The 133,862-nt window shown below is 45.4% G+C and overlaps 1 protein-coding gene across 20 annotated transcripts; it reads right to left on the minus strand.

Annotated features, from left to right (window-relative positions):
• Positions 1-2,428: 2,428 nt before the first annotated feature.
• On the minus strand, positions 2,429-115,651 carry SUSD1 (sushi domain containing 1). 20 transcript variants are annotated; one of them, XM_073345627.1, is made up of 21 exons: positions 115,473-115,651; positions 103,587-103,718; positions 102,054-102,209; positions 101,137-101,289; positions 97,560-97,739; positions 91,848-92,027; positions 90,130-90,309; positions 87,405-87,584; positions 73,965-74,059; positions 72,283-72,469; positions 71,137-71,231; positions 70,739-70,925; positions 68,890-68,984; positions 66,822-67,011; positions 43,685-43,779; positions 41,123-41,309; positions 26,045-26,138; positions 24,556-24,805; positions 21,294-21,333; positions 12,335-12,428; positions 2,429-3,670 (listed from the first exon to the last, which is right to left on the minus strand). In XM_073345627.1, the coding sequence occupies exons 1-21, from the start codon at positions 115,594-115,596 to the stop codon at positions 3,550-3,552; spliced, it is 3,015 nt and encodes a 1,004-aa protein (XP_073201728.1). In that variant the 5' UTR covers positions 115,597-115,651; the 3' UTR covers positions 2,429-3,549. The 20 variants fall into 20 exon arrangements, 16 of the variants coding, with proteins under 16 accessions (XP_073201728.1, XP_073201727.1, XP_073201729.1 ...); XM_073345626.1 differs by having other exon boundaries at positions 2,429-3,685; XM_073345628.1 differs by lacking the exon at positions 103,587-103,718 and having other exon boundaries at positions 2,429-3,685.
• Positions 115,652-133,862: the final 18,211 nt, after the last annotated feature.

Consider the following 133,862-nt stretch of genomic DNA (forward strand, 5'->3'; position numbering starts at 1 on the left):
ATTTCCTTTCATCTGTCACAATGTTGGATGGCTATACATACAAAAGGGCAAAAACCATGAGATTTTTCCTTCTTTCAACAGATATTCTATGGATGGAACATGCTTCCAGCCTTGTTGCACTCTGGTTATTCGCAGGAGTAACAGGCCCCAATCCTGTGAATTGCTATGTTCCCACTTCTGCAGTAAGAAGTCATGATGATTTCAGGCTGTGCGGCACCTTACATGACCAAGCCTATAGAAACTGGTACATTCCTCGATTATAAATATTTACCATTTGCATGACAGTAGTGCCTCATCAACAGATCAGGGCCCCATTGTGCTATGTACTGTTCAAACACAACGTGACAGACAGTCCCTGCCTTGAACTGTTTAAACTTTAAATAGACAGAGAGAGGTGACATGACTTGTCCAAAGTCACATGGGAGGCTAGTGGCAGGTCTCCTGATTCCCAGTCCAGTGCCCTATCCACTGGACCATACTGCCTCTATGTTCCTGATTCTGCACCAATGAAGTCAATGTTAATTTATCTGTTGACTTCAACAGAAGGATGCACGGTTTCTTTCACAGTGCACTCTGGGTCTTTTGGGAGCCTAATCTGTGACAGGCTGTTCCGTGAACTCCCACTGACTTCACTATGAGTTATGGATGCTCCAGCACCTCCCACAGGATTGGGACCATGGTGAAACAAAGCAGAATTTATACACATACTTTATGTAGTATATATTTTCATTCATTTTGTTCTTAATTATCTTCAGTAATGGAAAAGATCTCTAGGGTTTGAGTTAAATTTAAACAAAATGCAAAATGAAGTAACAATAATGCAACAAGAATAATTAAGCTCTTCTGTTCTTAATTAGTGAAGGAACAAATTACCAGCTCCTAATCTGTGGCACAGTAAAGGAGTTCTTATTGAGCTGCTGATGGTTGGAGACTTGTTACTATAAGGGCAGATTTTGAAATGTTTAGAGATCTTTTGTTAAAAAGGTGCTACCAAAGTATTGCTATTGCAGGTGTGAACTGATCTGAAAATGTTTACTGCTGGGGGAATTCTGCACCACTGCACATGCACAGAATTTATGTCACCCGCAGATTTCTTTGCTTCCCCACAGAAGAATGACTTTCTGACGGGGAAGCAAAGGGAAGCCACAAGAGCCGTCATGCGACCCTCCCCAGCAATATGTTTTGGGGGCCCAGGGCAGCCAGCAGAGAAGTAAATCACTGTGGGACAGGGGGTGGGACTGGGGAAGACCTGGCTGGTGGCTCCTACCCTGCCCTGGGCTCAGTTGTTAGTCGTGGCTGGGCTGGGGAGGACTGGACTTCCTCTTCCCCTGCACAGCATCCGGGGCCAGGTCAGACCCACCCCCAGATTTCTCCCCCAGCTGCAGGATACTCTGCAAACTCCCTCTCCCTACACCCATCACTCCTTAGCTGCAAGGGGAGGGATCCCTGTACAGGGAACTACTCCCCCATCCGTCCAGCCCCCGTGCATCTAGACCCCCTCATGCCCAGATCCTCCCACAGAGCCTCATCCCACATGCACTTAGAACCCACTCCCATGAGCCCCATTTCCTCTGCGCCTGGACCCCCCCATACCCAGACCCCTGCCAAGCTTTATCCCCCCGCTGAGCCCCAACCACTTTCACATTGATCCCCCTGCAGAGTCCCATTACCATTGCACCCAGAACCCCCCCAACAAGCCTCTGCACATCCAGATCTCCCCCACACTCGGATCCTCCACTGAGCTGCCCGCACCCAGCTTGCCCCACACAGAACCCTCTCAACCCACACCTGAATCCCCCCACACTAAACCCATCCACACTAGGATCCTGTCTTGCTGAGCCTGCCTGCTCACACCTGGTGCATGTGGCATGGAGGGGCAGGGCCCTGGGGTGTTTCTGGGGCAGGCCTGATCTTTGTGTTGTATCAGGATTGGGTGCTGAGTCCATGTCCTGGGGTTGGGAGCTGCATAGTGATCTCCCATCTTTGTGCAGCCAGTGGCCTGTGCTCCCCAATGCCATGCTGGAGCCTCCACATTTATTTGACAAATAAAATTTGCAGAATTTTAAAATATTTTGCCCAGAATTTTTAATTTTTTGGCGCAGAATGCCCGCAGGAGTAGAAAATGCACCACTATCCACAAGCTGAGAATAAAAAGGTTCCCATGTCATTTTCAATTGCAGTTTGCCTCAGCCAGTAGCAACAGACTCCTGAAGTCTAATACTTTACATTTTAAAATAACTTCTTTTAGTGCTAAAAAACAGCACAACCAAAATTGGAGATAGTGTGACTAAACATAAAACAACCTGCAAAGAATGGCCAGAAACATATGAAAACAAACAAAAAGATTAATGTACACCCTGATACAGAGTACGGAAGCAAACATCAACCAAAAACAGTCATAACTTGGAAAAACAAGACAACACAGGGCTAAAAACCAAGATCTTTTTATTTCACTAGTTAGCATGATTTTGCTATCATTCTGGAGTGACTACTGAACAGGAACTGAAGTAAAACCAAAAGTACTTGAAACTTTCTTATACAGGAAAAATTCACTAATCCTGAACACATCGCAGCAAATTGGCTAATTTTATCCATATCAGGTTACATTAACCAGATGTTACATTAAACAACATGTGATCTTCATGATTCTCCACAGCTGTAAATTATGACAGAAGTGTAGACATGAAATAAATTATAGCTGAAGGCATGTAGCTCCTTATTTAAAAAAACCCCACAAACCAGTAACGTTGCCCGGTTGATTAGCACACTGCACTTATGTCAATGTTTTATAGGTGCATGCAGCATTTTGTAGGCTATTTGCAGTCATCCATAAAACCTCCTGAACACACCTGTTTGGTCACACACATTTAAGCGCAACTATTCAACTCTAGAACACTTTAAAGCTTTTTACTGAAGCTAAACTTACTTTTAATTGATTGAGCTTTCTATTTGGTCATGCAACAGCTGCTTTTTGGTTTTATCTTGTGGGGGATGGGGCTAGTGTTCTCTCACTAAAACAGATTATGGACCTAATTCATTTTCAGATACCAATTTGAGTAATCCCAATTTGAGTAATCCAATTTGAGTAATCCTTGAGTAATCCCATTGAAATCAATGGGACCATTCATGGAGTAAAGTTTACTCATTGGAAGGGTATCAGAACACTGTCTGGCCTTAAAAGAATTTTGTTCTTTCATTTGAACTATATATTACTAACTACAACAACATGCTCCAAGACAGCTGTTATACCAGGAACCCACATTTCTAGGAGGGTTAAAAGCCTTTGGCCTGTACCTAGAGGCTTGGAAATGTCCTTGTGTGTTTTTTCTGACATACACACCTTGGTGAAAGTCCTAAACTGCGCTAAAAGTAATGAAGAAAAATCAAGGAATGTCTGAGCGTCTCACTTTCCACTTCAAACGCCAACTGTTCATGTAGTCGTTGGTGTAGGGTGTGCAGATACAGTAAATGGCAGTGCAGTATTGATGTAACAAACAGATTCTAGATTCTCTCTCCTTCTGTCTTCCAGGCAAATGGGGGATGAATGCATTACAGAAGAGACACACTTTCAATCTCTAGGAAAGATGATGCAATCCCCACTCCTGCAGCATCCATGGTAGTCTCATAGGATACTCCTTTGGCCAGTGCAGCTGGAGGTACCTGAACTGTGCTGTGGAGATAAGAACTGGTGAGGGAGAAAGGAAAAAAAAATCTAGGTAAACAAATATGCAAATAAGAATTGAAGCACAGAACTTACAGGAGAACTAGTTTCTATTTAGAAGATAAACAGGCAAGAAGGTTTCTATACAGCTCTGAAGATGGGAGGCACTATATAAATGCTAAACTTTCCTACTATTGTATAGTATTAGAAGGAGCGTACTCTAAGCGTGGAAATGTCCTGTAAAGAGCACGGCCCTAGTTTAGCCTTGGCACCGACAGAGCTCAGGTACAAATCCAGCTTACAGGAGTGCTGCAGTCTTGCCACTGAACGTCTATGTCCGTATGGGAAGCCCAATGTCAGGAGTGAGTAACAGATGGAGGTGAGGGAAGTACAGGAAATTCTATTAAGCAAATTTGGGCGAATGCATATTTTAAAGTTATTTTTGAAAAAATAAGGTATATATTCTCTATGGCTGTAAAACACCCCAGAGTTCAAGGTCTCTTCCTGAGCCAGATTTGGAAAGCATTTACTGCCACGGGTGAGAAGTTATTCAGATGAACAGCCCCAGTCAAGTCAATAAGCAGCTTTCAATATGAATTCAAAACCTGGTCCGCTGTCATTCGGTCATTCAGACACCCAAGCCACTCAGCACTTACATGATGATGCTGGCCTACATTAAAAGGGAGCTCTCTCTGGTGTTAGAAGCCACAGAAATAATAACCCAACTGGTGGGATTCCCTCTGACACCATTTCCAGAACCCCTTGTCCAGTTCTGGGAGAACACTTCAGTTCCACTCTGGATTTAGTCACTCGGGTTCCTTTATTTGGCACACAGCAAAGTTATGCTGAGTTGATCAGACTCAAGGGGGATAGGTATACGGGGTACCACACATCCAAATTTACACAAACTCTTCCTTTATGTATATTTACACATCAAATTGCATTTGCAATTCTTTACACCACACACATTTTTGGCTTGGCTTGGTTACTTGCAGCCTGTACAGCATGCTCTGTCCATGTGCTGTTCACATGTTATATTCTGTGTTTATCTTGCCAACAGTCCCTAACATCCAGGTGTTGCTGCTTATTTTAGCTAGCACAGACATCCTCACTCCAGCATATTGTTTGTCAAGCCCCTGTTTACAACTTAACCTTCCTACAAATAACCTTCTCAATTACACCCACTAAGAAATGACGCAAGTTACTTATGTCAAGCCAGGCCTACACCAACATCAAATGAAGGCTAGCGACAGAAAAAAAAAAATCACACAAAACGCTCATTTGCTATATGAAATTAGCCAGCCCTGGTATGCTTTCACTGCTTCTATTGCTGCACGGACAGCAAAATACAAGGGTTACAGCTGTGGCAGACTCTCTCTGCCTCAAGCTGACCTGCTCCGTCTTAGCAGAGAGGAAGGACCAAGCATTCGACGGCAATTGTTGAAAAAACGATTACCTGCCTTTCGTAACTGTTGTTCTTCGAGATGTGTTGCTCGTGTCCATTCCATTCTAGGTGTCTGCGCGGCCATCGGAGATTTTTCCCTTAGTGGTCCCCGTAGGGCCAGCTGTGGTGCCCTCTAGCCTGCTGCATTCACACCGCGGTTTATCAGGCACCGCCAACCCACGCCCTCTCAGTTCCTTCTTGCCGACAACCCCAAGAGAGGGGCAGGAGGGTGGGTAATGGAATGGAGATGAGCCACACATCGTGAAGAACAGTTACGAAAGGTAGGTAACCGTTTTTCCTTCTTCGAGTGCTTGCTCATGTCGATTCCATTCGAGGTGGTTCGCGAGCCACATCAATGGAGGCGGCCTCGGAGTTCACCGTCACGCAGCTTGCAGCACAGCTCTGCCGAAGCCGGCGTCGTCTCCCGCCCGCTGGGTCAGCGCATAGGGCGACGCGAACGTATGGACCGAGGACTAGGTGGCGGCCTCTAGTGCAATGAGCCGTCATGATCACTGGCGGGGGCACTGTTGCCAACTCGTAGCAATGGCAGATGCACGCCGTGAGTCAAGACGAAATTCTCTGGGCAGACACCACGCAGCCCTTCATCCTGTCCACGACAGCAACGAACGATTGCGTTGACTTACGGAACGGCCATATTCTATCGACGCAGAAGGCCAGCGCCCGTCTGACGTCCAGCATATGCAGCCTGCACTCCTGCCGGATGTGGGTGCATCTGGACCTTGTCCTTGTAGAAGACCATATAAGGTGGCTCTGACGTGAGTGCCCTGATCTCGGACACCTGCCGGGCCGACGTTATAGCGACCGAGGAGGACACCTTCCAGGAAAGGAACAGGAGGGAGCAGGAAGCTAGGGGTTCAAAAGGAGGGCCCATGAGCTTTGACAGCACCAGATTCAGGCCCTATGGGGGAACTGGGTCTCGGGTTGAGGCGCTCTAGCCTGTTCAGGAACCACACTGTCCTGGGATGGGCAAAGACTGACTTGCCATGAAACGGAGAGTGGAACACAGAAATGGCAGCCAGGTGTACCTTGACTGAAGACAGCGACAAGCCCTGGAGCTTCAGATGCAGCAAATAGTCCAGGATGTCCTGCAGCGAGGCCTCCTCAGGAAGAACGCTTTTGTCCAAGGTCCAACATGCGAAGCGCTTCCACTTTGCCACCTAGGTGGCCCTGGTGGAAAACTTCCTGCAGCCCAGCAGGACCTGTTGGACTGTCGCGGAGCACTCCCGCTCGTCCGTGCTTAGCCACGGAGCACCCATGCCGTCAGGTGCAGCAGATTGCTGTGGTTCTGGGATAGCAGATCCAGTCAGAGAGGTAACTGCAGTGGGTCGGCCACTGAAAAAGACTCAGCAGCATGCCAAACCAGAGCTGGCAAGGCCGCACCGGGGCTATGAAAATGACCAATGCTTTGTCTTGCTTCACCATTAGCAGGACTCTGTGGATAAGCGGCACCGGCGGGAAGGCGAACAGCAGCGTTCCTGACCACAGGATCAGGAAGTCGTCTGACAGGGAACCCTTGTCCCTGCTGTATGGGGAACAGAACATGCCTTGATGCAAACAGGTCCACCTGGGGGGGTTCCCCACCGTTGGAAGATCAGGCTGCCCACCTCTGGATGGAGGGACCACTCGTGGTGAGAGGAGAAGGCCCTACTGAGGCGATCTGCCAGGACGTTTCTGGCTCCAGGTAGGTGAGCGGCCACCAGGTGGATGGCGTTCTGCACACAAAGGTCCCAGAGGCTGAGTGCCTCTTGACACAGGGCCGAGGACCTGGTGCCGCCCTGCCTGTTGATATAATACATCGTGGCTGTGTTGTCTGTGAGGATCTGCTCCACCTTGCCTTTCAGGTGGGGGCAAAAACGCCTGGCAGGCCAGGCGCATCACCTTGAGCTCTCTGACATTGATCTGAAGAGTTATGTCTTGCTGCATTCAGTGACCTGGGGGGCTGAGCTCGCCCAGGTGGGCTCCCCAGCCCAGATCGGACACGTCCGAGACCAGGGTGAGCAACAGTGATGGGGACACAAAGGGAACTCCCCGCAGCACTGACTTGGGGTCTAGCCACCAGTTCAAGGATGAGAGGACGCAGTCCAGCACCGTGACCATTCGGTCCAGGGGCTGCCTGCTGGGAAGGTAGACCGTTGCCAGCAACGTTTGCAGGGGTCATAGATGAAGCCAGGCATGCCTGACCACGTATGTGCACGCTGCCATGTGGCCCATCAGGTGCAGGCAAGTGTGGGCTGTGGTGATCGGATGTCTCTTCATGTGAGCTCACATGGAATCAAGAACCACACCGATAGACTCTATGCACTGGACCGGCGTTAACGTGGACTTTTCTGTGTCTATTAACAGGCCCAGATCATGCAGGTGCAGCGTACCAGATTGAGACCTCTCTGCACCTGTCCCAGAGACCTGCCCTTGATGAGCCAGTCGTCGAGATATGGAAAGATCTGGACCCCCGCGACATCTGAGATAAGCAGCTACCAGTGCCACACATTCCGTGAACATCCTGGGGGCCGAGGACAGGCCAAAAGGTAGCGCCGTGAACTGGAAGTGGTGCCCTGCCACGATGAAACACAGGAACCGTCTGTGTCCTGGAAATATGTATACATGGAAGTAAGCATCCTTTAAGTCGAGAACCGCGTACCAGTCCCCCGGATCCAGAGAGGGGATAATGGAGGCCGGGGAGGTCATTCAGAACTTCAACTTCTTGAGAGACCTGTTGAGGCCATGCAGGTCCAGGATGGATCTGAGGCCCCCCTTGGCCTTGGGGATTAGGAAGTATTGGGAGTAGAATCCTCTGCCTTTCATGTCCCGAGGAACTGCCTCTACAGCCCCCAACTGCAGGAGTTTGTCGACCTCCTGGACCAGGAGTTGCTCGTGAGAAGGGTCCCTGAAAAGGGACGGGGAAGCAGGGGGGCGGGAATGAGGGGTACCCAAAAACTGCAGTGTTTCGCCCCAAGCTACTATGTCCAGGACCCAGCGGTCTGAGGTAAGCCGCGACCAGACTGAGCGGTACAGAGAAAAGGCGGTTGAGGAAAGGATGGGCAGGATCTGTCCGGATGACTGGGGCATCGCTCTTGAACGCACCCTCAAAACGATTGCTTTTAGTCCCCAAGGTTCTTAGCAGGTCCGGGCTGGGCTGGCGAGTGAGAGGAAGTAGGGCGGCGATGGCTAAACCCAGCAGTGTCCCTTCTCCTTGCAGATCCCTGCTGGGCTTGCCAAGGCCGCGATGGGGGCGGAGGCCAGAATGGTTTTCTGGCAGACTGCAGGGTGTGCATGCCCAACCAGCGAAGGGTAGCCTGAATGTGCATCTCCTGGGAGAGGCCTGCTGTTTGGAGCCAAGAGCTGCGTCACATAACCACTGCCGATGCGACCACCCTTGCTGCCGAGTCTGCCACATCCCATGCCATTTGCAGGGAGCATCTGGCTACAGCTGTACCTTCCTCTACCAGAGTGCCAAACCCCTGAGCCTGACCCTGAGGAAGGGAGTCCTGGACCTTCTGGAGGCTCTCCCAGAGGTTAAAATTATAGCAGCCCAGCAGGGACTGATGGTTCGCCACCAGGAATTGTAAACTGGCTGTTGAATACATTTTTCTGCCAAATATATCAAGTTTTTTGGCTTCTTTGTTCTTGGGGCAGAGGCGGTGGGGACCCGCTTGTCCTAATCGTTGGCCGCCAACACCACCAGCAAGCCTGGGGGAGAGTGGGTATACAGGTACTCAAAACCTCTGGCCGGCACAAAGTACTTTTTCTCGGCCCATTTCAGGGTGGGCGGGATGGAGGATGGGATCTGCCACAGATCCTTAGCAATCTTAAGGACCCCGTCATGTACAGGTAGGGCAATCTGGGCAGGTGTGGAAGCAGAGATGACATTGAAAAGGGTGACCTCCTGCTTCGCCATCTCCTGTACTTCCAGGCCCAAGTTCTTAGCCACCCGCCTGAGAAGGGCTTGATGTTCCTTAAAGTTACCCAGGGGGCTGGCCCTGGAAGGTCCTGCAACCGACTCATCCAGGGAAGAGGCCGTGGCTGCTGGTGGAGGTGCTGAGGGCTTGGCAGCCGCTGGAGAGGGAGGTTTGGGTGTGGGCACTGGATCCTCCACCCTGACCTCAGAGCGAGCTTCCAGTACTGGGTCCGTGGGGCCGTCGATCTCTGCTCCGAAGTGGCTACTGAAGCGTGCTGCAAAGGGGGCATTGCCATCACCAGAATGCCCCATGCTCCCCAATACAGCCTCTGTGTTGGCCACTGGCCTTGCTGCCACTGCGGTACTGTGGACGGCAGAGAAGTTTCTGGTGCCCAATCCCGTTGTGGAGACTGAGGCGATGGGCTGAATTGGGCCTCCATGCCAGAGGAACCACCCTCCAGCAACCAGGAGGCAGGAGCCGTCAATGCCTGGGTTTGCTTGCTGGTCATGGCTACTGGCAAGTGCCAGGAAGTAAGTGACCAGGAGTACGTGACCAACGGCTATTCTGAGGAGAATGGTCCCAGTGCCGGGGAGATTGGTGTCGGGGGGAATGATGCCACGGAGACCGGTAACACAAGGGGGAGGAGTCCCACAGCGCCGGCAACCCAGACCGACACCTAGATGCAGATCGGGAAGAGGGAGAACGATGTCAGTCATAATATGGGAAGCGTCAACCCCGAACTGGGGAATAACGTCTCAGTGGCCGGGGAGAGAGTTTGGGCAACTTATGACATGGTTGTGACCTGCCACAGGATTGCTTATCCAGCGACTGATGGCTCTCCCCACCCCTGCAGGGATCTTAACGGCTGGCTTGCCCTCTCGGGGAGCCTTAGCCTGGTCCTGTGCACCAGAGACATCACTGGAGCAGGTGGAGACCTGTGCTCTCTCTGCGCCTGGGCTTGGGATGACAACAGTGTAGGCAGGATCGTGGGTCCCATACCACCCACCAGAGCCAGTGACAGACCTTTAAGAGGGCTAATAGCCCCAGTCGCAGAGGCACGCTCGCGCTGCTCCAGAGAAAGCTGGCAGGCAGGCCCGGGTCCTCTACCAGATGACCCCTGGGCCTTCTTGCTCAGTGCCAGCGAGCGCTTCTTCACCTCCGGAGACAGGCTGCGCACGGAGGCTGAAGTACTTGGGCTCGGAAGCCGGGCAGAGAGTGGACTACAACAGGAGGACCCTGAGGCGAATGTCCGTCTCCTTCTGGGTGCGAGGCCGAAAGTTCTTACAGATCCGGCAATGCGCCTTGATGTGTGACTCGCTCAAGCACTTAAGGCAGCTGTCGTGGGGGTCACTCACAGGCATAGGCCTGCCACAGACAGAGCAGGGCTTAAACCTGGGAGCTCTGGGCATGCCTCATTTGTGGCAAAGTCCTTGCTGGGACCTTAGCTATCGGTCAACTAGCATTTAACAACTACTTAACACTAACAACAATCAAACAGAGGCCCGAAGGCCTGAAGTCCAATGGAAGAAACCGCTAGCTCTTGCCAAGCAAGAAAGGCACTCTGATGACCACCACGGGGGTAAGAAGGAACTGAGAGGGCATGTACCGGCGGCATCTGATATACCGTGGCATGAGCACGGCAGGCTGGAGGGCACCACAGCTGGCCCTACGGGTACCTCTAAGGCAAAAATCTCTGACAGCGTGCCCACCTAGAATGGAATCAACATAAGCAAGCACTCAAAGTAGAAACCTCGTTACTGTGCCCAATCCTAGTGTTTGATTTTCTCCCAGGAGATAGACAATGTAGTAGACAGATACTTACAAAAAGTAGGGATATTTGGTACCCATGAACATGGGGACTGTTATACCCAGAGGTAGGGAGGGTATCCAGGACAGAAGGGATATGGGGTTTCCACTCTCTGTCCCTCTCAGACATTCCTTTGGGAAAGGGCCAGCCTCAACCTCTGCCAGGGGCCTCACGAAAACAGGCTGCTCAGGGAACGTCAGGGGAGTCTCCAGCTCCCTTGACCTACTCTGGTCCACTGCCCCGGTGGAGAGACACCTGCTGACTCCTCGTTCTGCCTCAACACCGCTTGGGTTGACTCTCTGCTGCAAGTGGCCCCGCTGTCAGAAGGCAGCACAGATCCTGGAAATGATTCTAGCCCAGTTTACCTGGAAGATTGGTTTAGGCCCAACACCCTTTTCCAAAAACATTAAAAAACCTGCAGTGAAGTTCATCATAATGCTTTGCTGCCAAGGGAACGTAGCTATCGCTTTTCTCCTGAAATACTGCCAAGAGCACAGCCAGGCTTTGGAACCTTTGCTGTGGAATTTAGATCATAAGAATCTAATTAAAACGTAGCCAACCCCAAATAATCCCTCTCCCTTCTGCTCCCCATCTCTTTATGAAATGAAACTCTCTCTCATGCCATTCTATTTCTGAATGCCAAATAAGCAGCTTAATTGATCAGAGCGCTGTATCTCACCACACAGAAATTGCCGGCAACTGGCCTCTCATGTGATACATAAGTGAGAAGAATGGCAAATTCCAGAGAGAAAAAGGTTTGGGCAAAGATATATTTAGAGCTACAATTAAATTTTTATTAAGGAGCATTTTATCCATAAACCTCCCCCTGCCCCACAGGATTACAGAACAAAATAATGTGTTTTGCCTTGGAAGAAGGGCAGTTTTAACGCTACTGTACCTGCATGAAAGCCCATCTCCAGCCCATGTTCCAAGCAACCACTTTAACAATCTCCCAAGATTTTACCATAATTTTTGTTCAACCTTTCATTACAGGCCCACCTCTAATAAGCAACTGAGTTTTACTATTCCTTTGGATGGTTCCTTACAACAAAATCAGGATGTTTTTAATGGTGACGGCTGTAGGTGTACCAATAGGCCATAGGTATGGAAGGGGCAGCAGTGTTTCCATGAAGCATGGCTACTTCATTCTCAGAACAGCACCATTTATCTATCCGCCATTCAGCTGACACTGCTCTGATCTTAATCTTTGATGAGAACTGCTTTCCCATTCCCTCTTCTAGTTAGATGAACCCCCATTTTTGCTGATGCTCCCCGCAAAACTTTGAGGATAAACAGGCTTGGGCTTGTACTTTATCAGCTAGTCTGTTCAATGAAAGGATCTCTCACAGCACAGGGAAGGTGGGGAACTCCTCATGTAGCTTCTCACCCCCTGATAAGCCCTAAACAAAGGAGGCTGGTTGAGAAAGACTGGTTGATAAACAAAACATGTAACGCCTCCCCGCCAAAAGAGCTACAAATTTAAGTTAATAGTTAACGTAACATACCGTGCTGCCAAGAAGGACAAGAACAGTATAAGGCAGATAGCAGTGACTGACCCTAATCCAGCAAGAGTCATATGTTGCAGAGTGGGTGATAAATCTGAAAAGAAAACATCAAACAGTTCAAGACAACAAATACCAAAAATGTTACCATGGTGCAGCAGTGTCTTGTGATTCACTACCTAAATCAAAGTTAAACTCTTACTCTGGATTTATTGCTCCATCAAACTGTAATTGAGCTGAACATCCAATGGCCAGCAGCCAGCTGAAGAAATTAGATTAATGGTATATTTCTCAAAAGAGATTACATTTTCCTGTCTATTACTTTCCTGCTCTCCACCTCCCCTTTTTTTAAAGCTTTTGACAGTCAAAGTAAATCAAGATCCTTTTCCTCTAACATCATCATCTGTTTCAGTCAAAGTCATAAGACTAGGGTGGCTCTGGTGCTAATAACCAATCCGTCATCAAATGGCTCAACTCCTCTCTTCCAAATTCTTGCAATCTGGGTACTATTTCCTTTTTTAGGATGGTAACTACAGCAATATGAACACCTCGGAATCACACCTGGGGAGAACAGACTGCTGCAGCATATGAAGAAATCCCTCAAATATTTGTGTTCCTGAGAACTGGGAGAGGAGGGTAAACTAAAAATGGTATGTGTCTGAGGAGAAGAGGAATGAATAATCTGCATATAAATACATAAATGACTGGCCTGCAAAGTTTTCAGTCAGGATAAGAGTAAGCCATTTCCCCACCATGGTATTTCAGAAGAAAGAAGTGTGAAGGAGCGGTCATTTGTTACCAAACTTTTCAGGAGTCAACTCTGTCCAAATGATGCAAATAACTCTTTGCTCTGACTGCATGAGCCACTTCTTATTTTCTAGACATGCACAAGAAACAACAATATGCACCTCATGAATTATGGCCCTGGTGCTGAAAACACTTAGGTGTAGGAGTAATTTTATGCACATTCGCAGTTCCATTTACTCACATGTGTGACTGCAAGGTCAGGGTCTGCAGTCATAGTGTTTACTTGTAGTCATGGAAAATAACTACCAGTGATAATTTCAGAATCAGGGTTTTAAGATCTTATGTGCAGTATTTGATCAGCCTCCATACATGTTCAATTTTGGTCAGAACTTAAGAAAATACATAAACCTTTACTTCATCACAAACCAGTTTTCATATATAAAAATCAAAAATCCATGGAACAGACTAACACGACAAAAAAAAAAATCTTTTCACCCCTTTGTATTATTATATTTTAGTTAAAATCACTACATTCTGATTTGATTCAGACCACTTTTAATTATAAGGCTGGAAGCCTATTTCCATCATTACTCTAGCACTCTTTATTACAGCAATTTATCGGATGATAATCAAAGCCTCACTAGAAGGCCTCTGCCAGAGAGAAATCTGGTCTAAATAGCCGTGGTTTTATTGAATGTCTAGATCTTCCTCTGTTTTGCAAATGGAATGAAGAAGCACTCCTTAAAGAACTCAGCTTCTCAAAAATTCTCACAGCCTTTCAAGTTGTACAAGATCCAGGAAGGCCATGGAAGACTGACCTATCTAGGGGGAAGTGGAGTCAGAGTGGAAATACAAGCCCCATTCCCACACCCATCTTCCAATTCTCCTTTGCCCCCTCCCAAAGAGAAAAATCCAGCTGCACGCCAGAGGGTTGTAGCAGTATTCTAGGAGTGGACAGAAGACAGAGATATGAGAAAGGGGTAGTTTTCTGTGGTTGCATAGGTATTTTTAGGATTTAGCAGGAACCAGATTTCCATGTCATGGGAAATTCCACAATTTCAAAAAACTGTCCCCATTGTGAAATAGTAGAAAAAGAAGCCATTCTGAAATTTCCCATGAAACAAAATTTAAAAAAAAAAAAAAAGTTTTGGTAGCAGCATTTTGTTTTGATCTTAATCTTTTAAAAATTAATATTTTAATGTAAAAATCTATTAATTTAATTTCAAAAAGTTTGTTTAGAAACAAACAAATAGAAACATTCCAGTCAAAAACGGGACGTTTCAATGTTGCTGAAACACTTCATTTTAGGTTTTTTCCCCTAAACAAAATTATCAAAACCAGACAGGTTTTTCTACACATTTTGATTAACACAGAATTTTTCATCAAAAAACCTTTTTGGTGCAAAAGCTTCTGCTATCTCTAGTTATTTTGCAGCTCTTACCAACAGGAAAAATACTCTTTCGAAAAACAGGCAGCCGCCACAGCTGCCATATCCCTGAAGCTGGCTGAGTTTCTGAGAGCCAGAACTGCAGAGGCTATTGCTGGCCTGCAGAGGATCTTAAGCCCTGGTCTACACTAGAACTTTAGGTCGAATTTAGCAGCGTTAAATCGATTTAAACCTGCACCCGTCCACACAATGAAGCCCTTTATTTCGACTTAAAGGGCTCTTAAAATCGATTTCCTTACTCCACCCCTGACAAGTGGATTAGCGCTTAAATCGACGTTGCCGGCTCGAATTTGGGGTACTGTGGACACAATTCGATAGTATTGGCCTCCGGGAGCTATCCCAGAGTGCTCCATTCTGACCGCTCTGGACAGCAGTCTCAACTCAGATGCACTGGCCAGGTAGACAGGAAAAGAACCGCGAACTTTTGAATCTCATTTCCTGTTTGGCCAGCGTGGCAAGCTGCAGGTGACCATGCAGAGCTCATCAGCACAGGTGACCATGATGGAGTCCCAGAATCGCAAAAGAGCTCCAGCATGGACTGAACGGGAGGTACGGGATCTGAACGCTGTATGGGGAGAGGAATCCGTGCTATCAGAACTCCGTTCCAGTTTTCGAAATGCCAAAACCTTTGTCAAAATCTCCCAGGGCATGAAGGACAGAGGCCATAACAGGGACCCGAAGCAGTGCCGCGTGAAACTGAAGGAGCTGAGGCAAGCCTACCAGAAAACCAGAGAGACGAATGGCCGCTCCGGGTCAGAGCCCCAAACATGCCGCTTCTATGATGAGCTGCATGCCATTTTAGGGGGTTCAGCCACCACTACCTCAGCCGTGTTGTTTGACTCCTTCAATGGAGATGGAGGCAATACAGAAGTAGGTTTTGGGGACGAAGAAGATGATGATGATGAGGAGGTTGTAGATACCTCACAGCAAGCAAGCGGAGAAACCGGTTTTCCCGACAGCCAGGAACTGTTTCTCACCCTAGACCTGGAGCCAGTACCCCCCGAACCCACCCAAGGCTGCCTCCTGGACCCAGCAGGCGGAGAAGGGACCTCTGGTGAGTGTACCTTTTAAAATGCTATACATGGTTTAAAAGCAAGCATGTGAAAGGATTACTTTGCCCTGGCATTTGCGGTTCTCCTAGATGTAGTCCTAAAGCCTTTGCAAAAGGTTTCTGGGGAGGGCAGCCTTATTGTGTCCTTCGTGGTAGGACACTTTACCACTCCAGGCCAGTAATACATACTCGGGAATCATTGTACAACAAAGCATTGCAGTGTATGTTTGCTGGCGTTCAAACAACATCCATTCTTTATCTCTCTGTGTTATCCTCAGGAGAGTGAGATATCATTCATGGTCACCTGATTGAAATAGGGTGCTTTTCTTCAGGGGAGACTCAGAGGAGCCCGTTCCTGGTGGGCTGTTTGCCTGTGGCTAAACAGAAATGTTCCCTGCTGTTAGCCACGGGGAGGGGGTAGGGTTGAGGGGGTAGCCACGCGGTGGGGGGAGGCAAAATGCGACCTTGTAATGAAAGCACATGTGCTATGTATGTAATGTTAACAGCAAGGTTTACCCTGAAAGAGTGTAGCCACTGTTTTATAAAATGTGTCTTTTTAAATACCGCTGTCCCTTTTTTTTTCCTCCACCAGCTGCATGTGTTTCAATGATCACAGGATCTTCTCCTTCCCAGAGGCTAGGGAAGATTAGAAAGAAAAAAAAAAACGCACTCGTGATGAAATGTTCTCTGAGCTCATGCTGTCCTCCCACACTGACAGAGCACAGATGAATGCGTGGAGGCAAATAATGTCAGAGTGCAGGAAAGCACAAAACGACCGGGAGGAGAGGTGGCGGACTGAAGAGAGTAAGTGGCGGGCTGAAGACAGGGCTGAAGCTCAAATGTGGCGGCAGCGTGATGAGAGGAGGCAGGATTCAATGCTGAGGCTGCTGGAGGACCAAACCAGTATGCTCCAGTGTATGGCTGAGCTGCAGCAAAGGCAGCTGGAGCACAGACTGCCACTACAGCCCCTGTGTAACCAACCGCCCTCCTCCCCAAGTTCCATAGCCTCCACACCCAGACGCCCAAGAACGCGGTGGGGGGGCCACCGGCCAACCAGCCACTCCGCCACAGAGGAGTGCCCAAAAAAAAGAAGGCTGGCATTCAATAAATTTTAAAGTTGTAAACTTTTAAAGTGCTGTGTGGCATTTTCCTTCCCTCCTCCACCACCCCTCCTGGGATACCTTGGTAGTCATCCCCCTATTTGTGTGATGAATGAATAAAGAATGCATGACTGTGAAGCAACAATGACTTTATTGCCTCTGCAAGCGGTGATCGAAGGGAGGAGGGGAGGGTGGTTAGCTTACAGGGAAGTAGAGTGAACCAAGGGGCGGGGGGTTTCATCAAGGAGAAACCAACAGAACTTTCACACCGTAGCGTGGCCAGTCACGAAACTGGTTTTCAAAGCTTCTCTGATGCGTACTGCGCCCTCCTGTGCTCTTCTAACCGCCCTGGTGTCTGGCTGCGCGTAAGCAGCAGCCAGGCGATTTGCCTCAACCTCCCACCCCACCATAAACGTCTCCCCCTTACTCTCACAGATATTGTGGAGCGCACAGCAAGCAGTAATAACAGTGTGAATATTGGTTTCGCTGAGGTCTAAGCGAGTCAGTAAACTGCGCCAGCGCGCCTTTAAATGTCCAAATGCACATTCTACCACCATTCTGCACTTGCTCAGCCTGTAGTTGAACAGCTCCTGACTACTGTCCAGGCTGCCTGTGTACGGCTTCATGAGCCATGGCATTAAGGGGTAGGCTGGGTCCCCAAGGATAAATATAGGCATTTCAACATCCCCAACAGTTATTTTCTGGTCTGGGAATAAAGTCCCTTCCTGCAGCTTTTGAAACAGACCAGAGTTCCTGAAGATGCGAGCATCATGCACCTTTCCCGGCCATCCCACATTGATGTTGGTGAAACGTCCCTTGTGATCCACCAGAGCTTGCAGCACTATCGAAAAGTACCCCTTGCGGTTTATGTACTCGGCGGCTTGGTGCTCCGGTGCCAAGATAGGGATATGGGTTCCATCTATAGCCCCACCACAGTTAGGGAATCCCATTGCAGCAAAGCCATCCACTATGATGTGCACATTTCCCAGGGTCACTACCCTTGATATCAGCAGATCTTTGATTGCGTGGGCTACTTGCATCACAGCAGCCCCAACAGTAGATTTGCCCACTCCAAATTGATTCCCAACTGACCGGTAGCTGTCTGGCGTTGCAAGCTTCCACAGGGCTATCGCCACTCGCTTCTCAACTGTGAGGGCTGCTCTCATCTTGGTATTCATGCGCTTCAGGGCAGGGGAAAGCAAGTCACAAAGTTCCATGAAAGTGCCCCTACGCATGCGAAAGTTTCGCAGCCACTGGGAATCGTCCCAGACCTGCAACACTATGCGGTCCCACCAGTCTGTGCTTGTTTCCCGAGCCCAGAATCGGCGTTCCACAGCATGAACCTGCCCCATTAGCACCATGATGCATGCATTGTCAGGGCCCATGCTTTCAGAGAAATCTGTGTCCATGTCCTGATCACTCACGGGACCGCGCTGACGTCGCCTCCTTGCCCGGTATCGCGTTGCCATGTTCTGGTGCTGCATATACTGCTGGATAATGCGTGTGGTGGTTAATGTGCTCCTAATTGCCAAAATGAGCTCAGCGGCCTCCATGCTTGCCTTGGTATGGTGTCCGCACAGAAAAAAGGCGCGGAACGATTGTCTGCCGTTGCTCTGACGGAGGGAGGGGCGACTGACGACACGGCTTACAGGGTTGGCTTCAGGGAGCTAAAATCAACAAAGGGTGTGCCTGTACATCAAGGAATATTTCAGGCAGGACTGCACGGAGGGTTCCAATAAGAAATGGTGCACCTAAGTTATCGTTGTTATTGGAACAAGGAGGTTAGCCTGGCCTCTGATTGATACATGGCTAGATTTACCTTGCTGCACCTTCTCTGTGAGTGACTGCAGTGTGATCTAGACAAGGGAGGAGGCAAATGAGTACAAAACAAATCTGGTCTATTTCTTGTTCTGACCCACTCCATCTATCTTTTACATCTTTGGCTGGCAGCAGACGGTGCAGAAGGACTGCATGCCATCCACATCTCATGGCTGCTCAGCAGAAGATGGTACAGTACGACTGCTAGCCATCTTCATCTCTTGCCTGCCTGGCATAAGATGGTACAATACGACTGCTAGCAATCCTCATCTCTTGCCTGCCTGGCAGAAGATGGTACAGTACGACTGCTAGCAGTCCGTATCGCCTGCCCGCTCACCATAAGACGGTTCAATAGGACTGCAGGACTAAAGAGAATGACCTGGTCAAGTCACTCCAAATTTAGTCCCTGCGCCCATGTCTGCCCAGGCGCTCCCGGCCGACGTGGCCAGGAGCACCTCGGACACGACGAGGACGACTACCAATCGTATTGCACCGTCTGCTGCCAGAAGGCAATGGGTTGCTGCTACTGTGCAGCAAAGCCGTACCGCGTCTGCCAGCACCCAGGAGACATAGGGTGACGGTTACCTGAGCTGGCTCCATGCTTGCCGTGGTATGGCGTCTGCACAGGTAACTCAGGAAAAAAGGCGCGAAATGTTGTCTGCCCTTGCTTTCACGGAGGGAGGGAGGGAACGGGGGCCTGACGATATGTACCCAGAACCACCCGCGACAATGTTTTAGCCCCATCAGGCATTGGGATCTCAACCCAGAATTCCAATGGGCAGCGGAGACTGCGGGAACTGTGGGATAGCTACCCACAGTGCAACGCTCCGGAAGTCGACGCTTGCCTCGGTACTGTGGAAGCGCTCCGCCGAGTTAATGCACTTAATGCACTTAGAGCATTTTCTGTGGGGACACACACACTCGAATATATAAAACCGATTTCTAAAAAACCGACTTCTATAAATTCGACCTAATTTCGTAGTGTAGACATACCCTAAGTGTGGCAAGAAAGAATTCCTTCAAGAAGAGAAGTGAGAAAAGGTAAAAGTGTCCAAGACAAAAACAAACAAACAAACAAACATATGATGCCCCTGAAAATACAGTATTTTTAGAAATAGAATCATTGTGAAGGGGCCTGACTAAAAGGAAGAAAATGGAAATTTTATCCTGTCTAAAAATTGGGTTTTAGCAGTGTCACTCCAGCAATGAGAGAAGAGCTCTGTGTAAGCTCAAAAGCTTGTCTCTCTCACCAGCAGAAGTCCAATAAAAGATATTACCTCACCCACTTTGTCTCTCTAATATCCGGGGACCAACATGGCTACAACTCTGCATTCTCCAGCAATAATTCTGTCTTACTAGGTATTGACAGACCAAAACCACCAGTCAGAATTTTTGGGATATTTCTGCCTCTTAGATTCTACTCTACACCAGGCATAAAAGCTTTCATACTTCACAAAATATAGTTTTCCCTGGACAAAGTACACCAGAGAAGAATGAGAATTCCAGAGCTTTAGCGACTCATTTAGTTAAATAATTTGTCTGCATTAAAATTCCCTGATTAATCTTCTACCAAGAAGGCAAGTGAGGAACTCAAATCCTCCTCCCTCAATTTCAGAGCGAGAGAAGGAAGAAACAAGTTTGCTTTGCTTTTCTGAATTCCTTTTACCCAAAGAGATTTCTCGTTTGGAGAATCCAGAGACAAGTAAGTATTCTTTTATTTTCTTTGCTTTTCTCCTTAACAGCACTGGCTGCTTGAGACGCAACAGACAAGAAACAGCCATATCATCAAGTAGCTGGAGGAGGAGGCCTGAATCTCCTCAGGGCAGAGACTGCTTTTACAGGCACTCAAACAACAGGTGATGCCAGTCACCATCTCTCCGTAGCACTTGCTACTAGCCTGCCCTTTCATTCCTGGGAGATAGGACTATGAGGATAATTTCCTTGTTTCATACTTTAACATAAACTGGAGAAACAGGCCAGTTCAGCAGTAACTGTACTGGAGAAACAGTAATTGAAGGGTTCAGACATTTTGAAGAGCAGAAAATACACTATTTTATGTTTCTTGTTTGGTGTTTTCATTTTCACCAGTTTGTTCAATGCACTAATGTTGTCCAACATAGCCCACCCGTATAGCTGCTGAGAATTCCAGCAATGTTCTCCCCATCTATTGGCCTGAGTAGGAGGTCAGTAGATTGGAGCAGCTGGAGCAGGCCCATTTGTAAAATGTTTATGGCCTGTCGCGACCCAGTAAATAGTCTGAGGGTGAAGGTCCTGGGGTGGTTTTGGTTGGGCCCGGCCCCCCCCCCCCGCAAGCTGGCTGGGCTTGGCTCTCTGCTTCAGGCGATGGAGCCTCCAGGTTGCAGCGCCACGCAGATTTGGCCCCGCCCCCCTGACTGGACCAAATTTGTGTGAGTGGAGTTGTGATCTGGCTCATGGGGTTGCATTGCCACTCACTCAACTTTGGCCTACTTGGACTCCCATCATCATCATGATGGCTGGGCCAAACCTGAGTGGCGCTAGGACCCCAGAGTTTGCAGTGCCTGGAGAAGGGAGGTGAGCCCAGCCAGCCCTGTGGGACAGCAGCTGCCACACGACCCTTTGAAACATTCTGGCAACCCAATTTTGCGTCCTGACCCAGAAGTTGAGAAACCCTGATCTAACCTTTGTAATGCTCCACTGGACTTCATTGCTAGCAGGGAATTAAACAAAAGCCACAGAAATTGTTAGTTTTATGCCAAGATATAGCCAGGCAATGCAACGACAACTTCTGTTTTCTCATTAGATGAAAAACTGCCTTACCTTCAATTTGTGCCCAAACTGCACAAGATTGTGTCCTCACCTGGAAGGGAAAACATAACCAGTGTCACTATTTTCCCAGGAGATGTATTTTATCAACAAGCCTACACCATCAGCAAAGGCATTCAGACAAGAAACATTTAAATGTATTACAGTGGGAATGGATTCCTATGGTTTTGCTAGATCACCAAGCTTTCCTGAGAAGGCTCCAGGCTATAAAGATAAGATTAAAGAGAAAGGTTTGAGGAAAGTCTAGCTCTCATCTTTTGGACAGAAAAGAATGGATACCTAAAAACCCTACAGGGCGAGGGCTATAAAGTTGCATGGTTAAGCTTTCAAAAAGTTGGGAAATACCAAAGTTAGCGTTGCATTTGCAGTCTTAACTCTGCCCCCTATTCGCATATACAGATTCCTATACAGTGTTTAATTACATGGTCACTCACTGTGTCTCGAATAATATAGTACACAGTGTTTTCTCCACCCTTGAATACACATTTAGCACCTTAAAATTTTTAAAGAAACTTTAATACAGTACTTACACTAGTTTAATTTTCACAATGATCCAAACTATCATTATGGACAGACTTTTTATAAATTCTTGTTTAATCAGTTTTCCTCTTTTTTGATGTGTTCTCGTTTCTGTTTTCTTTTTCTGCATCTCACACCCTCAAACATACATATACATTTTAAGTATAGTACTGCTCTATGGTGTATACTTAATATGAAGTATGTTATATTGGCATGGTTTAACATGTACTTTACATATAAATGACTTACATGGACTCTGGTATTTACATATATTTTATTGAAGGTTTTAGACAAAAAAGTATACTATTGCAGTGGATAAATGGTATGTTATCATGTAATTAAAGACTAAGTCATGATGCATCTGCACAAAGGGACAATCTTCGTTTGGGGCTTTATTTTGAGCTTCTATACAACCTCAATGATACTTAATATAGTCTTTGCTATGGGATTTTCTAGCTGTTTAAAAGGATAAAAGATAGGGTAAAGAATGAACAAAAACAGACCTACAGGACTTCGCTCTGTCTGAGGCAACCTCCCCTAATATCATGCACCTAACAAGGTCCCCTGGGATTGAGCCAAGAGATCCCAATGGAGTCCTTGCTTCAGCCTACCTACTGCCCTTTTCACTATGTAGATAAGTCAGTCATGCACACACAGACAGCGTAGCCTTCCACAGCTGTGCACTTTCCATGTCTAGGAGAGAAAACACGAGCAATGTACTGTACATGCGCGCACACCATGACTTTTCCAAGACCAGTTGGCAGAACAGTTAAAGGCATTTTCCCCTCAATTAGGGTTCCTTATTTTCCAAATTTCAACTTTCTACCCCTAGCCATTTTGATGCCTGTGCTACATACTACAAAATACTCTAACTGGAAAACCAAATTTACCTCCCTCCCTCGCAGACTTACTGTGGCTTTATTACATATTCACTCCACAAATGCTGAATGATGAAACTGGGGTTGTAGGCGGCTTTATTTATGCTAAAGAAATGAATCCCACATCATTTTAAGCTCCAAGCACTATTATTTTCGAAGTATCTTTCATTTTGGGCCTTGGCAGGTTGAGAGGTATGGAATCCATAAAGCAATCAGTGGAGACTGAAACAGGCACCAGATGGGTTGGAGTTAATTAAATAACACCACTCTCTCACTGAGGAGACATCCAGGGATGGACAATTTGTTCTGCTTAATGGAGGTTTTCATGATAGTGCCAGGCAATCTGTAGCTATTTCCCAAGCCCCCTCTCTCTCCAGAATTCCCACTTCTCACCTGCCAAATTTATCATTAGGAAAAATGGTACTCATCCATTATCTCAGCTTTCCTAGCTCCTTCCCTGATGCTCTCCCAGCATTCCCTGTTGCGGATCAGGCGGCATGACATTTGGCTAGTGTAAGTGGATGTCCCTCACAGTTCCCTCAGTCTTTCGCATTTCACTCAGCTTGTACAGGTGCATACGTTGCAATTTTATTAAAAGCCATTTTCATTTTTTGGTTCTCATTTGTACAATGCTATGGGGCTTGGGTTTCCAGAACTGTAGGAGAATATTTAAAGGTGACCTGCAAAAGGAAAAGAATGGGATTGTACCCTTTTTGGTTACTTTATGATGTATAAAGAAGACGTGAAAGTTCTGTTTTGTGAAACTTCAGGTCATGTATTACCCGGAATACTCTATGGCCTGGTCTACACTAAAAAAATTACCCATTGCTGACATCCGTTGTCAGGAACAAGTAATTTGTCTAGTGTAGACCAGGTGTATGATGCTGAAATGACGACTCCACAAGAACAATAATGTGGAAGTTGAGCAATTTAGGAATTTAGTCACATTATTTAAAATTCTTTGGTCTGGTGTTTGCTTATAACTATTTAATATAAAGTGAGCGCTGTACTCTTTGTACTCTGTGTTGTAATTGAAATCAATATATTTGAAAATGTAGAAAAACATCGACAAATATTCATAATAAATGTCAATTCGTATTTTATTATTAACACTGCGATTAAAACTGCGATTAATCACAAATAATTTTTTTAATCTTGTGATTAATTTTTTAAATCGCTTGACAGCCCTATTTAACTACAATGACTAATAAATAAAGGCTTCCTTCTCCTCAAATGTTGAAAATTCAACAATCCTGCCCCTTCAATAAAGGTATGAGTGTCAATATACACCCTCTCAATAAGTCTTCCCGCAAAACCAGGGGTGCCCAGAGTTGACATCCCCTGTTATTTATAAGGCTAAAATGCAAATAAAACAAAAAACTCCATTAAAGAAGGTCTGGTTATCTTGTAGAGTCACTTGGAAGAACAGAATACCTTAGAGTAAAAGCACTTGACTCAAAAGAAAGAATCATATGTTGATGTTGAGTGACTTTCAGATACTAACACTCCCTATGGCTAAATTATGGCCTCTGTAAATTATAGGCACCTGTAATTACCTACGAATCAGTGGGGTTTGTGCACCCATCCATTAAGGCAGAAGTTGGCACTAAATCCCTAATCCTTTCCTTTGTTTATATTTCAGCATCCAGAATCGCTTCTGCATTACAATTACTGCAAGCAATTAAAATGTCTACTTCAGGACCTTTCAATTTAAGTTTTATATCATCAACTTCTTGTCTCTGACAATATCATCAAAACAGAACAAAAAACTGAAAATGTTCCCTGGTTTTCCAATCAAAACTTCTTTCATTCAACAAAGACTCAGAGAAAAGTTTTTTTTTTAAAAAAATACCCATTACCTTATTCCATTGGCTTATAATTCTCAGTACCACACAGTAATCTTTCCCCTGCTTTAAGGGAGCATTATAGAATGCCCCATAGTAATGTCGGTCTCCAAGAGAGATCAGCATGTTGTCAGCAACATCCTTGGCCAGGAATTCAGCTGCCACATAACCCTCAGTGGCATTGCTAAAGAAAGTCACAGCAGCCAGGGAATCACAAGTAAATGTGCTTTGCAAGGCCAAGGGAAGCACAATCACTTGATAAAAACTAGAATGAAACAGAAAAGCAACCATCAGCATTCATTTGCATGCACTAAACACCAGAGATAAATCATATTTGCATTTAGTTCTTTATATATTTTGGCCCTTTGTTTAATAGTTTTCAAATCACTAACATCTCAGGTGAACTCTTTCCATGTGTGGGTGAAATAGTTCCCTTTATATATGTGCTATTTATTGCCTTTGTTTAAAACAGACTATACATGCCTATTATAAGGCTGATTTTCCAAATTGCACACACAGATTTAACATGATTGCGCATGCTAATTTAGTATTTTCATATGAGAATTGCCAACTATGAATCTCTACAAACTGCCTGTTTGCTCAATTCATCCAACGCACAACTTTCTCCTTGAAGCCAAAGTGGAGCTGAAAGATATTATCAACCTATGAAAAACTATTTGTTCCTGATTTCCCAGAAAGATGCTGTTTCCAGTATCAAGAAAGTGATGAGAGCTCCCATCTATTGGACTTTAATTGGAAACTTGCCCCTTGAGTTCACTAAAAGTTCAGAGTGTGATGTCCTCCCATAAAAAAGAGCAACTCTCAGAGTACATGTACTGTACTGTTGCTACACTATCCTTTGGCTCCTGCACTAGGTTTTCGCTTCCAAATATTTCCTGCTTTACTGTAACGTGAGTTCCAGTAACTCGTCTCTCTCATTTCCCAGGCACTTACCACCAGACGTCAGCAGAGTTAAAACTCACTACTCCAAAGAGTATTTATCATTTTTGGTACCCATAAATTAATATGGTGTTGCTGTTTATCAGGATTTGGAGAAAAGACCTTTTTCAACTTCCTCTTGGTTTTCTCTAGTAACTAACTCTAGTAACTGGTTTTCTCTAGTAACTAGAGAATTTCCTGCTAGCTGCATAATGTGGTCTGCACATAAAAATTATAAACTGCTCTTAGTTACACCAATGAATATCTGGGGTAGCTCCACTGAGCCAATGAAGTTACACCAGCATAAATTCAGAGTAATTGAGGACAGAATTGTGGTCCAAAAAGGAGAGATTAAACTGAAGCAAAACTCCAGATCTGAACAATCACAAACTACAGTGAAGATGGGACCTGGATTCAAACATTCTGGTTTGGTCCCACCTCTAATAAAATTATCTAATTGAATACAGTCTAAAATAAACAAACATCTAAATGATCAGTACTTTAAAAATATATTTTGAGAGAATCAGGAGCATGTAAGGAAGGACAGAAAAAAAACAACACAGACCTGATAGGTCCATTTCTATCTTCTGCTTTCCGTAGGCTGAGCGCTGGCACAGGACCGTGTACTGTTACAAACTCTATTTCTGGGAATGGAGGATCTAAAAAGCAAACAGTATCAGTACTTTAGAAAAGTTTGAGGAATAATCCAAGTCTGAGGGTAGTAAGCGTTTTCTCACACAGCACAGTAACTAAAATGCTAACCCTAAAAGCTAGAGCTGTGCTTTAGAATCAAATCTGAACACAAGATACCTTAAAATGTACAGACGACGTTTTTGGTTAACAAATATTGGAGATGGTTTTTATTTCGATCGAACTGCATATCAGCAGGCTCAACCTAAGAAAGCCAATATGTGCGATCTGAACCTTACTTTTTGTAGACCTTGAATGCCTCCGTCAAATATTTTAAAGCTGTCATCAGAGACTTTCAGCAAGTGCTTCCCTGAACTTTCAAGAGCCCCCTCGAATCCTGGAGAACTCAGAGGGAGGAAAATAAATGCTGTTGCAGTGGCTTTCTTTGATTCCTATTTTGTACCCTCACCTTCCTCTGACATTCAGCACAGTCAAGAGAAGCTTTAATTCAGTTTTCTGCCTGGAGAAAATATTCAGGATTTTTATATTTTTTTAATCCTAGTCAGAATGCACAAGGCCTAAAATGTCTAACCAATCTGAGCTTTGTATTAAATTTCAGATGGGCAGTGTAAAGGGAAAAACAGCTTTAGGGCACTTACCAGTACCTGCCAGGCCTAGCATGTGGCTTGAAGAGTTGCAAATCTGCAAGCCACAAGTGCCTTTAAAGTTGGGGTCTTTGCCACATTGGGCAACTGGTCAGACTGCCCTAATAAGATGTAAAGCCGCAACAATCCAAAATTTATAATTAGTTTCATTCTCACCCCAGGAAACAGGAGGACTCTATGATGAAGTTCTTCCATATGCAGTATTTGGCAGCCAGGACATTAAGAAAAATGCACGTTGCCAGAACGTTAATGCGTGCCAAAAATAAGTCAACTACCATGCCTGCAGATCATCAAAATTTAACAATCCCTGTGGGAAAAATAAAGCCTTCAGACCACCTTCATAAAGTCGGCAACAATAGCAGCACCTAATGCAGAGCAGCCATTGTGTGGGAAAATTCCTGATCAAGAGTGAAAAGCTGCCACCCCAAATTCAGCGGTTTGCCATTAACATCTATCCCTCTTGGTCTTCAGGTAAATTACTATAAAAACAAACATTCTCCCAGGATTACAGGCCACCAGTTTGAAGCAGTATCCTTCAAACTTCACAGTGACACAAACCTAAAAGTGCCAGTATCTACCCGTCTTCAACTAAACCCCGCTCCAAATACCCCTCTCAGAATCAGTGCTGGGTAGGCCAGGAATTTGGTACTTTACCATGGGTTTCATTTTTATGGCAAGAATATTTGAGCTGGGTCACAGTGTTAGCTGAAAGCCAAAATATAGCAGACAGAACATGTAATAGCATTGCAAGTGAAATAGGAAAACAGCACAGATCTTGAGGCTATACCTCCTGGAAATGACAAGATGGGACACTTGTCCACATCACGTTCAATGGTTTTGGAAGACTCCGCATTCGCACTGTGGCAAATCCTTGATTCCCCATTTGTGCATCAGGTGCACACATCTTCCATGTAATGTCCTAATATGGTTGATGGTCATCCACTATCTTCGGCAGAGCAAGAAACCAGGTCGTTCAACGGTGCGATCATCTACAAGGTGCTTGTTGTTTATGTCAGAGCCTGCCCATTGTATCCGCCAGGGGTTTTCTGAGTTGAAGCTGGGTGACAGAAGAGCTTCTCCAAGCACCCAGAATGGCCAGCAGGATTTAAGGCAAGCGCAAGATGGGTGAACAAAGCTATCATGGAGTGGGAGTTTTGGATTAGCAAGAATTGTCTTGTACTAGTGCAACATAGCCATCTCTCACCAGATAATTGGAGAAAGTATGTTTGCGAGGACTAGAATCCAAGGCAGCGGTGTGGCCTTCAGGGTGCCACTTACAAGTCTCAGAGCCACATTTAGTTGGATGTCGTTGAGGTCTGTGTGCGAGCTTCTTCCCCAAACTGGTGCATAGCTCTCTGCCATGGAATAAACTAAAGCCAGCGTTGCTGTCCATACCATTTGAGCACCACAGCCCCAGCTCAAACTTGCTAGCTTTTGGATGATATTGATGCGACTCACCTGTTTGTTCTCAAGTAGATATTTCACACAGGAATGGCCTGAATTTTTAAAAAACATTAAGATTCCTAATTTACTTGTCCCTGGTTTAAATCTCAGAGACCTCTGACTTTTTACAGACACAGTTTACAACTGAAGCCTTAGGACTGCACAGACTATTCACTACACGTGTGATGAACAGTGTCACTTTCAGTAGGAATCCTTAAGGTCTTTCTGATTAGCTGATCTTTTGCACTCCACCAATACTATATGACTAGGACAGCACTGTAATTTACTTTACTATACATACTACAGTCATAATGACTCAATTTAAAGATATTATTTTCTTTATGTCTCTTTTTAAATATGCCTCTATTTAAAATGAACATATGCGTATGGCCAGTCAATCATTTAGCTTACCACCCTTTTAGAAATCCTTCATTTGGTGCACTAGAGCAGCCCTGTTTGAGTTTCTCTGCTTTTCTAGAAGCCATTCTCTGCTGATGATAATGCTTTAAAAATAGTGATGCCCCTGAGCAACAAGGTTTGCATCCAGATGGTATCTTTTCTCAAGTTCAGGGAAGTCAAATCAAGGGTTCTAGTTCAGACAATTCTCTGCTGAAATAATGCCATTTTCCTAACTGACATTTCTTGAAAACACATTGTTTGCAAATGTTTATCACAGAATCATAGAATATTAGGGTTGGAAGAGACCTCAGAATGTTAACTAGTCCAACCCCCTGCTCAAAGCAAGACCAACACCAACTAAATTATCCCAGCCAGGGCTTTGTCAAGCAGGCCTTAAAAACCTCTAAGGATAGAGATTCCACCACCTCCCTAGGTAACCCATTCCAGTGTTTCACCACCCTCCTAGGGAAATAGTGTTTCCTAATATCCAACCTAGACCTCCCCCATTGCAACTTGAGACCATTGCTTCTCGAGACCATTGCCACCACTGAGAACAGCAGAGCTCCATCCTCTTTGGAAGCCCCCTTCAGGAGTTGAAGGCTGCTATCAAATCCCCCCTCACTCTTCTCTTCTGCAGACTAAACAAGCCAAGTTCCCTGAGCCTTTCCTCATAAGTCACATGCCCCAGCCCCCAATCGTTTTTGCTGCCCTCCTCTGGACTCTCTCCAGTTTGTCCATAGCCGTTCTGTACTTGGGGGACCAAAACTGGACACAATAGTCCAGGTGTGGCCTCACCAGTGCTGAAGAGAGGGGAATAATCACTTCCCTCGATCTGCTGGCAACATTCCTACTAATACAGCCCAATATGCCATTGGCCTTCTTGGCAACAAGGTCACACTGCTGACTCATATCCAGCTTCTTGTTCACTGTAATCCCCAGGTCCATTTCTGCAGAACTGCTGCTTAGCCAGTCAGTCCCCAGCCTGTAGCGGTGCATGGGATTCTTCCTTCCTAAGTGCAGGACTCTGCACTTGTCCTTGTTGAACCTCATCAGATTTCTTTTGGCCCAATCTTCCTATTTGTTTAGTCACTCTGGACCCTATCCCTACACTCCAGCGTATCTACCTCTCCCCGCATCTTAGTGTCATCCGCAAACTTGCTGAGGGTGCAATCCATCCCGTCATCCAGATCATTAATAAAGATGTTGTACAAAACCAGCCCCAGGACTGATCCCTGGGGTACTCCGCTTGATACCAGCTGCCAACTAGACATCGAGATGTTGAGCCCTATCTGTTGAGCCCGACAATCTAGCCAGCTTTCTATCCACCTTATAGTCCATTCAACCAATCCATACTTCTTTAACTTGCTAGCAAGGATACCATGGGAGACTTTATCAACAGCTTTGCTAAAGTCGAGAAATATCACAACCACCGCTTTTCCCATATCCACAGAGCCAATTATCTCATCACAGAAGACAATCAGGTTGGTCAGACGTTACTTGACCTTGGTGAATCCATGTTGACTGTTCCTGATCACCTTCCTCTCCTCCAAGTGTTTCAAAATGGAGAGCTTCTCCCACAAGTGAGGGGAAAAATCACAGATTTTGCAATCACTGGTTGCAAATTTTTTTTAAAATTGAAAATCAAGACCGGAAAATCATTTGCATAACAAATGCAGGGGTCCCATGTGTGAAACGCTGGGTAAGGCAGGGTTAGGCTGTGGAGACCTTAAAAGTGAAGACAAGTAGTTTGTGTCTGATGCAGACAAGAAGGTGAAGCCGGTGGAAAGGTGCAAGAGGGAAGAGATGTAATCAAAGTCACAAGTCAGGAAAATGCTCCAGGCAGCAGAATTTGTCAAGGCCAGAGAAGACACCATTGAAGCAGTTGAGACATGAAAGTTTTTGATTCCAATGACATCTCTGGTGACCAGATGAGAGTTTTAGTTGTGCGGACAGAGAGGAAAGGTCATATCTTAAGAGATGTTATGCAGGAAGAAATGCAAAGATTTAGGTGTGGCCTGGAAGTGGAGATCTAGAGAGGGCCAAGTCAAAGAAAATGCCCAGGCTATGGGCCCAGGCAAAAGGGAGGATGGTGATGGTGTCCTGGAGGACTGGAGAGAATGATTAAGAGTTCTGCTTTGGCCAGGTTGTGTTTAAGATGAAGGTTGGACATCCATGGGGAGATGTCAGAAAAATAAACTGAGATTTTGGTTCGGCCAGGGGGAGACAGGTCAGGCATGCAGAAGTAAATCTTCAAGTTATCAGCATAATGGTGGCAGCTGGAGTTGTATTTGTGAATGTGACTGCCCAGAGACAGGATATAAAAGGAGAAATGGAAGGGGCCAAAAAAAGAGACCTGTAGAAATCCCAAAATTCACTGGAAGGAGATTAAGTTTATATATAGAGGAAGGATTTCACATACAACCTCTCATAGACAATTGCATTGGGCTAGTTTATGGCACCGATCCTGTCAACAGTTACCCTTGTGCCTAAATTTTATTCATGCAAGCAGTCCCATTATCTTCAATAGGGCTACTCACATATATAAAGTTAAATACATCACACATAAATATTTGCAAGATTGGAGACTAAATTCCTGTCACATAAAAACATACATTTATATTACTGGTTGTCATCAATCCCCCTGCCTGCTTCACTGAAACAGAAAATCATTTCTCTGTAATTTTTGTTGTAACTCATCACCCCCTGGAGGTCTGTCAGGATAGCAGAAATATCAGGGAATATCCACAGTAAATCCACATGTCTCCTACAGTCCCTTCCTCCCTCAGTGGAAGGCGGAAATTTTTAACATTTGAAAAAAGAAAAAGAAATGAAAGATCCCCCAACCACGAGGGGAGTTAGGTGAGTTAGCCTAACTTTATTCCTACTTGCACATGAACGGAACAATGGTAAGCTGTTTTATTTTCCCCTAAGGTTATGGAATTCCATTTGGGATGCAATGTGTGACAAAAACCCAGAATGAGAGGGGCACCACAAAACTATTCATGGAGGAAACATAATGCTGTGGAATTCATTCCCTTAGGGCAAATAACTCTTTCTAGACCTTCAGTTTCATGATTATTCATTTCTGATGTAAATAATTTTTAATAAGAAGAGTGAGGGGTCCCTACCTTTGTGTGCCTCGGTCTTCACAGACAAGGTCAGCTCCCAGACTGCTGCGCTGGGCAGCACAGTATGGGGGGAGGTGAGAAGCCCTCAGTGGTGAAAGAACAGGTTAAGGACTATTTAGAAAAGCTGGACATGCGCAAGTCCATGGGGCCAGATGCAATGCATCCTAGGGTGCTAAGGGAGTTGGCTGATGTGATTGCAGAGCCATTGGGCTTATTTAGTCTGCAGAAGAGAAGAGTGAGGGGGGGATTTGATAGCAGCCTTCAATTACCTGAAGGGGGGTTCCAAAGAGGATGGGACTCGGCTGTTCTCAGTGGTGGCAGATGACAGAACAAGGAGCAGTGGTCTCAAGTTGCAATGGGGGAGGTCTCGGTTGGATATTAGGAAAAACTATTTCCCTAGGAGGGTGGTGAAGTACTGGAATGGGTTACCTAGGGAGGTGGTGGAATCTCCATCATTAGAGGTTTTTAAGGCCCGTTTTGACAAAGCCTGGGATGATTTAGTTGGAGTTAGTTCTGCTTTGAGCCGGGGGTTGGACTAGATGACCTCCTGAGGTCTCTTCCAACCCTAATCTTCTATGATGCATATCCTTGCTGTGGCTTATTCATTTAAGACCAGTATTTCTTAAATTCTTCCTAGCCATTTCTCAAATGCCAGTGAGTGTTTATTTTTAAAAAAAAAAAAAAAAGACATTTCTTCAATTCAGAAATAGTCAGCGACAATGTTTTACCTAGGATATCTTCTTCACGAATGATCTATAAAAGAGAAGAACACATTTGGGACTACACACAATCAGTAACTCTGACAGAGAAATAAGAGACAGTACAACCTTAATAGCCCTTTTTGGGGAGGGGTAATGGAGGGGAGCAGGAGAAACAGTCACAAACTGTCCTTCTTGCCAAAACACAGAAAGCTCACATCACCAATCTTTTAATATTGATTGGGCAATGACTGCTCAACCATTTCTCATGACTCAAGCTCCTATCTTATGTGAGCACATGGTAAGAACTCTTATGCAAGCTGGGAAGGCAGAAAAGGCAGCCTAAGGAGGACACTGCTGGGAATATGAAAGGAACAGAATTTCAATGCTCTATGAACCACTCAATAGAACATCTTTACTGGCCAGGAGACAAGAACAATCACATGCTCATCACAGAATTATTTAAAAAGGAATCTGCTTGCCAGGCTGACTGTGGTAAGGAAAGTAGCAAGCTGCTGAATTCCAATTTTTGTGTAAACACACATCCCATTATGGGCATAATGAATCATCTCATTCAGGATATCTGAAGCCAGGGTAGGTTTCCCGACAGACATTCATCAACGCTGTAGATTCTCTCTCTTTTTTCTGTCTGAGCACAAAGCAACCTTTCATTAATAGGGAACTATACGGCACAGGTTCACACTAAATACGCTCTCTACCCTTATTAATTTCCTCCATAGAGGAACATGGTCACCATGGAATGATGTGCCTCTGTAAGAGGGCATCTAGCATTACAGAATCTATGGGCCGGGTCCTCAACTGCAGTAAACTGGAGTAGCTCCATTGAAGTTAATGAGGTATGGGAATTTATACCAGCTGAAGTTGTGATCCTATGTTCTGAAATGTAAATCCATGACTCACCAGGAACATTTGTTAACTGTGGGTAAATTGAGGGCCATACCTTCATAGTCCTGGTCTACAGTAGTACTTTAGGTCGAATTTAGCAGCGTTAAATCTATGTAAACCTGCACCCGTCCACACGATGAAGCCCTTTATTTCGATTTAAAGGACTCTTAAAATCGATTTCCTTACTCCACCCCTGACAAGTGGATTAGCGCTTAAATCGGCCTTGCCAGGTTGAATTTGGGGTACTGTGGACACAATTCGACGGTATTGGCCTCCGGGAGCTATCCCAGAGTGCTCCATTGTGACCGCTCTGGACAGCACTCTCAACTCAGATGCACTGGCCAGGTAGACAGGAAAAGAACTGCGAACTTTTGAATCTCATTTCCTGTTTGGTCAGCGTGGCTAGCTGCAGGTGACCATGCAGAGCTCATCAGCACAGGTGACCATGATGGAGTCCCAGAATCGCAAAAGAGCTCCAGCATGGACTGAACGGGAGGTACGGGATCTGAACGCTGTATGGGGAGAGGAATCCGTGCTATCAGAACTCCGTTCCAGTTTTCGAAATGCCAAAACCTTTGTCAAAATCTCCCAGGGCATGAAGGACAGAGGCCATAACAGGGACCCGAAGCAGTGCCGCGTGAAACTGAAGGAGCTGAGGCAAGCCTACCAGAAAACCAGAGAGACGAATGGCCGCTCCGGGTCAGAGCCCCAAACATGCCGCTTCTATGATGAGCTGCATGCCATTTTAGGGGGTTCAGCCACCACTACCTCAGCCGTGTTGTTTGACACCTTCAATGGAGATGGAGGCAACACAGAAGCAGGTTTTGGGGATGAAGAAGATGATGATGATGGTTGTAGATAGCTCACAGCAAGCAAGCAGAGAAACCGCTTTTCCCGACCTCCGGTGAGTGTACCTTTTAAAATACTATACATGGTTTAAAACAAGCATGTGAAAGGATTACTTTGCCCTGGCATTCGCGGCTCTCCTAGATGTACTCCCAAAGCCTTTGCAAAAGGTTTCTGGGGAGGGCAGCCTTATTGTGTCCTTCGTGGTAGGACACTTTACCACTCCAGGCCAGTAATACATACTCGGGAATCATTGTACAACAAAGCATTGCAGTGTATGTTTGCTGGCGTTCAAACAACATCCATTCTTTATCTCTCTGTGTTATCCTCAGGAGAGTGAGATATCATTCATGGTCACCTGATTGAAATAGGGTGCTTTTCTTCAGGGGAGACTCAGAGGAGCCCGTTCCTGGTGGGCTGTTTGCCTGTGGCTAAACAGAAATGTTCCCTGCTGTTAGCCACGGGGAGGGGGTAGGGTTGAGGGGGTAGCCACGCGGTGGGGGGAGGCAAAATGCGACCTTGTAATGAAAGCACATGTGCTATGTATGTAATGTTAACAGCAAGGTTTACCCTGAAAGAGTGTAGCCACTGTTTTATAAAATGTGTCTTTTTAAATACCGCTGTCCCTTTTTTTTTCTCCACCAGCTGCATGTGTTTCAATGATCACAGGATCTTCTCCTTCCCAGAGGCTAGGGAAGATTAGAAAGAAAAAAAAAAACGCACTCGTGATGAAATGTTCTCTGAGCTCATGCTGTCCTCCCACACTGACAGAGCACAGATGAATGCGTGGAGGCAAATAATGTCAGAGTGCAGGAAAGCACAAAACGACCGGGAGGAGAGGTGGCGGACTGAAGAGAGTAAGTGGCGGGCTGAAGACAGGGCTGAAGCTCAAATGTGGCGGCAGCGTGATGAGAGGAGGCAGGATTCAATGCTGAGGCTGCTGGAGGACCAAACCAGTATGCTCCAGTGTATGGCTGAGCTGCAGCAAAGGCAGCTGGAGCACAGACTGCCACTACAGCCCCTGTGTAACCAACCGCCCTCCTCCCCAAGTTCCATAGCCTCCACACCCAGACGCCCAAGAACGCGGTGGGGGGGCCACCGGCCAACCAGCCACTCCGCCACAGAGGAGTGCCCAAAAAAAAGAAGGCTGGCATTCAATAAATTTTAAAGTTGTAAACTTTTAAAGTGCTGTGTGGCATTTTCCTTCCCTCCTCCACCACCCCTCCTGGGATACCTTGGTAGTCATCCCCCTATTTGTGTGATGAATGAATAAAGAATGCATGACTGTGAAGCAACAATGACTTTATTGCCTCTGCAAGCGGTGATCGAAGGGAGGAGGGGAGGGTGGTTAGCTTACAGGGAAGTAGAGTGAACCAAGGGGCGGGGGGTTTCATCAAGGAGAAACCAACAGAACTTTCACACCGTAGCGTGGCCAGTCACGAAACTGGTTTTCAAAGCTTCTCTGATGCGTACTGCGCCCTCCTGTGCTCTTCTAACCGCCCTGGTGTCTGGCTGCGCGTAAGCAGCAGCCAGGCGATTTGCCTCAACCTCCCACCCCACCATAAACGTCTCCCCCTTACTCTCACAGATATTGTGGAGCGCACAGCAAGCAGTAATAACAGTGTGAATATTGGTTTCGCTGAGGTCTAAGCGAGTCAGTAAACTGCGCCAGCGCGCCTTTAAATGTCCAAATGCACATTCTACCACCATTCTGCACTTGCTCAGCCTGTAGTTGAACAGCTCCTGACTACTGTCCAGGCTGCCTGTGTACGGCTTCATGAGCCATGGCATTAAGGGGTAGGCTGGGTCCCCAAGGATACATATAGGCATTTCAACATCCCCAACAGTTATTTTCTGGTCTGGGAATAAAGTCCCTTCCTGCAGCTTTTGAAACAGACCAGAGTTCCTGAAGATGCGAGCATCATGTACCTTTCCCGGCCATCCCACGTTGATGTTGGTGAAATGTCCCTTGTGATCCACCAGAGCTTGCAGCACTATCGAAAAGTACCCCTTGCGGTTTATGTACTCGGCGGCTTGGTGCTCCGGTGCCAAGATAGGAATATGGGTTCCGTCTATGGCCCCACCACAGTTAGGGAATCCCATTGCAGCAAAGCCATCCACTATGACCTGCACATTTCCCAGGGTCACTACCCTTGATATCAGCAGATCTTTGATTGCGTGGGCTACTTGCATCGCAGCAGCCCCCACAGTAGATTTGCCCACTCCAAATTGATTCCCAAGTGACCGGTAGCTGTCTGGCGTTGCAAGCTTCCACAGGGCTATCGCCACTCGCTTCTCAACTGTGAGGGCTGCTCTCATTTTGGTATTCATGCACTTCAGGGCAGGGGAAAGCAAGTCACAAAGTTCCATGAAAGTGCCCTTACGCATGTGAAAGTTTCGCCGCCACTGGGAATCGTCCCAGACCTGCAACACTATGCGGTCCCACCAGCCTGTGCTTGTTTCCCGAGCCCAGAATCGGCGTTCCACAGCATGAACCTGCCCCATTAGCACCATGATGCATGCATTGGCATGCATTGCCATGCTTTGAGAGAAATCTGTGTCCATGTCCTGATCACTCACGTGACCGCGCTGACGTCGCCTCCTCGCCTGGTATTGCTCTGCCAGGTTCTGGTGCTGCATATACTGCTGGATAATGCGTGTGGTGTTTAATGTGCTCCTAATTGCCAAAGTGAGCTGAGCGGCCTCCATGCTTGTCTTGGTATGGCGTCCGCACAGAAAAAAGGCGCGGAACGATTGTCTGCTGTTGCTCTGACAGAGGGAGGAGCGACTGACGACACGGCTTACAGGGTTGGCTTCAGGGAGCTAAAATCAACAAAGGGGGTGGCTTTACATCAAGGAGTATTTCAGGCAGGACTTCACGGAGGGTTCCAATAAGAAATGGTGCACCTAAGTTATCGTTGTTATTGGAACAAGGAGGTTAGTCTGGCCTCTGATTGATACATGGCTAGATTTACCTCGTTGCACCTTCTCTGTGAGTGACTGCAGTGTGACCTAGAGGAATGAGTCCCCTAGACGGGGGAGGGAGGGGAAGCAAATGAGTACAAAACAAATCTGGTCTATTTCTTGTTTTGATCCACTCCATCTATCTTTTACATCTTTAGCTGGCAGCAGATGGTGCAGAAGGACTGCATGCCATCCACATCTCATGGCTGCCCGGCAGAAGATGATGCAATAGGACTGCTAGCAATCCATATCGCCTGCCTGCTCACCATAAGACGGTTCAATAGGACTGACTGCAGGACTAAAGAGAATGACCTGGTCAAGTCATTCCAAATTTAGTCCCTGCGCCCATGTCTGCCCAGGCGCTCCTGGCCGACGTGGCCAGGAGCACCTCGAACATCATGATGACGGCTACCAGTCGTACTGTACTGTCTGCTGCCACAAGGCAAGTGGTTGATGCTGCTGTGTAGCAATGCAGTACCATGTCTGCCAGCACCCAGGAGACATAGGGTGACGGTTACCTGAGCGGGCTCCATGCTTGCTGTGGTATGGCGTCTGCACAGGTAACTCAGGAAAAAAGGCGCGAAACGATTGTCTGCCCTTGCTTTCACGGAGGGGGGGAGGGAACGGGGGCCTGATGATATGTACCCAGAACCACCCGCGACAATGTTTTAGCCCCATCAGGCATTGGGATCTCAACCCAGAATTCCAATGGGCAGCGGAGACTGCGGGAACTGTGGGACAGCTACCCACAGTGCAACGCTCCGGAAGTCTACTCTTGCCTCGGTACTGTGGAAGCACTCCGCCGAGTTAATGCACTTAATGCACTTAGAGCATTTTCTGTGGGGACACACACACTCCAATATATAAAACCGATTTCTAAAAAACCGACTTCTATAAATTCAACCTAATTCCGTAGTGTAGACATACCCTTACACTTCCCCCAAAGAGATCAGCACGCAACCTCAAGCAGCTATATCACCCGATAACAAAGGTTAGGCCAGTTACAGTACATCCGCAGTAAAACATTTGTTTCAGTCTTTCAGCTTCCTTAGAGCATTTGATCTTCTGAAGTATCTTACATTTATATAGGACTTTTGATCCCAAAGGGCCACAAAGCACTTTAACAAGCTTAAAGTGGCATACAAATTAGGATAACTCCACCACCACCAAAGTACAGCCATCTGAGGGCTTGTCTACATTACTGGCCGGATTGATGGGCAGCAATCAATCCAGTAGGGGTCAATTTATCATGTCTAGTACAGTTTTATTAATCCTAAATTGTGTAATTTTATAAAATTTAAATGTGGGAGGTAAATCGAAAGTGACTCAAACCCCATTACTCTTATAAAAAAGTGAAATGGGCCTTTTAATGAGATCTTGCTTGATAAGCAGACAGGACCAAATTTTTATGCCTCTCCACCAAATACCTACAGCCCTGTGCGAATACAAATTTATATCTGTAACCATAGAATCATAGAATATCAGGGTTAGAAGGGACCCCAGAAGGTCATCTAGTCCAACCCCCTGCTCAAAGCAGGACCAATTCCCAGTTAAATCATCCCAGCCAGGGCTTTGTCAAGCCTGACCTTAAAAACCTCTAAGGAAGGAGATTCTACCACCTCCCTAGGTAACGCATTCCAGTGTTTCACCACCCTCTTAGTGAAAAAGTTTTTCCTAATATCCAATCTAAACCTCCCCCACTGCAACTTGAGACCATTACTCCTCGTTCTGTCATCTGTTACCATTGAGAACAGTCTAGAGCCATCCTCTTTGGAACCCCCTTTCAGGTAGTTGAAAGCAGCTATCAAATCCCCCCTCATTCTTCTCTTCTGCAGGCTAAACAATCCCAGCTCCCTCAGCCTCTCCTCATAACTCATGTGTTCCAGTCCCCTAATCATTTTTGTTGCCCTTCGCTGGACTCTCTCCAATTTATCCACATCCTTCTTGAAGTGTGGGGCCCAAAACTGGACACAGTACTCCAGATGAGGCCTCACCAATGTCGAATAGAGGGGAACGATCACGTCCCTCGATCTGCTCGCTATGCCCCTACTTATACAGCCCAAAATGCCATTGGCCTTCTTGGCAACAAGGGCACACTGCTGACTCATATCCAGCTTCTCGTCCACTGTCACCCCTAGGTCCTTTTCCGCAGAACTGCTGCCTAGCCATTCGGTCCCTAGTCTGTAGCTGTGCATTGGGTTCTTCCGTCCCAAGTGCAGGACCCTGCACTTATCCTTATTGAACCTCATCAGATTTCTTTTGGCCCAATCCTCCAATTTGTCTAGGTCTTTCTGTATCCTATCCCCCCCCTCCAGCGTATCTACCACTCCTCCCAGTTTAGTATCATCCGCAAATTTGCTGAGAGTGCAATCCACACCCATCCACCAGATCATTTATGAAGATATTGAACAAAACCGGCCCCAGGACCGACCCTTGGGGTACTCCACTTGATACTGGCTGCCAACTAGATATGGAGCCATTGATCACTACCTGTTGAGCCCGACAATCTAGCCAGCTAGATTGATAGATAGATATCCATTTGTATCCACACAGGGCTCTACAGATACCTCACCCAGGACTATGCTGGCGCATTTATTCAGTTCTAACTCAGCTCAAAGAGAAGCATGCCAGGTACCAAATCATCAACACCACCTCATGCAGCACCTGCTAGAAAGTATTCCGTACAGGTCTTCTGAACAAGTAATGAACTGCTCCACTCTTGCATAGCTTGTGAACTCTTACAGGGTGACAATGTAAAGTGGAATGCCTACAGGTTATAACTGTGGGTATTCAAAAGCATCTCAAGCAATCAAATTCCAGGATATGCTTTGTTTTAAAAAGACACATGAACAGATACAACAATTCACTACTTCTGAATGACAGCTAGGCAATTTCCAAGCAAAAAATCGTCCAATAATTGCTGTACTTCGCTAAAGTGATCCAGAACACTGTGTGCCTTACACAATAACTTTCGCACTCAAGGAAGAGATTTTTTCCCCCCTTCTATGACATCTTAAAAGCTAAGATTTACTATTAATAAAGTACTGAAGTATTAATGATTTGGAAAATACCACATAAACAACTCCCTAGTTCTTCATTGGGCATCCAGCAGATAAACAGCTGCACCTAGTGGCTGAACATAGTTACAAAATTCAAAGAGCTTGCTAGGTTTCATCTGTCTGCTGCCAACACCAAAGCTAGTGTTTCACCGTGTTGTTGGTATTTTTAAATCTAACCCAGAAGCTTTTCAGCATAGGAACAGTACAAAAATGTCCTAATTTAAACCAGTTTAACTGGAATCAAAATGAGCTCAAAGGCTGAAGATTTTTATTAGAGCAGTTTTCTTTATGGAACAAAAATTCTGGAAGCAAATGACAATTAAAATAAAAGCATAACATGCTCTTTCTCCTCCTCTACCAACCATGCCATTTTTCTGGAATACCTTTTAATGTCACCATTGGTAGCACTAACTGTCTGTGGTACTCATAGAGCACCTGTTACCATAGTATGAGTACCTCACAATCTTTCAACCCCTGTGAGGCAGGGCAGTGCCATTATCCCCATTGTACAGATAGGGAAGTGAGGCACACAGAGACTAAGTGACTTGCCCAAGGTCATACAGGAAGTCTATGGCAGAGCAGGGGATTGAACTAGGTCTCCAGAGTTCCAGGCTAGAGTCCCAATCACTGGCCCATCCTTCCTCTCCAGTTACCCTGTGATGCTGAACTGACATTTAAAAACACATGACAGCCATTGTCCCGATGCTTTGGGATTTGCTGACTCAACAAGAAACAGCATGAAATCTGTAACAATTAGATTACCGTTTTTGAGCACAAGGCAGGAGTTTTTCAACAATCTACACTGAGACACTAAGTTCAAATCAGTTGTCAATATTGCCATTTAGGCGAAGCACTCACACTCAAGTGGTCATCTTGTTAAAAAAAAACAAAACAGCAGGACGTACCAATAATTGGAGTTGTCATGGAAACTAACACAGAAAGATCCAAAGCTGCCGTGGAAATATTCACAGTGTAATTGGTGCCTGGGTGCAAATCAAGACACACCTCTGGAGTCTGTCCGTAAATGGTGAGGTTAAAGGCCCTTTCATGAAAGAATTCCTTCTGATACCAACGTCGACCTTGTATGTGAAACTGTAATGAAACAATCACAGTGCTGAAAATGGAAGGCTTTGACACTTCGTCTGGGTTCAATTTGTGGGATTCTCTAACTAAACCATTCATCATAAACTTTATGAAGTAGTAATTGACCATATCCTTGTTGAAAATCTACATGTGCATACAAACATACTGTATTAAATTTGTTGAGCGTTACTATAATCAAAACATTTCCAGGTTTTATGAAGACACATCATGCTTGTGGCTAAACTTTAACAACGCTATAACAAAGCTAGTTCTTGCACTTCGTTTCTCTCCCCCCTCGTCCTCTTTTTTTTTTTTTTTTTTGGTAAAGGAAGCCCAGCCCCAAACCGGTTGTTTGCCAGCTAACAGAAACCAGCAGCCTACTCATGTATCTTCATTGCAGAAACAGTACATTTACAAAAGCGAACCCACGTGCATGCTGTGCAGTTATCACTTGATCCTGAAAGGTGTTCATTACTATCAAATCCTACTGAAGTCAACATAAGAACAGCCGTACTGGGTCAGACCAATGGTCCATCTATCCCACTACCCTGTCTTCTGACAGTGGCCACTGCCAGGTGCTTCAGAGGGAATGAACAGAACAGGGCAATCATTGCGTGATCCATCCCATCATCCCCTCCCAGCTTCTGACAGTCAGAGGCTAGGGACACTCAGATCATGTGGTTGCACCGCTGACCACCTTGGCTAATAGCCAATGATTGACCTACCCTTGAAGAACTAATCTAATTTTCTTTTGAACTCTGTGCCTTCACAACATCCCCTGGCAACAAGTTCCACAGGGTGACTGTGCATTGCGAGAAGAAGTATTTCCTTTTGTTTGTTTTAAACCTGTTGCCTGTTAGTTTCATTGGACGACCCCTGATTCTTGTGTTATGAGAAGGAGTAAATAACACTTCCTTATTCACTTTCTCCATACCAGTCAAGATTTTATAGATCGCTATGATATCCTAAGTGGAAAAGTCCCCCAGTCTTTTTAATCCCTCCTCATACGGAAGCTGTTCCATACCCTTAATCATTTTTCAGAGTAGCAGCCGTGTTAGTCTGTATTCGCAAAAAGAAAAGGAGTCCTTGTGGCACCTTAGAGACCAACCAATTTATCTGAGCATAAGCTTTCGTGAGCTACAGCTCACTTCATCGGATGCATAAAGTGGAAAGTACAGTGAGCAGATTTTATATATACACACATTCCACTTTATGCATCCGATAAAGTGAGCTGTAGCTCACGAAAGCTTATGCTCAAATAAATTGGTTAGTCTCTAAGGTGCCACAAGTACTCCTTTTCTTTTCTAATCATTTTTGTTGCTCTTCTCTGTGCTTTTTGCAGTTCTAATATATCCTTTTTTAGATGGGGTGATCAGAACTGCATGCAGTATTCAAGGTATGGGCGTACCTGGATTTAAATAGAAGCATTATGACATTTTCTGTTTTATTATCTATCCCTTTCCTAATGGTTCCTAAAATGGTTAGCTTTTTTGACTGCTGGTGCACATTGAGAGGATTTTTTCAAAGAACTATCCACGATTGCAAGATCTCTTTCCTGAGTGGTAATAGCCAATTTGAACCCTCTTTTTTTGGATGCGTAGTTGGGATTATGTTTTCTAATTGGCACAACTTGGCATTTATCAACATTGAATTTCATCTGCAATTTTATTGCCCAGTCACCCAGTTTTGCGAGATCCCTTTGTAATTCTTCGCAGTCTGCTTTGGACTGAACTATATTGAGTAATTTTGTATCGTCTGCAAAATTTGCCACTTCTCTCTCCTTCCAGATCATTTATGAATATGTTGAACAGCACTGGTCCCAGTACAGAACCCTGGGGGGACACCACTATTTACCTCTCTCTCCCCTGAAAATTGGCCATTTATTCCTACCCTTTGTTTCCTGTCTTTTAACCAGTTACTGATCCATGAGAGGATCTTCCCCTTTTCCTTTGCGTGCTTAGTTTGCTTAAGAGCCATTGGTGAGGGACCTTGCCAAAGGCTCTCTGAAAGTCCAAGTATGCTACATCCACATGAAATGAGAATGCCCAGTCCCTCACAGAACCAAGTTATAGACAGCTGGGCTTGTACGTATGCTTGTAGTCATGCGTATTTTCCACTGCTCTGGTCTCAAATAGTCGTAATGTTAATAACTCCAAAGAAACAATTTCACACCTATCAATTCTCAGTTATTTGAGTAAGAAAAAAACAGACTGCATGCTCTGTTTAATTCTCACAGGCCGTCCCTCAGCTAGAGGGATGCAATAAACTCTGGATAATTTCTAACTGCGGGAAACTTTAGATAAAAGCAGCCAGTCCCGGGCCCACCACAGACAGCTTCAGTGGAGGTTCCACAGTGGAGGATACACAAAATATGTATCACTTACTGAATAGATTTCTTTCCTATCAGCGCTCCTTATGCTTCGCCTCCATGTCAAGCAGGTGTCGTTAAGTATCCGCATATTACTGAAGGCTTCCTTTACTGCAGAGAGAGTGAGACAGGGGAAAGCCTCATAACTAAAAACATTTTAAAAAAATCTTCCTGTAACATTATTGATCATGACTGGCTTTAAATGATAAGGTCTGAGTCTGTTTTTACTTTAGAGGATCCAGTGTTATTAGGAGGGGGTGGAACCTCATTCCTTTTTGAGTGCCCAAATATTGTAAATCAGGTATAAAATTTTTAAATGAAATTACAGTTATAAAAAAACCAAACATAGTACTAAAGGGAATTTTAAAGCCTCCCCACAAATTAAGGTAAACTTCAGATGCCTAAGGTCCAGGAGAGGATGCACTTTTAGAAGGGCGACTTGGCTCTCTCCTTTTACAATCAAAATAATAGCGGTAAGCAACAGCTTTGGGGAAACAGCGTTTTCCACTCATCAAATATTTCTGTTTTAAAACCTGCTCCCTGCTACGTACAGGCCAAAAAGACACAGACAATAGGAGCAGTTCTCATCAAACCAGTAGTAGGGAAGGATGGGCACCTGGCTTCTTGTCAAATTACACCAGGGCTTTTGTGGCACTTCCAAAAGGAATCGCTATTGACAGTGGTAAATTCTATGTGTGTTACTGCAGAGCTGAAAGTGCCAATTGGCTGTTGCTGTGGTACAAGTGCATTGGTTGCTGGAGATACCTTCCCAGAGGAGCAATGCGGTAGGTACTGGAGTGCAATGGGTATTTTGCTTTCAGCTCATCTCAACTCTTTGCACCACTAATGCAGATGACAAACATTATGAGCCAGATTTTCAAGACTGCTCATCACTCACAAGTGGGGTCATATTTTCAAAAGTGCTCAGTACCCAACTATGCCCAGTATTCCCACATCTTAAAAACCTGGCCACTTGTGCAAGTGCCTAAGTGAGAGCTGATGGGTGATAAGCAATTTTGAAAATCTGGCTTTACATTTTCATAAAATGTGGAGTTGGGGGCAGAGATTCCTCAAACTACTTATATTCCAAAAAAGCCTCTTCCTTTCCGTGAATAAACAAAATATTAAACATCAAATGTTTCAGGCTTTGATGAGCCAAAAACAACATACACAAGCTTTGTTTAGGAACTAAGACCTACCTTTCCACTGAAAGAACAGTAGTATTCATATAGGTTACATTCCTCAAAAACAGTATCTCAAAAACACTTAGCACATGGAGTATCAGCTTATCAGGAAGGTATTTTAAAATATTCATTACTTCACAATCACACTCAAAAACACTTAGATTTCTGAGGGTACCATTTGGACAAACAAGGGCAAAGAAATTCCGATACAGTATCCTTAGTGTATACAGTTATGCTTAGCCATTGCAGCACATCCACAATGAAAAAAAATGGTGCACCATTGCAATTCTTAAGCATAAAGATGTGCGTGAAGGGAACAACGCCAGTCGCAGTAGAACCTCAGAGTTACGAACACCTCGGGAATGGAGGTGGTTTGTAACTCTGAACAAAACGTTATGGGGGTTCTTTCAAAAGTTTACAACTGAACATTGACTTAATACAGCTTTGAAATTTTACTATTGTGACAGGGTCCGGCCGGATGGCTACAGGAGAGTGATAGAAGGCTGATATATTAGCCCCAGGTTAAGTAGGTCCCTGTTCCCTGGGTAAGGTAACAGGGAAGGTGGTTTTTTTTTTTTTTGAAACAGAAAAGAATTTTATTTGTAACACTTACAAAGAATTACCAAAGAAACAAAACAAACTATGCAACAAAACAACGCGAACAGAAGGTATAACACAGCAGCTTTCAGGAGGAAGAAGTGTTCAGGCTAGCCTGGGCCCAGAGCGGGGGGGCTTCCTCGACACTTGTGGTCTTCCACCCTCCTGAGTTACCTGGTGGCCTAGAGCGGAGGGGCTTCCTCGACACTCGTGGTCTTCCACCCCCTCGAGTTACCTAGTGCCGCGCCCAGTGTCACCAATTATCCCTCTTCTGAGAGTGCCCGGCAAGATGGGCACGGCTGCGGGGTGGGCGGTTTACGGGTGGGGGGGGTAGACACCCATGTATTATAGGACCCCTCCTAGATGACAGTAATGATGGTATCCACAGCGGCAACGGCTGGGGCTGGCGTCTCTCGCTCTTCCCCTCAATCAAAGGGTCAGACAGAGGGAACCGGACGGGGTCACCGAGCAGAAAACCCCGGACAGCGCCCACCGCTCCTCGAAGGCGTCAAGGGAGTCTGTGGACGCAGACCAGAGGAACTCCGCCCGGATACGTGAATGTACTAAGGATCGGAAAAAGGCCCTACAATCGCAGGACGCTTCATGGGCCAACCTCCCCTCTCTGGTTTTATAGATGCCTATTTTAGCCAAGGCTAGGAGGAGGTTAACCAGGAGGTCTCGTGATTTTGTGGGGCCACGGATGGGGAGTGTATAGATAAAAAGGTGAGGGGAGAAATGAAGCCAAAAGCGCAATAGAATATTTGTGAGGAGCCGGAAAAGGGGCTGCAATCTGGCACACTCTAGATATATGTGCGCCAGGGTTTCCCTCATATTACAAAAAGGGTAAGTATCCAGGATGGGGGTAAACCGTGTCAGAAACACGCCCGTGCTCACAGCTCCGTGAAGGAGCCGCCAACTGATGTCCCCGATGGGCCTCAGGACCAAGGTGGAATACAGGCTGGCCCACCGAGGTTGCTCACCCTCCAAGGGTGGCAGGAGGTCCCGCCACTTTGTATCAGGGTGGGACACCAGGGTGTGGGCGTGAAGGGTGTGAAGCGTGAGTGTGTATAAATAATTCCGTGGTGCGATTTGAAAACTGACCGTCTGCAGTTCATGCAGCCGGCTTGCAGTGAAAGGGTGAGGGGTTTGTTGGGATCGGCAGGGTAGGGGCCCAATGGAAAGGTCCAGCGGGCCTGGGGTAGAGGATGGGCGGGGTGCGCCCTCGCGCAAGGCTCGGTTGACATAAGCCCGAGCAGCGGGGGTCAAGGTGGCCTTCACCTCCTGACGTACGCGCCGGGGGGTACGAGGGCTGGAGAGCCCCATGCGCTGAGTGAGCGTCAGGGGATCCAGCCAGTCTCTCCGATCGTAGTCCAGGAGGTCTCCGACCCTCGTGACTTCCGCCAGGACCAACCTCTGGCGCACCGAGCGGGACTCCGCCACCTGCACACGGAGTTGGGGATTGTGTAGCAGGGGCTCCGTGAGGAGATCTGCTCCCACGGTGGCCGCCACGGACCTGGTCATTAGAAACAGTTTCCAGGTCCGGAGGAGGTCCTGGTAGAAGACCGGCAGCCCAGAGAGGTCTCGCGGAAAACCTCTCAGACAAAGATAAAAGAGCTGTCGGTCGTATCGGAGCCCTTGGAAGCGGTGCAGGAAGGACCTGCACTATAAAGGAGCCTCTGAGGGCCTGGAGGCGGAAAACGCGGACCTGAGTGTACAGACACTTCAGGCCCTGCCCTCCTTCCTTCAGGGGTAAATGAAGAACTCCAACAGGGGCCCAGTGCATTCCTGACCAAAAGAACACTAGAATCAATCTCCAGAGGTGGGTCAGGAAACCCGGGGCCGGGGCCAGGGTGTTGAGCCGGTACCAGAGCATGGACAGGACTAGTTGGTTAAGCACCAGTGCCTTCCCTCGGAGGGAGAAACATCGGAGTAGCCTCGTCCATTTCCGGATCCGCTCTATCACCCCGCCCTCTAAATTTTGCCAGTTCTCCGGCGGGGAAGGGTGCGTGGCGGAAAGGTAAACGCCGAGATAGAGCAGTGGACCCGCACTCCACCGGATGGTCTGAAGTGCGGGTGGGAGGGAGCTTACCTGCCGCCAGTCCCCCACCGCCAAGCCAAAGCTCTTGACCCAGTTGACTCGGGCAGAGGAGGCTGCCAAATAGATGGCCTTGCATGCCTCCACTCGCGCCAAGTCGCCCGGGTCCTGGACCACGAGGAGTACGTCATCGGCGTACGCCGACAGGACCAGCTGCAGCTCCGGCTCCCGCAGCACCAACCCTGTCAACCTCCTGCAGAGGAGACAGAGGAAAGGCTCGATCGCCAGAGCGTACAGCTGGCCCAAGAGGGGGCACCCCTGCCGCACTTCTCGCCCAAAGCTGACCGGTTCGGTCAGGGTCCAGTTGAGCCTAACCAAACACTCCGCGGAGGCGTACAGCACCCGGAGAAAACTCGCAAACTGAGGTCCGAATCCAAACGCCTGCAGAGTGCTCAGGAGGTACCCATGGTCTACTCTATCGAATGCCTTCTCCTGATCAAGAGACAGGAGGGCAAACGACAGACCATCTCTCCGCCCAAGTTCCAAAAAGTCTCGGGCTAGAAATAGGTTGTCAAAAATGCTGCAACCCGGGACAGTATAGGTCTGGGCGGATCACGTCCGCCATCACAGACCCTAGCCGCAGCGAGATTGCTTTCGCTATGATTTTGTAATCCGTGCTAAGGAGTGAGACGGGACGCCAGTTTCGTAAATCACGGAGGTCCCTCTTCTTCGGCAACAAGGCGAGCACTGCTCGCCTGCACGACAGAGGGAGGACCCCGCTCTCCAAGGACCCAGCCCAGACAGTGACTAGGTCTGGGCTGAGGATGTCCCAGAACGCGCGGTAAAACTCCACGGTCAGCCCGTCCATGCCCGGAGATTATTGGTGGGCATGCGACGGAGGGCTTCCGAGAACTCGGCCAGGGTGAGAGGGAGCTCTAGCTGGTCTCGGTCGCCCATGCTGACTGTGGGGAGTTCCTCCCAGAGCACCCCACAAGCTCCAGGATCGGTCGGATCCGGGAAGAAAAGGCTTGTGTGTAGAAGTCACGGGCCCTCCCACACATCTCCTCCGGATCCGTGAGGGGGGTTCCGTCTTCCGCAAGAAGGCAGGTGACGTGTTTCTTGGCTCCCCCTCGTTTTCTCCAGGGCATAGAAGAAGCGGGAGCCGCGGTCCATCTCCCGAAGAAGGCGGATGCAGGACCGAACAAAGGCACCTCGGGCCCGGTGGTCCTCGAGGGCCCGGAGCTCCTCCCGCTTCTCCCGGCACGCTCCGCAGAGGGACGGGTCCTCGGGATCGGCGGCCAGGCGCCTCTCCATCTCTAAGACCTCCCGTTCCAACTGCTCTATCGCCGCATTTCTCCGTCGGCTGGTGCTCCGGGTGTAGTCACGGCAGAAGAGCTTGGCGCGCACCCTCCCGAGATCCCACCATCGCCGCACCGAGGGAAAGGCACGCCACTGCTCTCGCCAGGCCAGCCAAAACTCCCGGAAGGACGTCACGAAGCTCTCGTCCTCCAACAGGCTGTTGTTAAAGTGCCAATAGGCCGGCCCCGGTCTCTCTGCATGGAGGGAGACCGTTATGGTGGCTAAATGATGGTCGGAGAATGGGGCCGGCCAAATGGTGGAGGAGTGGGCCTGTGAAAGATGGAAACGGGATAAGTAAATACGGTCCAACCAAGAGTGGTGTGACCGATGGGCCTCCACCCGGACAAAGGTGAACGTGGAAGTGTCATCTGGGTGATGGTCACGTCAGACATCCACTAGGGAGTGATGTTTGACTATTCCTCGGAGAACGTTCGCGGTGGCTGGGCTTGGCTCGGCCCCTGAGCGGTCCCGTTCCTCGAGGGTGGTGTTAAAGTCTCCTCCCAGGACCAGGCACTCGTGCGAATCTAGGGTGCTGAGGAAGTCGGACACCCGCTGATAGAATTGTGGCCACTTTGGGCTCGTTTGCGGGGCATAAATGTTAACAAGGTTGACCACGAGCCCCTCCATACGGACTCGAAGGTGCAGCAGGTGGCCCGGCACAGCCTCAGTGACCCCTAGCACCTCGGGCCATAGGGTGGGGGAGAACAGGGTCACCACTCCAGCTTGCCAAGTCGTGAAGTGGCTAAAGTATACTCCGTCCCCCCACTTCAGCCGCCACCTGTCCTCGACGGTCGGGTCCGTATGGGTCTCCTGCAGGAAAGCTACAGAGTACCCCCCCATTCCCGAAGGTAAGAGAGCACCTGGGACCTGCGGAGAACCATTCTACAGCCCCTGGTGTTCAAGGTTGCAATAATAAGAGGCGTCATGCGGAGGGCTGGGGGGGTGGGGGTTTCTTATTGGTGGGGGTGTTCGTGGCCCCTGGTGGGTTGCGCAGCAACCCGTGACCCATCCCGTGGATGAGTAGATCTTTTCGGAAGCTGCAGGCCCGCTCGTAGGCCGCAGCACCACGCTTTCCTTGCCCCCTGCCCTCCTTTATAAGGGCCCTTGTGGCCTGAAGAATTTGATCAAAGTCCCCCCATAGCTGAAGAGCCAGCTGTACCCTATTGCGGGCGCCACGGGTGTGTTCTAGGAACTTCCGTAGTGCATGCCGCAGTTCATGGGGGGGTGGGGTTACGATTTCCAGGGTGTTCCCTGGTGGGGCTCTTAATGCAGCCTCATGGTCCGCTAAGGTGGGTAGGCAGGGTGCGGACCATCGACAGGGCATCTGACAGGCTGGGGTTATTAAATCCATTTGACGCCTTGGGGTGGAAGGGGATGACGGGGGAAAAATTGCAACTCCTAATGGGTCGGGTGGTATCCAGGCAGAAGGAGCTTCCTCAGGGGTCTCGGAGGGGAGGGGCTCTCGTGGAGGGGGGATTTTGCCCTCCAATGCCAGTCTGTCTTCCCCTCCCGACACCAGCGGATGGATCTCACTCATGGCCGTAGCGGAAGGCTCGATATCAGTGCTTCCCTTCCTGGTCTTCCGGGGGGCTTCCGCATCGGATGGGTGCAGCAGAGCTCGAGCCTTTCACTTGCCTCGCTTCCCCTGGACTAGGGTCCAGCCCTCCATAGCGTCGTCTGGGGGTTGGTTAGCAGGGGTCGTGTCGGGGGGCGAAGGCGATGGTTCAGGGGTTCGGGGGGGTGACGGTGAGGCAGCATGAGGGGTGGGGGGTTCTCCTTGGGGCGGGCCTTCTCCTATACCCGGTAATATCTTTACCGCACCCTCCTCCATAGGCTCTGCCGAGTTGGTAGTAGCAAGGGTGGGACTCCCTTGCTCGCCTGGGCGTTGTAGGGAAGGTGTGTCTTGGGCCCAGATGGGAGCAGCGGCGGGTCGAGTAGGAGGAGAGTTGGTTTCAGGTGCCGGGCGTCCAGGGGCGTCGGCAACGACGGGGCCGATGTCCTGCCGGGTCTCAGGTGCCCCTCCCCCCTGGGCCAAAGGGCAGTCTCTGTGGACATGCCCCACTGAGTGGCAGAGGTAGCACCGGGCCTCTCCCGTGGAGTAGTAGACCCGATAGCGGGCTCCTTGGTAAGGGACTAGGAAGGACCCCTCGAGCGCCTCTCCGTCACGCGCCGCCGGCGGTGGTAGAAGCTGCACCTGCCGGCGGAACGAGAGGACGTGACGGAGGGTGGGGTCCTTGCAGCCCAACGGGAGAGGGCTGATGACAGAGACAAGTTTCCCCAGCGTGGAGAGAGCGGGTAACAGGGCGGCATTGGGTAGAAAGGGAGGGACGGAGGTGAGGACGAGGCGAACGCCCAGGTCTTCTAGCGGCTCTAGGGGGACAAAACCCCCGCCACCGCCAGGCCCTTCTCCACCGCCTCCTGGGCGGCAGCCTCCGAACCTAAGAAAAAAACGACCTTCCCATACATTTTGGAGGCCGCCACAATAGCCGTGGGTCCTACCACCCTCGCCAGCACCTGCACGTACGTCTCCATGTGGGGCGAGGCGGGCACCAGGAGGCAACGGACACCGTGCCTCCTGGTCAAGGTGGGGAAAGGGGCCCTGGCCGCTGGTGGTGATAGCGGAGGCAGTGGGTGGGCGAGATGATGAGGCGGCAGGCGGGGGGAGCCTGCCATTGCCTGGGCATACGTCCTGGGGACCGGGGGTGGGACGTTCGCAGAGCTGGTGGAGGGAACAGCAGGGAGGGACGCCATGGTCGATGATGAGGCCACAGCGGTGGGGGCAGCCCCTGCCATGGAGGGCCTAGTGGTTTTAGCGGGGCCCTTTCCTTTCTTCCCACCCTGGCCTTTCCGGCCAACTGGAGGGGGGTTCCTAGAGTCTGGGGGGGGCGGTGGACGTAGCAGCGGCAGTAATCGCCCCGGTGCCTCCTGCTGCTGGTGCCCCAGCGGGGGCGGTGGCAGGTGTTTTGACAGTGGGGGGGTGGGGGAGGGCTTGGGGGCTGGGCAGGGGAGTAGGTGAGGGAGGGACAACTGATGTTGTTGACCGCTATCGGGTCTCATTCCCCGCCCTTGTGAGCGGGGAGAGACGGGGAGATACCAAAAGGAGGGGGGGGGAGGGGGAAATAGATTAACCGCTCCTCCCTGCCAGGCTGCAGGCGGGGAGGGGGGGTACCAAATGGATTGGACTGGAAGAGGGGGAAAAACAAAAATCGGGGTCCGGTAATAGGGGCAAACTGTGGAATAAACAATCCGGAGTGGGGGGGTGTGGACCCACACACGTTTGTCCAAAGAGTCTCGTTTGGTCGGCTGTTATGTCCGGTCCGAAAGGCAAAGTTCAAAGCAAACAGCTGGATTCGAAGGCAGATGGCAGGTTGCCAGCAGGGATGGATGGCGGGGGGCCGTGACAGTTGTAATAATGTTGGGGGGGGGCACCGATGGATCGGGGGGCATCTCCGTGCCACATCCCCTGTGCCACCACAAACGCAATTAAACCACAGTCAAACTCCCCCCCACTAGAGTATAATTCAAAAAAATTACTCAGTCTTACGGCCCCCTCCACGATGATTTGTAGCTTCCCTGGGTGGTTTCTCTGCTCTCCAGCTTGTTGGCTGTGTACCAAGGCTTCTGGCAGGCCGAGAATGTTGCAGAGATAAGAAGAAGAAATTCCAGGCTGACAGCAAAACGGCTGGGTCCGGGGGCTCCACTCCCCCCTCCAGGTAGCAGGTCGGCAATCTTCCCTCCCTCCTCTGGGGATTTCAGCTAAGGCAAATAACTGCGCCTGAGAGCAGGTGTGTGGGGGGGGTGCTGGCGGCAAGTTGGCAGCCGACCAGCACTCAACGGCAGCAAAGAAAAAAGGCAAAAAAACAAAACAAAACAAAAAAGCGTCTGGCCCGGTCGGGGGGAGGGGGGGCGAGGACACTAAGGCAGGGTGAAAAAGTAAGAAACATCCAGGCCAGGGAGCTTTAGGAAAGAATAGAAAGCAGATAGCTGAGGAGCAAGCGAGGGAGGTCCCGTTTCCCAACAGGGAAGGTTTTTTTTTTTTTTTTTTTTTTTTTTTGAAACAGAAAGGAAATTTATTTGTAACAGTTACAAAGAATACAAAGGGATAAAAAAAAAAACTGAGCAACAAAACAACGCAATCAAAAGGTATAACACAACAGCTTTCAGGAGGGAGAGGTGTTCAGGTTAGCCCAGGCCCAGAGCGGGGGGGCTTCCTCGACACTCGTGGTCTTCCACCCTCCTGAGTTACCTGGTGGCCTAGAGCGGGGGGGGTTCCTCGACACTCGTGGTCTTCCACCCTCTCGAGTTACCTAGTGCCGCGCCCAGGGTCACTGACCCTCCCTCTCCTGAGAGTGCCCAACAAGATGGGCACGGCTGCGGGGTGGGTGGTTGGGAGGGAGGGGGGTACACCCATGTAATATAGGACCCCTCCTAGAAGACAGTAATAATGGTATGCACAGCAACTAACGGCTGTGGCCGGCGGCTCTCGCTCTTTCCCTCATTCAGAGGGTCAGACGGAGGGAACCGGACGGGGTCACCGAGCAGAGAACCCCGGACAGCGCCCACCGCTCCTCGAAGGTGTCAAGGGAGTCGGTGGACGCTGCCCAGAGGAACTCCGCCCGGATACGTGAATGTACTGAGAGTCGGAAAACGGCCTCACAATCGCAGGACGCCTCATGAGCCAACCTCCGCTCTCTGGTCTTATAAATGGCTGTTTTAGCCAAGGCTAGGAGGAGGCTAACCAGGAGATCCCGCGACTTGGTGGGGCCACGGATGGGGAGTGAATAGATAAAGAGGTGGGGGGAAAAATGAAGCCAAAAGCGCAAAAGAATATTTGTGAGGAGCCGAAAAAGAGGCTGCAATCTGGCACACTCTAAATAGACGTGCGCCAGGGTTTCCCTCACGTTGCAAAAAGGGCAAGTCTCCGGAAGGGAGGTAAAACGCGTCAAAAACACGCCCGTGCTCACAGCCCCGTGAAGGAGCCGCCAACTGATGTCCCCGACGGGCCTCGGGACCAAGGTGGAGTACAGGCTGGCCCACCGAGGTTGCTCACCCTCCAAAGGTGGTAAGAGATCTCGCCACTTCGTATCGGGGCGGGACACCAGGGTGCAGGCATGAAGGGTATGGAGTGTGAGTGTATATAAATATTGCCGTGATGCAACTTGAAAACCGACCGGTTGCAGTTCATGCAGCCGGCTTGCAGTGAAAGGATGAGGGGTGTGTTGGGATCGGCAGGGTAGGGGCCCGATGGAAAGGTCCGGCGGGCCTGGGGTAAGGGATGGGCGGGGTGCGCCCTCGCACAAGGCTCGGCTAACATAAGCCCGAGCGGCGGGGGTCAAGGCGGCCTTCACCTCCTGACGTACGCGCCGGGGGGTACGAGGGCTGGAGAGCCCCATGCGCTGAGTGAGCGTCAGGGGATCCAGCCAGTCTCTCCGATCGTAGTCCAGGAGGTCTCCGACCCTCGTGACTTCCGCCAGGACCAACCTCTGGCGCACCGAGCGGGACTCCGCCACCTGCACACGGAGTTGGGGATTGTGTAGCAGGGGCTCCGTGAGGAGATCTGCTCCCACGGTGGCCGCCACGGACCTGGTCATTAGAAACAGTTTCCAGGTCCGGAGGAGGTCCTGGTAGAAGACCGGCAGCCCAGAGAGGTCTCGCGGAAAACCTCTCAGACAAAGATAAAAGAGCTGTCGGTCGTATCGGAGCCCTTGGAAGCGGTGCAGGAAGGACCTGCACTATAAAGGAGCCTCTGAGGGCCTGGAGGCGGAAAACGCGGACCTGAGTGTACAGACACTTCAGGCCCTGCCCTCCTTCCTTCAGGGGTAAATGAAGAACTCCAACAGGGGCCCAGTGCATTCCTGACCAAAAGAACACTAGAATCAATCTCCAGAGGTGGGTCAGGAAACCCGGGGCCGGGGCCAGGGTGTTGAGCCGGTACCAGAGCATGGACAGGACTAGTTGGTTAAGCACCAGTGTCTTCCCTCGGAGGGAGAAACATCGGAGTAGCCTCGTCCATTTCCGGATCCGCTCTATCACCCCGCCCTCTAAATTTTGCCAGTTCTCCGGCGGGGAAGGGTGCGTGGCGGAAAGGTAAACGCCGAGATAGAGCAGTGGACCCGCACTCCACCGGATGGTCTGAAGTGCGGGTGGGAGGGAGCTTACCTGCCGCCAGTCCCCCACCGCCAAGCCAAAGCTCTTGACCCAGTTGACTCGGGCAGAGGAGGCTGCCAAATAGATGGCCTTGCATGCCTCCACTCGCGCCAAGTCGCCCGGGTCCTGGACCACGAGGAGTACGTCATCGGCGTACGCCGACAGGACCAGCTGCAGCTCCGGCTCCCGCAGCACCAACCCTGTCAACCTCCTGCAGAGGAGACAGAGGAAAGGCTCGATCGCCAGAGCGTACAGCTGGCCCAAGAGGGGGCACCCCTGCCGCACTTCTCGCCCAAAGCTGACCGGTTCGGTCAGGGTCCAGTTGAGCCTAACCAAACACTCCGCGGAGGCGTACAGCACCCGGAGAAAACTCGCAAACTGAGGTCCGAATCCAAACGCCTGCAGAGTGCTCAGGAGGTACCCATGGTCTACTCTATCGAATGCCTTCTCCTGATCAAGAGACAGGAGGGCAAACGACAGACCATCTCTCCGCCCAAGTTCCAAAAAGTCTCGGGCTAGAAATAGGTTGTCAAAAATGCTGCAACCCGGGACAGTATAGGTCTGGGCGGATCACGTCCGCCATCACAGACCCTAGCCGCAGCGAGATTGCTTTCGCTATGATTTTGTAATCCGTGCTAAGGAGTGAGACGGGACGCCAGTTTCGTAAATCACGGAGGTCCCTCTTCTTCGGCAACAAGGCGAGCACTGCTCGCCTGCACGACAGAGGGAGGACCCCGCTCTCCAAGGACCCAGCCCAGACAGTGACTAGGTCTGGGCTGAGGATGTCCCAGAACGCGCGGTAAAACTCCACGGTCAGCCCGTCCATGCCCGGAGATTATTGGTGGGCATGCGACGGAGGGCTTCCGAGAACTCGGCCAGGGTGAGAGGGAGCTCCAGCTGGTCTCGGTCGCCCATGCTGACTGTGGGGAGTTCCTCCCAGAGCACCCCACAAGCTCCAGGATCGGTCGGATCCGGGAAGAAAAGGCTTGTGTGTAGAAGTCACGGGCCCTCCCACACATCTCCTCCGGATCCGTGAGGGGGGTTCCGTCTTCCGCAAGAAGGCAGGTGACGTGTTTCTTGGCTCCCCCTCGTTTTCTCCAGGGCATAGAAGAAGCGGGAGCCGCGGTCCATCTCCCGAAGAAGGCGGATGCAGGACCGAACAAAGGCACCTCGGGCCCGGTGGTCCTCGAGGGCCCGGAGCTCCTCCCGCTTCTCCCGGCACACTCCGCAGAGGGACGGGTCCTCGGGATCGGCGGCCAGGCGCCTCTCCATCTCTAAGACCTCCCGTTCCAACTGCTCTATCGCCGCATTTCTCCGTCGGCTGGTGCTCCGGGTGTAGTCACGGCAGAAGAGCTTGGCGCGCACCCTCCCGAGATCCCACCATCGCCGCACCGAGGGAAAGGCACGCCACTGCTCTCGCCAGGCCAGCCAAAACTCCCGGAAGGACGTCACGAAGCTCTCGTCCTCCAACAGGCTGTTGTTAAAGTGCCAATAGGCCGGCCCCGGTCTCTCTGCATGGAGGGAGACCGTTATGGTGGCTAAATGATGGTCGGAGAATGGGGCCGGCCAAATGGTGGAGGAGTGGGCCTGTGAAAGATGGAAACGGGATAAGTAAATACGGTCCAACCAAGAGTGGTGTGACCGATGGGCCTCCACCCGGACAAAGGTGAACGTGGAAGTGTCATCTGGGTGATGGTCACGTCAGACATCCACTAGGGAGTGATGTTTGACTATTCCTCGGAGAACGTTCGCGGTGGCTGGGCTTGGCTCGGCCCCTGAGCGGTCCCGTTCCTCGAGGGTGGTGTTAAAGTCTCCTCCCAGGACCAGGCACTCGTGCGAATCTAGGGTGCTGAGGAAGTCGGACACCCGCTGATAGAATTGTGGCCACTTTGGGCTCGTTTGCGGGGCATAAATGTTAACAAGGTTGACCACGAGCCCCTCCATACGGACTCGAAGGTGCAGCAGGTGGCCCGGCACAGCCTCAGTGACCCCTAGCACCTCGGGCCATAGGGTGGGGGAGAACAGGGTCACCACTCCAGCTTGCCAAGTCGTGAAGTGGCTAAAGTATACTCCGTCCCCCCACTTCAGCCGCCACCTGTCCTCGACGGTCGGGTCCGTATGGGTCTCCTGCAGGAAAGCTACAGAGTACCCCCCCCTTCCCGAAGGTAAGAGAGCACCTGGGACCTGCGGAGAACCATTCTACAGCCCCTGGTGTTCAAGGTTGCAATAATAAGAGGCGTCATGCGGAGGGCTGGGGGGGTGGGGGTTTCTTATTGGTGGGGGTGTTCGTGGCCCCTGGTGGGTTGCGCAGCAACCCGTGACCCATCCCGTGGATGAGTAGATCTTTTCGGAAGCTGCAGGCCCGCTCGTAGGCCGCAGCACCATGCTTTCCTTGCCCCCTGCCCTCCTTTATAAGGGCCCTTGTGGCCTGAAGAATTTGATCAAAGTCCCCCCATAGCTGAAGAGCCAGCTGTACCCTATTGCGGGCGCCACGGGTGTGTTCTAGGAACTTCCGTAGTGCATGCCGCAGTTCATGGGGGGGTGGGGTTACGATTTCCAGGGTGTTCCCTGGTGGGGCTCTTAATGCAGCCTCATGGTCCGCTAAGGTGGGTAGGCAGGGTGCGGACCATCGACAGGGCATCTGACAGGCTGGGGTTATTAAATCCATTTGACGCCTTGGGGTGGAAGGGGATGACGGGGGAAAAATTGCAACTCCTAATGGGTCGGGTGGTATCCAGGCAGAAGGAGCTTCCTCAGGGGTCTCGGAGGGGAGGGGCTCTCGTGGAGGGGGGATTTTGCCCTCCAATGCCAGTCTGTCTTCCCCTCCCGACACCAGCGGATGGATCTCACTCATGGCCGTAGCGGAAGGCTCGATATCAGTGCTTCCCTTCCTGGTCTTCCGGGGGGCTTCCGCATCGGATGGGTGCAGCAGAGCTCGAGCCTTTCACTTGCCTCGCTTCCCCTGGACTAGGGTCCAGCCCTCCATAGCGTCGTCTGGGGGTTGGTTAGCAGGGGTCGTGTCGGGGGGCGAAGGCGATGGTTCAGGGGTTCGGGGGGGTGACGGTGAGGCAGCATGAGGGGTGGGGGGTTCTCCTTGGGGCGGGCCTTCTCCTATACCCGGTAATATCTTTACCGCACCCTCCTCCATAGGCTCTGCCGAGTTGGTAGTAGCAAGGGTGGGACTCCCTTGCTCGCCTGGGCGTTGTAGGGAAGGTGTGTCTTGGGCCCAGATGGGAGCAGCGGCGGGTCGAGTAGGAGGAGAGTTGGTTTCAGGTGCCGGGCGTCCAGGGGCGTCGGCAACGACGGGGCCGATGTCCTGCCGGGTCTCGGGTGCCCCTCCCCCCTGGGCCAAAGGGCAGTCTCTGTGGACATGCCCCACTGAGTGGCAGAGGTAGCACCGGGCCTCTCCCGTGGAGTAGTAGACCCGATAGCGGGCTCCTTGGTAAGGGACTAGGAAGGACCCCTCGAGCGCCTCTCCGTCACGCGCCGCCGGCGGTGGTAGAAGCTGCACCTGCCGGCGGAACGAGAGGACGTGACGGAGGGTGGGGTCCTTGCAGCCCAACGGGAGAGGGCTGATGACAGAGACAAGTTTCCCCAGCGTGGAGAGAGCGGGTAACAGGGCGGCATTGGGTAGAAAGGGAGGGACGGAGGTGAGGACGAGGCGAACGCCCAGGTCTTCTAGCGGCTCTAGGGGGACAAAACCCCCGCCACCGCCAGGCCCTTCTCCACCGCCTCCTGGGCGGCAGCCTCCGAACCTAAGAAAAAAACGACCTTCCCATACATTTTGGAGGCCGCCACAATAGCCGTGGGTCCTACCACCTTCGCCAGCACCTGCACGTACGTCTCCATGTGGGGCGAGGCGGGCACCAGGAGGCAACGGACACCGTGCCTCCTGGTCAAGGTGGGGAAAGGGGCCCTGGCCGCTGGTGGTGATAGCGGAGGCAGTGGGTGGGCGAGATGATGAGGCGGCAGGCGGGGGGAGCCTGCCATTGCCTGGGCATACGTCCTGGGGACCGGGGGTGGGACGTTCGCAGAGCTGGTGGAGGGAACAGCAGGGAGGGACGCCATGGTCGATGATGAGGCCACAGCGGTGGGGGCAGCCCCTGCCATGGAGGGCCTAGTGGTTTTAGCGGGGCCCTTTCCTTTCTTCCCACCCTGGCCTTTCCGGCCAACTGGAGGGGGGTTCCTAGAGTCTGGGGGGGGCGGTGGACGTAGCAGCGGCAGTAATCGCCCCGGTGCCTCCTGCTGCTGGTGCCCCAGCGGGGGCGGTGGCAGGTGTTTTGACAGTGGGGGGGTGGGGGAGGGCTTGGGGGCTGGGCAGGGGGGTAGGTGAGGGAGGGACAACTGATGTTGTTGACCGCTATCGGGTCTCATTCCCCGCCCTTGTGAGCGGGGAGAGACGGGGAGATACCAAAAGGAGGGGGGGGGAGGGGGAAATAGATTAACCGCTCCTCCCTGCCGGGCTGCAGGCGGGGAGGGGGGGTACCAAATGGATTGGACTGGAAGAGGGGGAAAAACAAAAATCGGGGTCCGGTAATAGGGGCAAACTGTGGAATAAACAATCCGGAGTGGGGGGGTGTGGACCCACGCACGTTTGTCCAAAGAGTCTCGTTTGGTCGGCTGTTATGTCCGGTCCGAAAGGCAAAGTTCAAAGCAAACAGCTGGATTCGAAGGCAGATGGCAGGTTGCCAGCAGGGATGGATGGCGGGGGGCCGTGACAGTTGTAATAATGTTGGGGGGGGGCACCGATGGATCGGGGGGCATCTCCGTGCCACATCCCCTGTGCCACCACAAACGCAATTAAACCACAGTCAAACTCCCCCCCACTAGAGTATAATTCAAAAAAATTACTCAGTCTTACGGCCCCCTCCACGATGATTTGTAGCTTCCCTGGGTGGTTTCTCTGCTCTCCAGCTTGTTGGCTGTGTACCAAGGCTTCTGGCAGGCCGAGAATGTTGCAGAGATAAGAAGAAGAAATTCCAGGCTGACAGCAAAACGGCTGGGTCCGGGGGCTCCACTCCCCCCTCCAGGTAGCAGGTCGGCAATCTTCCCTCCCTCCTCTGGGGATTTCAGCTAAGGCAAATAACTGCGCCTGAGCGCAGGTGTGTGGGGGGGGTGCTGGCGGCAAGTTGGCAGCCGACCAGCACTCAACGGCAGCAAAGAAAAAAGGCAAAAAAACAAAACAAAACAAAAAAGCGTCTGGCCCGGTCGGGGGGAGGGGGGGCGAGGACACTAAGGCAGGGTGAAAAAGTAAGAAACATCCAGGCCAGGGAGCTTTAGGAAAGAATAGAAAGCAGATAGCTGAGGAGCAAGCGAGGGAGGTCCCGTTTCCCAACAGGGAAGGTTCCAGAACAATCAGGAACTTTCTGGAAACAATTAAGACAGACAGGCTGATTAGAACACCTGCAGCCAATCAAGAAGCTGCTAGAATCAATTAAGGCAGGCTAATCAGGGCACCGGGGTTTAAAAAGGAGCTCACTTCAGTTTGAGGTGCACGTGTGAGGAGCTGGGAGCAAGAGGCTCTAGGAGCCGAGAGTGAGAACGTGGACTGTTGGAGGACTGAGGTGTACAAGCATTATCAGACACCAGGAGGAAGGTCCTATGGTGAGGATAAAGAAGGTGTTGGGAGGAGGCCAGGGGGAAGTAGCCCAGGGAGTTGTAGCTGTCACACAGCTGTTCCAAGAGGCACTCTAGACCGCTGCATTCCACAGGGCGCTAGGCTGGAACCCGGAGTAGAGGGCAGGCCCGGGTTCCCTCCAAATCCTCCCAACTCCTGGTCAGACGCAGGAGGAGTCAACCTGGACTGTGAATTCAGAAAAACGGCCAAGCTGACAGCTGCCGTGAATCTCCAAGGCAAGCAAATCCGCCAATAAGTGCAAGACCCACCAAGGTAGAGGAGGAACTTTGTCACACTCTGAAGAAGAAAATAGCTGCTTTTAACCATTTTAATATAAATGAAACAAGCACAGAACCAGTTTTCTTACCTTGTCAAAAAAAATTTAAAACATTCCCTTTATATTTTTGGTAGTCTACGCTTAACACAGTACTGTACTGTATTTGCTTTTTTTCCCCCTTCTGCTGCTGCCTGATTGCAAACTTGCAGTTCCAAATGAGATGTGTGGTTGACTGGTCAGTTCATAACTCTGGTGTTCATAACTCTGAGGTCATACTGTACCTCCCTTTTGATTACTTATGCCAGGCAGCTTAAAAATATGGCAACAATGTGTGGGCGTACACAAATTTATTGATGTTCAAGTACCACACAAGGTATTTTTGGCCATTTCTGCTACACCCTCAGAAGCTTCTGTTACATCTTTCAGCACACAGGTTAGCTGAATGGGACAAAGAACAATCTAATTCCACAGTGTCCCCAACTGCTGATAGAGAGAAGCCATTGCATAACCACCTGTCCCAGACCTGAGAAAATGTGCAGGAGGGAAAACACATGAGGCTCTTCCCTCCACCCGGCTGCTAAAGATGGCTGAGTGTAACCTCCCTAGAAATAGAGCAGCAGACAAGCTAAATGTTTAATGAGGCCAAAGCATCACAAATTGGTTATCTGGCTTTAGAACACCACTCCCGCTCCACCCCATGACTGATGAACGGCTGCCAGAGAACAGCTCATCCCTCATTAAATATAAGGATATTATCAGCAATGCTCATCTCACTACAGGACTGCATATGGTTGAGCAGCAAAGAGCACTTCCACAAGCAGGCAGATAATCAGTGCAGGGCATGGAAACCAACGAGCTCTCAGCCACAAATTGAAATTATGCCAGTTGGTCTCCCTATACCAGTCCTGCCTAAATCAGAGCCCAAACCTGAGGGGAAGCAGGTTTGCTGAGTCTTTCAGAAAGGCACTGGTACTTGCCACAGCTGTCAGTACACTCCCGAGTCCAGCAAGGGCAGGTGAGAGCACAAGAGAACGTGCTCTCAGGAAAAAAGGGCGTCTTTTCTGAGTTCAGTATTACTCGTGGGATGCTATATCTCAGGGGTGGCCAACCTGTGGCTCCGGAGCCACATGTGGCTCTTCAGAAGTTTATATGCGGCTCCTTGTATAGGCACCGACTATACCCTTCCCCTTTCCCGCCCCCCAGAGCCTCCTGCATGCCACAAAACAGCTGATCAGGAGGTGCGGGGAGGGTGGGGGAGGCGCTGATTGGCGGGGCTGCTGGTGGCTGGGAGGCAGTGGGTGTGGGGAGCTGATGTGGAGGACTGCTGTCATATTACTGTGGCTCTTTGGCAATGTACATTGGTAAATTCTGGCTCCTTCTCAGGCTCAGGTTGGCCACCCCTGCTGTATCTGATAATTTCAAGGGGAAAGGGTCCTATTCTGACTAATTATTCCAAATAATTAACTCTTCTAGTTCTCTTGGAAATGCTAACAGATTTAACACAACCAGAAGACAAGTATACATATGTGGGCTTTCTAGGTGATTTCAGGTCTTACAAAAGTTGTAGGAGTTACTTGCAGGCCACATACCTCCAAACCATGGTGCTAAAAAGCTAAAATCCAGTAGGAATTAGTCACTGTTCATTTTGTCAGTTCTCTCCTTTTCCAAACCAACCTCCCTACTAGAAACCATAACCCTAAAAGCCCCAGGGGGAAGGTCAGGTTATACAGTACCTCTCAGACTCAAACAGATAATCAAGAGAGAAAGGACAAAGGACTGAGTAGACATGGATTCTCTATTCCCAGCTTTGCCATTGACTTGAGTCATTTATTTGCTCAGTGCCACAGTTTCCCCCTCTAAAATTGAAAATAATGCTGCTCACCTTGCAGGCATTGTATTAGTAGGTTAATGTCTGCAAAGCACTTTGAGCTCCTCAGATGGAAGGCGCTATAAAACTATTATCTAACGGATCCTGAATGTTATGAGATGGTTCTGCTGCTCACCTAAAAGTGACAGCAAAGCAGTTTTCTGCCTGCTCCCACTGTATCCCAAGGGATCTGAGATGCTTGGCTTCTCCTTTGAGCCTATATGGTATTAGGATATGGCCATACTCAAGTTTCACATGTAGCCTTTGAAACTTTCAGATTTGTGGGCAGGATAATGGCTTATGATTAGGCTTTCTGCTGGGGGATGCGTCCCCATAGCTGAGTTCATGCATCCACACCACCACATTTATACTGGGGCAGCCTTGACTTTTGGGAACTCATTTTTGTATCTGTACAACAGGACTTTCACCTTGGCATTTCAGGGCTAACTCTTCCCAGATGTCCAGTTGTACATGGACGCTTCTGGAGGCCTAGATTTCAGCACATATTTCATCAGTGTCTGGAACACTCAAGGGATGGCTTGTGCTCTGGATTGCACAGGGCTTCATTCAATGTATTATTTTTCTGGAATATTTTTCCCATTCCAGTGTCCATTTAATTATTTTTCCCCTTGAGACTGGAGTGGAGGAAATACCCAGGAGACTAAAAGGACGGTCTTTTAGAGGGCTAGACTATCATCCATACCATCAACCATGGAACAGTTCCCCCTACAGCATGATAAAGGTTTCATGGTCAAAAAGCCAATTAAGGGTATGTACACCCAGCACTCAGGAATGAACATCACCCTCTGCTTTTCACGCACTAGCCAGTATCATGGCTACCTTTTACAAGGTAACAGGGTAACAAACTCTGCCACCAAGGACCTTCTTGGCTGCATGGATTCCTTTGCATCCTGCAGAGTTAGATAACTGTCTGCTGGGCCAACTTCCCACTTGCTTGTTGCCCCTGAAAGACCTCAGCCCCTGCCTAATGGTTTCCATTTGCACCTCTGTTTTTCAAAAACATGTCAGTGCATTCTGGGATCCCCTGGCATAAGGTGTCCAGTAACACATCCTGTCCAACTACTACTTTCAAAGATTACCACCCACAGTTCCCCTCAAGTGAAGGGTCTCTTGCCTCTCCATGTGGACACAACTCGAGTCACTCAATACCAGCACCTGGCTTTACTGTGCACTTCAGGATTAAATATTTCCATATTGGTGAGCTAAGTCTTCTACTCTTACTAGACTCCTGGATAGCAAGTTTCAGGCCTTGAGAAGATGGCAGCTTGCTTACTTTCAGATCCATGTTAAGCTTGAAAGGAAATCCGTGCTCCAATGCAAGCTTGTGTCCCCTCCTTACTGAGTTTTGTTTTAAATGCTCTTGTGTCTGCCTTCATCTCTCTTGTTCTTCCCCAACAATATGGTTCACAGGTATTTCGGTGTCATCTGCACCCTTATATCTGGCTATATGGTTCCGGCACCATAATATTGTGGATACAAATATGCAGTTGGAAAAACCTATGGTTTTCAATTCCACTACCATGGAACAAGACATGGCTCAACTGATCTAGGCATGAAAGATGATCATCTTATGTTCCTTGCTCACAGGCATTACAGTGCATTTTGATGTAAACATTGTGCACATTGCTATCTGATTAGACACTGCAGCTGGACTGATCTGGTGAAAGGCAACTGGTCTAAATTCAGGCATTTATTCCTGTCATCAGGCTCATCTGGCCAACAGTGAGGATAAAGTTCAGGGCCATCACACATGGGTTGCTTGGCTTGTTGCATCCCAAAAGTTTGCACCTCTTGGACCTATTGACTGGGCTGGGGTCTACTGGATAGGAAGACCAGTTAAGCACAAAGTTAGTAGTATCTGTGGTGGTTGATCCCGACTGCAGGATGAAGTACTTCCCTCCCATGCCGCTAAAAAGGTTTTTAATCAGTTGGAGAAGCAAGGCTGGGATCTGGTGGGTGTGACCCCATCTCATAGACTTGGCACCAATCCACCGTCCCCATGCTGATAGGGGTCAGCCTATGGGAATTCCCATTTCCTCAGGGTGAGATAGGGCTACAGCTTTGCTTAGCAGCCTGTTGGGAGTGAAGGCCTGATCAGGAGATCCTATATGTGACTGGAAACATTCATTATTGTGAGCACAGAAATTCAGGGGAGGCCAGTAACTGCATTAAAAGTATCTCTCCAAAAACAAGACCGGGGGGGGGGGGGAGCCTGATAACAGTCTTCCAATATGTTAAGGGCTGTTATAAAAAGAACTGTGATCAATTGTTCTCTATGACTACTGAATGTAGGGGAAGAAGTAATGGGCTTATTCTTCAGCAAGGGAGACTTAAAAAGTTTTTCCTAATGTCTAACCTAACTATAAGGGTAGTTAAACACTGGATAGGTTACTGAGGGAGGCTGTGGAATCCCCATCATTGGAGGTTTTTAGGAACAAGTTGGACAAACACCCATTAGGGGATGGTCTAGGTTTACTTGGTCCTGCCTCAGTGCAGTGGGCTGGATTTGATCACCTCATGGTCTCTTCCAGCCCTACATTTCTAGATTCCATGATTCCCCCACTTCCCTTTCAAGACAGATGCCTTGTACACCTTTCCTTTGGGGATTATTTTATTTCATTAATGAAATTAAGGCCTTTTTCACCAATTTAAACACTAACACTCAAGTCTGTCCTCACGGACATCGGTCTCCAGCAGCAAGACAAAACATGATGTTCAAACAGCTATTTTTTAAAAGGCTTCAGCTCTCTCCAGAGCAGCTTCAAAAGGACTGCTCATGAGGAGAGAGTAAGATGTGAAATTCAGCTTAAAATAACAAAAAATGTTCAACATTTTACCCTGACTTCTTTTTTTGCACTCTGATTGGTATAGTCATATGATGGAAGCCGACATGGCAAACAAGTTCCAAGCTCTGAGCTATAAGGTCATGGCCAGAAAATTTTGGTACATCTGCACAGGGATAAAAGACCCATGGCACGGCCGCAGCTGGCCCAGGTCAGCTGACTCAAGCTCATGAGCTCAGGCAGTGGGTCTAAAAATTGCTGTGTGGATATTCGGGCTTGGGATGGACCCTAAGCTTTGGGACCCTCCATCCTCACAACCCTAAGTCAGCTGACCCAGGCCAGCCATGAAGTTTTTATTGCATGGCCTTTTGCTGTGTAGGCATGGCCAGTTGGCAGGTTTCAATCTTTCCACCTTATTTTCTCTTTTCTAAAGATCAAGTGGGGGCACAAGGTATGTTTCTTTATGGGCTTGTCTATGTTGTGCATTAGACGACACCAGAGAGGTATAAATTCTCGTATGCACTAGCATATTCTGCACTAACTGGCCTGTGTATTTGTGCACACTAAAAAGTTCCCGAGCGTGCACTGATGTAGTCTGTAGGGAACTCTTAGTGCACACCAGCAGGGTCCACATGGGCCAGTTAGCGTGCAGCACATTGTGTGTGCTAGAATTTACTCTCCTCTGGTGTGGGTTATTGCATCATATAGACAAGCCCCACATCTGCAGAAAGTCTTGGAAGCTTACAAATACTAAAGCCTTCTGAGTTTGCACTGTCCCTCCCCCCACCACACAAATATTTCTCCAAGAGTTAGGTGTGTTAATGCAACAGGCTAAACTTTCCTGTTTCAGTCTCTTGGTGAAAAGGAATGATCCTGTGATTAAAACACAGAGCAAGGAGTAAGGAGATCTCTTCATTATTTTCCAAGTGTTTTGATGCCCCTGATTACACAGTGTTTTATAAGTGCCATGTATGTTCAATAGTAATTATTTACATCAGAAGCACAAGGTTGTAAAGAGTGTGATTTTTGTTCATGGATTTAATCTCATTTAATTTTAAGCTTCCTGGACCATTCACATTTCATTTTAATTTTAGTCTTTGTCCAACATTTGCACCTCACATTTGGGCCTCAAGAGTTTGAGAGGTACAATGTATGAGAAAGCAAGAGAAAATGTTTTCTGATCCACCTAGGGTCCAAAAAATGAAATGAGACTCACACACTGACTTACTTCTATGAGTTATAAAGGTTCCAAAGCATCATACCTACCTTCTGTCTTAATTGCTATAGTAATTAGGGCTGAGGTCCCCTTAGAGGATGCTGTAGTAATGTTCACCATGTAGTTAGCACCGGAGTTCAGCTCTAAACACACCTCTGGAGTCTCTTCACCTGTTGTGAAGTTAAATATCATTTCACGAGAGAATTCCTTCTGGTACCATCTTCGTCCCAATATACGAAACTGTTGTGGGATTTTTTTTAAAAAATGAGATGATTAAATTAGCAGTGGAATTCCAAAATTTAGAATGCTGGTTCACTAAAGTCACGGCAGCCTACTTATCTCTGCTTTAATGGGACAGAAGTATGTGCTGAAGAGCTTTGCTGAGCAGAGAGGGTTGACTCAGAGCCTTAATTTGTTCCCACCTACTGAAACGATTATTAAAATAATTAGCACTTGTCCTAGGCACTACCACAATACAAATCAGAATAAGCCACTCTCCACCAATGCTAACGCTATTATATCTGCTGTTAATTTTCCTGTACTTTTGCATATTTTTCTCCGCGGTCCACAAAAGCATCAACAGTTGGTGAACAACAGTGAACTAGAAGCTTCCATCTCATCTGACCTGCCTGGTGCAGTGAAATGAATGGCCAGGGTTTGTTTGAGATTAGGGCATGGATGAGGGTGATCTGATGGAGACTCAACATAGACAAGACTGCAGACCCTGTTACGCTTAACTATGCCTTTGTCACCTCCAGACTAAACTACTAAGAAGTGCTCTAAATGAAGCTGTTTGGAAGCTGAATTTAGTGCAAAATGGAACTGCTCAGTTACGTGCAGGAAGCACATTATCCCAGTGGTCTTTAGTTTGCACTCACTGCCTATTACCTGTTCAGTACAGATTCAAGGAATTGGTTTGGACCTGTAAAACCCTGATTTCAGGCAAGACTACTTTGTACACTGCCTCTTCCCCACCTCAGTTGTGAGCAACAAATGCATTCAAGCTAATGGTTCTTGTGGTGTATAAGAGAGGAGGATAGTGGCAGGTCATTTTCCAGGAATGGTCCCCAACTTTGGGATTTATTCCCAGTCTGGTCTGCTAGAGCTGGGAATTTTTAACCATCTGAACATGCTGTAAAAGTCAACTTTTTCTCTGGGCTTTTCACTGGGATATCACCATTGCCTGAATGTGGGAATTATCAGCATCGAATTATTAGTTTAAATTATCCAGGTTGGGCAATTCATTTCTATGCCTTTATATTTCACATTTTATTCTTATTTTTGCATATTTAAATATTTACAGAAGTACCTAGAGCTAAAGACAGGCCCTTTCAAAAAGTCACATAAATAAAATGAATCACACTAAAACAAGTTCTTTAGATTAATCTATTGAACTGGATGAGAGGTTTCAGTATATTCCTTCATTGCTCAAAACAAAAGTTCCCAACATCCGTGTGGGGCAGGAAATATGATCTGGTGCTCAGAGCCATGGACTGTGAATTAGAAGACATGGGTTCTGTTCCTGGCTCTGCCACAAATTTGTTGTGTGACCTTAGACAAGCCACTTTGCCTCTCAGTGACTTCAATGAGACGTAAGCATGTGTATAAGTGCTCTGCTGAATATGGATAATTTCCTGAACCAGAGCCTTAATTTCTTCCCACTTACTAAAATGATTAAAATTATTGTCATATGTTTGTACAGCTCCTAGCACAATGGGGCCCTGGTCCATGACTGGGTCCCCTAGGCACTTCTGCAACACAAAATATACAACAAACGACTCTCTCCCAACACTGTAGTATCTAACGGTACTATACCTGCTGTTAATTTCCCTGTAGCTTTTCATATTTCAACAGAGGTGTGCTCAAGCATTAGGGCCTCAGTCAAAGTTTGGTGAACCCTTTACCCAACCTGATGACGGGGATGTATTTTTTCCCCTCAGTCATTTACCCAGCCTCACTGAAAGTGCTATATGGTTCTTACTAGAATGAAAGAGCAATTTACCCTTTATTCAACACTATAGCAGACCCAGCTAAACAAATCTTCAAAACTGTTCAACTGCCCAGATTAGTTCCAAAATTCCCCCTCACATGCACACACAGAAATTGTGTCTCACTTACTGTGTATGTTTCCTTTGTCCCAGCTCTTGCAACTTTTCTCTGCCACTTCACGCAGGTTTCATTAAATATGGACACATTGCTGAGCAATTCCTCTTCTGCATGCAGAAAAAGAAACACCAAAGGGAAATTTCTGCTGTTATCTTTACAATAAGCTCTAAGTACCATTCATCTCACCCTCTCTAATGTGCTCTGTGATGTGCCTCTTACAAGGGATAAAATAGGGCATGCAAAAATAGAAGGGATGTTTTAATTCCACTCTGTAGACTCCTGAAGTTATGAATATGAGATCAAAGTGAAGGAGCAAGTACAGCTCTAGAGATTATTTTGCTGAGTACCAATCTGGCACAGAATGCCATGAATAATGAAAACAAAAACAAAGCTAGTTAGGTTTTGGTTTTTAGTGTATGACAGTTTCACTTCCACTGGCTGGAAAGTCCTGAAAAAGGACATGAAAGTCTATTCGTATCACAAGAAGACGACACTACTTCTATCTAGGCATTTACACCATGCTCATCTAAATGGCATCTTGTTTTAGGATTCTCCATTCACACTTGATCCTTCTTATATTGGTGGCCAATCCAGTATGAACAGGCTTTGGGAAGAAGTCTAGTTCTGCCTTGAGCACTCCGGCTAGTGCAGTATGTATGCCATTTGCATACTATGCTGGAATGAGCAAGTGTTTCTATATTCAGGGTAACGCACTTCACTAATGTGTGGGTGTACATGTAACAACACTGTCCTCTAGAAGCTGGAAAGCAAGAACAAATGTGTCTGATCTATAACTACTGACACCCACCAGAGAGATGCTCTCTGAGCTCAAGCTGCAGAGTGACTATTTTTGGATCTCACAAGACTGACTGGTTTATGGATCTTTAAATTGGTGTATGAAGCAGCTCTACAATATGAGGACTGCATCAGTTAACACAAATTATATGGCAATAAAAAAGGGAAACTGGATTAGGAAATGGTGCATTCCCAACGAACATTTGCAAAAAGGGAAAAAAGAGGCCTATGAAACTTTAAAGAAAACAACTTTTAAGAAATCACTTTAGGAAGGTTCACAGGATGATGTCTAGACTTGAAACAGTGCTTGCGGTCTGGGTTCATTCATTCTTTCATTCTTGATTGTTTTTTAAAGCATCCTTTTTATCTTTCTTCCCACAAGGCTATATACTTAGTGACGCGTTGTTATTAACAGTCACACTTCTACAGCATTGTAAATTCACAGGATATTTTGCATATCATGTAAAAAGATGTTTTATACCCCAAAGAAAATGCAAATCAAAAAGAACAAATCTTCCAGTACTTTGTCAAGCAAATCTCTCACGGCTGTCAATGGGCATTTTGCCAGAATACAGACCATACGGTATTTATCCCTGATTTAGACAAGACAATTAGATATCCTCTTAATGCCCCTGCACATCTTCCAATAACTCTGATGGGTTTTGAGAAGGAGCAATAAGAGAGGAACTTACTCCCTTAACGTGAATATTTAAGACTGATTGTCTCCTAGATTTGCTCCTCTACATGTCTTCTTCAAACCTCAAATGTCTCTCATTGGAACAGTCAGAATTCAAACCAAGTAAGCCTGTTATTATACACAGTCACTGCTCTAGAAACTTAACCTACTACTCTTATTATTATAATTTATTTGTATGATTATGGCACCTAGGAGCCCCAGGACCAGGACTCCCTTGTGATCGGTGCTGTACAAACACAGAACTAAAGTCAGTCTCTGCCCCCGAAGAGTTTACAATTCAAGTAAAAGACAAGAAACACCTGATGCATACCAGACAGGCGGAAGAGTACAAGGGAACAATGAGACAATGTTCAGGAGAACAGCACTTACCAGTTGCTGGGAGCGTTATGGGGATTTGTAACACAAGCTTGGTAGATGCCTCAGTGATAGTCAGAGTGTAGTTTACACCCAGCGGGAGAGGCAGGCACACCTCTGGGTTCTCTTTCTCTGTGGTGAAGTTAATCATCGTTTCATGGGAGGACTTCAACAAGTATCCCTGTTGTTCCTGTATGTGAAACTATCACAGAAATAAACCAAACAAACTTTCAATAAGATCCTCAGAAAAACTCAGAGCTTCACACAGCTGTTTAAAAATCACGTCAAATTACTAACTTTTTTCACAGCAATTTTTTTTTTTTTTTAGGATTATTAAAACTTCCACTAAAATCTTTCAGCCCAAACCTTATTGTTCTTTCCAGCTATTAATAAAAATTACATGTCTCACTCACGAGGTAGGTTTCCTTCACCCCAATTCTTCCAGAACGTCTCCTCCATTTCAAACAGGTATCATTAAATACTGAAACATTGCCGAATCCTTCCTCTTCTACAGAACAGAAGAAAAGAAAAAGTCATAGGCTCTCAAAAAACATTGCCCCTACACCGAGGTACAATTCCTCCTTATTGCATTTAAAAGCTAAACTGATGTTCTTGTTGTTTATAATTGATTATTTGCAGTAGCAGTTAGAAGCTCCTCTGTGCTATGCATGGTACTAACTAACACACTATACGAGGGCGCTCCTGCACTGAAGAGATGACAATCCAAACAGACAAGACAGATGAAGGGCCGGAGGGGAAAGTGAAGCTCTAAGCAGCAAAGTAACAAGGTCACACAGCAGGTCAATGGCAGGGCTGGGTCCCAGACCTGCACTCTCTCCAGTGGGTCACGTTGCCTCTATAGTCTCTAAATGTTCCCCTCAGACCTGTATGGTGGATTTCAACTCTGATATTCTGCTCTGGTTTTATGCACTTATGTCTCACTATTAAGAATAGGAGAGCCAAGCACACACAGAGAGAACAATGTTGGACCCAAACTACACCTTGCTATTCTAAGTTATTTTTTTTCCCTTAAATGAATTGCATTTTATCTTGTTTTTTAAAATCTTTTTAAAAATATATGTTTATACCAGAAAATATTTTCCAGTAGTATCATCTTCTGCATTCGTATTTGCATTCAATGTACAGTTACCAATACAAAAACACGGCAAGTTTCATTTAAGCAATAAAACACACCACAGACAATGTATTTCTGTACACCTCGGATGATGTCCAACAGTGGAAAACTGAAGTTCTGACCATATACCTCTTGGTCCCTCCCACACAGCTTCCCTCCAGCAACTAACTGGCCTGACCATATCTCATGGTCCTTCCTTTCAAGGCCTACTTGGCCTGACCATACTTTATGGTCCTTCTCTCCAGCAACCATGTCATCTAGATTCCTCTAGAGCTTTGAATCCAGTAAATGCGTTACTCCCCACATTGGCAATCCCTCACCCACTTGACTACAGCCAGAATGAATCAGCCACATGAGCATATTTACTTTGAGCTGCCTTCCCTTAACGCTAACAGCTAGGTATATCAAACAGCATGCCACTAACCAACTGTCTTGATTGTGACAGTGACTGGTCTTGAGGGCTCAGGAGACACTACAGTGATGTTCACAGTGTAGTTCATGCCTGCCTGTAGGTCTAGACACAGCTCTGGAGTCTCTTCCTCTGCTGTGAAGTTAAACACTGCTTCATGAAAAAATGCCTCCTGATGCCATCTTCGCCCTTGTATGTGAAACTTTTGAAGGAAAAGAAAGCCAACATTTCAGTTCTATAGCACTTGCTGTGTATTTTATGAATGAGAGTATTGCAGTCAGCATGTGTGTTTTCTGTAACGCCATGCAACCACCAGCATATTCTCTCATTTTATCATCTCTCACCATCCTATCACCTTACCCTACACAATGCAAATCTCTACTCCACCAACAAGCCCCTACTCTACTCATGGATTCGATTCTGTATTTGCAACTACATTCGTCTTGGCGTATTGATTGCTTTTTTATTACGTTAATCCATTTGTTCCTTATATTCTGTTGCATTAACCATTGTGCAACCCTGTTAACAGATTCTCTGCTATTTTCATTAAGTTGTTGCTCTATTCTCTATCATTTTCACACTGACATGAACCTGCTGGCCTGTTACCAGACACTGTGTGGACACGCAAGGCAACATTCAGCCAGCAGGACTCTGGAGAAAGGGAGCCGGAGTCCATCTGGGAGCAAGAGCTAGAGGCAACAGCCTGGAGCTGACCGTGGAGAGAAGGCCAAGCAGTTTAGGGACTGGCGGGTTGACAGCTGATCTCAGAAGCAGCCTATCACTGGTAAGGGGGCCACCAGTGGTAGCAGTGGATGGTGGATAACCAGGAGTGGGCTGTGGGGATGGACCTGAGCAAGATTACAGGAGCTGGATAAAAGGACTGAACTCTGGCTGGGGGGGATCTGCAGGCTAGTGCATGATTATCTCTGGCAGAGGGGCGACCTGGGGGGAGATTTCCTGAACTAGGCTTGAGGAGCACCAACTTGATGCTCCTGTACTGCACTGCCCTTAGGGGCTTGACTGGGACCTGTTGTGTGTTACAAATAAAAAATGACAAATGTATCTTAAAGCCAGGAGTAACTGCACTGTTTATCTATGGCAAAAAATAATAATAATAAAAAGCACATATAAGGCAAAAAATAAAGTCTGCAAGTGTTTACTGAAACCCACCAAAGCCTAATACCTGAAGCACTTGGCGCACCTATGGCTCTTGCACTGAGTGTGTGGTATACCCAGAACACTACCAAACCCCTCAGGGACCGGGTGTCGCAGCACTCAAAATGACTCCCTATGTTGGGGTCCATTACAGTATGTTTGTTGCCATATTAATTCATTGGCTTCTGCTTCACAGGAGTCCTCCTGCTGCAAACGTTTCAGTAACTTCACCAAATAATTACTGCCAGAACTCCCATCAAATAATTACGGACTTTGAAGGCCACACTTTCAAGGGGCCCTCTAACACTGGAGCCACTCATTCTCTGCCTGTGGAGTTTCCGCCCATCTGATCTCCTTTCATCACTGCACTCAAATGAGCACAAAAAGGACACTTTTTGGAAGGAGGAAATAGCGCAAACTGGGGACTACGTGGGAGGAAGTCAACAGAATGCAGTGTGGAAAATACCATTTTCAGCCAAACTGCCAATGTACCAAGGGATAGTCCTGTAATGGAGAAACCCCGATCATCCTGTCTTGCTTACCAAATACACCATCTTCAAGTTGGTTTCTCTAGTGCTCCTTCTCCACTTCACACAGGTTTTATTAAATATAGACACATTCCCAATGGCTGCCTTCACTGTAGGGGGAAGAGGGAAAATGAAAGTCATGCTAGATAAACTGAAAAGATACAGAAATAACAAATAACCAAAGTTAATATACACTACATTTGGAACCTCACCACATTAATTACCAGTGGTGTGTACTGAGGACATGGGAAACTAGCTCAGAAATACAAGCATTTGGGTAAAGAAAATCTCATCATCACAGGGAAAAAAGGCAGGTTAGAAAAAGATAAGTGAAATCAGTCTATAATAATCTACATAGAGAACCAAGGTATAAAAAGAACCATTAATGCAATTCACATTAAGCAAGACATGTATTTAGGGGTAATATGTTCTCCCATCCCTAGTGATGCATAGCCCTGAAACTGAGAGTTTAGGATGGGACCTTTTTCCTCCCTTAAATTCAGATTAGATCTTTGCATGGGGATGCTGTGAAGGCCAAAACTAGAACTGGGTTTAAAAAAACAAAAAGTTCATGGAGGCTAGGTCCATCAATGGCTATTAGTCAAGACAGTCAGGAAAACAACCCCATGCACTGAATGTCCCTAAGCCTCTGACTGCCAGATGCTGGGACTGGATTACGGGGACTGGATCACTCAAATTGCCCTCTTTTGTTCATTCCCTCTGAAACATCTGGAATCAGCCACTGTCGGAAGACAGGTTTCAGAGTAGCAGCCGTGTTAGTCTGTATCCACAAAAAGAAAAGGAGGACTTGTGGCACCTTAGAGACTAACAAATAAATCTGTTAGTCTCTAAGGTGCCACAAGTCCTCCTTTTCTTTTTGTCGGAAGACAGGATACTGAGCTAGACACACCACTGGTCTGACCCAGTATGGTCATTCTTATGTTATGTTATCATTGAGCCACACTTCGCTTAGATCATCCAGCATTGAGTTCCACAGGTTAGTTATTCACCGTGTAGTAAAGTGTTTCCTTTTAATTGTTTGCTGCCATTTCACAAAGAATAATTAATTATTCTATTTAAAAAAATGAAATTCCCTGTATTTTAAAGATGCTGGGATGACAGCCCAGGAAATAGTAGTCCTCTCTTTAAGCCACAGACTGGCCTGAGCATAGGACAGCATGAGCAGCAGTAATGCAAGTTTCCCCACCAGTATACTCTTCCCCCCAATAACTCTATAACTAAGGGTATGTCTACACTACAAAATTAGGTCAATTTTATAGAAGTCGATTTTTAGAATTTGATTTTATACAGTTGATTGCGTATGTCCACACTAAGAGCATTAAGTCGGTGGCATGCATCCTCACTACTGTGGCTAGCATCGACTTACGGAGCGGTGCACTGTGGGTAGCTATCCCACAGTTCCCGCAGTCTCCGCTGCCCATTGGAATTCTGAGTTAAGCTCCCAATGCCTGATGGGGAAAAAACCTTGTCACGGATGGTTTTGGGTACATGTCATCAGTCACCCCTCCCTCCATGAAAGCAACGGCAAACAATCTTTTCGTGCCTTTTTTCATGGGTTACCCATGCAGACGCCATACCATGGCAAGCATGGAGCCCGCTCAGCTCACCGTCACCACTGCTGTTGCAGCAGACAGTGCAATAGGACTGATAGCCATCCTCGTCGGACATGTAGCTTGGCCATCTTCTCTGCCCAGCTCCTAGCAACTTCCAGGGCATGGTATACGGCTCCACTGCTTCTGCTGCAACTCTGCTCTCCTGTGAGCTAGAGGCTTCTGCCTCAGGCTGCTCTCCCAGCCAGCAGCACCGCGCGATCGCGCCTACCCCTTGCTCCCATGGCTCATGAAGCCTGGACTTTAGTAAGGAGCAGTACAACTATAGGCTGAGCAAGTGCAGAATGGTGGTAGAATGTGCATTTGGACATTTAAAAGCGCGCTGGCGCTGTTAGTCAGACCTCAGTGCAACCAACATTCCCATTGTTATTGCTGCTTGCTGTGTGCTCCATAATATCTGTGAGAGTAAGGGGGAAAACGTTTATGGTGGGGTGGGAGGTTGAGGCAAATTGCCTGGCATCCGATTTTGAGCAGCCAGACACCAGGGCAATTAGAAGACCACAGCAAGGCGCGCTGCGCATCAGAGAGACTTTGAAAACCAGTTTCATGACTGGCCAGGCTTCGGTGCGACAGTTGTTTGTATTTCTCCTTGATGCAAACCCACCCCCTTTGTTGATTTTAATTCCCTGTAAGTCAACCACCCTCCCCCCTTCGAAATAAAGTAACTATTGTTTTGAACCCATGCATTCTTTCTTTATTAATTAAAAAAAATGAGATAACTGACAAGGTAGCCCCGGTGGGGTGGGGGAGGAGGGAAGGACAAGGCCACATTGCTTATTGAAGCCACACTAAAAATCAAACTGTTCGAGTGACAGCCTTCTGTTGCTTGGGGCCATCCTCTGGAGTGGAGTGGCTGGGTGCCCGGAGCCTCCCCCCCGCCGCGTTCTTGGGCATCTGGGTGAGGAGGCTATGGAACATGGGGAGGAGGGTTGGCAGTTATACAGGGGTCTGTGCTCTTGTTGGCTTTCCTGCAGCTCCAACAGACCCTTCATCATGTCCATTTGCTCCAACAGACACTTCATCATGTCCATTTGCTACCCATTAGCCTCAGCATCACGTCCTGCCTCTGTTCTTCGTGCTCACTTAATTATTTCCTGGCCTCTGCCACTGAATGCCTCCATGCATTAAGCTGTGCCATATCAGTGTGAGAGGACTGCATGAGCTCAGAAAACATGTCATCGCGAGTGCATTTTTTTCGCCTTCTAATCTGCGATAACCTCAGGGACGGAGATGATAGGGGGAGCGCAGAAACATTCTACGCGCTACGATTCTGGGGGGACTGCATGGTCCACCTGTGCTGCTGAGTTTGCCACGCTGACCAAACAGGAAATTAAATACGAAAGTTCCCGGGGCTTTTCCTGTGTATCTGGCTAGTGCATCGGAGTTCAAAGTGCTGTCCAGAGCAGTCACAATGGAGCAGTCTGGGATAGCTTCCGGAGGCCAATACCGTCGATTTGCGTCCGCACTACCCCAAATTCGACCCAGCAAGGTCAATTTTACTGCTATTCCGCTCGTCGGGCAGGAGTACAGAAGTCAATTTTAAGAGCCCTTTAAGTCGACAGAATGGGGTTGGTTGCGTGGACGCAGTCATTTTTAAATCTACCTAACGTGGCTAAATTTGACCTAACCCCGTAGTGTAGACCAGGGCTAAGATGGAACAGCAATTTAGTCTCCATGCCTATTCAAGCTTTGGCCTCTTTGCTAAATTGGAGACAAATTTGTCATTCCATGCATTGCAAGGAGGATATCAATCCAAGCAGCAAATCTTGGTCACTACCAACCTCAGCCAGGCTCAAACCAGTGATTTAGAGCTGAAAGGTTCTGCATCCCATTACTACAGATGGTCCAGAATTGGACCCACTTATCTGAACGTCCGTTGCCCAACTCCTAGCCCCAGATTTAGAGGTTCAGATAGATGGGTACTGAGATCCTAAGTCCATACCTGGTTTTTGTTTTGACGAAGTAGTTCCCTGAGCCGTGCAGTCCCCTCAATACATTCTTTTATAATTTTGTACATCCCCTTGTTTCTCTCTTATGCAAGAGCTTAAACACAAGTGTCTGAATAGCCTTTATTATACCAATTTGTTATTTTTATATTCCTCTACTAAATCTCCTCATCCATTTCTTCTTTTCAGATTAAATAATCCCTTCTTTTAAAATCTCTCCTTGTATAGAAGTTACTGCTTTTGTCTGCTCTGAAAACACCCAACCCATTAGCCACGGTCATTTCCCTTTATTGAGCGTTTTCTATTTGTGATGTCTTTTTTAGATAAGGTGACTGAAATTCTCTGAAAAACTAACCAAACATTAGGCAGGAAACCTTTTTATGTAGCTGTATTCAAGTATAATTTTATCCAAAAGATCATAACAAGCCATAGAAAATCCAACCCCTATTCTAATTCAGCAATAAATAACCAAATTGTATATGCTTTCAAAAGACAGTATTTTTCATCTCTTTCTCTTGTATACTGCAGGTGCTCTCTTAATGGCCATCTTGTTTCTGTGCAACTATACAAGAACTGATGTTTAATCAGTGTAAGAAATATACTATCCAGTACCATGCGATACGAAGGCATCTACTCTCTTGTCTAATGTACACTAGGTATGTACTGTGATTAATAAACATAGCTGGCTGTAGCATGTAAGTAAGGACTGAACATGCTTAATATCCACTTCAACTCAAGACTCCCATATGAAATAGGAGAAGTTGAAAGGAATTATTTCCTTTAGTTTAAGAAAAGGAACTTGAACTTGTCCTTAATGTAGAAGGCCACCGGATGACACTGTTGTTCCATAAAATTCAAGTTCAAAAGCAAAGCTGGTACTGTAAACCTCTTAATCTCTACTGCATCCAGCCCAACATCCACCTCAAGTGGAAGATTTCGGAAAACAGGAGGTAAAGGGATGGGGACCAGGGCAAGGGCATGGAGGGAAGTGCTGGAGGAGTCAGCGGTCATGAGAGAATGCAGGAAGAGGGAAAAGAGGGGAAGTGTCACAAAGGCTGGTAAAAGTCAGGGAAGGGAGCTGGTGGGAAGAGATAAGAGGGAGAAAAACAAAAGGAAAGAGAAAAATGACCTGAAGATGAAATTGGGAGCTAGAAGAAAAAAAATGGGGTGAGAACAAGAGAAACAAAGAAGGAAATGACTCTAAGGCTAGGATCTTATCTATTCATTTTCCAGCACTTATTAAATTCTCTGGCAGAAAGCAGAGAGCTCACTTTAAACCAGCGCACAGGGAGGAACTTTCATACCGAATATGGTCAACCCAGGCATAGGTGCTGGAACTAGGAGTGCTGCCACACCCATGGGTGGTGGGTGGAGCTTCCAGCTCCGCCCCTTTCACCCATGCCCTCCTCATGGCTGGAGCCACGAGACCCCCTGCCTCCCCTCCCACGGCCAGACCCCAAGCCTCCTGCCCCCGCCGCCCAGAGGAGCCCCAGGCTGGACCAGCCGAAGCCCGAGCCGCCCCTGTCCGGAGAAGCCCGGGGCTGGCTGCAGTCTTGGCATGCCTCCCCTCCCTGGACCCAACCCACCCACTGCCCAGGGGAAAAGCATCTGTAGAAGACGTTTTGATATGCCCCAGGCAGGTTCTGGGGTGGCTGAGGAGGCGGCATGTGCTACTCAGCCACCCCGGAACTTGCATGGGGCATAATAAAGCAAAAACTTCGCCGCCAAACCCCACAACTGGACCCAAACCCCGCTGAGCCTCCTCTGGACTATTATACCTGCCACCCATGGCCGCATCCTCTGGCTTGAAGTGGTTTCCATCATACACAGGGTTTACAATTTGGTTCAATGGCTCTCAGCACCCCCACTATACGAACTGTTCCAGCACCCCTGAACGCAGTGGAAAGGCTGAGTCTTCAGACAGATAAACGTCCACATTGTCTGGGCACATCAGCATTCTCTCCACTCGCCTACTTTCAACTCAAACACTGCCCGCACCTACAGGGCAAGTATAGTGCCAGTGTAACCACCTCAGCTGCCATGCTCTAAAACAGGGGTTCTCAAACTGTGGGTCGGGACCCCAAAGTGGGTTGCAACCCCACCAGGGCTGGTGTTAGCTCTGGGCCCCAGCAAGTCTGAAGCCCATGCCCAAACCGTACCACCCATTGCTCTGGCCCCACAGCCTGGGGTGGCAGGGCTCAGGGGGGCTCAGTCTTCAGCCCCCCCTCCTGGAGTTGTGTAGTAATTTTTGTTGTCAGAAGGGGGTCATGGTGCAATGAAGTTTGAGAACCACTGCTCTAAGGGGACCACTTTTATAGCTGAGGGTAGTTCAGTTTCCCTGATCAATGCAATCCTTGAGTTCTCTGCCTGCTAAGACCATCAATGACACTGCCAACTGGTGCCATTCATAGTGACTGATGGTTTTGTGATGCAGAGAACAGTCTACCAGGAACATACCTAAGACCACCAGCTCCTTTCATATGTGTCACCAACCAGCCCTCAGATGGTAGCGACTTAGGGCCATGACTGACCTGAGCCAGATCAGAATCTGTGGCTTAGCGGTAAAAGATTCTGTAGCCCATTGCAGACAGAAACACCTGCACAAAACAAACTCCACTTCCATTACATTCCCTTCTAAAAAATAGCTAAAAGAACATCCATACACTCAATTCACGCATAAAGACAGCTTTCCCTCAGCCACTTCCACACATTCACAGGATTTAGGACAGAGAGGAAAAACAAATACTTTCTTCTCCTTTTCTTCTCTTTTGCTTTTTTCATTGCAGCAACGTATGCAAATGATACACAACAGATGCTATCTGCTACTACCTTGTAGAACACACGTTCAGGAAAGATAATCAGAATTACAGAAAACAGTGTTTCAGTGATAGCATCTATCCAAGCTTTTCTAATGCACCTATTACCATAGAACCTAGACACTTTCTTCTCCATAGTTCTCTCCTCTTTTATGGAGTGGGCGGTGTTTATGGACAGTATTTATTTGACAAGGATACAGCCTATATATTCTCCATAACTTTTTATAGTATATTATGGGAAGTGTTTATGAGCATTTTCATGTTTAATTAATTATTGCTTATAAAGTTTCAACAGAACCCTAACTATGAAGCTGCAAGGGGACTTCCACAATTCAGCTTAACTTCTCCCTCCACAAACTAAATGTGCAGATAGCTCACAGACAAATTGCAAAGTTATAGGCAGTCATGTAGGAAGAAACAGAGGGAGAGCTAATGATTTACTACTTCCTTCAGTCTAAAAACGTTACCAGGATACAACAGGGGCAAAGTAATTCATAGGTTGGAGCAAAGTGACCAAAAACAGGAGTAGGAGATGCAATTGTGATCATGTTCACAATGGAAAGATATATTAATTATACAAAAAGTAATGGCGTCAGAATGGACTGGATTAGGTGGGCTGGATTAGGTGGATTAGGTGGGCCTACCATGCCTGGCCTCCCCCGACCTGAAAGAGATTTCTGAATTAAGAATTGATATCTGCAATCAGAAATTCTGTAATTATTAACTTGGTTTCAAACATAAAAAGCTAAAGTAGCCTGCTGAACAAAAAGATAAGACTGTTTTGTTTTTTGTTATAGCTGGATCCTATCTCTTTGATCTAAGAAACAATGGCTCCTATAAACGCAGATTCCACCTGTGATTTTCCAGGCCACTAAAGAAGTTATCAGATTATCAACTGTCTGGATTTAATGTTTCACATTAGCCCTTTATGAGAACTTGGACCAATCAGATCCTTTTAATCTCTCACTATTATTATTCTAAGTGTTTGACGGGGGTCGGACTCCCAGAAAGCTGGGGGTGTTGAATCAGTGCCCTCAGGTCTGAGCGACACCTTTTCTAATTAGATTCCGTACTGATGAGGATGAATTATTTACACACAGCTGGGACTAAAAATTAGGTGTGCAGCAAGAGGCTCACAGAAGCATCTGAATAGGAATATGGAAAACTAACCCCTTCGTTGTGGGTTAGAAACCGCTGACAACAGCCTTGCGAAATTGTCATGAAAATAGACCACATTTACACACCAGCCCTTTGCTATAATGATAGAGGCAAACATACAATTAGTGATATTTTACTCAGTCTTTAAAATGTAACTCACCCTGTGACCAGGAATAGACATAGCAGATATTTAAGGATTCCAGCAGTCAGGCAAACCCGCAGGTGAGAATGGTGAGAGTAGCTGGGCTGTTAGGGTGCAGCAGGGAGGCCGGGGGAGAGAACACCTACCTGCAGTTTAAGAGGGTGTAGGCTTACAGCTAGGACCAAAGACTTTGCCTGGCTACCAGGGAGCATGTGAGGCCATCAAAAGTGGGTACACAGGAGGAAACTGTGAGGGAAGGAAAGCCTGGTTCAGGGATCAAAGAAGATTCTGATGGTGTCCTATTGCGGGAAGTGACACAGTTAGTGAAGCTGTCTCTGTTGGAAGGGAAAATCCAAGGTAAAATGCTGATTATGTTTGACAGATTCCAAAATGGATGACTCATAGGTGATACACAGGCATGGCCACACCAACAGGACAACGCGCTTTTGTCAAATCATAGCAGCCCCTTGCTCTGGCAGGGACAAAGGTTTTTATTTAAGAAACAACCCGTACAAATGAAATGCTTTGTCTGTCTGTTTGAATTCTCACTATTGATAACGCCGGTTAAAGTTTTCCCATTAAAAAAGAGGGTTTAGTAAAAATGTTCACAGGGAAATGTGATTTTTGTCAACATGTTTCAACTTCACATTGTGAAATTTCATAACAAAACAAAAATTTCTGTTCACTTTGAAATTTTTGTTTTAGTTTTCAAAAACTAAAACATTTTTGAAATTTCAAACATTTGTTTTTCCCTTTCTCCCCCTTTTTTGCCACTGAATAGACTAGAAGGAATTATGTCTAGGATTGATTTTTATATGAATCTTTTCCTTTTATATCCTTTTCCCTTTTCTTACTTTGTAACTTTTCTAAACTTCCTCAAATCTGATCATGCTTTCTGCCCTCTACGTGGATACGAGTGTTTTTTCCCCGTGGCAATGTGTCTGTTCCCTTCCGGCACAGTGTTTTATCCTACGTACAATACAGATAGCATGAAATATTTTTCCCTGAAAGGATCCATCAGACAACTACCCTCTCTCCTGCAAATCCTTCAAAACAAATTTTTGTTTCAATGCCTACAAGAAATGGCATTATTATGTGGCATTTGGTTGCAGCTCATATTTATTTATGTAATAAAACATTTTAAAAAAGAAAAAATATATTTGTTCATAATAATCCCTATATTCTGAGAAATATGCCCTTCTACTCCTCCCTTTGTATGTTGGCTTAGATTGCAAGTTCTCTGTGGCAAGGCCCAATTTCATCTCTGTGTTTGTGCAGTGCCTTGCACAACAGTCCTGAGGCAGGAGTCTATGGGTGATATACCAATATATATTTATCTCTCGTGTATCTGTTTTACTCCCATTCCTGTAATATCTGAGCTTCTCATAAGCTTTAGTGTATTCATCATCACTGCTTCCCCGTAAGGTAAGGAAGTGCTATGATCCCATTTTATAGATTGGAAACTGAGGCACAGAGAGGCTAAGTAATATGTCCAAGATCACAAAGGGAGTCTCTGGCCAAGCAAGGAACTGACCTCAGGTCTCTAAAGTTCCAGGCTAACACCCTAACCACTGGGCCATCCTTTCTTTCAACATTCCAGACGCAAAGGGCCTGTGCCCTGCTTACTGTCCTACGAGACTATGCCACTATTTTGAAAAGTTTTGTCACAAAGTTGCAGTGAAACAATCTGAGGTGCACCTTAAAAGAGACCATTAAAAGGACAGTCAGCTCAAAACTCACATCACTATTATTACCATCAACATCCTAGAGCTCTAAAAATCACAAGAGCAAAGAACAAACTGTATTTCCTCTAGTTTTTCAGTTCACTGTCTGCGCTCCGCAGCGCTTTGCATATGGCGATTTTCTCCTCTGTGTTACTAGTCAGATTTACTTCCTAGTAGCAGGACCTCAGCTTTTTTATGCACTGCTCTGGGAGCCCACACGCACACTTTCCCCTGTACAAGAACAATGAATGTAACAGTGCAGCCAAGGATTCATAGATTTTCATAGATTCTGTCTCAGAGGTTGCTTGCTTTACTGCCAACCAATTACTTCTCATTTTATATACAACTGTTTAATTTATGAATTTCTAAGTAATATAATATTAATCGTTGTCAAATGAAATGTCTAGCGTTTTGAGACGTACTGATGAAAAGCACCTATGTAAGGGCTAACTATCAATCATCGTTATTATTAAAATTCTGATAAGATCTTATTTTTAGTGGACACTTCACTTAGATTTTGTTTTCTCTGGATAAAGACAAGTAAATTGATTAAGATGGGAGGAATCCATAATTTTTGGATTTATACAAATATCAAATAGTAATGATCAGTACCAGTCTAAGTCCCCCCTAAGCTGCACCGCCGCAAAGCACACTATCAAGGGCCACACAGACAGGGAGAGGCGTCCCTCCCCTGGCCCAGCCCAGCCCAAACTGCCACAGCCAGGCAGAGGCACCCTTCCCTCGGCCCGGCACAGCCCAGCCCTGCCGCGGCTGTGGAGAGGCGGCCCTCCCCCAAGCTGCTGCGGCGAGAGAGAGCTGGAGGGAATCCACTCTCCCCACAGCAATGCTGGGGCAGCCTGCACCTCTGTTTGAGCCCAAACCCCTCATCCCCAACCCCACCCCAGAGCCCCCACCCCCAGCTGGACCACTCACCCCCACACACTTTAACCCTCTTCCCAAACCCTGAGCCCCCTCCCACACCCCAAACCCGTCATCACCGGTCCCACCCCAGAGCCTTCACCCCCAGCCAGAACCATCACCCCCCCCTTGCACCCCAACCCTCTGTCCCAGCCCTGAGCCCCCTCCTACACTCCAATCCCCTCACCTCCATATTGGTGCACATAAACAAAATACACATGCATGTAAAAAATTAGAGGGAACACTGGTACCAGCAGATGCCAAATATGGTCTCTGGATATTCATAACAGCTATCTAGGAGAGAGAGATGCAGGAGTTCTCTGGGACCAGGGTGAAGGGAGACGGCCAGACCAGAAGGCGTTATGGGGGCGTGTCTTGGTATTGTGACCAGGGTTGCAGAAAGGATATGGTAGCATACCAGGTCTCTGGTGAGCAAGTGACAGGAAGCAATGTAATGGAAAGTCTCTGGGGCTGGGACCGGGGTAGCAGGAGGGAACGAAGGAGTGGTATGAAACAGAATGGCAGGAGGGGGGATTCTGAGAACAAGATCATGAGTAGGACCCTACCCAATTCACGGCCATGAAAAATGTATCAGGGACTGTGAAATCTGGTCTTTTTTGTGCTTTTTACCCTATATTATACAGATTTCATGGGGCACACCAGCATTTCTCAGACTGGAGGTCCTGACCCAAAAGGGAGTTGCAGGAGGGTCACAAGGTTATTTTGGGGGGGGGGTGGTCACAGTATTGCCACCCTTACTTCTGTGCTGCCTTCAGAGCTGGGCTGACGGAGTGCAGCAGCTGTTGGCTGGGCACCCAGCTCTGAAGGCAGCACCCCGCCAGCAGCAGCACAGAAGTGAGGGTGTCAACACTATAACATGTCACCCTTACTTCTGCGCTGCTGCTGGTGACAGCTCTGCCTTCAGAGCTGGGATCCCGGCAGCAGCCGCCGCTCTCCAGTTGCCCAGCTCTGAAGGCAGCAGCACTGAAGTAAGAGTAGCAGTACCTCAACCCCCATCCCTACAATAACCTCCTTTTTGGGTCAGGAGCCCCACAATTACAACACCGTGAAATTTTAGATTTAAATAGCTGAAATCATGAAATTTATGATTTTTAAAATCTTATGACCGTGAAATTGACCAAAATAGACTGTGAATTCGGCAGGGCCTTAATCATGAGTGAACTCAGCAGCTGATGGTAAGTCACTGGGTGCATGGGCAGGGGGGCAGGACCCCCCTCCCTCCAACCACTCCCTCCCAATTCTTCCCCAAGTCTGGAAAAGAACAATAGGAACAGAAGGGACACCTCTTCACAACACACGCACACACACCCTCTCCTCTCCACAAAATGCGTGTGCACACACACCCCTCCACAAACCCTTTTACAGAGATTGGAAACAAATACTAATTTTAAAAAGGAGTAACGGAGCAGTTCCATTCTCACTTCGCTTGCAAACTGGGACGACGTTTAACTTCGGCTGCTTGTAACAAATTCAGCGGGTTAAAAATATCCCATTTTTGATTGTCCAAAAAAGCAAAAGGTGAAAGCAGCACTGTGAAGCCCAGCTGAAAGTCGGAGCCATGCAAAGAAGAGGGTGACTGTGCATCCGGAGAGGATGTCCAAGGAGACTGGAAACAAAGTATGCTGGGTGACTTAAACATGGTGGTACATTTCTAACACACATACACACTGTGAATGAAAATGCTTTCTACTCTGTTCCTTCTTGCTCTTTTACTTTTTAAATATTGGTCATCAATCAATGAAAGAGAAAAACAAAGCATTTTAAGTTTTAGTTTAAAATATCCAATGGGTCCTTTCCCCACCCTTCACAAAAGATACATTTTTAGGGCCCTTTGTTTTCAGTTTTTATTTGATGTAATTTTTCCCGGGAATGTATCAGTGTTTATTACCACAACAACAAAAACAGTGCAAAACACTATTAATAATTTTTCTGGCTAAATATTGGGGTTTATTTTGGTGGACAGAAAGATAGGAGAAAAAAGCATCCAGTAAATTAATGCTCTGAATTCCGTTCATCAATGTGGTTTGCTGCGGAACTAAAACCGAACTCAAAACACAACGCCACCTCTGAGTTTAAGAAAACAATAGATCTTTAATCTCCAAATAATACTTTTCATTTAAACAAACAGTTTACTGTTGGAGACTTAGAACTATTAGCCTATAAATATTTACATTTAATAATTGGGCCACACCATTTGCAGCGCATACCGTCAACTTCATCCTTTTCTCCTGTTTATGTTTTTTTAAAACTTTCGAATACTTCCTCGTGTTCTGAAATGTATTCTGACGCAGATTTTCATTTTCTTTGTATTTGAGTGTGTCAAATCTTTAAATCATTATCTGCTAACAGCTTGAAATGTGTATGTGGTGGGGGTGAGATTCATCAGTACGTTCAGATGCACACGCACTTCAGTGCTTGTGTGCGGACCTGTTTGTTTATTGTGTCTAATCTTCTAGACTAATACACAGCCTTACTTCAAAGGCAGCTTTGCGTATACACAGACTAATGTATTACTGTCATACATGTATCTCATGTAACATATTGTATTTTCCTAATAAAACAAGTTATATTTTTATATATTTGAATGATACCAAAATAGAGTGAAAATCAGAAAAAGCAATAATATTTTTTGTAAAACCCGGGAATTTTTTGGTAAAAACTGTTTAAACTGAAAACAAAGGGGCTTATACATTTCATAGTGTTAATAACACTACATGACATGCATTATTATACTGTACCATTTTCTTGTATGGTTTAAAGTAATGCATCTGAGATATGCAAGTATGGATCAATACACTTTCTGTCCTACCTTATAGCAGCTAGAGTGCAACAAAAGAATCTGTGGAACCCTCTCAACAAGAAGGAAACAGATTGGTGAGGGTGTTATTTCACTCTTTTCCACCTTATTAAAAATAAACCTTTCTAAGTCTTTCCAAACTACTGTGTGTCATATTCTGGGCCCACAAACAATAATTTAGATCTGATGAAGGGCGGAAGAGAGATTTTCACAGAATAAAGCTCAGGTTTGATACTTTCTTCTCCTTATTCTGCTACTAAATAAAAATAAAGTTTTGGTTCTTAGAGTAGCTCACACTCTACCTGTGCACGTTAAAGTGCTTTTTACCCAAACACCTTCTTCTGTGCAAACTGAAATATTGTTTCCACCAGCATATTCAAATCCCTTCTGACATGAATACTGCACAACACTCCCAGGACTCGAACTGGGATTCGACATTAGCTCAGCATGTTGTATTGGTGGAGGAATGCCACAGTCTACTTCTGCAATGAAAAACAACAGGAAGTTAACATATTCATATTCCTTGGGAAAGAACCCATTTTCAAATAAGTCACTCTACACTAACTTGTGACAAATTTACATTTAATTAAGGGTGATGCTCTTTTCAAAAAGGAGACATAAGCGCAACTGTATGCCTATATTTGCATATGTAGCGTGACATAATGCACATGCAAATGGCTGATTTGTCATCTGCTCTCTGTCAGTGGATTTGTGCATGTAGATAGAAGGACCAGAATGGGATGACTACACCCAGTGAAAAAGGAGACGGGCCAAAGGATCACACCTTTAGAGTCAATGTAAAGCCAGCTATCGGCAGAAGCTTATCGCTCTGGCCTAATCCTGAGAGATGCTCAGCACCAATGGCTCCCAATAATGTCAGTTATAATTATTTTAACAGAGTTTTTGTATTTAATTACCTCTCTCATTCAATTTAAAAAAATTTGGTAATAGGGATTTCAACAGACTGACAATGCAAATAAAGGGAGCGTCACTGCAATTGCAACAAGAAAAATGGGGGAAAGTGGTTATTTATCAAAGAGCACAGTCTCAAAGGGTATTTCTTAACCTCCCTCTCAGTTCTAATTAGGTTATTCATTCCATGAAGTCCACTTCCCCTTAAGGCAATTGAAAATGGAAAGAAATAACAGAAATTTTGTAGCTGTGCATGGATTTTTCCTCATTTTAATGGGAATTATTAATTACATGGAACCTTAAGATCATATTCATCTGAAAGGCATCATTACTGAAACAGACATTTCATTTCCTCTGAAAGTCATCAGTAACCTCAAATGAGTGTTAAAACGCGTTAGTGAAATATCTTTAAGCTTTGCATTGTTTCTTTTTTTCTAGCTCAGCCAATGCTATCAGAGCTGTTTCTTTAAAAATTCCCCATTATTCTAATTATCCTTGTGCATTCCAGAGAAAGGCTTTTTTATTTTAAATTCTCTGGAACTACTAGGGTTAAATTCTGCCCTTTTGCCTCCCATTGAAAACTCCCACTGGCCAGCTTGCCTGAGGGTGGACTACAGATTCAGGTCCCTTCGCTGTGGATGATCACAGGTAAGATCTTGATCCTGCAAAGATGTATACACCTCATTAACTTTACACACCGTGAGTAGTCGTACGGACGTCAGTGCAACTACCCAAAGCGTGTGAAATTAAGCAAGTATGTACCTCTCTGCAGGATGGAGGCCTGTGAAGCTGTAGCAGTTCCAGTCTTTAGGGAAACCATGCTGACATTATAAGGTAGAAGAACATCATCATCTGCAACAGACAGTAAATAATGGTGCACAATCTTAGAGATGCTTTGTGACACGTCTTTCCCAATGGCACAAAAGAGTGCGATGTTCAATACAAAAGCTGAAGTCTAAAACATCTGTTAATCTTGCTTTATATTACTACAAAGGTAGTCTCTCAATCTAGATGATGATGCTGATTATAAGCATCTCTTTTTGAGGCAATTCTTTGATAGAGAAAATCCCTCCAGGCTGGCACAAAGGGTCTAGAAGTCTGTTGTGGCTTTTAGTTACAAGTGTACAACACAGGTTGTGATTCTACTGTCCTTATTCTTCTGGGAGTAAAGTTGGCAGGATCAGGCCCATTCAAAAGGTTTCTTTCTGATCTTCTGTATCCTAAAAAAAAATTCCTTGGCTTTTAAAATTAAATTTTGCAGGTCATAAATTCATTGGGCAGACTCGGTAGTTTTGCCAATTTCTTTTTAAAATGAAAAATGAAACTAACACGAAGGTAAAAGAAGAATGTGGCCAAGACACCTTGCTGCAAGTTAGCCTGGTGCTTTACATTTTTTAGAACTGCCTTTTGTGCATCATGTAAGCCTGACATCCCAACCTGTGGTGGATTAACACCTACGAAGTAAACTAAAACAGGCTTTTTTTGGCCTTCTACCTATCCTAGTTTCAGGACACAAGTTTTACTCCTGAGGGCATTCTGCACCAAAAAAAAATTAAAATTCAGAGCACAATATTTTTAAATTCTGCAGCGAATTTTATTGGTCAAATAAATGTGGAGGCTCCAGCATGGCATTGGGGAGCACAGGCCACTGGCTACACAGAGGAGGGAGATCACTGTGCAGCTCCCGTCACCCAACACCACAAGGCACGGATTCAGTGGTGAGGCTGAACCCAACCCTGACACAGTACAAGGACCATGCCTGCCCCCAAAACACCCCAGAGCCATGCCATTCCATACTAGATGCACAAGGGATGGGCAGGCAGGCTCAGCAAGGCAGGATCCAAGTGTAGAGGGAATCCAGGTGTGGGTTACTTCTCTGTCGGCTGCCCTGGGCACCTGAAATATACTGCTGGGGGGAAGTCACATGACCGCTCTTGTGGCTTCCCTTTGCTTCCCGGTCAGAAAGTCATTTTTCTGTAGGGAAGCAAAGAAATCTGCGGGGTACATAAATTCTGCGCAGGCACAGTGGTGAAGAATTTCCCCAGGAGTAAAGTTTGAAGCTGAATTTAAAACACATCTACAAATAAAAGGCAGAGGTTTTCATTACACTCCTACCTTTACATATTATAGCTGGAATTTCCCAGGATCCATTATAAATACAACGTGACGTATTCCTCCCATTTATGCTGCGGAATCCCTTCTTACATTGGTAGTGCACTGAACTCCCCAGCTGGGAAATGTTGTTCCAAATCATGTCTGTGTTGGGGATTGAAGGAGGTCTGCCACAGTCCGTTACTGAAAAAGATCAAAAACAATTTTCATGAAAAAATGTTTGCTAGTCAGTGTTAAGAAATTAGTTAATGTAGTCACTGAAAGTGAACCCTTAGGAGAATGTGAAATATAAAATCCATTAGGAAAGACAAAACTGTACTGTAAAAATGACATTATGGGATTCTTCTCAATGACTCCTTTTAACCAAAAAACATTTTTTTACTTCTAAACCAAGCAACTGCTAGCCTTGCACATTCAATGTTGGATCTGAAAGTCAACCTGGGTTCTTTCCTTCTAGTTCATAACCACAAACCGTACAGATTCTGCACGTCGCCTTCTGCCTTTGCAACAGGACCCTGCCATTGAAACCACATGAACAAGTCTGTTGATATGTGAGCCAAAAAAGAATCCAGTTTCTTGTCCCACAGCTGTTTAGGTTCTGAAGTCAGACCCAGAGCAAAAAGTAGTAAAACAAAATCTTATTTTAGCTGTAATGTCAGCAGATACGGACTTGAGGATATTCAGGAGAAAGATCTATTTCGGAATAAAATTCAATTATTAGTAGGGTTGGAAGGATTAGATTTGTACTGGTAAATGTCAGTAAACGTCAATTTCACTGTACACCCACAAACCAAAGAAAAATATTTCCATCAATAATAATTGATATTCAAAGATAGAAAAAGTAAGAAAAATGCCACTTGAGAACTTAGTAGAGTCAAAATCCAGGGATTCAGACTTTTGAATTAGGTTTGTTACAAACAGACTAGAGCAGTGACTCTCAACCTCTCCAGACTACTGTACCCCCTTCAGGAGTCTAATCTGTCTTGTGTACCCCAAGTTTCACCTCACTTAAAAACTACTTGCTTACAAAATCAGATATAGAAATACAAAAGTGTTCACAGCACACTATTACTGAAAAATTCCTTACTTTCTCATTTTTATCATGTGAATTACAAAATAAATCAACTGGAATGTAAAAATTGCACTTATTAGATCAGTACAAAGAAGTCACTGTCTGTATGAAATTTTAGTTTATACTGACTTTGCTAGTGCTTTTTATGTAGCCTGTTGTAAAACTAGGCAAATATCTAGATGAGTTGATGTACCCCTGGAAGACCTCTGCGTACCCCCAGGGATACATGTACCACTGATTGAGAACCATTGGACTAGAGAATGAATAGTAAAAACAGGTATGATTTGTTGATTTGAGGATATTTACTTTGTATACTTTGACATGTGATATTAATAATTTGTGTTTTAACAGCGTACAAATCTTTAACTTTTTGAATCTCAACATCTGTCATTAAATAATTGTCTGGCCCTCCCATAACTTCCCAGAGTCATGAACATTTAAATCAATAAAAATCTAAAAAAAACCCAAAAACACTTAAAAAAAATCAACGTTGACATTATTGTCAAGATTAACTGAATTCTGCCAAGCCTAATTATTAGTCACTTTTCAGAATAAAATCATACTTTAAGAAACTCTTGTTTGAATTTGCGATGAAGGGTCTTTAAATCTGATGGGAAAAGAACATAAACCTGCACTGAAACATATCTACCTTCACATGCACCCGCGATATTTTCCCATTTCTGAATTATTGTGCATTGTGAAAAATTCTTCTTTCCACTAAAATGAAACCCTTCACTACATTTATAGTACACCATGCTTCCTAGAGTTGTGGAGTTGTCCCAGATCATTTCTGCGTGTGGAATCCACAAAGGTCTGCCACAGTCTATTTCTGAGGGAAAAAAATAGAGAAGTAAAATTGACAATGGAAACAAGCCAAGACTAGTCACAGGGTTTAAAGAAGAGATACTTATTGTTATCATTATTATTAGGGCTATTGATTAATCGCAGGTAACTCATGCGATCAACTCAAAATAATTAATCACACTTTTAAACAATAGCTGAAACTTATTAAATATTTTTGGATGTTTTTCTAAATTTTCAAATATATTGATTTCTTTTATAACACAGAATACAAAGTGTACAGTGCTCACTTTATATTATTATTATTACAAATATTTGCACTGTAAAAATGATAAACAAAAGAAATACCTTATACAAGTACTGTAGTGCAATCTCTTTATCTATTTAGATTTTTTTTTTGGTTACATAACTGCACTCAAAAACAATCCAATGTAAAACTTTAGAGCCTACAAGTCCATTCAGTCCTACTTCTTGTTCAGCCAATCACTAAGACAAACAAGTTTGTTTACATTTATGAGAGATAATGCTGCCTGCTTCTTATTTACAATGTCACCTGAAAGTGAGAAGAGACATTCGCATGGCACTTTTGAAGCCAGCGTTGCAAGATATTTACGTACCAGATATGCTAAACATTCATATGCCCTTTCATGCTTTGGCCACCATTCCAGAAGACATGCTTCCATGCTGATGATGTTCGTTAAAAAAAGAACGTGTTAATTAAATTTGTGACTGAACTCCTTGGGAGAGAATTGTATGTCCCCTGCTCTGTTTTACCTGCATTTCATGTTATAGCAGTCACAGATGATGACCCAGCACATGTTCGTTTTAAGAACATTTTCACAATAGATTTGACAAAACGCAAAGAAGGTACCGATGTGAGATTACTAAAAATAGCTACAGCATTCAACCCAAGGTTTAAGAATCTGCAGTGTTGTCCAAAATCTGAGAGGGATGAGGTGTGGAGCATGCTTTCAGAAGTCTTAAAAGAGCAACACTCAGATGCAAAAACTACAGAACCCAAACCACCAAAAAAGAAAATCAACCTTCTGCTCAGTGGCTTGAGCATTGGCCTGCTAAACCCAGGGTTGTGAATTCAATCCCTGAGAGGACCATTTAGGAAGCTAGGGCAAAAACTGGGGATTGGTCCTGCTTTGAGCAGGGGTTGGACTAGATGACCTTCTGAGGTCCCTTCCAACTCTGATATTCTATATTCTATGATTCTGCTGATGACATCTGACTCAGATAATGAAAATGAACATGCGTCGGTCCGCACTGCTTTGGATCGTTATTGAGCAGAACCAGTCATTGACATGAATGCATGTCCTTTGGAATGGTGGCTGAAGCATGAAGGGACATATGAATCTTTAGCGCATCTGGCACGTAAATATCTTGCGACGGCGGCTACAACAATGCCATGTGAATGTCTGTTCTCGCTTTCAGGTGACATTGTAAACAAGAAGCGGGGAGCATTATCTCCTGCAAATTGTAACCAAAATTGTTTGTCTGAGTGACTGGCTGAACAAGAAGTAGGAATGAGTGGACTTGTAGGCTCTAGAGTTTTCCATTGTTTTATTTTTGCATGAAGTTATTTTTTGTACATAATTCTACATTTATATGTTCATCTTTCATGATAAAGAGATTATACTACAGTACTTGTATGAGGTGAACTAAAAATACTATTTCTTTTGTTTTTTACAGTGCAAATATTTGTAATAAAAAATAAATATAAAATGGACACTGTACACTTTGTATACTGTGTTGCAATTGAAATCAATATATTTGAAAATGTAGAAAACATCCAAAACATTTAAATAAATGGTATTCTATTTTTGTTTAACAGCGCAATTAACAGCAATTAATATTTTTAATCACTTGACAGCCTTAATTATCATTATTTCTTTGTATTACCACAGTGCTTAAGAGCCCCAGGACCAGGACCTCTCTGTGCTTGATGCTGTACAGATACAGACAAACAACAGCATCAGCATTTGGGATGCAGGAATGTAGTTTGTACAGTTCCTAGCACACTGGGCCCTAAGCCTCGATTAGGGCTCCTAGGTGCTATTGCAATACACATAATAAGTAGCAATACAGTATTCCACAGTGGACTAGAAATGACAGGACATAGGTGTTGTAATGATGCTCATTTTGTAAAATAACACCTGGTTAAAGAGAGAGAGCTGATGACTCTATTCCTGTATAATGTCTCTCTAAAGAAAAGCTCACTGTTGTAATGATGATTGTTTTGTTTCTGATATTTACCAAGGATTTGTAAACCTGTTGATTACTCTCTTTTTATTTAGGAGGTAAGAAAAAAAACCTATCCCATGATGGAATAACAGGGGAAGGTAAGTAGAACTGCTTTAGACCAGGACAAGAAGAAATCACGTAGGAAAATTTCTATGTGTTATTCAAACCTCTATGGAGATGATTAGAAAATAAATGTGGTAATAACTTGAAATTGGTTCACTTACTCAGCAATTTTGTGGAGTTTCTAATAAAATTATGGAATTAAAATAATAAAAGAGAAAAGATCAAGTTAATGGAAGAATATAATTTGAAGCTAAAGTACAATGTGAAATCCAGAGTGAATCCAACACTACTATTCAGGATTATGCCTTACTTTGTTAAAAAATGAACGATGCAATGCTATATTAAGAATTAAACCATATTTTTCCTAGGGCTCACAGATGGAGGCAAGGAGAAAGCTTGAACTATTAGTTGAAAAGTGGGCTTAAAGTAATTTTGAAGTTGTAGCCAGAAACAGATAAATAGAAAAATTTGACAAAGTTGAACAACTTACAGTATAAAACCTTTAAGTGAAAATTTTAAAAGAAATATGTAGCAATGGAAAACAACCCCACTAGGATAGTTATCTTTCTGTCTCTACCTTGGAAAGCATGTATATGCTGTGAAACGTTAGAATAAGCTTCTCTTCCAGAACTACTGAATTATAAGCAAATATTCAACCTCAGAGCCTTCAGTTTGAGACTACCTTATTGAAGCAGAGTGATATGTGACACGGATTTTTTTTTAGAAGACTAAGTGAGGATTTGGACAGGAGGAACTATAAGCAAGCCTTGCCTCAAGCCATCCCCTCCCACTGTTATCCGCCATCCCCAGCAAGATTGAAATGTAGAAGTGAGAGAGTGGTGTTTTCTGTCTATGTAATCAATCAAATGCTTTTTAGGCATCTGAACCCTGAATTAAAACAAAGATATTGGGGCAGATTCCAAAAATAGAGGCACTTTTAGACAGTAAGGCTGAAATACTGGCTAAGCACATTCTATTTAGGCATAGACTAAACTTGATACCAAAGAACAGAAGAATTAGCCATGCAGAATCAGTTCCATGAGACATTAATCATGCAACTGTGCCAAATTAAAGATGGAGTAAAGATGATAATTAAGCATAAGGGAATATTAGTTAATAATAAGAATTAATAAAGACCCTCTGAGTGGCTCTATACTGGAATTCTGTCAGATAACTTCTTTTTTGTTTACTCTTGTTTTTCACCTTAATATGAAGTTGACAGGCCACATCCCTCCATTCATAAAAAACAAAGGGCTTTATGGTTTATGTCAAATAATGAATAATAAAATGCTCAAGTAGTTAGTGTTAGCAGCTGACAACAGTCTAGACCTGTGACTTTTAAAAGGATCATAAGTGATAGTAATGCTTAAATTTCTAAACAGTATCAGCATCAGTGTCAGACTGGGCCAGAAGAGTGAGCAATAACCCCAGACTGGAGCTGCAACGCCTTCCAGGTGGCAGCCTACTTAAGAGGGCTGCTGTTGGTCAATCTTAGAGCCTCGAAGGATGTGTCTACACAGCAATTAAACACCCACAGCTGGCCAGGATCAGCTGACTTGGGCTCCCTGGCCACAGGGCTGTAAAACTGCTGCATATACATGAGAGGAGGGCCCCGGAGCCCAGACTCTGGCCCGAGCCTGTACGTCTACATAGCAATTTTTAGCCTTTTATTCCAGTGCAGATGTACCCTAAGGCTACATCTTAAATGGCAAAGAGGTGTATTCTTACATTGAAGGACTCGTCTCAATGTAAAATTCTAGTGGTGACAAAGCAGAGTTTTATCTTGATGCAGCTACTCAAGTTCATGACCTCAATTAGCTACATCAAGGTAAAACTATGTGCCTTGTCTACTTCCAGTAGGGTTTGACATTGAGATAGCTACTGGAAGAGGGGGGGGGGGGAGGAAGAGGAGCTAACAGTGAAGACATAGCGGAAGAGGTGCCAGGATTGGCTAGAGGGAGGCAGGGCGCTTCCCTTTAACAGAGTGATGGGTGGAGGTGATAGGATATCAAAGTAATTCCTGGTTTACAACCAGATCTTGCAAACGCTGAGGCATGAGCATAGCTTCACTCACATTGACAAACCTATGTAAGTCAATGGGACTTACTCACGTGAGTAACTTTACTCACATACATAAGCTGTTACAAGATCTGGCTCTAAGCCACATCAGACCCTTAGTTTGTATTAAACCAGAGAAATATTTTCCTGCATCTTCCATTAAAACAGCGTTTATTTTAAATATTTAACTTTAGCAAATCCAAACAAAAACAACAATGTTTAAGTGCCAAAGAATCAAAAAGTGAAATAGACTAGCCTAGTTTCATTACCAAGCCAAACAAAATACAAAAAAAGGAAACAAAAAACAGCAGCAAAAGCAGATTCAGGCCCAGATTTTAATGGTATTTAGGCACTGCTGTGCTCAGCTTTGCAAAACTTAACTCATTTGGGAGCCTATATCTCATTTTCAAAAAGGACCTAGGCACTTAGGAATCTAAATTCCATTGATAGTAGGATTTAGACCCTTAAGTACCTAAATCCTTTTGATAATGAAATGTAGGCTCCTAATTCCATTAGCAGTTGTGACACTGAGCGCAGCAACACCTAAATAACTTTAAAAAAAACTGGGCCACAGTGCCAGATCCTAAAAAGGTGTAAATCAGTGAAGATTTCTGGAGCTACAGAGATTTACACCCGTTGAGAAATTGACACTTAGTTTTTAAAGTCGTTTAGTTTTTATATTTTATGGTCTTATAAACAACACACACAAGAAAACTAATTTATGTCTTTTATGTTGTGAGTGTCCTGTAAATGCTGCTAGAGTCTACAGGTGGAATTCTCAACCAGGCAATGGGGAATTCTCATTGATCGTCTCTAAGGTTATGTCTTCACTACCTGCCGGATCGGGCGGGCAGCGATCGATCCAGCGGAGATTGATTTATCGCATCTAGTCTAGACGCAATAAATCGATCCCCGAGCGCTCTCCCGTCGACTCCTGTACTCCAGCTCTGCGAGAGGTGCAGGCGGAGTCGACAAGGGAGCGGCAACAGTCAACTCCCCGCGGTGAAGACACCACGGTAAATCAATCTAAGTATGTCGACTTCAGCTTTGTTATTCACACAGCTGAAGTTGCGTAACTCAGATCGATCCCCCCACTAGTGTAGACCAGGGCTTAGGTGGTGACCGCTACTGCTGGTTATTTCTGAAATAATTTCTATCATCCAGAAATCTATATGTATATTTTCTTTACCTTTGCACACCAGATCAGCACCTTCCCATTGTCCTTTGGCATTACAAACTGCAGTCTGGTTACCACTTTCCATAACATAACCATGTAGGCAAATATAAGCAACTTCACTTCCATAGGTGGTCCTCCTTAGAGGAGCTGAATGTGCATTCAAGACAGAAGGTGGGACCCCACAATCCACAGCTACAAGCAAAGATGGAAGGGGGGGGGGAGAAAAACCACATGAGGTCATTAGAAATGGGAGAACATAAGAGGTTCATGGCTACAGCATGAGGACTTTCCATTTAAAACAAGAATCTAAATGAGTTCACATTTATAGAAACATGCTCTGCTACACATTGTTTGAAGTGTAAAACAACTCCATTGTACTGAATCTGCATTACACAAAGGCATAAAATACAGCAGAAGATGGCACAAAAGAGTCCATCTCTTTGATCCAATGCCCAGCACTTATTTGTTTTTAGCGTAAGCCTTAAAAAAAAAAAAAAGGGGGGGGGGAGGGAAGGAGACCACCATATTTAGGTTTCCATCTGTTAGAGAGTCCTCATTTCTTCCTAGACGCTCCCACCATGCACAAAAATGCCCCCTACCCTCACAGAACTATGCTGTAATTTGAAATCAATCCTGATCATTAACTCCAAAAGGAAGTTACAGGCTTCCAAGACAAATTACATCCTCATCCACATGTTTAAATCAGAAAAGAACAAAGGACATGTGCCATTTAAAATATCCTGATGTGAAACTTGGTTCTGTGTTTGTACAGCACCTTGCACAATGGAGTACTGGTCTATTACTAGGGCTCCTAGACATTACGGTAATACAAATAATTAGTAATAAAATAATAGCAGTAGCAGCAGCATGAGATCACAGCCTGGTGTGAGATCTGGCGAAGTTGAACTAACACGCACTGTAAAGTCATCATATGAAAATACCAGTACTTTGAAATCTAGTTTTGGAATAAAATGTGTGTATTCTTGGTCTTCCTGAGCAGGAACAGACTGCAAACAGTTGGGGAAATATTTCATACCTGAGATGGTAAGAGAGTCACCTGTGGAGTTGTAAGGGCCTAAAGAATATTTTAAATGGCTCCATTACTAATAAGGAAGAAGCCAGGGCTGCTATTCACAGACTTGCTGATTTGTCTAACAAAAAATTCTTCCTGGCAGTTCAGGAAGGGACAATTGCAATAAAAAAGGTGAAATAGTACATCTTTTCAGATTTTGAACAGTTATGTCAGGAGAAGGCAGCTCTTGCTAGTGAAACTAGCTTTTATCAAGAAATGGACACCACACATTTGTATTCCATGGATAGACTAAATGGAAAACAATTTATTTTGGGGAGGGCAGGAGACATGTCAGAAACGTACTGGATAAAATCATCTTCTGAGGAAGCGGGAAGGAGCTCAGCTGGCATATGTTAATAGGAGTAATAAGTACATTTTGCACAGAGTTACATGCCCTTTATTGCTTTAGGCTCCAACCTGGCAATGAGCACTTTGTGGGTGGCAGGAGAACACCAGCACAGAGCTTCATTGCAGAATCAGGGCCTTAAAATGTATCCTGAAGATATTCAACTTTCTCTCTTATTCAGGTTCTCAGTGATTAGCTCTCAGTTGTTGTAGTGCTTATCTTATTTCAATTGATCCTTAGGCATTAACCCCACCCTGAGCTGGTATTCTGCTAGACTCAAGTAACTGACAAAAAAAAAGACTTGAGACTGAAAGCAAGATACAAGATGGGTCAAAAACGCAGTTCAAAGGTGTTAAAAAAGCCAAATGCACTGGCATTTCACTAGAGCTGCCTCCACAAATGGGGATTTCTTTGAGTAGATTGTAATACAGGACCAGTGAATGCCATTTTCTTCTTTTTTGTTGAAGCTCACTCTTTACTTTGCTTTGAAAAAAATTCTGACCGTGATTAAAGATTTCCCATGTGATACCATTGCCTCACTTTTTGTTACTTATAACAATCAAGCCCAATTTTATCTTCAATTTCCTGTAGTTCTTTTTCTGTCCTATGAATTACCTTCGGTGTTTATACCTAACCTTTTCCATGTCATTACTGTTAGCATCTTTATTCTTAAGATGCCAACAAGTTGCCCCAGAAAACAAAACGCAGATCAGAAATTGAAACCTGCTGTTTTGAGGTAAAAATCTCACCTACATTAACTGACTTCTTAGGAACTGAGCCTTCTGCTTCCTCCTAGCTGCTGCCAATGAGCACTTCAAGTTTTACATACTCAATGAAAGGATGCCCAAGTTATCCCAGGAAATACAGAATTCTGCATTAGTAAGTAATGATATTTTAGTGTGAAATCTGATGGAGCTGGTTATTCTGTCACCAATGCCAAGTGGAAAAGTTACTGAATTACATGAGATGCCATTTGTTAGCAGGATCTGATGACAGCCCAGTCCCAACAGAAATCTTTTGTAGGAGGTTGCTCATAGTCTTTTTCCATCCTGGAGATAGTGGAGCTATTGGGGGAGATCACAGATGGCCTGACACTCTATTAAGAGCTGCAGGGATGCTGAGAAGAAGCCCCCACATAGCTTAAGAAAAACTGATGGCTTCCCATTAAGTCAATGACACCTTCTCATTTGATAGGCTTTTCCACAGACAAGAACATTTGTGATGCATGTGTGCAAAATGCCACAGAAATCTTGAATACTTTCTGAGCTATAGACCACAGAAGCAGTTATATAGTCAATTAATTTATTTAAGTTATTCAGACAGGGTGCCAGTGAAGTCAACGAGATATGCAGGTGATCAGCACCTCTGAAAATTAGGTGACTTATTGAGGTGCCTAACTTGAAAAACTCAAGTAGGAAATTTTAGCCTAACTCAATACACTACAAGTGTACGCTTAACTGCCAAAGTGTTGCAATACTCTGTAAATGAGAGAACTATGTAGTGGCAAGTTAGTTCTGTAATCACTAGCTGTTCACTTCACCTTGGATACATGTGTGCATGACAGTTATATTGAGGACTGCTAGTGTTGTGTGTGTCTGTCTCAGATATGGAGCTGCAATTTTAATTGATACTGGAGAAAAGAAGAAGAGGGAAGAGAAAGTAGCATTTATTTCAAGTTCAGATTAATTTCTGTTTATGGCCAAAAAAACCCAAATAAACCCAGAGTAGTTTATTCTTGCATACAGCACAGTATGTTATCAAATGGCTAATTTATTATTTTATTCCTCTTTCCTAGGCTTATTTTATTCACTTGATCTTATTCACCAGCTATTAATCCCGCTCTTCCTTTCCCCTTGAGGCAATCTGACTATGCAAATAGGATGTGGCAAATTTCTTCTTTACTCAGAAACGAGCTAGATCACGCTCCTGGCATTTCACTTCACTGACCTTGCACACTCACCCCACTGCTGAGAGCCTATAGTGATCTATAGCCACTGTCAACCTTATCATCCAAGCATCAATGAGACATGTTGAATTTGCAAAAACAAAAAGAAACACCTAGAGAGGGCTACAACCCAGGAAACTCAGAACTGTAGGTCAGTGCAGATACCATGATATGGTGATAGATTTGATTGTATCTGTTAGCATGAATAACATCCATAGGCTCTCACCTTTGCACGAAACAGTGTTCCCAGCTGGATGAAAAAATTCTGTTCCATTTTCTGGTCTATATCCTTCCATACAGTAGCAGCTGTAGCTTCCAACAGTGTTCACACATCGTCCCCCAACACCACACAGACCTGACACCTGGCACTCATCTATATCTAGAAACCCAGATCAAACATTACAATCTTTTTAAGTGCTTTTATTTTTAGGGCCCAATCCTGCAATGTACCAAGTGTATCCTAGAAGATGTAAAATGCCCTCAACTCCTGCTAGCCTCACTGGGAGATGCAGGGGCTCATCAACTTCCAGGATGTGCTCAGCACCATAGAAGACTGGGCCCTTACGCACAACAATCTATAACTTTACTATCAGTTTTAGTTACTACATGGCAAACAGACATTATCGTCTCCAGTCTATTTCATACTACTGACCAGGAAATACCCAGCAGTATCTGTATTTTTGATCAATTAAAACTGAACAGTCATTGTGCCATGGAAGTCCACACTTCAGCTGAAGGAGAATATTCCACAGTAAACAAAAAAATAATAAACTGACATGCAAGGAAAAATAGGGAAATGGAAAGAAGGAATATCATCCTATTGTCTTAATTTCTGGTTTCATTTTGCCAGCAAGGCTTTTGTACAAACTGAGCTTTATATCAATAATTCATTTTAACAGAACAAGAATGAGTGTAAGACAGCAGACCACGTAATGGGACTAACTTGCACTAATGAGAGCAAGATATGGTTGCAAGTGTTTGCAAGTTTGGGATGTACATTAGGTGCACGTGTCCAATAACTACTTTTATGTACTTTCAAAAATAAAATCTTAATGTGATTGCAAAGAAACAGCCATGTTTGTCACAGAAAATAGATTATGAAGCCCCAGATCCCTAGCATGTGAGCCTAGTTGTTGTATTTACCTGTACAATATGTGCCATCATTGGGAATAAATATCTTGTTGTTGTTAGAGGGATGGTATCCTTCAAGACAAATGCAGTAAAAACTTCCATGTGTATTGTGACATGATGTATGCTCGCCACAGATCTTGCTAGCTCCAATCTGGCATTCATCTTTATCTGTAGGTATATTCAAAACACGTCAGAGATTAAAAATCAAATCAAACCTGTCATTGTCAAGCAGTCAGACTTCTCCTTACGAGGTTTTTTTCTAATTTGTTAGCTCTGTAAATAATCACCCGTCAGCTACAGTACTTTGTAACTGTTGTTCTAATACAGGGTATTGTCATGGTCACTGGATGTCACCGGTTCACTTACTGCTCCATCCACGTGTGATACACAATATTAAAAGGGAGCCAACGTGAGCGAGGTAATATCTTTTATTGGCCCAACTTCTGTTGTGGAGAGAGACAAGCTTTCCAGCGGCACAGAGCTCTTCTTCAGGTCTGTACAGCTCAAAAGCTTGTCTCCTTCACCAACAGAAGTTGGTCTGATAAAAGATAGTATCCTACCAACCTTGTCTCTCTAATATCCAGGGACCAACACGGCTACAACAACCCTGCAAGTATTAAAGAGACTGTGCCAACTTAATAATTATATATTGGAAACAAACAACATATGTTATGAACACTACCTATGAATATGAGAACTGGAAGAATTTTAAAAATCATCATCCAAGATGAGAGAACTGGAAAAATCAGTAAAATCCATCTCAATTTTGTTTATAGTCAGTTTCATTTTCTGGTTCTCAGTAATGATTGGGATGCTAATGCTGAATGGGAGTATTTGTTTTTAAATTTCCACTGGAATTATTTTTTTAAAAACAATCACGTAAACATTTATAATGTTTAAGGTTTTGTGGGGAAAAAAAATTTTTTTTTTCAAAACAGATTTTGGATCAAGTTTAAGTGGACTGTCTCTGAGTCAAACGTCTTAGAATTTGAAAAAAACACAAGGTAAACGCACTATCACCAGTATTTGTTTGGATAGTTTACCAGCTACAAATCATCACTTATTTTAAATGCAATTGATGAAATCCAGCCCAACATTCCCCACCCCTGCCACTGTTAACAGTTTTGAAAAAAGCATCTGTCGGCATTCTTGGTTTTGGAGTGACTGTCAGGTATGAACATAGGTCTCAGACTAAGAACTTGGTGCCATTATCCAGGACCAAATATTTTGATAAGGGCTTGTCTACACTGTTTGTTCACGTTTGGCAACCCAGAGTTTAAACCTACAGCACTTTAGCCTCTGCACATTCCCTGGCCTTGTCGACCATGCTGCCACACCCAGAAAGTTTCCCAGTGCACTTTGACTGCAGTGCCAAAATGCACTGCAGAACATTTAGTGCCTTGTAGCAGAGTCCACCCAGGCACTCGGTGGGGGGCCGGCCAGAGCGTTGTAGATTCATACATCTGGCTTGCTGCGCAGCAACAGACCATATAGACAAGCCCTAAGATTGTTAGCAATGGCACACATTCACAAATCATAGCCTACCTTGACAATGAGTCCTCCCATTACCCACAAATCCATAGTTACAGATGCAGACGTTTTTGCCTTCTTTTTGCTGACACGTGGCGTTAGCATGGCAAGTGGCACAGACATCTGGGACTGAACTATTTGTTGCAGCTTAAAGAAAATAAAGATAGTTTCAAAAAAATGCCAAAAATTTAGTTTGTGGATCAGCTCAGTGCACAGGGAAGGCAGCATTTAGAGTTTAATAAATAGATGAAACTTTAGATTGAATCCTTTGAATTGAAATCAAGTCCCATATCATACCCTGGTTTGAAGCAAAACTTTAGCCCATTATAAACAGCCCAGACTAAGGAAACTGGGAGAAACGAAAATGAACTGAACATCACAGCACAAGGAACATGGCATTATGTAGTCATTGCTAAATGAGACTAGTTAGCACAATCCAGTTAATAATGTTTATGAGTTTCAAATTTAAACCAAGTTGTGCAAACCAGTCGTGTTACACAATTAATCCACAGAGTTGTATTACTTTTTGTTTCAGAAGGTGGAAAAGTTAACCAGGGGCACAGTCATTTTAGACTTGATTCTGACTAACAAGGAAGGATTGGTTACCAATCTGAAGATTGACGGCAATTTGGGTGAAAGTGATAATAAAACGACAGATTTCATGAACTAAGGAAAGAAAGGAGTGAGAGCAGCAAAATAAGAACAAAGGACTTCAAAAAAACTGACTTTAACAAACTCAGAGAACTGGTAGGTAAGGCAGATGTTCAAGAGAGCTGGCAGATCTCAGAGACAATATTAAAGGCAAACTATCCCGATGGGAAGGAAAGATAGTAAGAGGGCAATATGGATTCACCGGCAGCTCCTTAATAACCTGAAAAATCAAAAAGAAATCCTAAAAAAAAGTGGAAACACAGAGAAATAGCTAAGGAGTGCAAAAAAATATTACAAGCATATAGGAACAAAATCAGAAAGGATAAGGTACAAAATGAGTTACGCCTAGTTGGGAACATAAAAGGCAATGAGAAGAGGTTTTATAAACAGATTAGGAGAAAGAGAAAGACAAAGGAAAATACAAGTCGGTCTTTTACTTAGTGGGGAAGGAGAACTAGTAACGGATGAACCCGAAGGCTAAGTTGTTTAACACCTATTTTACTTCCATCTTCACTAAAAAAGTAAATTGTGACCAGATACCTAACACAATATTAACAATAAGGGGGAAGAAATATACGCCAAAATAGGGAAAGAGCAGGTTAAAGAATATTTAAGTAAATTAGATGTATACAAGTCAGCAGGGTCTGATGAAATTTACCACAGGATACGTAAGAAAATAGCTGAAGCAATCTCGGAACGATTACATACCACCCACCATACTGGGTCAGACCAAAGGTCCTTCTAGCCCAGTATCCTGTCTTCTGACAGTGGCCACTGACAGGTGCCCCAGGGGGAATGAACAGAACAGGTAACCACCGAGTGATCTATCCCCCGTCGCCCATTCCCAGCTTCTGGCAAACAGAGACTAGGGACACCATCCCTGCCCTTCCTGGCTAATAGCCATTGATGGACCTGTCCTCTATGAATTTATCTAGTTCTTTTTTGAACACTGTTATAGCCTTGGCCTTCACAACATCCCTTGGCAATAAGTTCCACAGGTTGACTGTGCATTGTGTGAAGAAATACTTCCTTTTGTTTGTTTTAAACCTGCTGCCTACTAATTTCATTTGGTGACCCCTAGTTCTTGTAGGCCATGCGGTAAATAACACTTCCTTATTTATTTTCTCCACACCAGTCATCATTTTATAGACCTCAATCACACACCCCCTTAGTCGTCTCTTTTCCAAGCTGAAAAGTCCCAGTCTTATTAATCTCTCCTCATATAGAAGCTGTTCCACACCCCTAATCATTTTTGTTTCCCTTTACTAAACCTTTTCCAATTCCAATAAATCTTTTTTGAGATGGGGCGACCACAGTGCACACAATAGTCAAGATGTGGACGCACCATGGATTTATAGAGAGGCAATATGATATTTTCTGTCTTATTATCTATCCCTTTCATAATGATTCCCAACATTCTGTTCGCTTTTTCGACTGCCACTGCATACTGAGTGGATGTTTTCAGAGAACTATTCACAATTACTCCAAGATCTCTCTCTGTTGAGTGGTAACAGCTAATTTAGACCCCATCATTTTATATGTATAGTTGGGATTACATTTTCCAATATGCATTACTTTGCATTTATCAACACTGAATTTCATCTGCCATTTAGTTGTCCGGTCACCTAGCTTGAGAGTTCCCTTTGTAGCTCTTCACAGTCTGATTTGGACTTCACTAACCTTTAACAGCTATTATCTTTGAGGATTCATGGAGGATGGGTGAGGTCCCAGAGAACTGGAGGAGGGCAAAAAAGGGAACAAAGCGGTCCTGGGGAATTACAGACCAGTCAGCCTAATTTCAGTATCTGGAAAAAGGAGGTTACTTACCTGCACTGTAACTGATGTTCTTTGAGATGTGTACTCTCTATACATATTCCACAGTGCACATGCGAGAGAGAATTTTCTAGTCAGCTGTATTCCTCAGGGTGGCCCATTTGTCTCTTCCTCCCTCGCGTAACCATGGATCCGCCCTGACGCACCTAGTTCCTTCAGTACCACTTGTGACATCCAGACTCCGAAGTGGCAGGGATGGTGGGTGGATCTGACAGAAGCAGAGCCTTTCGGGCAGGGTAACAGAAGCAAATGCTGCCATGATACGCAGAGTGCTGAAGAGAGTCCTGAAGGGCAACACCTGGCATCAGTAGCGGCTGTGGTCTAACAGAATCCTCCAAAAGTGCCTGTGTACCAGGTGAATCACAGTGTGGAAGTACATATCCTTGAGGTCAAGAGCAGCATACCAGGCTTTCTGATCCAAGGAGGGAAATGATGGACCCAAGGGAAACCGACTTGAACTTGAGCTTCTTGACAGACGTTCAGTCCTCAGAGGGGTCCAGTACTGGTCAAAGCCTCCTCCCGCATCCTCAAGCCAGTTTACTTAGGGCTAAGAAAGTAATGTGAATAGAACCCTCTTCACCTCTATGGAGAGGGAATGTTCTCTATATCACTGAAAGTGAGGATGGTCTGCACCTCCTGTCAAAGCAAATTCTTGGGAAAAGTCCCTGAAGGGGATGTGGAGGAGGGATAGTTAGGGGGAAGGAAGAGAAACACAATGGTGTAAACTCTCTGGGCCACCTCCAGGGCCCAATGATCTGAGGTGAAACTAGACCAGGCCTGTTGGAAGGCGCCAGATGGTTGCTAAATAGAGGGGAGGTCTGAAATCGCAGGCACAGTGGTGTGCTGTCCACAGACACGATGTCAGCTGCCCGGTCAGCACCAATGCAGAGTGGTGCGACTGGGAAGTAGATCCTGTGGCGGGATTCCTCCCTGAGGATCTCTGCCTGCAGCTGCATGGCTCAGGCTGTGTGAAATGTGAGAACGGCCGTTGGTGCTGCTGCTAAGAGTGGAACCTGAAGTGCCTCCTTTGGGAGCCTGTGGCAAACATCCCCAATGATCTGAGGGTGGATGAAGAGTCTTGTAGGGACTTCATTACCTCACATCTCCTCTCGTGAAAGAGTGAGCAGCCCTCAACGGATAAGTCTTCAGGTGTTGCCTGCAGCTCTCTAGTGATGGCTGCTTGGTGATTGCTGTTGCCTTTGCCCCGGAAGCCATATCTGTGGCATCCAGTGCTGCTGGTAGAACTGTTCTAGCTACCACGTGCCCCTCCACAAGAATCATCTGGAACTGGAACCTGCCCCTGCAGTCCTGTGGTATCTTGTCAATAAATTATTACAACACATTTCAGTTGATGTAATCATAGTTTACTAGGACTGCCTGATAACTGGAGAGCCTCATCTGAAGGCTTACCGTAGAGTATGCCTTTTCACTGAGCAAGACAAGGCATTTAATCTCCTTGCCCTTTGAAGTCAACTTCTGGTGGCCCTGGCGAGTTCTCTTGTTAGCCGCCACCACCACCAGGGACCCCAGTGCTGGGTGGGACTAGAACTGTTCAGATCCAATCACTGGGGTCTGGTCCCTCCTATCTGCTCATTTCAGTGTTGTTGCCACTGATGCTGAAGCCTGCTAGAGGACCCTTTTAGATTCCAAAAGGCCCTCACTGATTGAGATTGCAACATGCCCTGAAACTGACAAGCGTAAAGTGTCCAGGTATTTGTGTGGCACGTTTCGCAGCCCCTCTGTGGATATCTCCAAGGCTCCTGCCACCCACCTCATGAGGTCACGGAAAATCTTATAGTCCTTGGGTGTAGTGGTCGACCGGTCCGGTGCCAAACTATTGGCCAGGACTTTGTCGTCTCCGGACAGGATCTCACTCTGGTCATCTTGAGCCAGCACAGTGGCTGCTGTCTCCTGGCTGCACGCACAAATCCACAGCAGAGATGAATCCAGTGCTTGGTGCAGTGGCGACATTCTGCGCCTTGTGGGCTGGGCCAGGATAAAATTGCAGCCCCCATAGGGGCCACGTGCGCCACATGCTATAATCACAGGGTGCAAGGGTCCATAGCAGTGGGAATCACTGGTATCAGCACTGGGTCAAACCTGTGCCATCCTGCATCCTCGGTCATGGGTAGGTACTCCAAGTCCCCTTTGGAGACCCTGAGAATGCCGAGTCCTGGGACCTGCCTGGGAAAGACTGACCGCTGCCCTGGAAAACGGATGATGAGAAGGCAGAGTTTTCTGATGGGGTGGTTCTCACTCCGTAAGTGTACGGGGGGCTTGATCAGAGAGCAGGAAGGAAGCCTCAGAGTGACCATGGCTCTCACAGCTGAAAGATTGCCAGTACTATGATCCAAAGAGGGGGAGCACATACCAGGTGATGCCACAGGGACTGTCCGGGCACTGGAGTCGGAGGTAATCAGGCAGCCAGTGTTGGAGTGAGGCTCCTACTGGTACCACCTCAGACAGTGACTGCTCCCTGCCTCAATACCAAAAGGCTAACATGGACACTGCTGTGATGTATGTGACCTCCCTTACGGTGGGGTCTGCTAGCCTGGTACCGGCTTCAGTACTCAGGGAGCTTCTCTGAAGCTTTGGGGGCACCTTTCACGTTCAGCAGCCTGGTAGTCCTCTGAAGCCTTGCAGCCAGGTCCCAGGAGGGCGAGCTTCACCTCTTCTCTTTGGAGGCGTTGCACTCAGAGTCCGACTTGTCCTTATGCTTCGCAGAAGAGGAAGCTACTGGCATAAGTGACCGCTTAGCCACTGCAGACGCCAGGGCTGACCTCGATTGCTAGTAGTCTCCCAAGGGCCCTCACTCTTGGAACGTGGGGTCAGAGTCCAGCCTCATGCCTGCTCCACCAGGAGTTCCAATAGTTCATGGGTTAGGGACCCAATCTTATGGGGGTCCAGGGGCTTCTGTATAGATTATTTAGGTTAATCTTTCTATCTACCCAACGGGACTCAGTGCTCAGTCTAGAAGGTACCATCAGAGATGCTTAGTTTTGCAGTTCTCAAACTGTGGATTTGTGTCTCCAGAGATAACATTCTTGTTAGCAGAAAAAAATGTTTTAAAATAAATAATAAATATATAGAGGTGAGAAATAACAGACCTCAACCCTATTGTCCCTCTGCAAATTTGTGTGTACACAGAGCCAATTCCTTACCTCTCCCTAAAAGTGCAAAGTTTCAAAAAGTTCAGTGAATAGAAGATTGTTGGGGGCGGAATAGATCTGGACAAGGAGAAGAAGTCTGGAGATAAATGTAATGTTTAAGAAAAGTTTTGTAAATGTCTGCCACTGGATGTTCACTAAACCTGTCCTGTCACTATAGCAAGCTTCTCATGTCCACTAGCTCCTAGCTAGCGGAGTTCATTTGCCTGAACATACAGATACTTCTTTGACCATAAATAGGGAAAAATATGAACTCAGAAAGATACTCCAAATAGTCCCTCTTAGCCCTCTCTAGCTGCATGGTGGCTTAAGCTTCTTCTGAAGATCCAGAGTGTTTTATTCATCTGTTATGTGTTGTGTGTATTACAGAAGCACCTCATAATATTACTGTTTAGTGGCTCGTATTCGAAAATTCTACTGGGCTACTTGCTCAGGACAAGTCATTTTCTTTTGACAGGTCAATAAACTGTTTTCCCCCCACTATCATCGTGGTACAGAACAGAGGTTAGTCAATTTCTGTTTCAGTTTTGCAAGAGTGAGCTAAATCATGGCATTTGTATTCTGTGTGAGGTTCTGAACAATACCATAATGAAGACTTTTATACAGCTTCAGCATTAGTTTGACTTGCCTGAACATCAGACTGACAAAAGCTCCTTTACTACAGTAAAATAAAAATGTAAAACAGCTCCTGAAGATCATCCAGTCTGTTCTATACTAAAACAATTAGGCAAGATTCTTCAAGAGACCTCTAATACCTCTATGGCATCACACAACCCCCAACACAGAACGCAACACAAGCCTGAAGGATCTTTCTGACAGTGATTCAGTATGACTATATCATATGCAGATGGGTAATTTTAAAAATATATTTTCTATGATATCTTGATGGACCTTCATTCCAGGGCACGGAAGTTTAACAGTATCCACCATATACACTGGGATCTGACTGAGTCTCCTGTACATGCTGTCATGAAAACCTACTCCACAGAATTAGCAGGGAAGCTCAAAGGAATTATATTTGCTCACATCTGTGACAAACCCCTTTGAATTCTAGTTGTGTTCTAATCTAGGCAATACCGCCCAACTTTCTGGGCTTCCCATTACAGCCCTTCGATGGTCACTTAGTTCTATTCTGACAGGCAACAGACTATACTGACTACATGAAAGTCCTAGATCATATCAAGTACTGATTCCCTCATAGAGTTAGCAACACTTGCAAAATATACCTGTGACGGGTTTGGTCACAGAGACCCCCTTGGGACTGTGACCTGATGTGCTGAAATTACCTCGGAGCCTGTTTTCCCTGCCAGCTTAGGACTCCAGAACCCTGCCTTGTTGAGCCAGACACGCTAGCCTGCTGCAACACAGACTCAGGATCTGGGTAATACAAGTTTATATTTTATTCTCCTAACTCCAGACATAGAAATAATACATGCAAACAAAAAGGATGAACACACTGAGTAGATTATAAGCTTTGTAATGATACCTTACAAGAAACCTTTTGCATAAAGCATATTCCAGTAAAACCTTTTGCATAAAGCATATTCTACATTTATAAGCATATTTTCATAAAGCATATGGAGTGCAATGTCACAATACCTTTTTGAGAGCCAGTAAACTGCAGGTCTAAGTATAGATCTAATAGCCCATATATGCAGACCAAAAGCAGAAAACTTTCCACATGGTTAACCATCACTTTTACACTGAATAGGTTATACCAGCCATTAGTACGTAAGCAGCTCCCATACAAACCTACAGTACTTTGTGTTGCTGACCAACTCTGAATGGACTAGTACATTAGTTCTATCTCATAGTATTTCCTTTTTGTGATTATTTTCTTACCTCCTTTCCTACATTCTGCCTATTTATTTTTTGTTTCTCAGGCATGCCTATACATACCTTCAAAAGGGTGTTCTAACAACATAACATATACGTTGTAATATTCTTAAATCTTCATTTGGGGGGAGAGATAGCTCAGTGGTTTGAGCATTGGCCTGCTAAACCCAGGGTTGTGAGTTCAATCCTTGAGGGGGCCATTTAGGGATCTGGGGCAAAAATTGGGGATTGGTCCTGCTTTGAGCAGGGGGTTGGACTAGATGATCTCCTGAGGTCCCTTCCAACCCTATGATTCTATGATTTGAATGTAGATGGCTGGAATGTTTGTTAAACTATATATATTTCTGTATACTGAATATGTAAATATTTATTATAAATGTTGTTCATAAAAATAACTTTAAGAATACTGCCCTTAGGAAAATGGCTTGTAATAAAACCATTTCAGAAATGTGGTCATAACTTCTGAATCATCTAGATGGCTCAGAGGTACAGGACATATACTATTTATCATAATTCAATAGGAACTTTATATATATTAGAACCTAGAATTGTGTAATTCGTTCCCATACCTTTTCTTTTATTCATAACAATTTTGCTTTGTGTTTCTCTTTTTTGCATGACTTGTTCAATATATTTTGCATGACTTGTTCAAAATTGAATTGGTTTTCTATTTGATTAAAATCATAACAAATAGGTTGTACAGACACATATAGTTCATGTATACACGTTTAACATTTTTAAAATAACTCCTGAGGAGTGTAGAAGCTGACATTTTCTCAAGATACTGTTAATACACTGAAAGCTTAATTATATTTACTTATTAGATACATGAGATTAACTTTGCTGTTAGGGATGGTATAGTTCTTATGGAAGGATGAACTGAATGTGTAGTTAAGTAATTTCAAACATCTCTTATTAAGTTTTCTGTGTATTTCTGAGTACAGTTTCTAAACATATAAAGATAGCTACAAGGGGAAGGCAGATGGAAAAATATAACCATTTTTTCAAGTGTTTTCTACACTGCAATATCATGACATACAAAAAGTGCCTCTTAGTTGCAGTGTTTTGTTTTTTTTACCCAGTGCATTTCAAGAACATTTTAAATTCTTTTGAAATACCACAAAATTCCTACTTCTAAGATGCTGCCTTTATTTAAAAAAAAAAACTTAACTAAATAATTTAACTAAATGAGCATGGGAAGCAAAAACATATTAATGTGCATTAGAAAACTAAATTAAGTTAGAAACAGCTATAGCAAAACCTAACCCATAACATCTCAATCTGCTGATAAGAAACAGGGAGTTTTTTCCTCTGTTTGCTGTCACAGTAGATAAAACTGCTTATTTTCTCATTCTCTGTATCAAATAATAAAGTTTTATCACTTGCTCACCCCTTACAATGTCCATATACACTCTCAGAAAAAAAAATCACCTTTCCACTTCAATCTAGTCAATGACCTCCATTGAAAGCCGCTAGATACAGAACTTAATCCAGTCCCCACTGAAGTCAAGAAGAAGATTCCCATTGGCTTCAGTGGGAGCTAGATCAGGACCATAAAGATCTGGAACACAATGATATCAACAAAATATACTTGAACATCATTAGGAGCCCACCTCCCATGAACATATACAATTAGCTGTCCTAAGGTGAAACATATACAGTTCACTATATATATTTAAAAAAAAAAAATCAAGGAAGTACTGCTATGAAACACATTACAAACTAAAACACATGTCTATTGATGTTCATTTATTGCCCATCTCTGAAAAGAGGTGTACTTCACCACATGGAATGAAGAACCTCACAAGGACTGGGAGCATGGTTTTAAAGTAACACAGCTCTCTTCACACTTTAAAAACTACGGAGGCTTTTCAATGGTCTGTACTGAAACCCCGGAGTCCAGGCTGTTCAAAAGTCATAGATCAGGCAAACTGAAAAACTGGAACAGCCACTACACCCAGAAAAATGTAAAGATGGGCCAAGTATAGACCAGGTGTAAGGACATGCCCTTGATGGAATTAGGACTATTTACACCAGGCCTGATTTTGGCCCTGTGTTGTAATACATAATTACACATAGCAGATGGCCTCTATATGCATTTTCATTGTTTTGAAATAAATCCTTTATTGTCAATGTCCCAAGTCCTCCAATTCAAATATCCATCCCTAGGTTAATTTATCTAAGACCACTTTCTTCTGGAAGGGGAAATCTGGCCACCCCACTTCACCTTTCTCAACTGTCTGTATCACGTGAACAGCATAGTACAAGTTGTTTTATCTTCAGTAGAACTATCATTCCATTAAAAGCTTTGTATTAGCATTGCAGTCAATGCTGAGAAATTTCTCATGTAAATATCATAACATTTGAGTTTTAGCTGCAGGAATCCTAGTAACCTCAGCTGTCCTCCATGCAGGAGTAAGTTCCGAAAGGAACTGTGGTTACCAAAAACATCCTTGATACAAATGGAAACGTTTCAATGCCGAAAAATGTTAGCACAAAGCTATTATTATTTTTCTTCTAAAACAAAGAAAAAGACAATGGAAGCAGAAGTATGTAGAGCCAGCACAACCAATTCAAAATTATAACTGTGACATCAGAAAGTAACACACATGCTTTCATGGCTGAGAGTGAAAGTCCTACTAAAGGAGCCAACAGAAAGACAATGAGTTGGAAACAATGAGTGAAGGAGAAAAATTAGGTCTCTTTCCCCTAAATAAATATCGTAACTTAGTTTTAAAAAACAACATCCTTTTACTTGTAGTGAAACCACCTGAAAACTGTTGCCTGCAGCGTTTTGTGGAAGTGGGGAGAGAATATTAATAGGTCCTGCCATACTAGATCAAAGCAGTGGTCCATCTCATCTAGCATCCCATCTCCAGCAGTGCTCAGTACCAGATGCTTCAGAAAAAGATGTAAGAAACCCTAAAGTGAGCAATTACAGAATTCTTTCGGGTGGGGCGGGGGGGGGAGGGGAGGAATTTCTTCTTAACTTCCTTGGCTAGAAGGGGTCTTCGGCCATGAAGCGTGAAGGTTTATATCCCTGTCAAACTTTGGGGGTTATTTATTTTGATAACCCTATTTAACATATATGCAGAGGTGCTCATTACCCATATAAGTATACAGGGTTTGTTTGTTTTTTAATATTGCTAAGCTATTTCAGAAGATTCCTTCATCCCCCTCTCTCTCCCAAAAAGTAATTAAAAGGGAGTTACGGGTTTTTTTTAAATATGCAACTGAAATGAAAATTTGCCTGACACTGAAAAAATATTTTCGTACAAAAACAGAATTTACACTTATCTTGATTATGACTGTTGTCTATTACCCAAGTAAGGGGCTAAGTGCATTAAGATCTATGGTTGAAGAAAGCAGCTGAGCATTGTTATTACAATACCACCAGCCTGTGTCTTCACTAGCTTGGTGGGGATTCTATTATTTGACCTCATCCTCTCCACCACATAAACTCTCATAAACAACCACGGCAAAACAACCACGGCAAGCTGAACAAGCAATGTACATGTTAGAAATGCTCTGGGGGCAGAGGAATAATTATAGTTAAGAGTTTCAGAGTAGAAGCCGTGTTAGTCTGTATTCGCAAAAAGGAGGACTTGTGGCACCTTAGAGACTAACCAATTTATTTGAGCGTAAGCTTTTGTGAGCTGTAGTTAAGAGTTGTGATCGAAAGTTTGGAAGTAGTTTCATTTCTTATGACCACAACTTTGTGTATGAATGCCTGACAAATACAGGAGGGAGAGTCTCTTTTTATACTTAACTTATACAAACGTTAGTAATCACGACCATATAGAGTATTAGGCAAATTAAACTGAGTCGTGCGGTGTGCATACAAGTGTATAGTTGTTACGAAGAGCATGAATAACAAGCATATATATCTGGAGCATGTGTACCATGACCTACGCAGTGCGTACGAAGATTGGGGGTGGGGGGACGACTGAATAGAGAGGTGTATGAGGTTGTGTATCAAGGGAGGTGGTGTATCAATGAGGTTTCTACAGGGTTGAGTAGGGGCTATGTATAGGGTGTGTGGAAGGATTTTCATTGAGAGGAAAGGGTCTATGGTTGAGTCGGCGGTATATATCAGAGGGGCTGGAAGAGTGTGTATATTGAGGGAAGAATCTATAGGGTAGGTATGAAATGGACCCCAAAAGGGCAGGGAAAGAGAGAGGTGGGTGTGCATTGGAGAGTTCAGAGGGGCCCAGAGGACATGGGTAACAGCAGGGGTAGGTGTGCACCGGGGAGCCCCGTAGGGGGCGGGCCCAGGACGGGGGGGGGAGCCCCGCAGGGGGCGGGCCCAGGACGGGGGGGGGGGGCGCGCGCGGGGGAGCCCCGTAGGGGGCGGGCCCAGGACGGGGGGGGGCGCGCGCGGGGGAGCCCAGAGCCCCCTCCCCGCCCCACTTACCCCGCTGCCCCTGCGCAGGGCGGGCGGCGTGCAGCCAGAGCAGCAGCCAGAGCAGGGGGAGGCGGAGGCGCCGCGGCCGCCGGGCTGCGAGGCCGCCGCCCGCTGCGGTGCCCGGCGGGCTCATGTCCCTCCCGGCCACTCCCCGCACGGCCCGCGGGAGTCCTGCTGCGCCCGGCCGCGCTCTCCCGGGCGTGCGCTACAGCGGCCCATATAAGGCGGCCCCGCCCGGGGCCCGCCCACACCCCGACCCGCCGGCCCCACCTCAGCCGGCCCGGCAGCTTCTGTGCCCGACCCCCAGCCCTCACCTCGCCTCCCACCTCAGCGGGCTCCTCGGCCCCCCCAGCCCTCACCCCCCAACGGCTACTCTGCCTCCCCCTCCCCGCCCCCCAGCCCTCACATCTGCACCTCGAGGGCTGCTGTGCCATCCCCCCTCAGCCCTCACCCCCCGCCCCCCCATGGCTCCTCGGCTTCCCCGCCCCCCCCCATCGCCCCATGGCTCCTCTGCCTGCCCACCCCAGCCCTCACATCTGCACCTCGAGGGCTGCTGTGCCATCCCCCCTCAGCCCTCACCCCCCGCCACCCCATGGCTCCTCTGCCTGCCCACCGCAGCCCCCACATCTGCCCCGCCAGGGCTGCTCTGCCCACCCCATCCCTCACATCCCCGGCCCTAGGGCTCCTCTGCTCCCCCAGCCCTCCACACCCTCACCTCTAGGACTCCTCTGCCCCCCAACACACTTCTCCTTTCCACCTCCTCTCCAGCCCCCCATAGGCCTCTTTCCTCCCTGACCCCGCCCGCCCCAGCACCCAAATACAGCAGCTCCCACAACGCTCACCGTCCTGGCTTCCCTCCACCCCTTTCCCTGCTGCATGGCCTGTGTCCCACTGTGGCACAAATGGCCCAGCTGATAAGGGCTATATTTGGACTGACTGGTGTAGTGTCAAAGGGATTATTTGTTACTGGCACAGGCAGGGGGGTTGAGAATAATGCTTGTTTTATGTACAATTGTAGACAGCAGGTCATTGCACCCGTTAAACTGTCTGGCTTTGGCTTCTGTCGCCCCTTCCGCAGATGATGCTGGAAACCGCATACATCGTCATTGACACAGGGGAGCTACATAATGCAAAAGGCCCCAGAACGTTCCAGAGAGAGGGCTAGCACAGAATGACTGTTAGGGGAACGGCAGGTCTCATATTTTCGGCCCCAATTCAGCAAAGCACTGAAGCCTATGCTTAGTGTTTTGAGACTTATGTGCATGCTACTTCAGTTGAGCTTAAGCACACACTTAACTCCAGGCATTTGCCTTGGTGAAATGGGGTCTTACTTTGTAAAACATTCAGTGTCAGTCAGTCTTATTAAGGGGATCACTCACAATTTATTACTTTAAAAATACTTACAATAAACTTATTTTTCTGGGTTCTTTCAGCTCAAAACACAACCTCTGTATTAAATTAGCTGGTACCCACGAAATTCACTAGTTGATGGAATTGTCAGAGACAAAAGTCATACTTCCTCCTTAAACTCCTTTAGACCCTCTTGTTCAGCATGAATCCATAGGTCTTAAGGACACTTTCTAAAAATTTCCCACTGATGCCAATATAATTGTGGGAATTTTTTAGTACCCTTCCCTGTTTTATAGTCCTTTGGCCTAAAACATACCTAAAACTTGTTTTGCACCTCTACAAGATACTGGCTTTCCAATGCTACCTACCATCAGCAATGCTGAAGAAAGGGCAGCCTGAGTTGGGAAGTCATATAACAGATGTAGGAACTCTGCTTTTGTCCACTAACTTTCTTAAAGGAGTTGCTCAAATTCCAAACACTTTACTGTTAAAGCATCTGAACAAAGCCAATGTCATCAAATCTACCATTACTTTTCAGTTCAAGTGACATAACCTAGCTCCAGTCTCCGCTCTGCTCTCACAACCAAATATTTTTGTAATAGTGAAGACTGCATTTCAATTGAACCCAAATTGTTCAAAGAAAATCCAGTTTTCCAAAACAAACAGGCTGTTTATTGGTTTGATTTACTGCTGAATGTCTGTAAATATAGAAAGAAAGAAATAGAAAGAAATAAAAGAAAAGGAGCTCTTGTGGCATCTTAGAGACTAACAAATTTATTTGAGCATCAGCTTTCATGAGCCAATATAGTAGTAATACAAAATTGTGTAACATGTTAACTTAATTATTGAAACGGTCAATAAGCTGTTGATATTCCATTGTATAGGATCACATTCTGCTGCCCTTACCTCACCTTGAATAGTACCTTACCTCCCCAGGACTAGTTGCAGAATAAGGTGCTACGCAAGTTGTGAGTCTGACAATCAGGCCCATCGTTATGTTTTAACATCAGCTCCCTGAGAGGTAACAATGTTTTCTGCATTTTGTACAGTGCTGAGCAATATATCTGCATAATAAATACTGAAAACCATTGAAAACATTCACAAAAAGAAAAGGAGTACTTGTGGCACCTTAGAGACTAACCAATTTATTTGAGCATAAACTTTCGTGAGCTACAGCTCACTTCATCGGATGCATACTGTGGAAAATACAGAAGATGTTTGTTTTTATACACGCAAATCATGAAAAAATGGGTGTTTATCACTACAAAAGGTTTTCTCTCCTCCCACCCCACTCTCCTGCTGGTAATAGCTATGTAAAGTGATCACTCTCCTTACAATGTGTATGATAATCAAGGTGGGCCATTTCCAGCATTTTAACAGAACTGTTCTGCCTAATTAGATTAAAGTGTTAGTTGCAAGTTGTCCCCCCCCCCTTGTATTTATGCAGGATGCAAGCGTATCTCTTGCACCAATAACAGTCTCCACCTTTTCGAAAATATTGTTCGCCAGGAAATCAGCAAAACTATAAACCTATTTGTTGTCATCACACATTTTCCTCTTTACTTTCTGCGAATAATCTCCAAAGAAATTCAATGAAACATTATTTTAGTAAACAGCCAAGCCAGGAATAACGCTCAGTGGGGATTGAATAGGTGGTAGGATGTAATTTGCTTCAGGATAGTGAAACTATGTGGGGGGCACCTACTTTAGATTAGATCTGTGATCCAACCCTGGGCAAACTCTAAGCAGAAATGCACAGGTAATTCATACAGACTGGGTTTACTTGGTCCTGGCTCAGAGGGCTGGACTAGATGGCTTCTCAAGGTCCCTTCCAGCCTTACATTTCTGTGTTCTTTGTCTCAGGACTCTTACCTTGCTCCCACTCCTAGCTGGGGGAACATCAAAGTTCAGGTTGATTCAGATCCTGTATAGCTTAAAATCCATCTCTACAGCTCTTGAACAACAGTTCAGAAAAACATCTGCATGGATTTTCTGATCTGGAAAGGATAAGGATTTTATTTTTTCACTATCATATTTAAAAGGATCCAATTTGTAAAATACATTTCCATTTATTCCTAATAGCATTAAATCCCACTACACAGAAGGCATCTGCACCTCTTCCCTGTGATCAGAAAACAGTCATGATGGTCAGAGTAATTAAATTCATTCTGAGACACTCTTGGAACTTCTTCGTTCAGCCTCCTTGCAGCTTTCCGAATGGAGTTTAAGTGAAACTCAAAAAGGCACGCAGGAGTAAACACATCCTAAGCAGTTTATGTTCAGTTTTCATTTCCTTCCCAGAAAGAAATTGTCACTTAATGTATAAATCAGATTATTTCTGTAAGAATGCCTTGCAGTGATTATTCTATCTATTTTGACATTTGAAGACCTAAAATATTAAATGGATTCTGATGATTGCAGCAAATTTTTTGTAATCCATGGCAAATATTTGAACAAATGTAATTCACCTTTGAGAATGGATCATTCACCCATTCATGATGCCTTTTATACTTCCTGCTATCAAATCATTGCTTTGCGAGTGGCTGAGAAGAACTATAACCCGATGGCTGGCACGCTGCACATCTGACATGGAGACCAAGTGGTGCCTTTCTGCTCTATTCAAAATCAGCTTAATTAAGAATTGCCTTCTGGCTCGCCCTTTAGTTACCAGGGTAAGCAATAACGCTTGTTGAACCAAAGTAACAACTCAAAAACAGTTGGCCCTTCAGCGTCTAATCAAAATGCTTCAGTGATTATTGTGAAGTGGAAAGTGGTTTTCTTGTGTCATAACTTTCACTCCAGAGGAAATATCACCACTTACGTTTGCTGTGTTTCTGTTCCATGCTCTGAGATGCAATTTTCTGTAGTTGTCTGCATTCCCTCTGCCTGTCAGCTACTGACAAATGAAGTCATGATGGAAAAAAATGAAACACCTCTGCAGAGAGAGTAGGAGTGAATTAGAAATTTATAAATCTGATTAACCCCCTTCGCTTCTCAATTCTTGTGCAACATATTCCTACAGATAAAGAGGACATTAGAATATGCCTGGAACATACATCCTACCCTATAAGCATTCTGGGTGATCATGCTTGGTAACGATTGCTGTTAATCAGAGGGAAATGTTCCACAAAGCAGGAAAGAACTGCTATCTACTGGTTGTAACACAGGATGAGGTGGCTGAACGCCTGCTCTGCCAATGATCCACTGCAACCTTAGATAAGATAACCTATCTGTGCCTCAGTTTACCCATTTGTGAAATGAGGATCATTTATAGTTCTCATATGGGTGTTTTCATGCCTCGTGTTTGCAGAATAATGCAGCATGACCAAAACAAAATATTTTAAATAAGGTTCAAGTGTCAGTGTAAAAATGCGACTTAGGGAAGTCCCTTTCTTAAACGGTGTAAGTGAAGGGCATAAGTCTTGACATCAATTGTTTCTGTGTGGGCAGCACCCAGAAATGGTCAGGTCTGAGCATAGTTTAAGAGAACAGCTTCAACACTATCACTTTTGACTGTTTCTTTTGGTTATTCCCAATTTATGTAAATATTCTTAATGCTACACTGCTGTCTCATCACACGGTGCTGTTAGGGCCATTGCACGTCTATAACAAGGACAAAAAATGAGCGTGCTGGACCTTTGCAAACTCTGACCGTGACTGCCATGCCAGAGTCCTACTTTCCTGAACACCGGCCTTCATGCCAGTCCATAAGGCGACTAACTGCTTCTCCCCAAGCCTGGCTATACCATGATGCCCACAAAAAATTGCCAACTAATAGCAGCCAGGACAAGGGCCAGTTGGTGATAATTTGATACCTATGGGGTGGGAGGGAACATCCATTGCATCTCTTATCCCTCTCCTACTTTTTTATTCTCGTTTTCTTTAGGAGTTACTCATAGACATTAAGGTCAGAAGGGACCGTTATGATCAACTAGTCCGACCTCCTGCACAACGCAGGCCACCGAATCTCACCCACCCACTCCTGCGATAAACCTCTCACCTATGTCTCAGCTATTGAAGTCCTCAAATTGTGATTTAAAGACTTCAAGATGCAGAGAATCCTCCAGCAAGTAACCCGTGCCCCATGCTGCAGAGGAAGGCGAAAAAACCCCAGGGCCTCTTCCAATCTGCCCTGGAGGAAAATTCCTTTCTGACCCCAAATATGGCGATCAGCTGAACCCTGAGCATGTGGGCAAGATTCACCAGCCAGATACCCAGGAAAGAATTCTCTGTAGTAACTCAGATCCCACCTCATCTAACATCCCATCACAGGCCATTGGGCCTATTTACCATGAATAGTTAAAGATCAATTAATTGCCAAAATCATGTTATCCCACCATACTAGTTCTTTGGGGTGGGGCCTTTACTGATGTGTGGAGAGCCCTGGCACATCTAGGCACCCCTTGGCAGGTGATAAAATCATTAAAAAGAGAGGAAGACGGTATTCCTGTGTCATGGGAGCTCCGCAACCATGTTGCCTGTGCGGATCCATAGCTGCACAGACAATTAAAAGCAAAATCATCAATATCAAGACTGAACAGCTTTTACCTGTATCTTGGGCTGTTTAGCTAATGAAGAGCCCTTTCCCCATCCTGTTCCCTTCCCTACGGGACAGTGAGGTTGTCATCACTGGGGTAACTCTCATATTTGCTTTACATTTTAAAAAAAACAACAAAACTGTGATAGAATCCCAATCTCTAGTTCCTATTTAGTTCTGAAACACAACATAAAGAAAAGTAACAGCGGTTATGAGAGGAAAAGGGAACCAGCAGAGGACTTGAGTGTCCTGGACTCATTTGCCTGCTCTGCCACAAACTTCCTGTGTGATCTTGGTCAAGTCACTTAGCTTCTTTGTGGCTCAGTTCCCCATGTGGAACATGGGGTTAATAGCAATTTCCTATCTCACAGGGGTGTTGTGAAGATAAATACATTAAAAGATTGTGGACTCCTTTGAGAGCTACTGAAGAAAAGCACTGTATAGGCAATGGGTATTATTATTAGGGGAGGAACCCCCCACTGACTTTCTGGGAAAGGGGGAGAAGAGAAGACAGACAGATAAGGGAGGGAGGGAAAGTATTTTACATTAACTCTGTAATACTCATATCCTGAAATGATAAAACTCTGACCTTTGGTGGCAGAGTTTATGTGCTGCGTAAACAGCTCAGCCTTCACCCTCAGTTTATTCAGCCCAGGATACAGTTATTACCTCTCAAAGAGAAAAGTACCCCTCTACTTGTTATTCTGTTAGACTGATTCTGCACATAGTGTTAGCCAGAAGGCTGAGCAGAGGGCTCAGCTTCCTAAGATCACACATTTATTTTTTGTAGCGAGACAGCTGCCTTTGTTTGGCTGGATGATTACAAATAAAGCACAAGCTCTGTGGAGTGTGCGCTTTGGTCTTTTCAAATTCAATTACATATAACTATATTATTTATACATTTACTGGTAATCAGAAGAGGAGATTGTGGGTGATGACATTCATACCCAATAAGGAGTTACAAGACACAAGACTGATGTTTCCAGCTAAAGAAAAGGTCACCCGGTCTTCTTTTGATATTAATTGCAATGCTGACAACACTGCTTATCTTCAAATAGTTTACAGCATTCCCACAAGACTCTTCACTTCTGTCAACAGTGGGTCTATCTATAATGGCAGGAAGAGAAAAAGCAGAGTGGTAATGTGAGAGAGTTTTCCACACTCATTAGAAACTGAAAGGTTTTCTAGTATTGAACAATTGCTTTCTCGCTGAGCAGATGCATAGAATCATAGAAGATTAGGGTTGGAAGAGACCTCAGGAGGTCATCTAGCCCAACCCCTGCTCAAAGCAGGACCAACCCTAACTAAATCATCCCAGCCAGGGTTTTGTCAAGACAAGCCTTAAAAACCTCTAATAATGGAGATTCCACCACCTCCCTAGGGAACCCATTCCAGTGCTTCAGCACCCTCCCAGGGAAAGAGTTTTTCCTAATATCCAACCGAGAACTCCCCCATTGCAACTTGAGACCACTGCTCCTTGTTCTGTCATCTGCCACCACTGAGAACAGCCGAGTTCCATCCTCTTTGGAACCTCCCTTCAGGTAGTTGAAGGCTGCTATCAAATCCCCCCTCACTCTTCTCCAGACTAAATAAGCCCAGTTCCCTCAGCCTCTCCTCTTAAGTCATTTGCCCCACCCCCTAACCGTTTTCACTGCCCTCCGCTGGATTCTGTCCAGTTTGTCCACATCCGTTCTGTAGTGGGGGGCGCAAAACTGGATGCAATACTCCAGAAGTGGCCTCACTAGTGCTGAATAGAGGGGAATAATGACTTCCCTTGATCTGCTGGCAGTGCTCCTACTAATGCAGCCCAATATTCAATTAGCCTTCTTGGTAACAAGGGCACACTGTTGACTCATATCCAGCTTCTCGTCCACTAATCCCCAGCTCCTTTTCTGCAGAACTGCTGCTTAGCCAGTTGGTCCCCAGCCTGTAGCAGTGCACGGGATTCTTCGTTCCTCAGTGCAGGACTCTGCATTTGTCCTTGTTGAACCTCATTAGATTTCTTTTGGCTCAATCCTCCAATTTGTCAAGGTCACTCTGGACCCTATCCCTATCCTCCAGCGTATCTGCCTCTCCCCCCAGCTTAGTGTCATCCGCAAACTTGCTGAGGGTGCAATCCATCCCATCATCCAGATCATTAATGAAGATGTTGAACAAAATTGGCCCCAAGACCGACCCCTGGGGCATTCTGCTTGATACCAGCTGCCAACTAGACACAGGGCTGTTGATCACTACCCATTGAGCCAGACAATCTAGCCAGCTTTCTATCCCCTTATAGTCCATTCATCCAATCCATACGACTTTAACTTTCTGGCAAGAATACTGTGGGAGACTGTATCAAAAGCTTTGCTAAAGTCAAGATATACCACATCCACTGCTTTCCACATATCCACAGAGCCAGTTATCTCATCATATAAGTAATCAGGCTGGTCAGGCATGACTTGCCCTTGGTGAATCCACGTTGACTGTTCCTGATCACATTCCTCTGCTCCAAGTGCTTAAAAATGGACTCTTTGAGGACTTGCTCCATGATTTTTCCAGGAACGGAGGTGAGGCTGATTGGTCTGTAGTTCCCCGGATTCTCCTTCTTTCCTTTTTTAAAGATGGGCACTATATTTGCCTTTTGCCAATAATCCGGGACCTCCCCCAGTCACCTTGAGTTTTCAAAGATAACGGCCAATGGCTCTGCAATCACATCAGCCAACTCCTTCAGCACCCTTGGATGCGTTGCCTCCGGCTCCATGGGCTTGTGCATGTTCAACTCTTCCAAATAGTCCTTAACCTGTTCTTTCATCACTGAGGGCTGCTTACCTTCTCCCCTTACTGTGCTTCCCAGCGCAGCAGTCTGGGAGCTGACCTTGTCTGTGAAGATCGAGGCAAAAAAAGCATTGAGTACTTCAGCATTTTCCACATCATCTGTCACTAGTTTGCCTCCCCCATTCAGTAAGGGTCCCACACTTTCCGCGACTACCTTCTTGTTGCTAACGTACCTGTAGAAACCCTTCTCGTTACCCTTCCTTGTTAGCTGCAACTCCAGTTGTGCTTTGGCCTTCCTGATTACACCCCTGCATGCAAACAATATTTTTATATTCCTCCCTAGTCATCTGTCCAAGTTTGCATTTCTGTAAGCTTCCTTTCTGGGTTTAAACTCACTGAAGATTTCTCTGTTAAGACAAGCTGGTCGCCTGCCATATTTGCTGTTTTCTGCCCATCAGGATGGTTTGTTCTTGTGCCCTCAACAAAGCTTCTTTAAAATACACAATTGTTTAATGGCAGAATCATTGGCCTTTGCAGATTCACATATATAAATATTTTTCCAGTACTTGCCTCCTCCCACCAGGTGAATATGGTCTAGGTTGAAAGGTAGGGACCAAACAAAATGGTCCCAGGAGAGGGTCAAAAGGGAAAGCTATCAGTATTAATGGGCAAAATGTGTAGTGCTTTGCTCAAAAACATGGGGCTCATTTGACATTTGAGGTCTAGATCAGCCAATTCAGGCTGAACTCACTATTTTCCCCATGTTCAGAATGAATGCAAAATAGATTAATTTATAATACATATTAATTTAGAATGTATTAGATTTATAATACATATGATCAGACATTTCAGTGTAGAAATATATACAAATATATCCATTATACATAGATCATGGCATACTTTGCAACACATGTATGATGTATCCTTGTAAAAATGGTTAGTTTTTTTGTATCTGTGCACCTAGGGGCTCTGATATTTGCAGTAAGAGGTTTTAGAGAATGGTTTAAAATATGAAATATTAAAGAAATAGACTTTGGAAATATTTTAAAGTTTTCCAGCCTAACTTTGATTTGCGACTGTACAGGCAGAAAAGTTACACTCTGTGTTTTTTATTTGTTTCCATAATAGGCATCAAGAGGAAGCTTCTCTTTTATTATATGCAGTGTTGGTGTAACCGTGCTGGTCCTAGGATATTAGAGAGACAAGGTGGGTGAGGTAATATCTTTTAATGGACCAACTTCTGTTGGTGAGAGACAAGCATTCGAGCTTACACGGAGCTCTTCAAGAGTTTCCCAGATCTGAAGGAGAGCTCCATATAAGCTCAAAAGCGTCTCTCTCACCAATAGAAGTTGGTCCAATAAAAGATATCATCTCACCCACCTTGTCTCTCTTTTATTAGGCATGTTCTATACATAGGTTCAGTTATAGACACAGCCACAAAAGTGGGACCCTCCCTCCAATTGTGGAATTTCACTTGTCAAGGTAAATTTCTATTTGTGTCTGAAAAAGTTGAAGAACCACCAGCAGAAACCCTGGAAAAGTTTCACCTTCCAACAAGATGAACATTCTAGAAAATATGCTAAAGACAGTCTCATAGCACTGCTCATTCCTTATGGGCCCTGCCTTTGGGGAAAGGTGCTACCACACTCCCAGGGCGGGTGATGTGGTTGGGTGCAAGAAGGAAGAATGATGTGAAAATGATTTTGCTGTGACTGACCGTCCATAGCGAAACAACTGATTCAGAGACAAACGTTGTGGGGGAGAAAAAAAGTTTAGAGTTGGCTAACTACTAGATGTATGGAAGGTTTTCCAGCCAATATTAACTTCATCATGATCAAGGAGAATTACATATGTTCTTGGATGCATAAGAGATGGAGCTGAGGAATTGATTCCTACCCTCCTTGTGCAACTACTTGATGAATGCCATTCTTTAAAAACATACATTTTCAGAGAGAGGGACAAAAATAGGACAGCTTAGTTTTGCTTTTTCTGAAGATCTTTGAATTACACATTGACTTGAACCAAAACTAAGGATCAGAATCTCTCCCAAACTTCAAGGCTTGGAAGCTCAGGCCTACTGTTACTTACATGGGCCTGGTTCTCATTTGTACGAACACTGTTTTACTGACCACCCTCACATCACTATACAAACATGAATGAATCCTCAAAACTCCGGAAAAGGTATTAGAAGGGGACATTGAGAGATTAAGCACCTTGTGCAAGAAAATAGGCTTTAGGCCAGAAAAAAGGCCAGGCTAATTAAGAAAAGTAGAGACCCATCTTGGTGAGGTAGGGCCAGCCAGGTAGCTAAATTTGTGAAGGTCAATGGATCAAATGATGGACAAGTGAAGCCTAGATGCTTTAACTTGTCATTAATCAAAGATGTAACTAGATTGAGCAATGCAAGCCGTAGTAGTACTAGACAGCAGCAGCAAACAATAAGCATCTACTATCCAACCCTTTACGTCTTTGAGCTGCCTCATTAAGAAGACCAATATCTAAGCCGTGCACAATCACTCTGCATTGCTGCCAAATGGACATGTACTATTTGATAACCTTGTGATCTTCTTGAAACAAAGACAGCGGTCCTCACTTTCATTATGCCAACTCATGCTTTCATGGTTTCCTTCTGCTTTTGTCACCTTTCAAAAAAGATTCGCTTTGTATAGGCCAGATCCACTGCTGGTGTAAATGGGTTGAAATCCATTGAGCCAATGGATCTGCTCCCACTTTCACCAATGGTGGATCTGGGATACCTCTTCACTCCTTGCTAAATCCTGCTGCATGTCATATTGTCACAATGGCGGTTTCTTTTTGATAGTATATTTTAAGTGGTACTTCAGTCACAGTTAAGACTCTTTTAAAGTGGTGAGCTTTTTGCAATCTGATGTGGCTGTACAATATATATTAGATAACACACCCAATTTCCTTTTAAGGAGAAACTAGAAAAATCTCTAAAGCAAAATTAGGCTGAAGGGAAACATGCCGTGTGCTGGACATGGAGTCATTTAAACAGGGATCTAGGTACATTTAGGTTTAGCAATACAGTTATCCAGACTGGGGGCCCAGATCCTGCAAGGTGCTCCCATCTAGCTCAATGGAAGTCAACATTATTCAGAATCAGGCCCATTACTTCTAGAGTATTCAACAAATTTCATACAAACCTATTAGCTATTTTTCAGTTTGTCTATAAAGGAAGTTAAGTGGTTGAAATATCCCAGGGCAAAACAGGATGTTCATTGCTAAATACCTGATGCTGGTGCCAAACTTTTCAGAAATAATTTACTGTGTAGTCATTGTTGCATCATATTGAAAACATAGGTGGAGGGCCTTTCACACGGTTTGTTTTGTTCTCTCTCTCTAATTCTACCACTATCAGAGCTGTATTTAATAATTGTGCAAGAAACATTAACAATTAATAAAGGTGAGAAGGTGTAATCCTGGTTGATACTTAAAAAAATAGAATAATTGCATAAAGGAGCTTTTGTTTGTATATGTTTTCTCCCTAATGCTTTTACCCCAAGAATAAATATTTTGTGAAGGCTGGTTGCACCCCTGGAGGAAGATTAACCAGAGGTGTTGAACCTTGGTCAGACCTGGTGGGGAAATCACAGGTGCAGAGGGAGAACAAGTCCAAACCCTGGTCTGGAGGGAAACACACACAGGTCTCTCCCATGAGAGTGCTGATGACTGGGAGCCTGAAATCTTAAGTGGATGCCCTTGAGGAAGACAATGGGTAGGGGTCAAAAGAGTAGTTAATCCTGAAACTGAGAATGTGCAAAGTTGCTGGCTGCATTTTGTTTGCTAAACGAGAAATGAAGTGCAGCAGCTTCTCCTTCCTAGAATTTCTCCCTTTGTCTATTTTTATCCTTTTAGACTGATCTGAGAGGTGGGCACTGAACACTCAAGACAGACAGGAGCTTGGGTGAATTTGCAGGAACTGGGAGATAAGTCAGAGCAGCTCTGGACATGGAAGGGAAGATTTCTGATGCACAAATGGGAATTAGGTGCCCAGCTGCTCTTCGTTCTTTTTACAGTCTTTCAGGGGGTTGGGCGGGAACCCAAGACTTCAATGCAAATGGACTGTCACAGAAGATGCATTAAAACCACCTACTCACATTGAGAAAATGCAAATAGAGGGAACATTTCCCCTCAGATGCATAATGCCACCAGGCTTTGACCACAAGGATGCCAATTTCCATTACTTCCTTAATATTCCTGCCTTAACACATCAGCAAGATAACTGGCATACTGGGATAAGAACTTCAAGGGAGAGTATTTTAGAATCCGCTGCACACTCAAACAGCAGAGCTACTTTCATGGTTTACAAGTTAAATTAGGAACCTTAATTGCATCATTTAGAAAGTGTTTCGAAAGGAGACAATTACAGGGGAAGCAGTTGTGTACAACTTTGCATAGATGGGATGACATTTTGCTAGAGATTCCGTTGTGGCCTCCGATACTCATACTCCTGTTAAGGGCTTGACCGTAGACAGGAGTTTGCTGATAAAAGGAAAGCTAGTTAGAAATGCTGAGAACCAGCAAGTGATGTAAATATGGGTTCTCTGATAAGTTCCTATCTTCCCCACTTAGGGCTTGTGGTTACCATTTCCCCCTACACACCCTAAACTGATCCTTAAGTAAAAAATGTTTTACCAAAAGGCTCCCAGTGACCATGCTTAAGGTGGCTAAAAAGAAAAGGTTTAGGGAGATTCTTATCTACAAGCTAACTGTGGAGTAATGTGCTCTACAGAGGTGTGATTTCGAAAGCACACACCTGTGTTGCACATTGTTGTGTGTAGATCCTACCAGTGTGCACTAAAGGTTCCCAAGTGTGCTTTAACACAGTGCTTTTTTAAAAAGTTACACCGACCAATTAATGTACAGAACATTAGTGCACTTTAGAAATACCCACCCCCATAGAGCACATTACCCCACTGTTTAGACAAGCCTCACATTAGATGCTGTAGCATTGCTTTTCGCATATCTTGCAGATGGTATTTACAGCTCTTGCTAGAGGGAAATGTTAAAAACAAACAAACAACTACTCTAGGTTAGTTCCAAGACAACTCTAAGAAATTACATTTTACTGTGGCCAGAGAATTCCTATTTAAAAATAAATCTCCATTCCTCTAACTTTAAAAAGGGGACAGTAATACTTGTCTACTAAACTAGTGTTTGTGAAGTGCTATAAATGCAGTATGCTAGGACTGACAATAGCAAGGCACTCAAGAATGCCTGGCTCCAAGATCTGGGTGCTTAATCCACTAAATCATGTTTTAAAGGGCACCACCACCAAGTAGTCCTCTTCTTTCAAAATTTATAAGCATGAATCTGAGTAAAAATGGCTTTTTGGGGTGATGTGATTACCGAGATAGTGAAAAATATTTCACAGGAGATCTCAGCAAAAAAAGTTTTAAAACTGTTCCTGTGTCATGGAAGTTTTGTGCACACCCAAGAAGATAAATGTACTTACCCATAAGTGGAGTTCTCCAAATATTTTGCTTCTACGGAGACACACTGTAGAAGAGAGGCACCTTGCTTTCTGAGCTGTATCACTTTTTGAATAGCAAATTCATTGGGGAACACCACACATGCTAGTCTCACTAGAAGTTGGAATATAAGACTTGTCTAAATGTTCCTCAGTTCCTCTTCCTCACAAGTGAGGTAAGATGGGCAGAAGATAAAAATAGCAGTTGGGAGGGTTAGTTTGGAACTGTAGACAACATATTTGGAAAATTCTTTTTACTGGTAAATAAACCTTTGAAATGACCTCTGCAGATCCATAGTAACAAGCAGGGTCTATCCTCAACAGGGGAGCAGAGGAAGACTAATTCAAGAGACTGAAGCACTGTTCTCGTGTTCAGAGTCCTTTCAGAATTAAGAGATTAATACTTCATAAAAGTGTGAATTGAATTCCAAGTGGTAGGTTTTCAGATTTCAGCCAGAAACACGATGAAGGCAGGCCATGCACTGAAGCTGCAATTCACCCTTCTGGTACTGAAACCCTGGCTAAATCCCGTTAGTCTGCTGAAACGGCATTCTACTCTCTCAGAGCTACCTGGGAACATATTGGTTCCATTATCCTCAGATGATGGACCATGAAAAGGGAGGTTCTTCCCATTAGCTAACTCTTCTACTGTCTAGACACCAGAAGAATCTATTCTGTACCACAGCAAGCCCAAGCCCAATATACATAGAATATAATCAACTTAGGCATGCTTTACCACAAAGTGCAGACCTAGAGAGGTTACCATCATAAGGCTTAGGGAGCTTTGAACCTGTGGAACCCTAATAGATAAGGCGTTACTCATCAAGCATGTCTACATTTTCAAATAAAAAAACCACATACATTTGACCAGAACTGGCTTCATCAGACTAAACTCTTTGTGGTATAGCTACACTGCAAACGAAGGTGTGATTGTAGCATAGGTAGGCGAACCCATACTAGCTTTAATTGACCTAGCACGGCTAACAGTAGCAGTGAAGTCATGGTGGCACAAGCTAGCAACCAGAGTACAAGCCTGCTGAGTTTCCTGGGCGCATACTCAGTTTGTTAGCCTGTGCTGAAGCCCATGCCACTATGTCTACACTAGCATCGCCACATGTGCTAGCCACATTAAAGCTAGCACAAATACGCCTGTGTGCGCTAGCTAGACTAAAGGTAGTCTTGGAAGGATTAGATTTTTATTGGTAAATGTTGGTAAACGTCCATTTCACTATACACGCACAAAACAGATTAAAAAATATTTCCATCAAGGACGACAGAAATTTAGACAGGCAAAGAAAAACGCGGCTTGAAAACGTACAAGTTGATTTAAGGATATTGACTGTGTATATCTTGACACGGGACGTTGACAATTTGTATTTTAATGGTGATAAAGCTTTAACTTTCTGAATCTCAACATTTCACGGTAATTAAATAATTGACACTCCCATAATTTTACCCAGTTGTGAAATTTAAACAGATAAAATACAAAACATGCTTCAAAGCAAACACTGATCGCTGTCAAAATTATTTTAAAAAAAGCATCAAATTCTGCCAAGCCTAACTAAACCAGCTCGGGTTTGCCTACTCCTGCTATCAACACACCTTCACTTGCAGCGCAGACACGCTCCTACGGGCAGGGATTTTTTGTGCATGCACGCAGGCCCAGTGAAGCCTATATCTTGATTGGGGCCTGTGGATGTTGCATTATGTATCATAAAGTACTTCCAATCTTTACTTCCCCAGTTCTTGTAGATAATTCAGGGTTTAATGAGAAACAGAAGCTATTTTACAATTCACTTTCACCATCAGACTCAATTCAGTGGCTCTAATAAACGTACACATACAACAATGGAGCAGGGTATTGTCTCAGACGCTGGTTTTTAACTTGTCTGATCACAGAACAGGTCAGAAGCAAAGAAGGGCACATTCATTACCACACATGCCTTACAAACCAGTAACAATGGAGAAAGAAATACAGAAAGCCATTGCCCAATTATGACAGTGCCCACGGAAGACAGATCTCCCTCCTAGGATGGGGTGGGTCCCTTAGTTTTCTAATTTCCTTTTAGAAACCCTTACTTTAAATTTACTGCCCTCCTTGGTCCAATTCAGCCAGTGCTGCCTTTCACCAATGAAAGCTTTGTAATGGAAGGAAACCATTACAATACTAAGAGAAACAAGGATTTATTTATTTGGTCCCACAGCAGCTATATAAGCAGAGCCTGTACCCATGAATTTAACACTGACTATTAAATCCTTAAACCAACTGCCCCACCAAATATTCTGCTGCATGGGCAATACCCCTCCCCACTCTATGTCCTGTCCCAAATCCAACTCAGGTAAATTACAAATCTGCTGATCTAAATTCCTCCCTCAATTTCAGCGGGATATAGTATTCAATTCCTGTCCTCTGTCCCGACCAGGTCCATAACATTGCTCTGCACTGTTAAATTGGCCTGGTGCAGCTGTGGTGGACGAGTGCTTTAAGCTGGGGCCGGGGAACGTAACAATTGTTTCGTAGGATGTTGAAGAGGCTGTCTCTTATGAGAAGCTCTCAAATACTAACAGAATAAACCACAAATTAGTCTAATGATTAGGAGCTGACATAGGGGCTGTGAAAGTCTTGCTAATGTGGTGCAGGCTACACTGTCCTCATTGGAAGATCTTGATTTGATTGGGAAGAATGGACTTCAGCAAGTTTACCCACCCCACTGCATTGTACTGCACACTCTCAAAACTCCATCCACTGCAGTAGCTCCTACAGCATATAGTTATCTGAAACATTCCGATAAATAACTCTGATAAAGGTCTTCAGCGATGAGGCACTCGGGGCTTGAAGGCACATCAGGAGAAGAACAGTCCAAAAGCTCTAGCTACAACTAATGAATTTGTATGCAAAAGATCCTTCCAACACTTGAGTAGCTGCAAATGTTCACAATAGTTTAATAGTCATACACTATTTATGTTTGAAAGTAAAGATGAGTTACATGTTATAATAAGAAGAGTTACATGAGATTAGTTAAGTCTACCTTCTGGTGAAGAAGCATTTCACTCCAGGGAAGTGCAATACACCCCTAGAAACTTCTAGGTGAAAATCTGGATATTTCTCAGAGGGAGTTGCTAGGTAATGGTTTTAACGAGAGCTGGGGAGGTGTGCACAGGATGTCTGGCAGCTTGGGGAAGGGACAGAAAAGAGGCTGCTCACTCCTCTTGTTTACTTTAGCCTTCTCTCTCTCCTTCCACGCTGCTCTCACTCCTACTCTTTTCCACACTTGTTTATTCCATTACATAAACTTTCATGCCTTGATTCCCCATCCCAGTGCTCACCTCTGGTGTGTAGAAAGTGGCTTGTACCCACACTTCTGGTGCTCAGCCTGGGTCAGTAGCTGCCTGTATATGGTGGTGCAATTGAGCTACCGGTAGGCTTGCCACATGGAGCACAGCTCAGTCTCCAACTGTGTTGGAGAGGGGTAACTAAGGGTGGTGCTCGTAGAGAGCAGTGCAGTAACGTTACATTATGACAATCCTGGGGGTGGTCCCTGAGGCACACATGTTTACACACCAGCTGGTAAGCGTATAAGCAGTGACTGCCCAGTTCACTGTTATTTACAAAACCCACTGAAAATCACAGTGATACCAAGGACAGGCTTTCTTGTTTATCAGCAGGGATATTCCTGATTTTCAGGAACACATGGCTACCCTACAACTTGGGGAAAGAAAGTGTACTATTCCTTTCTGTGACTATATTGTGGGAAGTGCAATCGTGATGGGAGTGCTATCTTGGTGGACAAGGATCAAGGGTTTTTGAGGGGGGAGTAGGAATGGTAGCAGAATGTCTTGAAGCCCTAGTAAAAAACGTGAAGGCTGGTTGCTAGTCCTCCAAAATCAGTACTTTTTCCAAAGGGCTCATGACTGTAGCATCTAAGGGCTGCGTACAAAATTAAGAGTTACATGAGATTCGTTAAGTCTACCCACTGGTCAAGAAGCATTTTACTCTAGAAACGCAACACACCTCAAGCTGAATTAGTTAGATTATTGTCACCCTGGGGGATAGCTTACAATGTATCAGGAATCACTGTTAGAGAGCTGTAGCTCACGAAAGCTTACGCTCAAATAAATTTGTTAGTATCCAAGGTGCCACAAGTCCTCCTTTTCTGTTAGGATTACTTACATTAGACATCACTACTACTGCCATATGTCCTCTTAGCAGTAGATGTCTGATATTTGTAGTGGTATTTTAGTGACACTTTATAATTGATTTAAA

Source organism: Lepidochelys kempii, chromosome 5 (genome assembly GCF_965140265.1).
Source record: "Lepidochelys kempii isolate rLepKem1 chromosome 5, rLepKem1.hap2, whole genome shotgun sequence".
Classification (NCBI taxonomy): domain Eukaryota; kingdom Metazoa; phylum Chordata; order Testudines; family Cheloniidae; genus Lepidochelys; species Lepidochelys kempii.

Excerpts from the sequence above, each read along its gene's own strand:
- SUSD1 (XM_073345626.1), bottom strand. The coding sequence starts at position 115,596 with ATGAGCCCGCCGGGCACCGCAGCGGGCGGCGGCCTCGCAGCCCGGCGG. Across the intron at positions 87,585-90,129 it reads TCCAGCTATAATATGTAAAG|AAGTAGACTGTGGCATTCCT; the intron begins GTAGGAGTGTAA and ends TTTTCATTGCAG. Across the intron at positions 67,012-68,889 it reads GGACAAAGGAAACATACACA|TTTCGTATATTGGGACGAAG; the intron begins GTAAGTGAGACA and ends ATCCCACAACAG.